We start from the raw sequence: 142,729 nt of genomic DNA on the forward strand, positions 1-142,729 counted from the left end.
GTGGACATTGCAGCATGGTAAAGCTTCGATTGATTGGCCTTTACTTCACAAAGGGAACATAAGTAAACGCATTCTGTACTCTGTAGTTTTACAGTTGCCTTAATTTTTTTTTTCAATAAACAAACCTTTTTCCTTTGAGAAAATGAGCTTTCTCAAAGAAAAAAATGTATGTGTGTGTGTGAGCATGTTCACAGGATTTTAAAGAATTAATCCCACAGCATGTTATGGATTTTCACACCAGCTTATTATTGCATTGAAATAGGTTTCTGGACAATGATTCATTTTGCTTTCAGAACAGAAAAACAAAAAACAAAACAATGGATTCTCTTCTTACAATCAGTGGTATCCTGTTTAAAAATCAGGCCTCAGACCTGATTTGATTGACTGTTTCATTTGTCTTTGAGCATATTTTTCCATACTATAATGTGAGAAAGGTCTATAATGTCCCATAGTCACCTAAATGTTGAAAATGGCGACGATATGAAGTACACTTAAAATAAGTCATTTTCTCTAGACCACTATTACAATCCCTTAAACAGCAAATATGTTGCTTCGGACAGGTTGTAAAACACACAAAGAGCTATGAACCACTGAAATGCTAGTGTTAGTAGAAAACAAGAATTTATTTTACTATTTATGCTAACCATTTACAGAATAAGCAAGGACAAGAGAGACAAAAAAAGGAACTTAAATAGAAACTTTAAGCTTCAGAGTCTCCAAGGCCAAGACAACAAAGCACCATTTCCATTGCTATGGATTACAAGATACAATGTCTGAGCTCTAAGTTTAACTGCAAGATTAGAGGAGAAAAAGGGCCTTTTCAGTTCTCTTGCCTTTTCAGAAGCACACATTTATTCACACAAAAAACACACAAGTGTACAATAGCTAGAGATAATATTTCTGCAGAGCAAAGCCTCGCGAAAAGCAGCACACCATCTTGATTCTTTATTCTTTGTGCAGTTTTCTGACAAGTTGCAACAAATCTCAGAAGTGAAAGTAAGGCAGACATGAAACATAAAGGAGATAGATTTATCTCAATAAGAGCGTTCCTACAGGTACTGTAACATACACTTTTTTGAAATAATATAGGGAAGAAATAAAATATAGCACTGCAATTGGCAACCCCCCCCCCCCCCCCCCCCTTAAACAACAAATATCATATATGGTAACATGTTTCAAATTATTCCTTATTGTTCTTTCTTTAAAATGTAAATGTTATAAGTTAATTAAGCATCCATAGTAAGTCATTTGTTAGATTCATGAAAATAATATTATTCAACCTTGTGATGCAACATCTGGCAAAGAAATAAAAGAAAAATAAGATGAATTGAATGTAAATGAGCCAAAATGAAAGCTGCACACCTCTCTTGATGGCCCACCAACCCAGTCAGGAAATGTGCTGCTGAGAGGATGTTATATACTCACTGCTCTCCTTCGACACTACTTTTCTAAGATTGGTTTTGAAATGTCAAAACCAATCTTTCTGTGAAGAAAGAAGCTGATTGTGAATAGTGAGAAATATAGGGCATTATTAAATAGACTAGTTCAACAGCAAGGCTCGAAGTAGAGTGGAGAACTGAGTAGCAAGTGCACCAGCTTATGAAGTGATCAAGCTGCAAAGGTCAAAACAGACTGGAACATTCTGGTTTGAGGTTTTCTTTTGACTCAGCATGCAGCTGACCAAAGGGCAAAACGTGTGGTTAGACTGTACCTTTATACAACATAAAGCACCTGAGAGGTATATAACCACATCTCCTCTGGTTTGACTGTAGGCGTCATCCTGTGCTGAATCTCACATGTTCCTGCCTCATCTCTTGTTTGGTGCCTGCTTCTAACCTGCTGGCTGTTCAATAATGGTGAGAAAAAATGTAAGATTTCTGAATAATAAAATCAGTTCAAAATTTATGAAACAATGAAACCTGTTGATCAAAAACAGTGACTGTTTGATAAAACAGTGTGAATAATTGCTCATGCTTTGATTCTCTTTCGTTCTCTCTTTTTGTCTCTCACTACATATATTGCTATTTTTTCTTCATTGGTTTCATAGTGAATCTAAACTACTTTCCTATTTGTAGAGCCATTCACTGTCCTCTAATCAATCACTGAGACAATTATTTAGGTTAAGATGATATGGTAGGCCAGGGATGCCCAAAGTGGGTCCTTGAGGGCCGACATCCTGCATGTTTTAGTTCTCTCCCTGGTGGTAGTAACAACCTTTTCAGCATGTCAATGTTCTTCTTAGGCCTCTAACGAGCCATCATCGGATCGAGGTGCGTTAAACCAGGGAGAGAACTAAAACATGCAGGATGCCGGCCCTCGAGGACCCACTTTGGAGACCCCTGTGATAGGCGGATACATCTTGCAGCTTTGTTTCGCTTCATATGTGGTGAATTTTATAATCAGGTCTGTTCTGAGTAAACAGCTTCAGAGGTTGGTCAAAAGGCGGGAAACGGCCTATTGCATCTCTTGACAGTCAGTGAAGCTGCTTTACTGCTCATGTTTCTGTGGTTTTTGGTTTCATAGAGCGGTACGTTCGTTACAAGACAAAATATATATATATATATCAGTACATTTACCATTTAAAAGTGTAAGATGCATATTTATAACATCAGAGGTTTGTTTTGTGGGTTGTTTTAACCTTGCTTCTGCTTGATGTTGCATCATAAAATATATCATGCTGGGCTAAAAAGAGCACACAGTGTAATCAAACTAATAAAAATAAGATAGTAAGAAGAACACTACCAGGTAAGGATTATACACAGAGATTGTCAAAGGGGCAAATTAAAAGTTCACAAAGATTTATTTTTAAGTCAAATAGAAAGTGAGAAAAACAAAAAATATAAACCACAGGACAGCAGTTTTGCAATAAGCAAATCCTGTCTGACAGATAAAGAATGACAGAAACCTCAACTGGCAACAACTTTTTTCAGCTGCAGTCACTCAGGGTCAGCACTCAGTTATAAACAACTTATCCTGAACTGCAAACAGGATTCCAGTATCAATACTCAGTTTATGCATAATAAGCATCGTAAATGCCATGTATTTAACCCTCCTGTTATGTTGCGGGTCAAATTGACCCATTTTAAAGTTTTTAAAAAAATACTTGGAAGTATTTTTTTTAGCATAAAACTTTTTCTATTTGTCTTAATAGGTGAACTCTACATATAAATTGAAAATGTATTAATTTTACACATTTGTGACCCTCCTCCCCCCTCCGCATCTACTTTTTCCATAGATACTGTTCGGGTCAATTTGACCCAGCAATCAAGTTGAGGGTTAAAAAAGATTTTAAAAAATGTCCAATTCTATATGTTTCCTTGCAGCTATGAATCATATTTCACCACACACACACACGCGGACACACACAAGCCCACTTTCTCACTATTCTCTTTACTTCACTAGAAAACTGCGAGAAAGCAGGTGTTCATACAACGTTTGATGGGAACATTTTCTCTTCCCGTGGACAAACTCCACCCACACTGAGTGGACACTCAGCAGAAGTTTTTTTTTTCAGTTTTTTCAGTTTTTTGTACACCTGTGTTGTTCTGTACAATCAGAAAATCTCATGTTTAGGCCAATAATAATTTTCACACATGCACCTCAGTCTTTGAGCATTCAGAGATTAACATTGAATTTAAATTGGAGCCAGCAGTGAGTGCAGTCTTATCTTCTTTTTCTGTCTGTGTTTAATATTTACATGATAAATCTGTTGGTCAGACTTGTCCAATTAACACAAAACACAAAAAGCTGATACATTTAATGAAAATGATGGAAAAACATTTGACTGGCTGCATATAGCTTTCAAACTAAAATTGCAATTTGACAAAATCCTTTATTCCATAACAGCAGCATAGATCTTTTTCTTCTCCATGTTTGCCTTCTTTTTATTGTCATTCATTACTGTGAAGATGACGGCAGAGTAAATATTTGCCTGCCAGTTTTTGCATAGCGCTTGTTTTGCTTGCTGGGCTGCTGACACTGAAGTTAGAAAAAAAGAAAGAAAGAAAATTATGGAAATTACATAGAACATATCAATTAGATTTTTTAGTATAAAAAATGAATGACTTAGGTTACCATTGTTATTGCTTTCCTTTATGGCATAAACAAGGACAGCTAAAACAATTAGGCTGATGGCCAAGCCAAATCCAAAGACAACGTTGATCAACGATGAACAAGTGGTGATTTCTGTAACGACAACTACAAGAAGAAACTTGGATATGAGTCCAAGATTATTTTTATATATACAAATATTAAAGAATAGCATTGACTGGCATTAATAGTAAATTGGAAATAGTTTGTTTGATAAGTGATATTTCGTTTAGTTAAGGACTTTATGAGGAAAAATAAACAATACTGTACAAATAGCTACTCTTAAAAAGCAAGTTTAGTGTGGTATATTTAACAAGCTTGTGGTCCTTAGATCTTAAAATAGTGTCAATAAAACCTCATATGTAAAGATTGACATTAGGTGTTACGCAGTCATTTTTATATCTCTTACAAAATGCTGAGTGAGGAAATCAGAAAATTAAACCATTTATTACCTTGTACAACCGGCTAGCGTAAATAGTTTAGCATACCGCAAGACATTCAGTTATTGTCGACTGAAAATAACATTTAGATTTTACCTTATCCTATTTCTGGATTTTGGATAAAGTATTACATGCATTCATGCATTCATTCATTACGTTGCATCTATTTTACTTTAAAGGCATCTGGCTAGCAATTGCCATGCAGCCACATATCTAATAAAAGTACTCTGCTGTATATATGCTATGTCACCATAGTTGAAGCAAATTCTCTGATAAAGAGAAAATCTAAGACTTTTACCTTCATAATGCCTCTTATCTTCATTTCCAAATAATATCTGTCCACATGCAGCCACAGCACAGTGATAGGTCCCGGCGTCAGAGGTCTCAGAGAAGTTGTAAAAACATTTCTGTGTGGCGGGAGCTTCGGGATTGCTTTCACACTCTTCTCCACTGTTTTCTTGTACATAAAGTAAACTGGGATGAGAATGATCGGATCCAGCTTTGAACCAGTACACCCTGTTATCTGCTGGACATGATTTCCTCTGAGAGTCAGAGAGAACTGAACACTGCAGAGTTTCACCAGTTTCTGGATAAACTAGGCTAGATGGAGGCATCTGAATGATAACAGTGATATCTGATTCTAGTCCTGGAAAACAAAACAAAAACATATTTCAGTCTCACAATCAAAAGAAAATTACTCATAATGTTATGTAGGTAATTTATTAATAATATTACCTTCAACTTTTAGAAAGTTACCATTAATAAATATGAAATCAAGTTGTCTGATTTTAATACAGTAGTAAAGTCCATTGTCATTTCTCTTAGCTTTATTAACATATAGGAGAAATTTTCCCTGTTCTTGTTTCGTCTGAATGTGAGAAATCTTGGAAACATCGTCGTCCATGAAGTTAAATGTTGCTCCAAGAAATTCTGGCCAATTTCCAGAAACAAGTCGGATCCAATACAAAGTTTCTCTGTAGAGAGCAGAGGTCTGGTGTGGACAACTTAGGGTCACATTTTGTCCAACAGTTACCGTTTTTACTTCAAACTTAAATTCTTCAGTACAACCTGCAACACACAAAAAATATTCATCACACAATAGCTATTGACAGGAGAAGACAATACATCTTCACTGTGCTAAAGTTATGAATGCTGGCGTAATCTTTGTTTCACGAAAACATTTAGTGTAGATTTCATTCATACTCACAGCCAGCTCTGATCATAAGCAGAAAATATACGATCAAAGGCATTTTGTCACTACACCTCTTCAGACTGTGTTCAGTACAGGAGATCATAGGATGGGTCAAACTAATATAATTACGTTCAGGGGGAGGGAACTATTTAGTGTGATCTGATTGGCCATTGATGGTGTTTGTTACCTATATAAATCACCTGAATTTTCTAACCTATCCTCACAAAGCAAGCTTTATTATAAGTTTCTTCACATGATTACCTAAAATCAACTCTGTTTGACAACATAAAACCAAAGGTGAATCTCAGGAGATAAAACTCAATGAAACTCATTGCGCCTCTATGGTCTTAAAGTTTATTTTGCTATTTGATAGTTATTCTCCATCTCTTCAGAAATACCTGACCTGTTTTGATGTTACTACTTCCGTCTGACCATAACAATCTATTAACAAACTATTAATATAGTATTAATATAGTAACTACATTGCTGAACCACCTGAACATAATCATAACAATCAACAGGAACAGGATTATGAACAAATGAACAAAATGCTTTTCCAGAGCCAAATCCAATTACCTCAGAACTGTAGCCTCTTGACCAAAACAAAAAATGTTTTATATAAAATGATCACTTTCAGTAAGTAAAATTGGGACTAAACATGTAAGCATTTTCCTCTGTAAATATATTTCTAATATGTCTAATGGCATGGAATTGACAGCAGAGGTCAGTAATAACTACATCAACCAGAAAGAAATCAAAGCAATTTAATCCACAGATTAAATTATGTGCCATAAAGTGGAACGGAAATTAAATCAGTGGAGAAAAGGATGTGCAAATATGCATAAGTGCAAAAACCAAAAGGAATAAATTGTAGATATTAACTGATTGTTTATAAAAAGGTTTCTCTCCATAAAAGCATTGCACACTGTGGTATGACTGGGAAAGCGGAGACTTTCATAAAAATAGTCTTACTGTTGAAAACATACAGCTATATTTCTGAATCAAACATTCCAGTCAAAAGTAAATCACAAGCGTTCTCAAAAAGGTAACTGGCACTTGTATAACTTTCAGAAAGACAAGGATATTGCAGGAATAGTTTTCCCTACCAACACAAGGAATACATTTTCATGTACATTTCATGTTATTAGATAAAATTTAATGTGTAGTACTTTTATTTAGGCCACTGGGAATATCCTGAATAGTTAGTTTCCCTCTTTCAATAGTATAGTTAACTATTTTTAGACGTAAAAAGACATAAAAATGCTTGGAATTAACTGTAAAATATAAATAAATTGCTGGACAAATAGAGTCTTAGTCCTGGATGAAACCAAACGTTTGCATCTTGAGTCACTTTATCCGTGTAACCAATGGATGGTGAAAGCATTTGAGTACTCAGATATATAAAGATGTGTTTTATATCTAATAAATATAAAATGTGATGGAAACAAAATATTAAATTCAGTTTAAAACGGATTTACAGTAAACACAAAAGAACATCCTTGCTTGTAATGTTCTGCAATTTGAGGGGATTTATGCTGTCCCTCTTTAAAATAAATATGTTTCTTATTATCTTAAAAAATGACCAATACACAACCCTACAGTGAGGTCTGGACCACTTAGTGACTTTAGAGTGTAAAGCATCAACACTTCATTAGAAACAATAGGGAAAAGATCATTTGATGCAATAACACACAAAGACATTTTCAAACTGAAAAGCTCCACCTTCTGAAGGAAGCTCCTCCTCACTGTGCAAGTGACGTCACTGGGTGGAGTATAGATGAAAGAGTTAAGGAAGTGTTTGTGGGCACACTTTCCATTCTCTGCACTTCAGAGCAGCTTGGTCAGTGAAGTGCATAAATATGTCCATGTTGAAAAGCAGATGACAGCGCTAAAGTCATAAAAGACTGGTATACAAAGTCAGAAAACAGACAATATTAAGAGGTTTGTTTATAAATCAGGATGACTATGGTGGCACTGAGCTATTGACATAATTAAAAAAAATATATATATTGTTGTCTCACTAAATTCAACCTAACTCCAGGTGTTCTGCATTAATATCATCATAGAAATTATCTTTGAAAAGTAAAACCTAAATAGTGTGAAGATCAATCCTTCTCAAGCAGCTGAAAAATGTAGTTGGCCAAACTCCAGACTAGATCAGTTTGATTTGTGGTTTAACTAATGGTCAACTTCAAAAGGCAACTCATGTTTAAAGTACAGGAAGTATCCAAAAAACAAGGAAGACGTTCAGATATTTCTTACTTCCATTATTTGAACAAAATGCCATGACATATTTGAGTGAGTAGTAAAATAAATATAAATATGTATTTAATGATTTTAATTATTATTATTATTTTGTGTTTTATTAGTTGTTTTACCTTAGTTTTGTGCACAGAACTACTTTCAGTCATCTAGTTTGACAGAAATCTTAAAATGCTGCATGAGAATTTGAGCAATGCTGTGGTTGTGGTTTGTTCATGCGAGGGTGTGAAAACAAAGGGGCTTTCCTTCCTGTCCAAGCTGCAGCTTCATTCTGAAGAAAAAAACACTTAAACCGTTTTTTAATTTGCATAAAAATATACCAGCAAAGTAACACAATAATATTGTTTATAACTAATATTACCCAAGAAACAAGCACAAATTCATTAATGCAAAATTAAGTTGGCTTGAATTTCTTTTCCCCTCAAGCGCTCTTTCTTTCACTGCTTGTTTGTGCAAAAAGGAGAATTGCTAGACTTATTCTATTTGTTGTACCTAGATTGCTTTTGTGAAAGTTATTTTTTTTAAAATTGAATGTTTTATAGCCTGTTATGCTTTTTGTAAGCCATTTCTTTATGTTCTGTAACAGGTATAAAAACAAAATTTCATAAAATTCAGTAAAAAATTGCTGTTTAATTAACATGTTTTAATTTTTACTTTAAAGTAATTAAAATGGGAAATATCAGTCTTACAATTAAATTAATGTGATTGCGCTTTTTCTCTGACTTTGTTTCCTGTTGAAGCAAAGTGTGTGATGCATCTGTTCACAGTAAACAAGTTTTGCGGTCGGTCGAAGGGGTCTGAACCTCTCACCACAACTCCACTCTGTCAGAATAGCTGTGGAAACCTGCTTTGTTTGTGACAGTAGGAAATATGTCAAAGGAAGATTATGAACTGGTAAAATCTCAAATATGTTACTTTGCAACATGGATAGATTTAAGAGAAAGTGATGATGTGAAGCATTATTTTAGAAATAATTTGTATTTATTGCATTCGAACTTTAATGGAAACAAACATGATTGTGTTGAGAGTATTTTTTGCAAACTCTCAAGGATCGCACTGGAAATAAGAGAAGTACTGCCTTTGCAGATTTATTTTATTTTGACAATGTGATCGGGTTGTGTAAAAAAGATTAAATAGTGTCATAAACAATTGAAACACATTTCAGTTTCTACTGTAAATGCTGAAGATGTTAAGGTATCACAATCAATGATAAATATTATTTCATCTCAACAAATATGCAATAAAGCTGCTAATCTTTTAACAATACAAGTAAAATATTTCAAGAAGGGTACCAACACTCCATTTCTCTTCAAATGTGAATAATTCTATCTAACAATAAGGCATTTTCACCTACATCTAACAAAAATAAAGTCAAAGTACAAAGTTGTGCACTTTGACTTTATGTTGCACACAAACAATAAAAATGAACTTAGTATAATGTATATTTAAAAGCTCCACCCCACATTGGCCCACCTACTTTTTCCTGTCCTTCCCTTTAGTAGGAGGGGCGAGAGGCGGAGCGGTAGGGAGGTGTTTGTGTTCACACCACTGATCTAAAAGTACCTCTGTCACTTTCAGAAATGCAGTCACGTGGAGGTGATGGAAAGTCTCATCTCAAAAGGTGATGCTAAAAGTTGCAACCAAAATCATATATGCCCAAGTGAAGATAATTTTATGTCACTCAGAACTTTAAGATCACTGGAATTCAGTCAGATCACAGAAAAAGTAATTGTATTTTTTGTTTGTTTTTGTCACGATCTGTTTTTCTGTGTATTTATTTCACGTTTTCTGTATCTTTGAGTCTCCGTGTTGTCCTTTGTCCCCTTGATTATTCCCAGGTGTTTCTCGTTCCCTGATTACCTCCTGTGTATTTAGTGTCACCTGTGTCTCTGTGTCTTTGTCGGGTCCTTGCCGTATGCACCAGTCTGTCTTGCTGTCCTTCAGTTACCTGTGCTACCAGTGCTGAGCTTTGTTTCCCGCTCTGCTGTGCTAACAGGGTTTTGGACTTTTTGGATATTCAGACATTTTCATCATTAAACTCAGTTTTTTCACTTCTACCTGGATCCTCAGCGTCTGCCTCTCCACCTCACACCGCACCTCATGACAATTTTTGTTTTATTTACCAAAGTTTACTATTACTATTACATGCATAAACTAAGAGGGAATCAGATTTGTAGAACTGCAATGTACTGTAAACGCAGCACAACATTGTTGTAGGACAGAGTAGCTCCACCCCTTGGTGAGGGAGGATCAAGACTTAACCCAAAAGGAGAGGAGGTCACTGTTCTGACTCAGACACTTTGAGACAAAGAGTCGTAAAACTATACATGTTGAGGGCTGACATTTAGGCTAGACAAAGAAAATGTGGTCTTAGTAGATATGATTTGGGTGCGAAATCAAGAAAAGAAAAGGAGCAGGAACAAGAGGGAGAAAGAGAGTAGAGATTGGCTGAAAGAGAACCAATGCATCAGCAGCATTGAATTAGATTGTTGTGGACTGAGACAATCTCCAACATGTGGCAGACTTCAAAAAGTAAAGCAGCCATATAATATAAGAATACCAACATTAATCAGCAAACCATTAAGTAAGCATGCAATAAAAAGGCAATTTACAATACTAGTCAAACACACCTAATTCAGCCCAGATATTCTCACTGTGAGTCAATCATTAGTCGGGTTAAAGCAATGTCCAAAAATCCAAAAATTGATGGAACAAGATAAAATCTTGTTCTCTTTCAGCATAGTATCCCAGCAGGGGGGTTCTGAGTAGAACATTTTGTACTTTAGATTGGAAACTTAACCCTGAGGAAAGCACCTTTCTTGTTGAGGAATGGAGAGATCGCTACAACAGGCCTCTAAGAAACGTCAAGAGACGTCCCATGTCTCCATGGGAATGCAGAAACGATGTGTTTGCAGACTGGTTCCTAGAAGTTCTTCAGTGAACAGTTTGTAGATTTTGAAATGCAAAAAAAATTTCAGCACTCTTATGTCTTAGTTGGAGGCTCACACCAAAGATAAGGCTTTGGGATTCAGGCCTTACTTTTGTAGTGGGGATCAATTCTCATCTGATCAGCTCCGAGTTTTATTGCAGGGAGGTTGCCAGAGATGTCTTCAGCACAAATAATGTGATATTCCAAGCAGTGGTATCTTTGATTGAGGTTGAAGGACTTCGCTATGACAGACATTTTGAAGCACTAAAAAACTGCACATCCTTTAAGAGTGTACTGAAAATATTCATTAGTTTGAGCCAAAGGGCCCAAAAGGGTACACCTTTAAAATAAATGCCAGGATTTTTTTTGTCCATTTCAGATTTTGTGCAACGACTAAGTAGCATATGAAATGACTGAGGCCAAAGCAACATCTATATCCCCAAGAGAAACATTTAGTCATCCAACTTGAACTGAGATGTCTACAATCATATCATCAGCCGCTTTCAAAGTTGCTCCCTTTTCAGTGTTTTCAAAGTTTTCAGGTTTAGCTTCAGCTTCTATAAATCATTTGCTTTTTTCACAAACAAACATTCACAGAATTTCACGAAGCAATCATTAGATTAGAAAACCTTTTAAAATGAAAAGGGTACCTGCATACCAAGTATGGTGGGCTGGCAATCTTCAACGTTTCAGCCAATCACTCTTGGGAAAATACTTCATTACCTTTCGAACTATAGTCTGCATTTGAGCAAGAAGACATTAGTTGTGTGAGGAAAGGCTGTAGCACAATGATTGTCAGGGTGGCTGCCTTGATTGTGTTTTTCAGTACGACTGGTAAGTTATTTATTTTTATTAAAGAAAATAATCATATTGAGTTACTGTTTACGTGGAAAACATTCTCGTGTTTTTGAAATAAACATGTACATGAATGTATTTTTACAGCTTTCTTTCCATCTACTATGGCTTCCCACCTGATCAGCTTAACTCTGGTTGACATCGGTGATAATATAACATTTGACTGCAATGTTTCTGAGAAGGAGCTTAAATATGTTAACTGGTATAAACAATCTCTTGGACACATAGTTGAAATAGTGGCTTCTGTGATCCTTGGTCAAACGACAATGACTGAAAAATTTAAAGGCTCTCACTTTGCAATAACACCAGAGGGGTCTCGTTATGATCTCACTATCTTCAATATCAGCAAAGAGGATGAAGCAACATATTTCTGTCACATTGGAACAACATATTCACAGAAGTTCATCAGTGGCACTTTCCTAGCTGTGAATGGTAAGATGCTGTTTTCTGCCTCTAAGATTCACTGACATGTAATGTCTTTTTCATTAAATGTGTTACCTGTGATATTTACCTTGCAGATGATAAACAGCAGAAATCTCTCTACTTGAAACAACATCCAAAGACAGAGTTGGTTCAGCAGGGAGAGACAGTAACTCTCCAGTGTTCACTTCTCTCCAAGAATAAAGAAAAGTCCCAGTGCCCAACTAAACCCAGTATGTACTGGTTCAGAACTGAATCAGAACGATTCCATCCAGGCATCATTTATACTCAGAGGAACATCAGCGACAAAGACTTGGACAGAAGCTGTTCTTACAGTTTATCTGTACGAGACTCATCTGATGCTGGAATTTACTACAGCGCTGTGGTAGCATGTGGATCAATCGTGATTGGTGAAGGAACCAAAGTGGAGATGAGTATGTGTTTATAATTTTTACTTTTCATAAATACATTACTTTGGTTTGTATTTTTTGGACCACTCAACAACTCGCTGGTAAGTTTCATGTCAATTGGAGAGCTCAATTCATGGGGAACGTTGTGTGGTCTTATAACTCAATGATGATTTAATTGTCATTATCATTTTGTTACTTGACTAAAACATATTACTAACTTATCATCTTTAGTGAATTTTGTTTTCTCTCAACAAAATAAAAATCACTACTACTGTTTGACATATCTGTATGATTTCTTTCGAAAATGTCCAGTGAAAATATGAAAATGATTGTATAATCTTGTTTGTCCAGTGTTGTTTTATATTAAGAAGTGAAACTTTAACAAATAAACTAAACAGTTTTGAAGATAAAAGTTATCTGTCATATAATATGCTTGTTTGTGAAATTTGCATCGCTAGCTCTGGACATAATCTTTTCAATTACCTCTTCCCTAACAACACATATTTTGATTGTGTCTAATGTTTCTATTTGTTCTTTGTTCCAATCTAGGAAAAGATTCAAATCCTCTTGTTGTTGGACTTGGAGTACTGTTGGCTTTTTGTGTTTCTGTGATTTTTCTATTAATTTTCAACAACAAAGACAAAAACATTTGTCAACACCTGAAAGGTAGGCTTGCAATTTTCGGGGATTGCAGTATATAGAATATAGATAACAGGAAATGCATAATGCTCTAAATGCATACAATTGAGAACCTGTTTGTTCAAGATACATAGGAATTAATAAGATTCTGTTTTCTTTAAAGGAGAACTTAGTGTCCTCTTGTATACTGGAAATGCCAATCTAAGTCACTCAAGTGAGATGGTAAATAAATGAGATATTACATAATGATGATCATTCTGTATTATATGGCTGTAAAATAACATTATATTCTTTCTCATAGATAAATGAAACCACAGAAGCAAAATACACAGTAAAGAGATGCAAATGAAATAAAATGAAGCTCCATCATTGTCTTTATGCCACTGTCACATCACATGATGGTGACCATCAGCTATCCACTCTACAAACAGAGTGGGGCCAGTAAACCACAATTTTAATTTGTGAAAAATAAATGTATTGCATTGGTGTCTGTTTCACCTTCCACTTACATTTTGTCTTAAAATCTCAAAATAGTTTGGAATTATTTCACACTTGTTTTGCACCACTGTTCACCGTGTTTGGTGAAAAATAATTGTATGATTTCGTCACAGTATCAATGCAAAGTCGACCTTGTAAATAAGTGTCAATGACAATGATAATGTCAATTATCTCATCAGGTTAAACAAATAAATGCTAATAAAATATTTCACACAAAGTGTAATACAGAGTGACAAAATGAGGTTTGGGATCCATTTCATCAACTTCTGCTCAGCTTGTTATCTTTACTTTAATATTTTCTAAATGTACTTTTTAATGTTTTTCGCAACAATGGTAGAGTGTTGGAGGAAGGGAGCAAGTTTTGCTTTCACAAGCGATCACTATGAATAGACAAAACTCTCAGATCCATTCAAAAACAATTGACGGTGTGCATGAAATGCTTTCGAAGGGACGGTGGGAACATTTGTAAGTTTGTACCTGGGTTTATTCCCAACAACAGGCAATATGCTTTTCTTGTGATGAAAGGTGGGATACTTTCTACATTGCTAAATCAGACTGATTGGTGTCGAAAATCAGTTTAATGTGTTTTTGTTTTTACCAACATGAGCAAATCCCCTCTGGATAGTTGAAAAGATGTTTATGGCCATATCATCCGCGTGGTTCACGTCAGGACAGCAGTGAGAGCATCACAAAGCTGCTTTTAACTGGAACTGTTGAAAAAAACTTGACTATTAATTTTCCAGTTATGAGAGAGCAGCTATTCATGCAAACACGAGAAAGGAAAATTTCATCATAACAGTAATAAAAAAAATAAGAAAAATACAGTAATGATTTTAAAAATTGACACAAAGGTCAAATCCAATTCAAATGGGAGATGTCAATTAACTTCAGATATCTGAGGGAAGGACTGTTTATGAGATTAGAAACATTTGCATTAGAGGGATTATTCAGGCATAAAGTATGATGTTTTTGAATTTGCAGTATAACTGAAGAGTGAGGATAAAAAAAGTACTGTGCAGAGCTACTGAACACAAAGTTCAACCTTCCAATAAACAAAATTATGCTTGACAAATTAGTAGAAATGATGCATGGAAACTTAAGCACGACAGGTTGTGGTTTGGTTAACACAAGTGTGAAAACACAGACGCTTTGTTTCCTACCCAGCCATTTAGCTTACTTTGAAGTGAGCCTTTACTTTTCTCTTTAAAATATGTACAATTATAAAAATGTTTTGACAAAAACGAGCAAAAAAACCATCAGCAAGAAAAAATGAATGTGATTTTAATGACATAATTTGAGCATAATTATTGATACATTTTGTTCTTTTCACACTTCCTGTCTGGTTGAGGCTTGCAGAACATCTATTCTGAGTCAACAGCCTCAGCAGTTGGTGAAAGGTAAAATAAAACAACCTGCAACTGTTTCTATTTGCTGCTGTCACTTTTGCATGTAGTTTTTCATAATGAAAGGCGAACGCTTGCATAAGGTTTTTCTTTTTTGCTTTTAACGAAGTTTAAAATAGTTAGACAAACTTCAAAGAAACTGATTGTGAGAAAAAAGGGAACATGGGTATCAAAGTGTCAGTAGGAATAAATAAGGACAATCACACATGGAGTATGATGTCACTTAAGATGCAACTCTGCGTTGGGATAAAAGGTGTAAAATGTACAGTGTACTCAGGGCCGTGCAGAGACCTTTGGAGGGAGAGGAGCTCAAAGTTAAAAAAGGACACATTGAACAAGATCTTAAAATAACGTACAACAACATAGCAACAATCCATATCAATCAAGAATTTAATTGGATCCTACTATATCATTGCCATCATGCGGGGACAATGCAAAGCAAATGTAGTCTGTATATTGTATATTTTCCCCAACAGGTATAAAGTTTCTGTTTTTGCTGCTGACAGTCCTGGAGAGCTGAATTGATCTGAGACTGTAGCTGTTAAACAGACCAGAGGAGGGAAGGTCTCTGGTTATGAAGTTATGAAATAAGCCAATTTGCTGCCATTTTACTAATTAAGCCCTAATAATATTGATTTAACCTCTAGAACAACTTGGCTAGAGACTTCTTTATAGATCAAAAAAGCTCAAAGGGGTTAACTCTATGTAATAGTTTGTTGTTAGCACCTCTGAGATCTAGAATTGTAAGACTGGACTATCAAGGCAAAGAAAACTCGGTAGCTGCTGGTAGGGGCCTCCAGACATCCAGGGGCCCCTAGAAATGGTTTAATTGTAACACAGATCATAGATCTAAACCTGCATTCATGTATAGAAAATGACAATGTTGTTAAATTTTATTTAATGCATTCAGCTGAGAAAACAAAAAATGTACATTTAGGATTTAATTAGGAAGTTTACTTTGTAAAAGTTTAAAGAATCATCTTGATAGTTTGATTGTTGTGTTACCATGGCTACAATATGGTGTAATCTTTGTGTTTGAGTTGGGTTTGTTAAGAAATACATCACAGCAAATAACCAATAATCAGTGATTGATTTGAAACTCAGCCAATAAATCTGGTCTCCCTCTCACAGACTTCACCTTATCTATATTTAAACACTGTTAGTGATGCTGAGGTTCTTAGTAGGACTGGTTAGGGGATGTAGAGGGGGAAGAGTCTAAGGCCCCATATTACCTTGGGCCGGCCCTGCATGAACAGCCTCTGGAATCTACCTTTAATCCCCCGGTGGCCCCTTTGTCAGTCCGCCGATGCTTTGGGGACATTTCGATTCATTTCATTGTGGCATGTTTGGCTTTTTGCTGCGGTTCTAATTATTGCTACAGTATTTTCTCTGATGTTTATTTCGTGAACCCTAAATGCTCTGGGCCGAATCTTGCTTTAACATTTGAGGTTCTGCAATAAGTTTTATTTACAGCCTCGAACCTCCAGCCCAGATCCCGTCAGCAGCTGCTTTAAACCGCCTGGTAGAAAAGTTAAGGAGCAGCAGAGCGAACAGTCAGCAGGTGGTACCGGGTGGTACCGGGTGGTACCGGGGCATTGAGCTACGTAGTGACTCGCGGTGACAGTTGCAGTCTTATATCAGGATGTCTGATATAAAGACAGACATTCTTTATATCTGTCGGTGGGACGGACTCAGGCTGTCTTTAGCGAACCGGGCATTTGGCAGCCTGATTAAGTTAAAGTCAGAAGTTTTTTCTGCAGCCGAAGCATTTCTGTGTTAAGGGGCGAGGCGGGGTTTTCCCGCTATTGCGAGGACAATTATGAAAATATAAATAGAAACAGTTTTTCTAACATCAATATCAAATCTACGTTTTTATTCACAAACCAGTAGCTATATGAAAAAATATCATATATGTATGATCGCTTTTTGACAGGTGAAGGATTTGACCATGGCTGGTTTCAGCAGACAAGTGACAAAAGCAGATGTTTTTAATATAGCAATAAAGGAAAAGGAAATGACGTTTTTCAGTCTTCATTAACAGCATCCACAACAAACAAGCTGTTATCAAAAGCAAAAAAAAACTCTACCATCTTTGCTCATGATGTTTCTCAAAATCTGCCACAAATTTAACAATTTGCAAGACATTACAATAATTATCACTTTTGATATCAGAAAACCAAATACACTACACAAAAAACTTATTTTGGCATTATTCTTATCATAAGTAAGAAGTTCAAATAAGCATACTCATTTAAATCCCTTGTTCACTGAAAAGGCCTCACTGGTTTAGCAAATGTGGGCTGTACAACTTCGAACATTTCAGCCAATCACTGTTGCCTGTTTTGGAAACACTTCTACACCATCTAAACCTTCCATTTGGTAAGAGGACACCGATATGTGAGAAGACGAAAAGCTGTACCACAATGTTCGCAAGACTGGCCGCAATGATTGTTCTCAGCATGGCAAGTAAGAATACTTCTTTTCTAGAAAGAATTGCATCTCCAGCAGTAGATGGTTGGAATATATCGGACTTGAATGTTTGAAACTATTTTTTACTAAAGCCTTAACTTATTTTCCACAGCTCTTATTCATACTGTTGAGACTTCCCACCTGATCAGCTTAACTCTGGTTGACATCGGTGATAATATAACATTCGACTGCAATGTTTCTGAGAAGGAGCTTAAATTTGTTAACTGGTATAAACAGGCTCTTGGACACATAGTTGAAATAGTGGCTTCTGTGATCCTTGGTCAAACGACAATAACTGAAAGATTTAAAGGCTCTCACTTTGCAATAACACCAGAAGGGACTCGTCATGATCTCACTATCTTCAATATCAGCAAAGAGGATGAAGCAACATATTTCTGTCACATTGGAACAACATATTCACAGAAGTTCATCAGTGGCACTTTCCTAGCTGTGAATGGTAAGATGCTGTTTTCTGCCTGTAAAATTCACTGACATGTAATGTATTTTTCATTAACTGTGTTACCTGTGATATTTACCTTGCAGATGATAAACAGCAGAAATCTCTCTACTTGAAACAACATCCAAAGACAGAGTTGGTTCAGCAGGGAGAGACAGTAACTCTCCAGTGTTCACTTCTCTCCAAGAATAAAGAAAAGTCCCAGTGCCCAACTAAACCCAGTATGTACTGGTTCAGAACTGAATCAGAACGATTCCATCCAGGCATCATTTATACTCAGACGAACATCAGCGACAAAGACTTGGACAGAAGCTGTTCTTACAGTTTATCTGTACGAGACTCATCTGATGCTGGAATTTACTACAGCGCTGTGGTAGCATGTGGATCAATCGTGATTGGTGAAGGATCCAAAGTGGAGATGAGTATGTGTTTTTTGTTTTCTGGCCACTTTAAACACATCAGATAAATATAAATATTTTATCAGAGCATTAGCACAGAAGTAATTTAATTTAATCAGTCCCTTCAATTTTGTTCATGTGCGTGGGAACTCTATAACCTATTTCTGGAAGTTATAGTTTATTGTGTTGGCTTAGTGTAGCCTTGTTGATAATGTCCAAATGCAAAAATTCACTACCAGTTAAAACATTTTTTTGATATGTGCCAAACCCTTTTTTTTCTAACATAGAGCAAGAAGTTGACAGACTTGTCATAATACTTGGAGGACTGCTGGCCTGCTGTGTTATTATTATAGTCCTCCTCATTTTCTACATTAAACTGAAGCGAAAGTGTGGACAATTCAAAGGTGAGTTTTACAAAATGCTAACCCCAAACTCATCTTTTTTGGCATGCATGTACCAGCAGAACAGGATGGATACATTCTAGTGTATTCCAGATTCTGACCCCGCTCTCTGAAAGTTGAAATTGAGACGATTTCAGGCAAATGTTGCTTTGCATCAGGCAACGCAACATTTTTTCAGTATTATTGTCCAATTTTAATGACCTTGTTTGAACTGTAGTTCTAGGCAAGGCAAGGCAAGGCAACTTTATTTATATAGCACCTTTCAGCCAAAGACAATTCAAAGTGCTTGTACAAAGAAGTTAAAAACAGCATACAACAGAATAAGTTTTCTGTTTCTCAGTTTCCTGGGTCTTGACAGAGAATACTTATGGCTGAAGCATCTGTGGGATATGTGCTGTGAGATTAAGGGTTTTGTTTTTTCAAATGTGTTATTTCACAAACATTTATTGCATTGCGTAGTTATCTTTTTTCAAACCATTTATTCTGACGTACTTTAGTTTCAAAAGAACTGAGACTTTGACATTCTCAAAGTCTCTAAAATCTCTCATCTTTGAACTTGTTAAAGTAGTCTTCTCCACAACTTGAAGCCTAAATCCATTGAAGCTCAGCCATGTGACTGGCTCAATTATTTTATGCATTAAGGTGCCTTGCAACTAAGTCCGGTAAAAGTATGTTTTACTTTTTGCTTGACATAAAATCCTAATAAAATACAATTACATTTGCAAAACATTGTGTCTCTCTTGTGTTTCATTTAGTTATCCAAAAGACAAGATAGAAGAAACATTATAATCTTTCACAACACCAAAAGCAAACAACAAGAAAGAGAGAAAATCTATGAAAACACTTATGTTTGTTCTTCAAAGGTCAAAATGGTGGTTCCAGTCTGGTAGAGGATGGCAAATCAAATGTTGTTCACACAAGAAACTTGGTAAATATATCTCTGACAAGTCTTTCACAACATGTTCTATGATAATGAAAATAGACTAAATTGTTCCTTCTTTTGCAGGATGATGAAGCAATAGAAGTGAACTATGCATCAGTGCAAACCCGGGTTAGAGGGTCTAATGAGAAGAAAACGCTTCCTGAAGAATGTGTTTACTCCTCTGTCAAATTAGATGGTCACCAAAATCACCTCTCCTCACTTTAGTCATTACATCACTCTTAATATTTCATGCTCTTCTTTTTGAGCATATTTCAATGACATAATTTGTAATGCAAAATCATGTTTTCTTTTCCTTTTTCTTGTTTGTTAATTTTGTAATATCAGTTTGTCGACACATGAAAAAAAACCAGCTGTTCTATATCCCATGGATCACACTAAGTCATTTATCTTTGCCTAAATCAACTAAATTGTGCAGAATTGTAAATTATGTTGACAAATATGTAATAGAATAAAGCTGAATAAATCATTGCAATAGTTTTGTGGTGTAAAAATTTATTTCAGACAGACTTCCTTCATGCAGATTGAATAAACTTACATCAGAAATTAAGTTTCGAGTTTTCTTCTAAATACTGATCCATACTGAGTGTTGTTCCCAAAGAGCACCACTGCTATGCCTAATGTTAGTAATCCTTCTACTACTACTGTTATGTACTATAGTGTCATCATCAGTGTTGTATAGTAACGAAGTAAAAACACTTCACTACTTTACTTAAGTATATTTTGGAGTACTTCATACTTTCCTCGAGTATGAACATTTTTGATGACTTTCACTTTTACTTCACTATATTTCCGAACTTAATTGTGTACTTTTACTCCGATACATTTTCAATGTGTGGTTTAGTTACTCGTTACAAAAAAGCGAGAGAGAGAAACGCAAGTGTTTTGACCCCACCTACTGATTAGCAAGTAGCAAGTAGGCTACGGAACAAAGTCGGTAGCCTACTTGCCTGGGCTTGTTCATCACCACCAATAGGATACACCTGTTTCGCTTCTCCCATTAAACACAAAGCAAGTCTCGCAATCAGCAGCAGCCACATGGAGGAGGAGACGGAGACCACAACGACTGCTGGTGGCTCCAGGGGAACCACCAGCTGGTGATGAGGGTCCATGGCCTTATTTAAACACAACATACTCTTTCGTGGGTGTTAAAGATTTGTCGTACCGCATGAAGTTTATGTTATTCCTGCCCGAAGATGTGGAAATTCTATCTTACAAAAACTCCCCCGATTATAAAATATGTCATTCAAACTGCATTTTTCTTGTTTTACTTTTTACTTATACTTTTCATTACATTACATCCATTTTTACAGCAATTTCCCTACTTAAGTACAAGACGTTTCAGATACTTTAAGACTTTAACTCAAGTAACATTTCAGTCAGTGACTTGGACTTTTACCAAAGTCATATTTTGGAGAGGTACCTATACTTTTACTTGACTCTGAGATTTCAGTACTTTAAACAACACTGGTCATCATAGTGCAGGAATATTGATTGTGATGAAAGAAAAAAAATGAATTGAGGCCAAACATTGGGTGCCGTATTCATAAAATATTCACAAATTATTCAAACAAATCATTTGAAGATTTCCAAGTTATGTTTTAGTTACAAAACAAATTGCAAATGTCAAACAATAATAAATACCAGAAGTCTGACACATAAAACCTCCTTTATGCTTTCTTAACATGAGCAGCCAGGCCGGTGAGACTGTTTGCCCAGAGAAGCAAATGTTCTTGGACCTCCTCTGATAGTTAGCATCTGTTTTATTTCTCATGTACCTATTTTACTTGTCAGAATTAGTCTAGGTGCTGCCTTACCTGAAAAAGGGAAACAAAATTGAATAGAACACTGCAACACCAAATTTATGAACTGACCCCTATCCATCCATCCATCCATCCATGCATCCATTCATCCATGCATCCATTTTCTGTACACCCTTGTCCCTAGTGGGGTCGAGAGGGGTGCTGGTGCCTATCTCCAGCGAATTATTCGGGCAAGAGGCGGGGTACACCCTGGACAGGTTGCCAGTCTGTCCAGCTGACCTCTACCATGAATTTATAAACTGTTTAACCTGTGTTACGTTCAGAGATAGAAACAAGTTTCAGGCCATCAGTACAACAAGGAACAGGTTGGGGGAGGTAGTTTCTAAATTGAAATGCAACATGGACCTTTATTACCAGCATGAAAAATGACGCGACCAGGGGAGAAGTTTATCTTTCATCAGGACAAGGACCCGAATGACAATGGGAGAGTTTGGATTAAAACTTGTCTATACTAGTGTTAGAATGGCACAGGCCTAAAGCAACACAGCATTTTTGGCAAGACTTGAAAACGATTGTTTTTTGTTTAAGTTACAGTTCATTGTGACTGAGCCTACACTACAGAACGGGAAAAATGTAAAGCTGGTAGAGACATGGCCTAAACTCTGGTGCAGCACAGGATAGTTGTTTTAAGAACCATTGCATCATTTTTATTTTGACATCACAATTATGCATTACATTCTGCTTGTTTGCCACAAAAGAATACTAAAGGTTAAAGAGGTATGGATATATTTATCTTTCTTATTTTCTCTAAATTTTTTGGCCATAGAGATACACAAAAAGCAAATGCTATATATTCATATAAAGATATGCTTTTACTCTATTTACACTGACCAAAAATAAGTACATTATTTTAACTGATAACAATGGAAAAAGGACCAAGCTGTATTATTAAATTTTATTACAGTGAAAAAAAATAAATAATATTTCAATCAATCAATCAATCAATCAAATTTTATTTGTATAGCACATTTCAGCAGCAGGGCATTTCAAAGTGCTTTACATCACATCAAACACAGAAACACAATGCAACATAGAATCAACAATCAAAACACGACATTAAGTCAAGTTCCATCAATAAATTTGTAATTGATTAAGTTTCAAATACAATTCCAAACAGGTGGGTTTTTAATCGAGTTTCCATCCATAAAAGGTTTATCTGTTAAACTCCTGCTGTGTTATATGAAACAAAATACCTATTGCTATTTTTATTCCCACTCACGCTCACAATCACACAGTTTAAAACAATGTAAACAGCATTTTAATGGGCTTCTGGCACAAAGCTCCGTACACCTCTTTCACGGAATTGCGAGCAGAGACTGCGCCGTCCCTCACTGATTTTTGTGCAATTCTATGGTACCTGTTAGTGTCTAGAATTTACAGGGTTTGTGTATTTATACATTTTATGAAAAGTGGGTTGTTATAGTGATATATTTTTTAATTTTTGCTGTGAGTTATAATTCTGCTGCATAACTTACAGCAGAATTTCTCACACTTACAACTTTTACTCTCTTGAAAACATTCCATACATACACAATTCATCATACAGTGTATTACGTTGCATTACTAAAGAAACAAAAAAGTACAGAAAAACATGAAGCTGCACTATTGTTTTAAACATATTTTGGGCAGATGAACATCAGTCACTTTAACTTTTAACACAACCCAAAAATGATACACAGCTTTTAAATGAAATACAATAAAATTGAATACACATGAAAAGTTATTTAACCTGGTGAAAGTATTTATTAAACTAATATACTTAGCTAATATACTTAGCTTAATAAATACTGTTAAACGCAAGAGACTGCAAAGTTTTTTTGGCATGCCAAGCAAAAAAAAACCATTAAAAAATAGTCTAAAAGGATCCTTGAATCAAATGCTTTATGATTTTATTCTTCATCAAAGATCCTGACATCATTGTAGATGGTACCTTCTTTTCTTCTTGCCTTAACTCTGCCCACTCGATCATCGTTTCTCTGGGTAAAAACTGGTGTCGAATAAACTAGAGATTCTTCATTTCTCTGGGGAAATAAAATGAATGGGCAGATCTTAATGTTCAGATATTTGTAGATATAAGATGCACATTATTTAGCTGATATATTTTTAACAACATAAAATTTCTCACTTGCTGATTTTGCAATTGCCCACAAACTACTACAGCATTTTTGCCTGGAAACTCAGTACCTGTTAATTATAACAGTTTAAATAGAGTTTAATTTTATGTTCAAAAGAATCCACTTTTAAAGAAAAATAATCTAGTTACTACTCTTACCTTTGGAAAAGTGCCAACATTTTTTCCTAATCAAATAGACAAGTAGAGCCGTAGCAATCAGCATCAAAACCAAGATTCCACATAGCAGAAGAACGAGAGTGTTGTTCCTCTGTGAATTATTTATGCTGACATCTGAAACATAAAAAAATATATAAGTCATCATAGAAGAATCAAAATATGACATAATATCATGACTGTAATGCAGGAACATGTTGGAATTACCTTTAAACTCCAGTTTTGTGCCATTTCCAAAAACTACCATCCCACATGCAGCCAGAGCACAGTAATAGGTTCCAGTGTCAGAGGAGCTGATGTTGTCTTTCACAAAGTTAAAGACACAACGCTGTCCAGACTGAGACTCAGGATTTTCTTCACATTTACCATCACCCTCATTTTGAGCGTAAATTAAACTGGGATGTGATTGTGGTGAAGAGACTTGGAACCAGAACGCCTTGCGTTCCTCTGGACATGTTTTCTTTTCTAAGTGAGAGAGAACTGAACAATGCAGACTCACAGAATCCCCTTCATGAACTGCATCAGATAAAGACTCTTGAGTGACTGCAGTAATGTCAGGTTCTGATTCTGGAGAAGAAAAGAGATAAATTAAAATATTTATAGAAATGACATACATAAAATGTAATTAATAAAAAAATGACTAATATAAACATTGGACAGATCTAGAAATATTTCCAATAAAAATATTGAATTAATGTTTTTTTTTTCCTGATATGTTAACCAGTTGATATTGATAAAACACTCTTGTATTTAAAGCTTTTGTAATTTAGTTAAAAAGTTTCACAAAACCCTTTACCTTTTATTCTGAGAAATGTTCCATTTAAGAAAGTAAGGTTGTATTGCTGTGTCTTTAAACAAAAATAAAATGCTGTGTCACTTAGCCTTGTTTTTGCTAAATGTAGAACAAAACTCCCAGGTTCTTGTTTTGTTGAAATGCGAGAATATGAGTCTGAATCAGGGTGATTAAAAGTAAATGTTGAACCTAAAATATCAGGCATTTTTCCAGGGATGACTCTTATCCAAAAGAGGGATCCAACACCCCAAGATGAATGTCGTTTGCAAGAGAAAGTCACATTTTCTCCAACAGCAACAGTTGTTATCACAAAGTTCTCAGCATCTGCACATTAAGAAAACATATTTACACAAAATGGTAATTAATAACCCTAATGCGTTATTATACATCTTTTACTAAATAAAGAAAATACTACATTTTCTGAACTGTCTCATACTTACATTCAACTTGGAGCATCAGGAGGATGAAAAAGACAGCGTACATATTGAGGGCGTTTATCAACTCAATGCTACAGTTAATTTTGTTTACTATATAGGACAAATTCTTAATTTGGTAATATAAAATGGGAGGGAACAATTTCTTAGACATCTGATTGGCCTATTCAAATGTTGTGTAGCTACCCCAGTGGAAAGAGAGTAACCAAAACTTTCCAGCTTAAACATGAGACAACACCATCAGAGAGCTTTGTCATCTTTTGTTAGTGAGTTTTGGTACCTGGGTAAAGTTAAAAGAAGGGGTTTGAAGCCTACAGAAGCAATAATTATGACTTTACACATAAAAATGTAATAATGAGATTAAATTAAGAATCCAAAAATCAAAACAAAGAACTCAAATCAAAAATAGAATAATACTGGACATGGCGTCAGAATTGCCAAAAAACCATCAGCAGGTTTATTAAATATCTAAAAACCTGATGCTGTTTTAATAAGTTCAAAGTACTTCATGGAGAAATAAATGTTTTACTAGAAAATAAAATGTATTTTGTGTTGTGTTCTTATGAGTCTAGTGGCTTCTGAAAACCCCAGACTTTTTGGTTTTGTAAAGGTGATATTGCTTTTACGAATTTTACGGCACAAGGTTTGATATAATAAGCACACCTTTAAAACAGCACTGCTGAAATCCGAATTAAATTAACAAACCAAAAGCCTGTCTTCTTAAAATCACTATGTAAAATTTTACAAAGCTTTTCACATTATCTAAATATCGAACAAACCTGAGTGCGTGTGCACATGTTTGCACATGTGTCTAATTATCCGATTGGATGGAAGAAAAATCCAAAATCAGTGCTAGTCATAGTCTATGCCGCTGCACTAATTTAGTTTGCCAACATTAAAATTATCATCAGTGCATTAAATTACTATACATGTCCTCATCTGTAGAGTAGAACAAAAAAATTGTTAAAGTGCCAAGGAGTAGTCTTAAAGAATTTCTTTCATGAGTGGAACCTTATTTAGTACTTACTAATATTGAAGCACTACTTAGTGCTTAGATTAATAAACAGAGTTTAAATATATATTTACTGTATGCATGTAGGCTGTACAGCGGCGCCCCATCCCCACTAGGGACAAGAAAATGGATGGATGGATGGATGGATGCGTGTATGTAAAGACATAATTAAAATTAGCCTTGGGCTTATTTCAAATGCAGTGGACTAGAAGATGGAAAAGAAGAGAAAGGAAAAGAGGTGGGTCCAAAGTAAAAGGGAGAGAGGGAGATGAGAATAGAGGAGAGGAAAGAGGACAGAGAAGATACAAGAAAACACACTGGATGTCATCTGTGGAGAGGACAAAAAATATGAGAACCAAGAAACTACAAGGACAAATAGCATATCCATATCTAACATTAATACTGAAAAGCACAAGATGTGACCACAGCACAGACAGTGTATCTAAGAATACTTGAATAAAACACTGAGTGAAGGCGTGTGCATATGTGAGTTTCGAGATCCAGTTTTTATATATGAATATTCAGTAGCAAGTGTGAAGACCCGCAGACCTAACCACTGGAACCTGAGGCAGACATAGAGAAAATCCGATACTCAGACATCCAGAGGCCCCTAAGAGCCACGGGATGACCACCACAGGAACAACCATATCCCTGTTCCAGAGGAGAGCAGAGGAGAGGCCTGGTGGAACAACCCATCATCCGCAGTGTAGAAAACTGGAGATTTTGATGAAACAAAGATAAACAGAGGGTGAAATCACTGCCCAGCGATGTGACAAAAAGTAGAACTGATCAAACATACTGTCTAAACTATCCTGTTATTAATTTTTATAATGACCTTATTGCTTAAATTACTAAACAAGGGCGTGCCGTGGTGGCGTAGGGGTTAGCGCGACCCGTATTTGGAGGCCTTCAGTCCTCGACGCGGCCGTCGCGGGTTCGACTCCCGGACCCGACAACATTTGCCACATGTCTTCCCCCCTCTCCTTCCCTGTTTCCTGTCAGCCCACTGTCATATAAGGGACACTAGAGCCCACAAAAGACTCCCTGGAGGGGTAAAATAAATTACTAAACAATGGAAGGGTCCTACAATTAAGGCAACATTTTCCAACATATTTACATCACTTAAGGGCTTAACACACCTCAGTATCTCTTTAAACAAGCTACATATTCAGCCTGATTCACGCGTCAAGAAAAAACTGGGAATTCTTTTGACCTGATCTTTCCTCCTGACAACCTTTAGGACACTTTAATTTTATGATGACTCCAAAGATAATCTTCATTAGTATAGCTCCAACTTTAAGTCAGGGATATCCAACATGTTGGATTGTCTTGTCCAAATATGATATTGCATGTTTCCCCCGATGACAAATGATCATCCAGCCTGTTGAATGTGATTTGAAGCCAATCAGAAAGTGAAGTGATGGAAACAGAACAGAATCCAAAACACAGAAGACAAAAGAAGCCCACAACAACTCACCTCCATATCATACTGTCGCTTTTATGTCCTGGTTTGTTTTGAGTTGTTTTTGAGATTTGATTATTCTGTGTTCTTTAGTCTAGTTCTTCGATTAGATCAGTCTTGTTTGTGCTTTACTTTAGCTCAGTACGTCTCAGTTTTTCCAGTTATGTGTATTTCTTGATTCTAGTTATTCCTTGTTACTCTAGTTTAATTATGTTTCTTTGGTCATAATTCTATTCTTTAGTGTTAGATTCATTTCCTAGTCTCTTGTGTACTCTCCCTCACCTTTTGTGGCATTTTTCTATCTTTCCCCTCACACCTGAAACCCGTTCCAGGTTTCAGTCCAGGTCTTTTGTTTCAGGATTCATCCTCACAGTATTTAAACCCCTCTCTTCCTCACATTTCTTGCTGGTTCCTCCTGTTAAACCATTATTTTCTGTGATTTCCCTGTTTTCTCTGCTGGTTTGTTTGGTTCCTGGTTTATGTGTTGTTGTTTTTTTTGTTCTTCTTTGGTTCCCTGTATTTTTGTAAGTTTTTTCCTTTTTCTTTTTTCATAAAATCTACAACTTCAACACAACATCTCAGCCATGTGCATTTGGGTCGTCATCACCGACACTCACCATGACAACAGCAAAGCCTTTTCATTCTTATTGCTTTCTACTGCACAAACTATCACCACATCTTCTTCCTTGTCAGCCATGTTTATTTACTCTGAATTCACATTTGATCTCAAGGGGTTTTGAGATTTCTTTTTTTGGCACTGACACCTGCTTGTGTGTGGTGTGTTGTATTTTTGCTCTTCGTCTGCACACCCCACACTGTAGGAATATTATATCTTTCATTTTTAATTGTCGTGTGTGGAGTCACTCAAGTTGTGAAAAAAACCCGACAATTTTAAAATCTTGCTGGTGAACCAGGCATTAGTCAACTCAGACAGGAAAATGTGGGCTGTAAGCAGATGTATACAGAAACCTCTAGCAGACTCTTGTGGACTTTACAGATAGAGAAAATTACATCAGACAGGTTTCTCAATGGGCCAGACAGCAAGGCAGGTCAGGCGGCGTGAATCACTCATTACTGTTTAAGAAGTGCCAGATTCTGACCATGGTAAGAAATTATCTTAAAAAATTTGAGAAGTACCTCAACAGGCTGTGACCTAAATTTTGTCATGAAGAAATAAATATTTGTTTTGTTTTTTCAGACAATTCTTGAGAACTGACCTCTGAGTCATGAAAAACTTCAAGATGAGTGAAGTAAGTTGAGAAAAGCAGGGAAGAAGCCACCAGGATGTCAGATTGCCCAACGAGTGCCAGAGCTCTCTTACCCTAGATGTGAACTAATAAAAAATATGTTTATGGCGTGCCGTGGTGGTGTAGCGCGACCCATATTTGGAGGCCTTGGGTCCTGGACGCGGCCATCGTGGGTTCGACTCCAGGACCCGACGACATTTGCCGCATGTCTTCCCCCCTCTCCTTCCCCATTTCCTGTCAGCCTACTGTCATATAAGGGACACAAGAGCCCACAAAAAAGACCCCCTGGAGGGGTAAAAAAAAAGAAAAATATGTTTCTGCGTATCTGGCAGAACATTAACAACAGTTGGGTGTGTGTAAATCAACACACTGAGTACGATGAAAACATTGAACAACAACCTTTTGATGAGAACTGACTGAAATTTCATGGAACGTATGGATGAAGAGAAGACTTATTTTCTGTTTTCTGAGTATTTGGCAATCTGGAAGGTAATTATTCAAGAAAAAAAATAGATATGAGTCATGTGCTGTGCTAACTGCTAACAGTGAGTCATCCTTATACAATCCACCAGTGGTTTTGCTTTTTATAGTGGGCTCACTCACTGTTACGCCCAATAACCCTGCCATAAATAAAATGTCTGTTAACTTCATAAAGTTTTTTTTTGCAATAAGCCCTGCACGCTTTTTGCAAATAATGCTCAGTTCAACAGCAAAATGCACATTTGGAATCACAGTGGTGCAAATTAAATGTTAGTCTCTGCATCTTTCTGTATTATGGAGCATTGTGTCACAATGCAGACACTGTTAATAACAAGGATTTTAAAATACTACAAACCACAGGAAGACAAAAAGAATCACCCTCATTTTTTGACTTAAACGTTAGTAGCCAGCACCCTAGAGTTAGTTTATCTGGTTAACCAATAGGAGTTTGTGGCCTAGTAGTCAGAGAGACCTAATTTAGGAAGAAAAGATTTTGAACCACAATTAGTGAAGTGGTTAGCCCACTAAACACCTCAAGAAACAGCTCATGATAACCTATTGGGACTGTTTGAAGTAGAACACTTCAAACAGTCCCAAAAAGGCAGCACAAAAATAAGTCAAGATGCAAAAAAAAGTTAGACCATCTCCCCTTCTGTTTTCTAGTTCACAGACATACTGACACACTTAAACTCCTATTGGTTAATTTTGGACTTCATACTTTTTTCTTCCAAATATTGAGCATGTTCTCTGAAAAATATCACATGTAGGCTAATGCATTTTTTTGTTGTTGATTTTATGAACTAAAGAGTGTTTTAGGTTATGGTTCTCATGGTGAAACACCTTCATGTGAGGTTTACTGTAATAAACTGTATATTATTTACACCAGACATTAGTGTTAAAACATTTAAGTAGTCAAAAGATCTGTCCACATTATAAGAACAAAGTAGTTTTCTGGAGTTATTTCTCCTATCTGCATTACCAGCAACCATTTGAGTTTCATTATCTGTCAAAATCTTTGCTGATGAGATTAATAACTGAAAACTTGGAGTGAAATGTATGGCACGTCATCACTGAGTTCACACATCCTCCCACTCTAAGCAAGACTGTCAATATGAAACTCTGAATGGCCGGTATAAGCTGTCTCTGATCTGTAAAACAGCCATTGTACCACCTGTCATCAACTTCACCACTGTTTTAGTATAAAAATTCTCAAAACAAGATGGAATTATATAGTGTCACATAATATACACCTTTTGAAAAAGAATTTATTATTTATTAAACTGTTTGAGTCAAACTTAAAAGAAATTGAAGGTTTTTATGCCTCCCCCACTTCTTGTCACCTTGCACATCCTGTTGAAGCTGCGAGGCACGTCTGATCTGAGTAAACAACCTTTGTGGTCGGTCAAAGGCCTGAGAAGTGCCTCACCACAGTCTGTTTGTCACGGGAGATGCAGCATGTGGCTTTGTCCTGCAGAATGCAACTACAAAGGCCTGCCATCATACAGAGGTTGATCTGTTTTAAGAATTAAACATCAGACCCAAGTTTAAAAGTACACAATGTTCTTGATACAATGTTTAACTTTTAAAAAGGAAGCTACAAATGAGGTTCTTTCTGATTTTCAAACCAATAAGCAGGAAGTTATTATGCAGAAGAATAGATGGCAGTAAAGTTTATTTTTTTTCTTTTTTACTTTGAGTCTGTTTTCTTTTTTCTTCAATAAAATGAATCCTTACAAATCCTTGCAAGGAAGAATCATCATATTTTAATAGATTGGATTTTCAAGATTTCCAACAGGCTGAATTTTAAACAGCATTTCTATAAGTTTTCTTCTTCATCTTTATCACAATAGTTTGCTTATGTATTCACTACCAAATGTGGAGAATTCAAAGCAGGTTGGAGGCGGGATCAGGGCATTGATTCAGAGACGAAAAGGTAAAATGTTGTGGGTCCCATAGAGTCATCCCTGCCTTGGGTGTCCTGCTACCCTCCAGTTCTATAATCTCTTTCTGGGTGTTTGCAGGAGCTCTTAACAGCAAAAGAGGAGGATGAAATTGTTTTTGTGCTTTGAATATAGAAAAGTGCCCTGCAAGCTTATTGCAAAGAATGCTCAGTTCAACAGCAAAATGCACATTTGGAATCACAGTGGCGCAGACTTGGTTTGTTAGTCCGTAGCAACATGAAACGTTTCCTTGCTGCTTCACTCAAGCAACTTGAGTGTGCCTGTCTTAAATTGGAAGTAGCTGTTTCAGTGCATAATAAGATACTGTATGTTGCAAGATTACAAGTCAAACTTGTAAAAATGTATGGCATCTTGTGGGCCATTAATAATATATATGCGACATTGTCTCACAGGCTTGATACATGGACCTTGTACTTGACATATCTGTCTTTAGTGAGCCCAGAATTAAACAAAACCCTCAAAATAAAACAAAATATATATGTTAATCTGAGAGGTACAAATAGACCATATATTGGTGCAATATATCTTGATTTTGAGATTTCATGTGAGATCCCTATGCATTACAGTGATCCAGCCATCCATCCATCCATTTTCTTACACACTTATCCTGCAAGGGTTGCTGGTGTTTATCTCCAGTGGTCAACAGGCCAGAGGCAGAGTACAACCTGAACAGGTCGTCAGTACATCGCAGGGCCATTATAGTGATTTTGTATCAAAATAAAAATAAAGTAAATCAGAATTTCTTGTTTGTAGTCACTAGGTAAGAGTTCTTCCTCTTAGACTTGCTTCCTGATCTGAATAAGATCTGGCTGAATAATATTATGCAGATTTTGATATTTTGATTTGTAGTCAGTGGATGTTTCTTGGCAAGATATATCTAGAAGAATATGGCTGAGTGAATCTCAAAGAGACTCATATGATCCATCAACATTACTGCAGATACATTATTACATGGATACATTCTTCTTCAGCTTTGACAAACACCTGCCTCTACAATATTTGAGTTCAGTAAAAAATGCAATGTGTACCCCATGCCTGCAAGAGGTAATAACTCTGACATTACTAACAGTGACAGAAAGAAAAGACTGCTCTGCTCTACATCCTCTACTCTCTCAGACATGACAGTGGCAGCATCATGACCTTTTGCTTAGCAGGGGCTGTGTGGTACATACAGTGAAATCCTGGAGCTGCTAAAAGCAGCAAAAAGACTTGAGAACTAGGATGGAAGTTCACCTTCCATTGATAAAGTTACAGCTAAAAGTACAGTAAAGGATTTAGATTAACATAGGTTCATGTGTTAAAATAGATGTGCTAAAATCAACCAATAGACGTACATATTCAAAAAGACTTAAAGCCATAAGTGGGTCTAAAGAGTATCAACTCAGGGAGACTTAGTAAAAACAAACACTACTATCAATTCTGTTTTGTAAAATATTTTGAAATTTTTATCATTTTTGCTGTACAATAAGACTCTTATTGACAATTCATCACATAAATCTAAACGAATACATTGAGGTTTGTGGCTGTAATCTAGAAGAAACTGTGAAACGGTTCATGGTGTTTGAATAGTTTTGCAAGGAACAGTAGGCGGAATTTCATCTACCTGTCAACCAATCACCTTGACTTCTACTTTGCACAGCCTGATCATCTTAGAGCAAAAGTTCCATTGGGTAGAAAGACTTCAGTGGTGTAAACAAGACTTCTCCTCAAGATGCAAGAACTGGTTGCTTTGATTCTTCTCAGTACTGTTTGTAAGTTTTCTTTATTTCTATTGGATCAATCACTTGCTGAAAATATACAAATTTGGTTACTGTTCTTTGTTTTGTGATCATATTTACTCTCTTTATCAGGTATTATAGAAACTACAGAAGTTCCTCATTTGATCTCCACAACTGAGAGTAAACCTGGTGATAATGTTACTTTTTCCTGTAAATCGCCTACGGATCACAGATTCAGTCAGTGGTATAAACAGTCTCCTGGAAAGATGCTCCAAACAATTGCTACAGGAGTTTATAAAGCAATTACAAAAACGGAGACATTCAATAATACTCGTTTCCAATTTCATAGAGAAAACAATGAGATGTTTCTTACCATACATTCAGTTAAAAAAGAAGATGAAGCTGTATACTTCTGCCAGAGTGGAACTGAATTTTTACTAACTGTTCATAATGGATTCCTCTTGGATGTAAAGGGTAATGTAAAAGCTGTTATTTTCTCTGAAAACAATAACCCATCTTTGAATTTTCAAGTTCAGTACGTCTGTGCTTTAGTTTAACTTTTACATTTTTTATTCATCTTGCACAGACTGTAATCAACAGATATCTGTCTATGTGGAACAAACTCCAGAGGCTGCAGCGGTCCAGCCAGGAGACACCACGACTCTCCAGTGTTCCCTTTTTTCAACGAACAGTGAAACAAGACCTCAGTGTCCAGAAGAAAACTTTGTTCACTGGTTTAAATCTGGATCTGGAAGCTCTTATCCAAATATCATTTACACTGCAAGAAATAGCACAGACGATGCAGCGAAGAGAAGCTGTGTCTACCGCCTCTCAAAAACATTAGAGAACTCCGCTGATTTTGGAACTTACTACTGTGCTGTGGCCATTTGTGGAGAAATACTGCTAGGTGATGGAAGTAAACTGGAAACCAGTATGTATTTGCATTCTGTCCTCAATTTGTTTATACATTCTCGTCTTGAATATTATTGCTTTGCGAATTAAACATTCACCTTCTATTACCACACAATACTGTCAATATAACCTGAAAAATTAAAGCCATCTTGCTAATTTTTACATAATTAATATTTGTTCATTTTTTCTCTAAGATGCCAAGCATGTCTAAGCATTATTTTTCTTTAAGAACAGAACAAGACTCAAGTGTTCTTGTACTTGGGGGACTGTTGGGGTGCTGTGTGGTTGTGATTATCAGCCTTATCTTCTACATAATTGGAAGGAGAGTTTCCGACAGTTCTAAAGGTGAGCATTTTATCTTTTTATATCAACATTGCTAAGTGAAAATTGGTAGTTATCTTTGCGTTCATTACATGCTATTTCAAATAGCATCCAATCTAAGCAGGTGTTTTTACATAAATACTTACTTTGAGTTTTTAAAGCTACATTGTTTGGTAAACTGTTATTAACAACAAATTGAATTCATTTTTCAGATTATCAGGGGAAATCTGTATTCAACTGAGCCTTTAAAAATAGACTTCTGTAAAGACGAAAATACCGTTTGGGAAAAGTTTTGTATTTGAATCCTAGAGTTTTCCAATGTCTACACAGATGTACTCAGCATATCACTATGTTTTTACGTCTTTTTCTCATGCTTTTTAAAGAAAACTAATGCATTCATTTTTTTCCTTTTATCAACAGCAATAGGAGGATCACATCATGCTGAACTTGAAACTTCAACTATTTATCAAACAAGGAACTTGGTAAACTTACATTTATTATTTACAGTAGAGTTAATCTAGATCTTTAGGTTGTGCTCAAAATGAGCAAATTTCCCTTCAGTCTACCTGACATAAAACATGTTTGTCTACAAAGGTTTTATGTAGTTTTTTTCTAAAATGAAAGGCTCAATTGTCAAATTAAAGTAGAAAATGCCAATGGTGGTCAGTTCATTTTTAACATAATTTCGACTATATCACATAATTTCATATTTTTGTTTCGTAAAAATTGTGTGTTTACATTAGATATAAAACATTATCATAATCAAGCCAGTAAAGCCATTACATAATTTTAGCAGTTTAAGTGTATTTTAGCAATCTAATGTAAAACTTTATTTCAATTTTATTGATATTACAAAATGAGACTGTGAAACCTTCCAACATGTTTTTTTTTTTAAAGTTGACTCAGCTGATCTTATTGCTGTATAACTTTTGTCACTAATAAACAATATATTATATATTTACAGGACAAAGAAGAGAATTTGACCTATGCAGAGGCACTGAATTTCTCTGCAACAAATGTGAGAAACTGCAAGAAAGTGAACACAGAATGTATGTATTCTTCTGTTAGAGCAAAGTCACAAAAACAGCAGCAGCTCTGATGAGAGCCGCAGTATTTGCATCAGTCCCCCAAAAGCAGATTAAAAGATTAGTCAAGCGCCAAAGATTTTTGGCGCAATCTTTAAAATTTTTAAGGATGTTTGTTTATTTCTTTGTGCAAGATATTTCATGCCTGCTCATGTCAACTTGCCAGTTTTTGAATATGTTCATTCTTATATTTAAGACCTTCAGCTCACTGAAAACACAATTGTTTGATATTAACGGGTTATTTTAGTTATCACTTGGTGTTAATAAAATACAACGTCTTTGAAAGATGAAAAGAAAGCAGTTTGTCAGGGAAACTTGTGATCTTTTAAAAATAATAAATATTTAGAAAGTTCTGATTCAACAATTACAAAACAATAAATTACCTGCAAATATGTTTTTGTGATGTAAAACTGAATAAATACTTGAATGAGAAAGTTTGGTGTTTGTTTTCCAATCAATATAAACTCTGTAAAGTGTTTATTTTTAGGGCTGATTTAAAGAGAGGACATGTCAGTACTTTGTATTTCTATTCTAACTTTAACACTTTTGATTAAAAATGAGGGTAAAAGAGACTGCAGCAAAAATGAACATGATGGACTTTATCTTCTCTCACTGATTGTTTAAAACCCACCACAATCTCTTATATTACAACATAAGTAGTAAGTAAAGAACAAATGACAATTTCATAATGAAATGCTCGAGAAATGTTTATGAATTCACTGTTTCAAACTACGCATGTTTAATTCCTCTGTGCTTTAGTGTGAAGCCCATATTAAATGTGACTCTGAAAATATCCATCTTAATTGTTGCTAGTTTCTTAAAATATCAAGTTTCTAAATCAAATTTCAAATTTATTTGTTCTTATCTTCCAAATGTCAGACAATCTGGCAATAACTTCACTAGATTAATATTAGAGGTTTTTCTACAAATAAATCTCAGCTCTGGATTTGTTAAACAAATATGCAGTTAAATGTAAAGAAGATGATCTCCACTCACTGGTCATGTGTTTGTTAGAAAATTTCTTAATAAAGATGTTATTTGTTTCTGAGTATTAAAATGTCTTAGAATGTTTCTTGTGTTTTGTTCTAGTTTCTTTGACATAGCGTATTAAAATATTTTAATATTAAAGTATCCTGTACATGTATTTTCTTTACCTTGTGTGACTTTCTGAGTTTGTAATATTTCTTTTGGGCACAAGTATTTGGAAAACAGTCTGAGTGTGTCACTCAATCAGCATAATTTTAGGATTAACAACAAGTTGTTCAGTGAGGACACAGAAGGAATGTGACTGATGATGCAAATTGTCTTATTTCTCATAAGGTCGTGCCAGAAAAAATCTCCAAAGAGACTTGACATTGTTGCGATCATCATCAGATATTCCAAAGCACTTGGTTCCACAGGAGAAATACCGTCATGAGTGTCCAGACAGAGTAATTCTTTCTGAACTCATTGACATTTCTAGAAAAGCCAATATCATCACAATCACTGAAATAATAATAATGTATTATTTCAGCATCTTGGTGACTTCTGTCATGGTGGCTTGAACGGTGACCTTATGCCCCTGCTCTTGCTTTTCAAAATAAAAACTCATATTACCTAACCTCTCCTTTTCTCAGGTGACCAATGTCTGGTATTAATTGCTTCTCACAAAAGCATTACTTAAGCTGACTTCCGGCTTGCAGAGAATACTACAATATATAGCATGAAACTTTCAAGACTGTGTGGCTGCGGTCTGCATATAATGTCTGGTCACAGTGTGCAGGGCAGAGAGAAGATCCAAGTCAGGCCACTTAACCCATAAGATACGAATAAAATCAAAACCTAGTACTCATTATTCATTGGAAATCAGATAATGGTTTGTTATCCAATTTCTTATTTTGGTTTAATAAACAAAATGTGTTTTTGTGTTTCTTTTTGCTTCAAATGTAAAAACAAAATGTTCTTCTGAAGTTGGAGGAGCTTAATTTTTTTCAGATCTCTCTCTTGTCGTACTGTTATGATATGGTGACAGTTTCAACAAATACGTAAATAATTTTTTTTAAAATGTTACATAGATTTGACATAATTTCCATGGTAAATGGACACAGGGCAACAACAATAGCTTTAGCACTACAAAACCTCTTCTGTTAAAATTGCACATTTCATCAACAAGGAAGTTCAAAGTGCTTCACATCATAAACCCGCACATGCATGCACACCCCTGCATGCACCTACACACAGAAATATAAAGTTGTAGCGAACACGGTTAATAATTATCAAGTCCCATCATTACACACAATTTGTCAAGTGTCATTCTTTGATGCAGAAATTAAATACTAGGTTACCTGTGCAGTCAAAACCAAAAGAAAAAAAAGACTACAGGTGCAGTGTCTGCATTTTGTCTCTCAGTGCTTGTTTTGGTTTCAAAACTAGAACATCTTGCCTGCACCATTCTGGAAGGAGGACAACTGTCCTACTGATATATGCCCCATTGCCAATCACAATGCGCTGTGGACTGGTTGCTTTGTTTCTTCTAAGTGCAGTGTGTAAGTCCAGTTACTTGTTCATATTTTTTTGTATTAATGCTTTGTAAAAATATTTGTGTGAAGCAAAAATGTTTTTTTTTCTAAGCAAGAAAGTTTGAACATTATTTAATTTGATTTTTCTCTGAGGACCTCTGGTTTTAGTTCATGTGTAACTTCTCTGTTTCTGTCTTTCTCCTTTTGCAGTGATTCCAACTCTCGAGGTTTCTCTGTATGTTCCTCTAATTGAAGCTGCACTCGGTGAAAATGCGACTCTGTCGTGTAATGTCACTGGGTTTGACAGCGGACTGTTTTACTGGTATAAGATGAATTGTGAATATATGATCCAAACAGTTGCTCAAGGGTATTTCAAAAAAGTAAACCTTGAAGGACAATTTAAAAAATTAAGATTTGAGATCCAAACAGTGGGCAATGTGTATTCACTCATCATAAAAAACATCCAAAAGGAAGATGAAGGTACCTACTTATGTCAGGCAGGAGAAGCCTACAGGATGGCATTCATTAATGGCACAAAGCTGGCAGTGAAACAGTATGATGTGCTAACTTCTCAAGAGACTCTGTTTGGCAACAGAACCACAGCTGAAACAAGTATGTATAACATTAGCATAATGTTAGTAGTTCTATGAAAATGGTGTTTTAAATGAAAAATAAAATGAATCATTACAAAACTGTAATTATTAAACATCTTAAAACTTTAAAAACGTTATGTGGACATACAAATTGACAGATTTGTTCAATCTTTTAAAAATGTACCTCAAATGTCAAAATTACTTAAATTGTAATTTATGTTAATATAAGTAGAACTTATGTCAGTGATAATACAATTTGAAATGAGGTGTTACATAAAGAAAAAGGTTGTTAATTGACCTAACATTTTGTGTTTCCAGGAAAAACCTGGGATCCAGCTGTCATCGGACTGTGTGCGGTGTGTGTTTTATGTGTAATTGTAATCGCTATCCTTGTATTTTTGAGAGACTGAATTTAATTTGACTGGAAATATAGTGATGCTAATTTTTTTGTATTTTTGTTTTTGTATGTACAGTGTTGTATTTAAGGGAGAATACCTATAAACTAGTTGATGGTTTTTGCATTTAGGTGGTTTTGTTGTATATGTTGTAGAATGTAACTAAAAAATATTTGACAGAAAATACTTCGGATTCCTGGAACTTTTCAAATATTCAGCTTTTATCTACATGTTCTGGAAAAAATGTCATTTTTTAATAAACTGTGGAAAATGCTCATTGATATCACAGCAATCAAACCTTCTATTATTATTATTGAGTGGCTTTTTCTGCTAGTATTTTGACAATTCATGTTTAGTGACGAGTACCAAGCTTTAAAGGACGAATGCCCCAGAATCATGAGTGTGGGTACCTTGCTGCTGTTGGAAATGTTTGACCTGACAAAAATCCAAAAAGGGCTGAAAATGTTTTAATAAATACTATGAAAATTAAGTGTGTTGGATTTTTTTCATCCATATACTGTAAGCCTTTTCATTCCTTTGTTTCATCTGCTTATTGACTTGTAACTACCTTCACTATAATACTTTACTAAATACTATACTAAATTAGATTTAGATAAACCTCATTATCTAAATCAAATTTATATTTGTAATTCCAGGTGGCACACATTCATTCGTGCACACATACAAATATCCCAAAGATTAAAGGTCATGCAAATCATGAGTTTTTATTCTGATAATGAAACCTCTCTACTTTGATGTCGTATGCAACAATTATCCTCTAGTAAATCAAAGCTGCCTTCACACATGTAGGCTAATTTTTTTTTAAATTTTCAGACCTAATGATAAAAGAATCCCTCCGCCACTTTAAAAAGAATCCAGTTGGGACCGAAAGGTCCTACGTAAAAATTTCTTAATATATCTCTGTGTCTGTATCAACTGCTGCTTTAGAATGTCTAAAACAAGCAGTTTAGGAAGAAAGAAAAACAACATGCAACAGCTTGTGCCACGTCTGCATTTCCGCAAGTCATGTAAGAAAACTAGAACATCTTTTATATCTTGATTTTGATCAGAAGGTTGCTGTTCAAATAAATGGTGCTCCATTTTCTATCAAAATGCTAAGAGGACAGGCCGTCTACATTCTTCTGCTCATGATTTGTAAGTTCAATTGTTTTTCTTTCCCATTTTGTTCGTACCGTGTGTAGGCACATTTAAGTGCAGAAGTAATCAGTACATGGGATTAAATGTAATAACATTTACAGTTTCATCCCTCTATTTCGGTTTCATTGTCCGATCTGCTTTGTAATAATTATAATTTGTTTCTCTCTTGCTTCTTTAGTTGTGTTTCAAACCATCAGGGTTTCTCATCAGATCACTCAAATAGGAGCTTCGCTTGGTGACACTGTGACTTTGACATGCAACGTTACTGGCCATAAAAATGTGTCTATTTACTGGTACAAGGTGAATTATGGAGATATAATTCAGACAGTTGCAAGTATAGGGCTTCACAGAGTAACACTGGAAGCAAAGTTTTACAGCCCAAGATACAGTATTATAAAAGCAGGACATGTGTATTGTCTCACTATACGAAATGTCCGCAAAGAGGATGAAGCTACATATATGTGTCAGGCTATTGCAGCAAACAAAGCGGCGTTCATAAATGGCACACATTTGGCTGTGAATGGTAAGAAATATTCATTTTGTTCTGAAAACTGTATTTGGGTGAAAAAATGTATAAACTGTGTTTATTATTTGCTCTTGAATCACTCAGGTCACAAAAACAAAAAGTCTGTCTACGTGAAACAAATTTCAGAAACAATATCAGTCCCGGTTGGCACAGAAATAACTTTGGAGTGTTCACTTACGTTACTAGAGAAAAATAAAACAAGAGATCGACGTGCACCTGAGCACAGTGTGTTCTGGTATAAAGCTGGTTCACAAGCCGATCCAGGAGTGATGTATGCTGAGAGGGACATCTGTGACACAGAAGCAGGAAGGAGCTGCAGCTACAGATTGTCCAAAACTATACAGAACCCCTTGGATACTGGGATTTACCACTGTGCTGTTGTGACATGTGGAGAGATCCTGTTTGGAGAAGGAACGAAAGTGGAATTAGGTAGGTAGTGAAATTTGTAAACTTAAGTAACAGGGATCAGTTAAAATGAAGAAAATACTTCTACAACTCAATTGTCAACTAAACACACTTGAAAAAAGCTTCCTAGCTAATTATACATATTTATGTATTATTTATACCTATTTTTTCTCTTGTCAGAAAATAAATGGGATGCTCTTGTCATTGGACTTGCTCTGTTGTTGGGTCTCTGTGTGATCGTCATCGCTTGCCTAATTTTCTCAAGAAACTGAACGTAAGGCAATTACTACTTGCAATTTAAGTAACGTGCAGTTTTTTTCTGCTTTTATTTGTTTAATTCAATTATAAATTAAAAAAAAAACAAAGCAGTTGTTCAAACAAAAAGAGTCCAAAAGATTGGTTGTTTTAAATCTTTAGCATTTTTTTAGTGCAAATTATTTCTCTTTTTACTCATTTTGACATTTTTAATCAACTTAGAATGTCTTGCTCCAGACAGTTATCTAGCTAAATGTGAAATAACAGCAAATATAAATTTGTCACTTTCTCTCCACATATATTTCTGTTTCTACTTTAAATGTCAGTAAGTTTGACCCATGGAAACACACGACACATTTTAAAGCAATTTACTTCCAAAGTAGATAACTAAAACTGCTTTCAAAAAGATACGCATTTGCTTCCACTTTTACAACTTAATGCAATACATATGAACTATAAACAATATGCAGGAAAAAGATACATGCTGTGCTATAAATCTTTGCTTTTCTAATTATTTTCTTTGTCTTATTTTCAATTTTAGTAGAAACACCAAGTGAGATTGTGATATGAAACAAATCTTTCCTCAAAACATTTCCAAAGACGAAGATCATGACGAAAGCTTCAGAAGCACAGGATGGACAAAAACACTGATGTTTCCACTTCATCAGTAGGGAAGGTTGTTTACCTGGAGTTGCTCTAGTTAGTGGAGACACAGCCCTAGACTTTTATTAGCAATATGAGGCTGCAGTTCAAGACAATGAACAAGTGAAAAACAGAATACAAAGTTTAACAGCAACCGGTATTTTGCTTGCACTTAGAAGAGAGAAATCTGAAAGCCTGTTTTTTTTTTCCTAAATTGATCTGTTTGTTTTAAACATATTGAACTGAAGAAGAGATATGTGAAACCCGCTATTTTCAAAGATTGTTTACTTATATGTTTAGTTTCCACACAACTAAGAGATTTTTCTGTCAGTTTTTTTTTTTTAATGTTTTTGAAAAGTTTGCTTTGTATTAATGCATTTACTTTGATTAAGCAACACAGATGCACTGTTCCAGATAAAGTGATTTTTAATGTATATTTTTTCTTTAATTTTGTATGGTGGATTTGGAATAGTTTTTGTGTCCTTCATGTAGTTTTAGTTAACATAGCAATCTTTGAAATGCTTAAAAACTGATTGTGCTTTACACTTATTATAGTAATGGTCAATTTAATTGTTACAAATATTTGTTATAAATAAATGGTGACATGTTTTATGCATCATAGGAAGGCTCCTTTTAACATTTACATATGTTCAGTCATTAAGAAATGATAGCTTGTTTCAAGTAACAATCCCTTTTGGCATTTATAAATGGTTATTATTCATAAATAAATTGTTTATGCTTGTTTATGATACAATAAGCCTCCTTCTTGGCATTATAAACCTGTATTAGCCATTGGGAAATTAAAGCATGTTTTAAACTTGACAACAAGTCAAAATAAACAGTGCAATGTTTTTCACTTTAAAATAAGGCTCCTTTTGATAGTTGTAGATACTTCTAATGCTGTGTTAGAGTACAATATTATATGCTAAAGAATTAGATTTAGAAAGCAACTTAGTTTGAAATGTTTAATATAACAACTATAGATGAAATACATAAGTGAACAGATTTGGCTCACTTTTTGGTAAGAAACCAGGCAGTTTTTTTTTCTCACCCTTAATGAATAACCTGTTATTAATGATTAATAAAGTTTTATAGAAGAATGAATAAAATGTCTATACTATTTATTAGCCATGTACAACGGAGCCTTGTTGTAAGCTGGTACCAGTTTGGTGGTCAGATGAAGCACATTGACACCATGGTCATTACATTATATTTTAATACTTTCGACATTGGGCAGGTGCCAAGTCCTCCTGGAAAATGAAGTCAGGATCTCCATAATTGTTTGCATAGGGAGGAAAAAATTCCCCTGTTTTAGAAACCTTAATAAATCTACCAGGCTCTGAGATGCTCAGGGTTTTGGGTTTTGTCTGAGGTGCTCAGGTGAGTTTCAGTGAACCTGAAGTCCTGGGAATTCAAGCTATACATTTTCCTCTTGTTTCAGACCTCAATTTAAATTTTATATAAAACTTAAACCCTTACCTTGTCCGCTTTCAGTGTTCATTCTGAACAAAAACATGAATATAATTTGTGGAAAAGGTCACAAAATACCTCCTATTTTCTAGAAAATAAATTCTGCTCAAAGGTGGATTGATACAAATCTGATTCTTTCAGTTGTGTTCATGGCTGAAACATTAATACATTAACAATCATAATGTGAATATTCCTTTTTTTTAATCAATATCAAATTCTCCAAATAATACAAGGTATCACAACAATAATAATTTAGTTTTATTGGACAGAAGTCAACTTTGTTTTGAGAATTTGTCACAAATAAACTAAACCTGCACATAAAGTGTAGTGTAGTGGCTGGTAATATTTTTAACATCCCATTAAATTGTCGTTATTATTGTTGTATATTTCAAAAGGGATAATGTGTATCACATAATATGCCACCGTTAGCCAAGAAGTCTGGTTTTCATTAGCAGTCCCTCCAAAAATTGATATTTAAATAAAGAGCATTATAACACTCAGCGTTAAGGCATGTTTGAACAACCCATGCAGGATGTAACAACATGTAAACATTGTATTGGAGGGAGTGCACTCTCCACTTTTCAGCCAGTCAGAACGGTTTTCACTTTATAGACTTTGAAGATATTGTGAGTAAACCTTCTTTGGGTAGCAAGGTGTCAGTTCTCCAAAATGCCTTTTGTCACTAAGATTAGAAAACTGACTGCTTTGATTCTTCTGACTGCAGCAAGTAAGTATACAGCCTTAAAAAAAGAGTTTAAAAATTAAAGAGTTTCTCTGTACAGTACAGCATCTCATTGCAGTTAATGCGTGGCTGATATTTAACATTTATCTTCTTTTTTTCCAGCCCTTAGTCAAACTGATGAAATTCCTCATCAGATCTCTTTGAAACTGGTTGACGTTGGCGGGACTGTTTCTCTGCATTGTCCAGTTACAAAGACGGAGCGCAAATTCTTCTTCTGGTACAGGCAGCCTCTTGGACATATGCTCCAGACAGTTTCCACAGGAAGCTTGACTGAACAAAAACTGAGTGAACAATTTAACAACAGTCGCTTTAATTTAAAAGCAGGGGATTCTCAATACTCTCTTACTATCAAGAATGTCAGAAAAGAGGATGAAGCAACATATTTCTGTCAAAGTGGGACTGCTTATTTTCAGAGTTTTGCTGCAGGGATGTACTTGGCTGTAAACGGTGAGCTCTGTTGTTATTCAAAGAGATCAAAGAGGCCAGACAAGATTTTCATAATATAGTCTTTATTAACAATCTATTTATTTTTACTGCATCCTAGATCATGACAGTCGAACACTGACTCATGTCAGACAAACTCCAGAGACAACATCAGTCCAGGACGGGGACACAGTTAATCTCCATTGTTCTCTTCTCTCCAAGACGTCTGTAAACTCTGGTCAATGTCCAGCTAAAAACAATGTGTTCTGGTTCAGAGTCGGATTCGGAGCCTCTCATTCAAGCTTTATTTATACTAACAAAAACAGCTGTGATGCTCAGCAAAGGAGCTGTGACTACCGACTGTCAAAAACTATACAGAACTCCTCAGATGCTGGAATGTATTACTGTGCTGTGGTCACATGTGGGAAGATCCTGTTTGGAGAAGGAACTAAAGTAGAAACAAGTATGTATTACAAATTCTATGTATTTTGAAGCACTAACTGAATTTTTTACAGTTTTGCTCTGTTCAACGCTTCTGGTCAAACTGAAAACTGCCCCAGCTTTCCATGAGCTAACAAATCTAATCCTGAAATTGGTATATCTTTTTCTTTTGAAATTTTGAATTTTTTTAATCAAAATTTTAAATTCTGGGAACTGCCTGACACATGTGTGTCATGTCATTACTAAACGATCAGCTCTTGATTAGTACAGTTTTCTTTCTACGTGCTTATGAATCGCAATTTTACTTATATATTGCACTTGGGGAGGGAGAAATAGAATTACAAAGAAACTGTGTTAGATTATTTTAGTAATTAACATAACTTTCATCAATACAATTTTGGCGTAAGTACAAAGCCCCTTCAAAACTCTGCCAGGATAGGTATGTAAAAAAAGCATGGATGGAATAAATGGGTGGATAGATGAATTATTTATTTATTTATTTTTCTCTCCGTTGTAAGGTAAACCTGTGGAACCTGTTCTCATTGTCCTGAGTGTGCTGTTATGCCTTTGTGTGACTGTGATCGCAATTCTTTTATTCTCCAGAGATTAAAGGTAAGACTATTATTTTGTTTATAAACTGTTACAGTTTATTACAAAACCTTTCATTTATGCTTGTAGAATATCACAAAACATGTGTTATAGTCTATATTTGACTATTGGTCAATTTTTTTTTTCAAATTATAAAACTGAATGTTCATCAACATAGAATATTTCTACTTTCACATCTTGCAACTTATTTTACTAAATAAAACATCTTATAGTAACACAAGCATGTTCAAGTGTCTATGCATTTCCTTACACAAAACTTGCAATTCTTATTTTCTGTATTTTGACATTGAAAAGCAACATTAGGCCTATGAAATATGCTCTCGTTTATTGGGTATATATTCGGTGTCCAGTTCTGATGTTTCTTTGAGCAATTGTTTTAAGGACGCAAATATGATTTTTCTGAGAGTGTGACTGAGTTTCTTTCTACAAGTTTCTTTTAGGAAGAAGAAAGAAAAGAAACATCGTCTATCAACAACTACTGACTGAAATAATGGGGAAGAAAATATCAGTTATTGTGCATGTATGAAATACCTAAAATATTTTCATTGTAAGATTTGTTTGTGTTCAATGCTAATGTTGCTTTGTAAAAACGACAATAAGCTGTCTGCTTAAATGTTGCAAGATATTTCTATTTGGCTTTGTGCCTTAGTGAACATGTATAGTACTAAATTAGACAGGCAGAATTTCCACTTTCTTATTTCTCTTTATGTCTGTAATCTTATTCAATAAAGTATAATTTTGTGTAAAATTCTAAGTTTTATTTATTTTTGTTTTAAAAATCTGAACAATCCCATCTTTTGCAGGCCAATGTGGTTGAAAAGAAGTACGTAAAGCCTGTTGAATATTTAATAAAATTTAAACATGCTGTTTATATAGTGTAGTTAAACATTTGGTGAATTTTATTTTATGTTTCAATGATGGAATAATATTTTTTTTAGCCATTAAGGCAGTGCATAAACAGAGACTAGTTAAAATGAGTACAAATTACATTTCTAGTAGTAGCATTTCCAGCTTGTCACTTTCTTAATTCACAGCATGAACGATGGTTCAGACCTGATAAGTAGTACATATAATTAAGCAACAAAACTATAAAGTATGGAATGTCTGTCATGTAAATCAGGTTCTGTTTCCCAATTGACATGGAACTGAGAAATATCTCTGCAACCAGTTCAGGCCAAATATTTGTGGTTGATGGCACATGGTCAAACAAATCAGAAGAACTGGTTCTCTACTTTTTCTTTCCTGTCACAGTTCTCTGCCCTGTTCACGATTTTGATTGGAAACATGACAGTCAACTGGAGAATTCATCTGCAGACAGCAGTGAGGAGGAAAGTGCAAAGCAAACCATGAATAAGACTGACTTCCTTAAAGGAAGCAGCATGTTTCATAAAAGTAAGAATGCCTGCTCTTGTAACAGAACAAATACATACAATCAGGCAAGTAAAAGTCTTCTGAGAAAATGCAGAGTGCAAAAAGATTTAGCACACTAAATATTCATATTTGCCAAGTTTAGCTAAAATGTGAGGCTACATATGATATTAAATTAAGAACTGTTTTTCAGCCATGACACAAGCGGCAGCTCTCTGAAAACAGTCAAACCTCCCAACACTACTAGTAACCCAATAAAAGTAAAAAAAAATTACAAAATGAACTACCATATTTTCCGGAGTATAGAGCACATCTCATTATAAGTCGCACCCACAAAGTTTAAAAAAAAAAAAAAATGGAAAAGAACATACAAAAGCTGCCCCGGGTTAAATGCTGCTGGTATCTCATCCGCTCTCGGTTTTCCACAAGAACACAGCCTTAATAAATCTGCTATTAAGGACGCAGCCCTGCGTCTCCAACGCCGAACCATGGATTCATTCACGTCGAGTTTAAGTCCAGCGGCTATTGATCTACACTGCCAGATCAATAGCCTTCAACTTAAAAGCAGCATCATATGCACTTCTCCGTGTTGTTTCCATGATGAGGGGTAATGAGTTTGAAAACTTTTCTCCATCGTGCCTGCTGCTAGCTAGCATGTGCTTGTTCTAAATGAAAATCATTTGGAACAGAAATTATTTTCCTGATTTACAATTTTGACTTCCAAAGATTCACTTCCTGCTAAAGAGCCCCCTTGCCTTTGAAGAAAAATCTGCACTGGGCTACAAGCTGCATGGTTCAAAGCGTGGGAAAAAAGTAGCGGCTTATGGTCAGAAAAATACAGTAGTTTTAGTAATATTGCCACACATATGAAGTATTTGTATTGCTTATGTTGCCCGCTACAAGCATCATGTGTGTATTAAGCACAACTAAGTGCCATGTTGTAGTACACCACTGGGGCAAACATCTTGTTCTCTCTCTCTCTCTCTCTCTCTCTCTCTCTCTCTCTCTCTCTCTCTCTCTCTCTCTCTCTCTATATATATATATATATATATATATATATATATATATATATATATATATATATATATATATATGTGGACTGTGGTGAAGCAGTGGCACAGAAATGTTAACAGCAGACTATTGTGGGAGATGATGTGGTACCCAATGTTCTGAAGTTGTAGGATCAAATAAATGCTAAAAAAAGCTCCCCTTTAGGTATCTCACATGTGATATTGTGCCTTGAGTTGTGTTCTGGTTTATCTAATATAATCTGAACCAGTTTTAACACAGCACAGACCAATACAATCATCTCCTCTCATATTTGCCAACATGTTGTAATCAATTACTGCACATTCAAGCAGCATTTGCGAATCTTTAACCTCCAAGCTAATTAGAGGAGCTAATTCTCATCCTGGTTTGTTGGCAGGGTTAATCATCTTGTTAATCACCTCTTTTCATTTAGAGAGGATGTTTTGTTTTTTTTGTGAAATGGCCACAAGTTTTGTTGATGTGACCACCCATGAACAATTTCCAGATTCTATGAAGCCAACTACTTTAATGATAAGATAAGATAAGATTTATTTGTCATTGTCATCAACAGATTACAATGAGATTGAGATTTGCTCTACTCGAGTTAAGATGCAGGTTATGTGTATATACATAATATACAAAGATAAAGAAATAAATAGTACAAAATGAGAAATAAATAGACATCAGAAGATGGTTGCAGCACCTGGAGGTGTCGCAACAGAATTTAAATTTTTAACAAAGTGTTGTCAAGAGCAGAAGTTCTTATGCCTTTGAGTCTTTGAGTTTAGTGCCATGATTGCCATCGGGTAAAAACTGTTTTTTAGGCGATTTGTCCTGGTTTTTATTGCTCTGTATCTCTTGCCTGATGGCAGCAGCTGGAAGAGACCATGGCCAGGGTGTGAAGAGTCATTTAAAATGTCCAAAACTTTCTTGTGGAGCCTGGAAGTGTAAATCTGTTCCATAGTGGGGAGGGGGCAGCCTATGGTTCTCTCTGCTGCCCTAACAACCCTCTGGAGCGCCTTCTTGTCCGCAGATGTGCTACTGCTGTACCAGACACACAGACTGTACGTGAGCACACTCTCTATGGAGCAGTGATAGAAGGCCTGCAGCAGGTCTGAGGGGAGACGGTTCTTCTTGAGTATTCTCAGAAAGTATAGTCTCTGCTGTGCCTTCTTCAACAGCTCCTTGGTGTTGGTGCTCCAGATTAGCTTGTCCTCCAACTCCATGCCCAGAAACCTGAACACTGGGACCCTCTCCACACAGGTCCCACTGATGGTGAGAGGCTGGATGTCCGTTTTGTTCTTCCTGAAGTCGATCACCAGCTCCTTTGTTTTGGAGGTGTTGAGGAGCAGGTTATTGACTTTGCACCACTCTGACAGCCGCTTCACCTCATCCCTGTACTCCAGCTCCCCCTTCCCGCCTGAGATGAGACCAACAACAGTCGTGTCATCTGCAAACTTTATGATCTTGTTGCTGAGGTGTTTGGAGACACAGTCATGAGTGTAGAGGGTGTAGAGAAGTGGGCTGAGCACGCAACCCTGTGGCGATCCGGTGTTCAGGCTCAGAGCAGTGGAGGTGTGGGGGCCCAGTCTGACCCTCTGGGAGCGACCTGTTAGGAAGTCCAGGATCCAGCTGCAGGTGGCTGATGGGAGCCCAAGGTTTGCTAGCTTGGACACCAGACGTTGGGGAAGTATAGTATTAAATGCTGAGCTGAAGTCCACGAAGAGCATTCTGACGTAGCTCCCCTGCTTCTCTAAGTGGGTCAGGGCAGCATGAAGTGCTGTGGATAAAGCGTCCTCTGTGGACCTCTTTGCTTTGTAGGCAAATTGGAGAGGGTCCAGCTCAGCAGGCAGGCCAGCGAGGATGTGACTCCGCACCAGTCTCTCGAAGCACTTCATGATGATCGGTGTGAGTGCCACTGGACGGTAGTCGTTCAGGGTGTTGATGTTGGTTCTTTTTGGCAGGGGGACAATGATAGAGGACTTTAGGCAGGGAGGGACAGTGGCTTGAGACAGGGACTGGTTAAAAATCTTTGTGAAGATTCCAGCCAGTTGGTCTGCACAGTCTTTAAGCACCCGTCCCGACACCCCGTCAGGTCCCGCAGCCTTCCTTGGGTTCACCTTCCTCATCACCTGCCTCACCTCACACTCCTCTACTGTGAGAGCAGAGCTGCTGTGGACAGGCAGCTGTGATGGAGCTGTGGAAGGTGTCGCCTCAAAGTGGGCAAAGAAGACATTCATCTTCTCTGCCAGGGACGTGGTTCCCTCCGTGCATGGCTGGTTGCTGGATCTGTAGTTTGTAATGTGCTGAACACCCTGCCACACCTGCCTGGTGTTGTTGCTCCTGAGCTGCTTCTCTATTTTCCCTCTGTATGATGCCTTAGCTTGGCAGATGCCTCTTCTCAGGTTGGCTCTGGCAGAACTGTAGAGTGCTTTGTCCCCAGACCTGAAAGCAGTGTTCCTGGCTTTCAAGAGGCCATGGACCTCCTTAGTCATCCAGGGTTTCCTATTCGGATAGATCCTCATGAGTCTTTTCCTGGTGACATTGTCCGTGCAGAACCTGATGTAGTCCAAGACTACTGAGGTGTAGTTCTCCAGGTCCTGATGTGCAAAAACCTCCCAGTCAGTTCTCTGGAAGCAGTCCTGTAGTTGGTGAGAGGCATCCTCAGGCCAGATGGTGACAGTCCAGGTTGTACTTGGGACACCTTTCCGCAGGGGGGTGTAAGCAGGGATCAGTAGCAGGGACACGTGATCAGACTGGCCAAGGTGTGCTAAGGGTTTAGCCCTGTATGCTTGTCTGATGTTTGTGTACAGCTTGTCCAGAGTTTTATCACCCCTGGTTGTGCACTTTACGTGTTGATGGAATTTGGGGAGGACTGATTTCAGATCAGCATGATTAAAGTCCCCAGAGACGATGTGAACAGCCTCGGGGTACTTGTTCTGGTTGTTGCTGATAGTATCATGCAGGAGTCCCACGGCCGAGCTAGCGTTAGCATCCGGTGCTATGTAAACCGCAGTGAGTAGAATGGCCTGAAACTCACGTGGGAGGTATCGGGGTCTGCATTTAATTGTGATGAACTCCACGCCTGGAGAACAGTGGCTAACAACTACTGTGGAGTTCGTACACCAGCTGTTATTTACATAAATGCATAGTCCACCTCCTCTTTTCTTACCTGAGCTCACTGATCGGTCCTGTCGGTGTGCTGTGTAGCCTGCTAGCTCGATCTCCGGGTCCGGTATGGTTGGATTTAACCACGTCTCCGTGATCAACAGAATGCAGCATTCCCGGATGAGGTTGTCAGTTGCAATCCACAGCTTCCATTCGTCCAGTTTGTTAGCGAGAGACCTCACGTTGGAGAGAAAAATGCTTGGTAGCGGTGGTTTGTGTGGCTGTTTCCTGAGCCTCGCTAACATGCCGCTGCGACAACCCCTCTTTTGTTTACGATCTCTGCGCTGTCGCCCTGTCGTAGATACTGGGATTGTAATCCAGGGAGAGCCCGGTGTCCGTGCAATATCGACCGGAATGTTGTTGTGGACACGGAAAAGCTCCCGTGACAGACTTCCCCCGATTGCTTGACCAATGGCCAGTAAATTTTGTCGGTTGTAGGTGTTTTTAACCGAGCAAAGTGGAAAAGACAAACTTCGGGTCGGTGAGCACAGAGCCGCTGCGTCTACGCACGCCGCCATCTTTGGAAACAAAGTACATCTAATCTGTCTGGTACGACAGATTAGATGTACTGAGAGTGAACTGCCTTAAAAAATCAGGGGCTGGTTGTAAAAATTTATTTTTTGACCATTTCATTTTCTTTTTAAGCTCAGCTTTTCAAATCAACGAGCCATTGCCATATGAACATGAAGTTTAATTAGAGGTCCAGAAGTTATGTTCATATAGAAAAAGAAATATTGTTAAGTTGTGCTTTGTTATGAAAATATCTGAGGTACATTATGGCAAAAATAATTAAGAACATATTTGTATTGGGTTAATTTTCAGTGTAAATATCAGACTTCTTGGAAATCTAATTTAAAAAAATTATTTAAAATGATTTATCAGAGATTTTTTTGCAGTGCCTTACATTTATTTGTCTTTTTGTTTTGTTATCAAAATTAACAAAATTGTTTAGGACGTTTATGTTTTCTAAAACTTGATTCACTTGTTTTACTAAATTCAGTCACAGATTGGCCTATTTTCCGAGGGTGTGCACTTCCAACCTTTCAGCCAATCAGAACAATTTGCCTTTTGAACACATTGAAGACCTGAGACTACAACTTCACTTAGAGAGGAAGTAATCATCAGTGTTAGACTAGTGTTTTTTGTTTATTTTTTGATGCGACAATGACCAAAAGACTGTCTGCTCTGGTTGTTCTCACTATAGCTTGTAAGTATCACATTTATGCAGCATGTTTCTACTTGATAGACAACATATAGAGGAATGTACTTATTCAGTTGAGCTAAGTATTGTAAAGTTCTGTGTTTGGTTTCTTTTAAAAATTTTAATTATTTTTTTCTCCCTTTGTAGCTCTGACTCAAACTAATGAGGTTCCTCATCAGATCCCTTTGAAAGTGGTTGAAGTTGGCGGGAATGTTACTCTGCGTTGTCCAGGTTCTAACAAGGATGGCAACTTCTTCTACTGGTACAAGCAGCCGCTTGGACATATGCTCCAGACAGTTGCTACATCAGTTTTAGGAGAACAGAAACTGAGTGAACAATTTCCCGACAATCGCTTTAAATTTGCGGCAGGAGATTCTCAATACTCTCTTATTATCAAGGATATCATTAAAGAGGATGAAGCAACATATTTCTGTCAAAGTGGGACTGCTTATTTTCAGAGATTTTCTACAGGGATATACTTGGCCGTAAACGGTAAGCTCTGTTATGTTATAACAAACATCTAATTTTAGGTCAGACAAGATTTCCATGTAATAGTCTAACAGTTTTTTAATTTTTCGTTTTTTTTATGACATTTTAGATTGTAAAAGTCAAACACTGACTCATGTCAGACAAACTCCAGAAACGACATCAGTCCAGGAGGGGGACACAGTTAATCTCCACTGTTCTCTTCTCTCCAGCAGTAAAGACACCAGTCATAATCTATCTGATTACAATGTGTACTGGTTCAGAGCTGGATTTGGAGAATCACATCTGAATTTTATTTACACCCAGAAGAACAGGAGTAGTAATAGAAGCTGTGTCTCCCAGCTGTCCAGAACTATACAGAACTCCTCAGATACTGGGATGTATTACTGTGCTGTGGTCACATGTGGAAAGATCTTGTTTGGAGAAGGAACTAAAGTAAAGATGAGTACGTATAATCAATCATATGCACTTTGAGGTAATGTCCAAAGAAGTATCTTAACTGCTAAATGCTGAAATTGTTAATGGTTTCAATTAATAAATAGTACAAATTTGAGTATGATTTAGAAATACCTAATTTCTTTGAAAGATTATGCAGTAGGTATCAGGTTTCCTACCTGATTTTCAGATATTTCATCTGAAAAGGAAAAGTTGATTATTTAGATTATCTGATGAAGACAACTGACAACGTCTGACAAAATTTGTTTCCTGGAGCATGCTTTTTCTTGCATCCCTGAATATTGTAATATTAGAATTTCTTTTCTTGGTTGAAAGTAAAAGCAAAATGCTCAGGACAAACAATTCCCCTTTTTTACTCTTATGTACTAAATACTTCATACCTCTCTGATATGATATATTTATGTCCAACTTAATTTGCTCGACTTAGTTAACGGAACATTTATTATGAACCATTTGATCTCTGAGTGCTTGAAAAAACTCAGTGTAATTATTACTAATACATACAGTATTAAAAGTCTCTTCTTTGTCTTTTTTGCTCCTTCAGGTTCACAATTCAATCCAGCTGTTCTTGTACTTAGTGTGCTGTTGGCGTGCTGTGTGACGCTAATTATTTCTCTTATTGTCTACATAAAACAAAAAGTTTTTGGACATTTGGAAGGTAGGTTTGTCATATACAGAACTCTTCCAATAACAAAGGTACATGAGATTTTGAGTTATTTCTATCAGGGTATTAAGGTTCGTTTAAATTTAAGCATATTCAAATGTATACTATTAGAACTATTTCAAGTGCCTAGTCAGTATAATATATGTATTAATTTATTCTCTCCTATTTTATTAACTTGTGCAATCATTTTGATACAATATAAATTTTCTATTTGATAGTTAAAGCTGAAAGTTTTATTTCCTAGCTGTAGTGGATGTGATTTAGCCTGACCTGATTCTCTCTTTGATAAAACCTTGATCGTGAAATCAACAGCTGCAATAGTGTTAGTTAATTTCAGAATACTCCGAAGGTTTAGAGAAGGGAAATATTTATATTTAGAAATCTGATAGTCTTTGCAAATAAATTTGCAATCTATTTTCTTTGTGGTAGAAAAGTTTAGTACTTTAGTCTACTGTTGAGGGCAGCAATGTTTGACAGCATGTGCGCATATATTGCGTTTTGCTAGATAGATCTGGGTTTTAATTATGAACCTTCCTGTTTCATATTTATGCATGTGTGTGTGAGTGTGTGCCTGTATATGTTATATATCTCTTATATATCTTTTTTTAAATAAACATAATATAATATAAATTGGAAAACTGAAAAAGTGATTTGCTACAGATAAAATTGTACAAATCCAAAAAGAAAATTGAAAACATTCACTTGTACATTCACAGAACACGATGCGATAAATTCTAGTGAATCTTAGTTTTAATCTTGGCTCATTCTGACAGATTTATTTCTGTTGACAGGGGCAAATACAGGTCCGTCTGGACGACAGAAGACATTGGGAAACCAACCAAGTGACACAGTAAGTCTGATTGCCACAATGCGTCAAATTTAAAGACGAATACAGTTATTGTAAATTTTCAAGACAATTCAGGCTTTCTACCTAATGGTATTAGGTTATAATACCATTAGGAAGAATGGTATTACTACAGTGAAGGTATTGCTGATTAATTTTAATTATAAACTTCATCATGAGCAAGTGTGACGGTATTATAAAACAAAATGTTAGGTTACTGGAACTACAGGATATTGGTTATTGTACACCTTTGCCATTTTGTACCTTTATTGTTTTGTCTGTTTCTTACCTGATGTTTTTAGGTATAAAACATTGTTCTCTATCATGTGATTTGTATTGATCAAGAATCAGTTATTTATATAATATACCCATGGTCTGCCAATACAAAATTTGCATTATTAGTTCAATAAGTAACATCTAGGTCATTCACTGTTGCTTTAATGTGATAGAGACATTACAGACTTTTTCTCATAAAATCGGATGATGGTATTTCAAGTCATCTGGCCCAAACATGGATCAGAACCAAAATAAATCAGAATGAGTTGCATATTTCAGTTATGGTAAAATTATATTAAAGTATATGTCTGATACACTATCACCACAATTCAACAACATACCTAACCACACCAAAGATGCGTCACTCCATGGTGTGACGATACATTTTGAAATGCTTTATGTGAAGTAACAAAGTGGAAGCAGGATGGGACAAAATGGCAATACTCAAAATGGGGATATCAATTGGCGAAGCTCGAACATGACATTAATAATGTGCTTTATTACAGTAAGTAATGCAAAATAATTATTTGCAGGGCGCTCGTGGAGATGAAGTCAATTATGTAGCTCTTAATTTCTCTACAAGGAAGACAAAAGGTGTAAAGAAGAGAACAGAATCACCACCAGAGTGTGTGTACTCAGCTGTGAGAGGAGGTCATCCCACACTGCATGAAATGTCTTAGAGCAGGACTTGTGTGTGTAGAGTTTGGACACAACATGCTTGCATGACTGACAACAAATTAACATTGTGCATTTGTTGGTTTTGCATCTCTGCAAATTTTACTAAAATTTACTAAAATGTTTTAAACCATGTTTTTTTTCAAACTTCTTCTCATAGAATTGGATGATGGTATAAAAAGTAACTCTGTATAAAAATTGTTCACAATAAAGATTTCACATTGTTCAATAATTCACTGTGAGAACATTGCATGTTTCTATCCATCCATCCATCCATCCAACCAACCATCCATCCATCCATCCATCCATCCAGCCAACCAACCAACCCCATGTGAAATTAGATTTCTTTATGATATTTGAGAATGACCTCAGAATTATTCTCTAATTGTACTACATGATATTACCCAGTGACTGACCCTCAGGATTTCTTCATATTCACTGATATGTTTTCAGATAAACCCAATGGTCCATTTCCTTTGCTCTTCTTGCCCAACTCTGTCGCCAAGCGCTTCATTGAGCTGTGTATCTGGAAGAACCCTCCAAACACAAAACAAAAATACAAACTTAGAAGCTCCTAGCCTAGCAAACCTTTTCCCTTTTCACTTTCTGCTCAACCCAATTCCTCTGCCAACATTTCAAATCGAATAGAAGTTTTCAAGTTCTCTCAAGTCAGAACCCAACAATCCCATGATGGATCTTTTCCTGAACCTCTTTAATCTTTGGTTAAACTTTATATTTAACTTAAAAAATTACCAGGTTCCCTTTCAGTGTTCAATGTAGGGATAAATCAATCTTCTTTTCAGTATTAAATTATCTAAATACTACATGCTATCACTTTACAATTGAATCAATTCATCTTTCAGTTTTTTTTAGACAGAAAACCACATCGTTTTGAGAAATTCTCACAATTAAAAACTAAACATTCACATAAAAACATTATCAGTCACTATATTCAATTGATATTTGAATAAAGAGGATTATAACGCTGATCATTAAGGGATGTTTGAGCAGCCCATATAGGCTGTAACATTAGAGGGAGTGCACTCTCCACTTTTCAGCCAATCACAACAGTGTTCACTATACAGACTTTGAAGATATTTTGAGTAAACCTTCATTTGAGTAGCAAGTTGTCAGTTCTGCAAAATGCATTTTGTCACAATGATTAGAAAACTCACTGCTTTGATTCTTCTGACGGCAGCATGTAAGTATACAGCTTTACATAAAATATTTTAATAAATTAAAGAGCTTCTCTGTACAGTATAGTGTCTCATGTATGGCTAATATTTAACATTTACCTCACTTTTTAGCTCTGACTCAAACTAATGAGGTTCCTCATCAGATCCCTTTGAAAGTGGTTGAAGTTGGCGGGAATGTTACTCTGCGTTGTCCAGGTTCTAACAAGGATGGCAACTTCTTCTACTGGTACAAGCAGCCGCTTGGACATATGCTCCAGACAGTTGCTACATCAGTTTTAGGAGAACAGAAACTGAGTGAACAATTTCCCGACAACCGCTTTAAATTTGCGGCAGGAGATTCTCAATACTCTCTTATTATCAAGGATATCATTAAAGAGGATGAAGCAACATATTTCTGTCAAAGTGGGACTGCTTATTTTCAGAGATTTTCTACAGGGATATACTTGGCCGTAAACGGTAAGCTCTGTTATGTTATAACAAACATCTAATTTTAGGTCAGACAAGATTTCCATGTAATAGTCTAACAGTTTGTTTTTTTTATTTTTATTACATTTTAGAATGTAAGAGTCAAACACTGACTCATGTCAGACAAACTCCAGAAACGACATCAGTCCAGGAGGGGGACACAGTTAATCTCCACTGTTCTCTTCTATACAGCAGTAGAGACACCAGTCATAATCTATCTGATTACAATGTGTACTGGTTCAGAGCTGGATTTGGAGAATCACATCTGAATTTTATTTACACCCAGAAGAACAGGAGTAGTAATAGAAGCTGTGTCTCCCAGCTGTCCAGAACTATACAGAACTCCTCAGATACTGGGACATATTACTGTGCTGTGGTCACATGTGGAAAGATCTTGCTTGGAGAAGGAACCAAAGTAGAGACAAGTATGTATAAAAAATTAGATGCACTTTGAAACACTAACTTTGTTTTTTTCTTACAGTTTCATTCTGTTCTAGATATCAGGTCTGGCTGAAGACTGAGAGCTGTCAGTGTGCGAACCAAGATAAACTATTAAAAAAGTTTTTGTTTTTTTTTGCTTTTGAAAAAATATGGTTTTTTATACAACATTTCATCATCAGTTTAAATCCTGTGATGTGAAGTACCAACATCTGTGTGACATCATAACTTCAAGGTCGTTCTGTACATTTCCCTACTCAGAGCTGATAAATTTACACTTTTACTTATGTTCTTTCTTGGGGACAAAAGTAGAATCACACACCATTTTATTTTTAGATTTTTATAGATTAATAGTTAGCGTAATCTTAGTATTAAAATCTGTTTATTTGACCAAATATGCATTTATTAACAATTTCTTATTCAAGTAAATTTGCTTGTCAGAAACACATTTAATAATTGAATTAAAGCTTAACAAATAACATCTGATATGTACTTATTTATTTAATAATGTATTTATCTGTTTTGCAAGGTAAACCTTTGGCACCTGTTCTAATTGTCTTGGCTGTGCTGTTGGGTCTTTGTGTGATTGTGATTTCAATTCTTATATTCTCCAGAGATTAAAGGTAAGATTATACTTTTGTTTCTAAACTGTTAAAGTTTATTACAAAACCTTTTGCTGGTAGAATATCACAAAACACCTGCTCAATTCTTTGAGAATTAGCAAAAAATAAAGAAACAGTTGAGTTTACATCAATTTAGAATATTTTTACTTTTCTGTCTTTTACTAATTTGATCAACTAACACGGCATGTAGTAACAAGCATGTTCACCTTTGTGAACATGCTTGTTACTACACTTGAGCAAATTAATACTCAAGTGTATTAATTTTCTTACACAAAACTTGCAGTTCTTTTTTGCTATATTTTGAAAACTCAGCCATATGAAATACATCCCAGTTCTGATATTTCTTGAAACAATTTTTTTTAAGGATCCAAATAGGAATCTGCTGACTAAGTTTTTCTGCACTGCAAGAAGGAAGAAATGGGGCATTATCGTCTATCAACTGACTTTAATTTTTGAGAAGAGAATATCTGTTCTTCTAAATGTATAAAATACTCAAAACATTTCTTGTAAGCTTTCTTTGTGTTCAGGTTTGTAAAGCAGACAACAGAAACTTTCTGCTCTAAATGTTGCAAGATGTTATTTTTAGACATGAGTGACTCTTCACTGTATAATTTTTCTTTCTATAATCTTACCTAATAATGTACAATTTTTTTTCATAGAATTATCTGTGTTTATTTTTTTCCAGAATTATTACATCATTTTTAACAAGCAAAAAGGGGTGAAAAGGCATTTATGTGAAGTTTTTTTTAAATATTTATATAATATTATGCATGCTGTTTATACACTGTGATTAAATATTTGTTAATACTACTTTTATGTTGCAGTGGTGGAATACATGTAATACTTATTAAAATGGGGTACATATTAGGTACGTTTCTAGTAGCACCAGTTCCAGCTCATCAGTTTCTTAATTCACAATACGAACAGTGGTTCAAACATGGTATACACATAATCAAGCATTTTTAAACTACAAAATATGTAAAGCCTTTCACACCAAAACAGGTTGTGATTCCTAATTGACATGAAATTGACAAATATCTCTGCAACCAGTTCAACGTAAATATATGTTACTCCATAAAAGCAAGGAAAATGTCACATTAGCTAGTTTTACAAATTCCCTCACATATTATTAGGACCTTGTTATATACATTGTGTACATTAGAAGTAAGGTAATAGACTTTAGTTCTGTGGTGTGTAAGTGAAAATGTACCCTGGAACAACCATCTTGTTTTCCTTCTGCTGTACTTTCTGCCTACTGGATCATCTTGTGCTTTAAACCCAATGTCTTAAACATAGACTGAGTGCCCCCTGTTGGTCAAACAATTTATAAACTGTCTGTTTTTCCTTTTCTGGTGAAGCGTCTTTGAGTGTTGTAAAATGGCTATATAAGTTGGATGTATTATTATTGTTATTATTGGCCTTTGACATCAAACATTAAAGAAGAGAGTCTGTGACGTTTTTATTTTCCTTTTGTGACATTCAGGTTAACATTTGTTTCTCCTGAACAATTTCTAGCACCATGAAACACCTTGAAAATTACACACACAAAAAACACATAAAAAAATTAAATCACAATGTTCAATGAACACTTCTACCTATTATGACACCATACAGCTGTTCCACTGTATTGTGGATCAGTTTGGTTTATCTGGATATTAAATTATGTTACCCTGTTTTTTCTCAAAGCTACACCATCACTCCTCAATACTGTGGAAGTAAAACTGACTGAATTACCATCTTCATTTATTTACATTTGACCAACATCTGCTCCTCTCCAGAGGGTGAAACTTATAAAGGATGCAGATGTTTGTTTTAAAGCTCTCGCTTCTGTGAATATGGTAAGTTTATTTTAATAGAAAACAGTATCTTTCATATGATTAAAATTAAACTAAATCCGATGTAATAACATAACCCCGGCCCTGACTTTCACCAAAGTGAATAGACACTTTGGGACAAGTGTGTGGATGAGCAGTGAAGGTGTGGTCAAGATGGGGGAAAACAATGTTGCCAGCTAATCTATTTTGTTGCTATAGTTAGCAACGTTTCAGTCCCCATTAACAACTTCTTTCTTTTTTTTCACTATTTTATTTTCAGAAAAAGAAATTAGTGACTTTGCTCTGTTAATTAAGACTTGTGAAAGCACCAATTGCTCTGTACCAACTGTCTTGAGTGAGCAGAAAGTGCTGGTTTGAGCCCCTGCACTAAGCACTGTAGTCAGTCTCACAGTTGTTCTGCAGTATACTTCCTACGGTCAGAGAACTATTCCACTCTGTATCCACATTGCAAATGAATCATGCATGTGCTATGATCGAAAATCACTACTGATCATCAATATACGTGTTGTGTTCGATGATGTGATACTCAATGTTCTAAAGTAGTGGGATCACAAAAATACTGAATAAGAGTAGCCCAAAATGGAGCCTTGAGGAATCTCATGTGTCATATTTGCCTTGATTTGTGTTCTGGTTTATCTAATATGATCTGAACTAGTTTTAACACAGTACCAACCAATATCAGAATGTTATGATCAAACACTGTATATACTGTAAATGCAGGAGTTGGAAAACCATATGCTGACTCTCATCACGGTCCAATCGCAGAGTTAATCATCTTACAGGTGTGAAGTTTATTTTTCACAAAATGGCCACCAGTTTTGTTCATTTGACCAACTGTGAGCAACATCTCTCCAGATGATGCTGTGAAGGCAACAACTGGAACAAAAAAATAGCTGTAATGGACGTTAACTACTTTAGAAAAGAATCAACTTTTTTGCCCCGTTTTACATGCGAGTCACATTCTCCTTTCAAGCTTTTAAAATCAATACCAAAACAACCTCCACTATTACTAATATATATATATATATATATATATATATATATAAAGAGACAGAGAAAGAGGTGTATTTTCAGTGTAAACCTCTATATCTATTTAAAATAATTACCTATGAAAATTCGGGCAGTGCCTTTATTTGTCTTTTTGTTTTATATCAAAATTAAGACATTCATAATTTCTGAAAATTTATTCACCTTTGTTTGTTTATTTCAATCATAGACTGGCTTGTTTTTGAAGGGAGTGCACTTCTACCATTTTAGCCAATCAGAACTATTTGTTCTTTGACACCTTGAAGATCATAAGGCTAAACCTTCATTTACTGAGGAAGGAATGAGTAGTGTTAGACTGGTGTTTTTTTGTACGTTTGTTGTTTTTCTTTTCATTCAACACAATGGCCAAAAAACTATCTGCTCTGTTTTTTCTCTCTATGGCTTGTAAGTACCACCTTTATTCAGTATGTTCACATTTATTAGATCACAAATTAAGAGAAGTTTTGTTTCAGTACAGCTTTGTAAAGTTATGCAATGGGCTTTTTAATTTTTAATTTTTAATCATCTCCATTTTTTTTCCAGCCCTGAGTCAAACTGATGAAATTCCTCATCAGATCTCTTTGAAACTGGTTGAAGTTGGCGGGAATGTTACTCTGCATTGTCCAGTTACAAAGACCGAGCGCAAATTCTTCTACTGGTACAAGCAGCCGCTTGGACATATGCTCCAGACAGTTGCCACAGGAAGCTTGACAGAAAAAAAACTGAGTGAACAATTTAACAACAGTCGCTTTAATTTAACAGCGGGGGATTCTCAGTGCTCTCTTACTATCAAGAATATCAGTAAAGAGGATGAAGCAGCATATTTCTGTCAAAGTGGGAGTGCTTATTTTCAGAGTTTTGCTGCAGGGATATACTTGGCCGTAAACGGTGAGCTCTGTTGTTATTCAAAGAGATCAAAGAGGCCAGACAAGATTTTCATAATATAGTCTTTATTAACAATCTATTTATTTTTACTGCATCCTAGATCATGACAGTCGAACACTGACTCATGTCAGACAAACTCCAGAGACGACATCAGTCCAGGACGGGGACACAGTTAATCTCCATTGTTCTCTTCTCTCCAAGACGTCTGTAAACTCCAGTCAATGTCCAGCTGAAAACAATGTGTTCTGGTTCAGAGTCGGATTCGGAGCCTCTCATTCAAGCTTTATTTATACTAACAAAAACAGCTGTGATGCTCAGCAAAGGAGCTGTGACTACCGACTGTCAAAAACTATACAGAACTCCTCAGATGCTGGAATGTATTACTGTGCTGTGGTCACATGTGGGAAGATCCTGTTTGGAGAAGGAACTAAAGTAGAAACAAGTAAGTCAAATAAATTCTATTTATTTTTAAAAAGTACTGTTTTTATAGTGAGACTACATAACACGTATGTTATGTACAAATTATTGATAGTCAATAAACAGCTAAAAGTTGTGTTATGAAAATGATCAATTTTTTTGAAATAAATACAGAGTATATAACATTTTGGTGTTTACAATTAATATAGTTCATCTGAATTAAAAAACACAATTTGATTATTTAGATTATCGGGAGCTGAAACTTTTTTTTAAATTAAATTGTTTTCTTCTCAGTCATGTTTCTGCTCGGTCAAATTAAAATAGCTTTGTCTGGTTTCAATCAAAACCCAAATACCTGGGATGAATACACAATTTTATTTTTTTACTCAATTCATAATTTCACACTTAACCGATATGGTGTACTCAGTAATTATTACTAATACATACACAACTAATGGTCTCTTCTTTAACTTTTTGTTCTTTCAGGTTTATGTCTCAGTCCATCTGTTCTTGTACTTAGTGTGTTGTTGGCGTGCTGCGTGACTCTAATTGTTGCTCTTATTGTCTACATAAAACTAAGAGTTGTTGGACATTGTGAAGGTAGGTTTGACATAAACTGTACAACTGTTCCAAAGTTAATGGTACATGAGATCATGAACTATTTTTTGTTTAAATTCAAACATAAAAAAACGTATGCTATTACATCTATTTCAAGTTTTTTACTCAGCACTCTATGATAAATTATGCATGAATTTCTTCTCTCCTATTTTAATAGGTTCTGTAATATTTTTGAAATGATGCAAAGACTCTCAGTTATAGCTGAACAATTTATTTTTCCTATAAGAAACGCAACTGTAGTGGATCAGGTTTAGCATGAGTTTCTAATTTGCTCTATGAAAAAAGAATAGGAAATCAGAGGGTACTTAGTGTGAAGTGTGCAGAATATTTGTAAAGTTTTAGAGAAGGGAAATATTTGAATTTACAAATATGATAGACTTAGTAACTGAATTTGCAACTGAAAATGAACTACTATTTATTTGATGGAATAACACAGATTGGCTTTTAGTACTGCAATCTATTAAAAGCAACAATGTTTGACAGCACATGTACATCCATTGAATTTGGCTAAATTTACCTGTTAAAATAAATTCTCCTGGGTTTTATAAATTATGATCCTTCCTGTTTCCTGGCAAAAGATGGATTTTAGACCATATCTGTTGCATCTAAAAAACAGTTGTACATTTTAATTTAGAAAATTCATTCTTCCTTTGTTGCACATTTATATATTGCTTATATGCCAAGGTTTCATGTATATGTCATGTACCTACTTGTAAATATAGATCTAGCAACCCTTTCACAATGTGGATTTCATGATTCATTCTGTCAGGATCTGTGTTTTTCTGTGTATTTATTTAGAGTTTCCTGTGTCCCTGAGTCTTCGTGTTGTCCCTTGATTCCCCTTGATTGTTTCCCAGGTGTGTCTCGTTTCTGTGATTACCCTCCTGTGTATTTAATGTCACCTGTGTCTCAGCGTCTCTGTCGGGTCCTTGTCAATGCGTCTTGTCCATGCGTGTAGCCTGTTGCTACCAGTGCTGAGCCTTAGCCTTCCGCTCGACTATGCTGCCAGGTTTTTTGGACTTTTGGAATTGTTTAAGCCTATTTTCATCATTAAACTTGCATCATTCATCTCATCTGGGTCTACTGCGATTCCCTCACCGCTTTCACCACAACAGTTCATGACACATTCATAGCACATGTTAAGATCTAGTTTTGTCATTCAACAATCTAAGCCAGCGACTACTATAGCAGTCCAAAATAGCTTTGGCTGAATCTTGTACTTACATACACATATATAAGAAAGCACAATAATAGTTTTCTCTATATCTATGTATCTATCTCTCTGTTTGTCCAGACAGACAAGGATCGATGGTAAAAGAAGAATGGTAACTACATGTAGATTTCAGCATGTATTCCTCTGTTTTGCTTGTTACGGTGTGGTTCTAATATATTTTTAAATAAATAAATATGGAAAAAACTATTGTTGCAGCTAAAATCATGCAAATATACATGTAATATACATATATAAAAACCACCATTCATTCAGTTTATTACAAAAGTAAAATATATATATTTTTTGTATTAAAACCAGTACTCTTATTATAAAAACAGAATTCTGCTTTTGCAATAAATACTAAAATAGCAGTTTAGTAATAAAAGGTTGATTTTGCACGTTTAAGTTTTAATTTCAGCTCTTTCTGACAGCTTTACTTTTTGTTGACAGGGGCAGATACAGACCCATCTGGACGATGCAAGTCATCGAGGGACCAGGCAACAGACACAGTAAGTCTCTTGTGGCCACATTGCACCAAATTTAAAAAAGAATACACTTATTGTAATTTTTCCCGATTCAGCAGAATTCTGACATCCCTGTCTGGTAGAGCTGGCTTGTCAAATTTACAGCTGTATTAAAATATTTAACATTTTCTGCATAATTGTTGGGTAATTTTCAAATTACCCAACAATGAAGTTATATATTACTGATGAATTATAATTGTCAACTTTATAGTGAGCTAGTGGGATGGTATAAAAAACAATGAATTATTGAAAGTACAAAAAATTGGTTTGCACGCGTTTGTCATTTTGTACCTTCATAGTTCTGGTTGTTTGTTATTTAAAGGTTTTGGGTATGAAACAGTGCTGTCCACAATGGGTTGATTTGCATCAACCTTTGTTCCTGTTAAAGATCAGTAATTTCTAGAATTTACCCATGGTGTGCTACTACAAAATATGAATTTATTAGTTCAATAAATAACATTCAAGTCATTTACTTTTGCATTAATGTGGTCTAGATTTTATGATAGATCCAGATGATATTTCAAGTCATCAAGCCCAAACAGGGATTACAACCAAAAAATGTAAAATGAATTTAATTATATGTTAGATTGGTTGAAAAGCAGTTGTAGCAAAACTAACGCAAAAGACGTAGGAATAGACAAAATGGCAATACCCAAATTAAGGGTATGAACTTGTTTATAGCCTTAACAAAGTTCGAAAACGTACCTGTAGCCAAATGTGCATATTGATAATAAATAATATTAAATTATTGTTTGCAGGGCGCTCGTGGAGATGAAGCCAATTATGTAGCTCTTAATTTCTCCACAAGGAAGACAAAAGGCGTGAAGAGGAGGATAGAATCACCACCAGAGTGTGTGTACTCAGCTGTGAGAGGAGGTCATCCCACACTGCATGAAATGTCTTAGAGCAGCACTTGTGTGTGTAGAGTTTGGATACAACATGCATTGACTGACAACAAATTAACATTGTGCATTTGCTGGTTTTAAAGTTTTGTAGATTTGACCATGTAAGTTTTTAACCAGGCTTTTTGCAAACATTTCTTATATGATTAAATATAAAATGTCTTCGTACAGAAATTGTTCACAATAAAGGCTTCACAATAAAATGGAGCCATTTGTGCTTTTTACTGTAAAATATAAAATATGTAAACTTACTTTGGCATACATTTGAAAAAGATCCTTTGTTTTGCACTATGAAGTGACAGCTGATGTGTTTGTGTGAACAACTGTATTTTACCCATTTCCCGTATTATAGTAATTACGTTGCCAATCCCCAAAATGGGTAATACTGTGCATGAAAACTTGCACTGGTAACTGTTTTATGTTTTTAAAATCCTTTGGGTATTATTGGAATATTTGAAAATAGATCAGTTGCATCTTAGATGTGTTTAAAAGAAATTAATTTGTTATTAAAGCTCCTCATACCAATAACACACTAAATTAAAAAAATCATTTATGCATTTACATCTTTATATTATTGTTTTATATTGTCAGATGAAAATAAAAACAAATATATTCTATTTCTCCATAGATAAGTTGGGGAAAGAACCTGAGATATCATGCTGGCCTTCGCAAATCCTATGACTTCATGCACTGAACTTATTGATAAAACCGACATTTTATATACATTGGATAAAATGTCTGAAAAAGCTGGACATAAATTACAAATATCTTTTGAAGTAACAGACTTTTGTTTATTAAAAATTAATTGCAAATACAATCAGTCAGTGTAAATAATAACCCTAGTGTATATGGTTCATTCATTGTACAAAAAAAGGAACATGCAAACTTTGATCAAATTTTATTTAATACTTTGATAACAAACAGAGAGCAGAAGATTTCTTCTTTATGGTTTCACTTTTCTAAAACAGGGAAAAAAAAACAGGAAGACAAAACAGGAAACAGGGTTATCAGTATTTGATCCATTTTCTTGCTTTCACAATTGGCACATTCTCCTCCATCAGTTTTATGAGAATGGGTCTTTTAAAATATTCAGTTTGACTTCAAAAGCTATCTCCGCTCGCCTGGACAGATCAGTATTTCAAAAGCTAACTCCGTGCTATGGTTTTAGAGCGCCATAGATTTTCTCCCTCTTTACTGCTTTTTCATCTTTTCCTTCTTGACTTGTATTTTTTATTATACCAAAGACAACAGTAGAGTAAATACGTGTGTCCTCTTCTTTCTGTAAAAAAAAAAATAATAATAATAATAATAATTTCAGTGACAGATTTAAATAACGACATTTATTCAACTTTATAGAATTCACACCAATAACCTATACATCATATCGGTTACTGAACACTTTTTATACAGCCAGTAGCGAAAGTGCTTGAAACAGACGGACAGACATAAAACCAATGAAACTACTAAAGAAACACACATTAGTAGTGATCGTATTAATAATGTGACTGTGAATAATAAAAATGTATTTAAATTTCACTCTTTTTTTTCTCCGAAGAGTTTTTGCGGCACTAGTGGCTCGTATTTTTTGTGACGGTAGGCAGACAGGAAAGAGGGCAAAGATAGGGGGGAAGACATGCGGCAAAGGTCATCGGGACCAGGGGTCCGCGTCGAGGACTAAGGCCTCCAAACGTGGGGCGTGCTAACCCCCTGCGCCACCACAGTAAATGTCACTCTTTTAAAAAAAGGTCGAACCAAGGACTGGGTTTGCATATTAGCCTGTGGCTAGAAAACCGATGTACAAAATGATGGTTACTCTGTTTTTAGTTTGCAACATTGTTTAATGTGCTGTTCTTGATTAAATAAATTTGAACTGAACTGAAAAGAGACAAATCAGGGAATTATTGGAAATCAGCGGAAACCCAAATCTTATCGTTTAGCATGGAAATGATGGACATATGTATGTCAGTAAATAATATGTGTTTTTTGAAAATATTACCTTTAGTTTCTGCTTTTCAACTTTTTCTTGTAGACAATTATCAACTGTAAAATACAAGAGGAAAATTCACAGATAAAATAAAAAAAAAATAAACAAATACCAAAGCTTGATTACAATGCTTCCAAAATTAGTTGTGAAAATGTATGCTGTCTTACCTTTCCAGAAATCCCCTTTTGTCCTGATAATGGTAATAACAACGGCAAACCCACTTACAGCCACAAGAGTACACATCAGAAGCACGCCATAATTTGGCCACCTGTAGCCGTCTTACACATAAAGATATAACCCATAAAAACTACTTTTATTTAACAGAAATTGAAAACAATTATGCAATACATACATAAATATATATAATCCACAGAAATTAATTTTAGTTTATTAACTGTTAGAGACTTTTTGGTAAATACCTATCATTAACTATTGTACTCTTACCTTTGACTTCAATTTCAAGTTTGGTTCCATTTCCAAATATAATCTCCCCACACATGGCCAGTGCACAGTAGTAAGTCCCACTATCATCAGAGTTGACATTCTTTGAGAAGTGATAAACACATCTTTTAGAATCTGATGATGTGTCAGGTTTCTTGTCACAATTGTAAGATGCATTTTGATCTGTGTAGATGATGCTTCCACGGAAAGTGTCTTTTCTGACTCCAAACCAGGACACCCTGCGTTCATTTGGACAGGATCCAGTCTGGGAATGAGGTAGGACTGAACACTGGAGGGTAACAGAGTCCCCAGGCTGAAGTGGGGCTGATACTGTTGGCCACTGAACAACACTGTAGTTTAATGGTCTTGTATTTATGTCTAAATGTGAGAGAAAAAATAAGTTCAGAAATTGTTTGAGTAATTGCCTCTTTTAGGCATGAAATGAGTCTTATAAAATGCATTACCTTTCAAAGACAAATAAGTCCCAGACCACTCATCTGTATTCCAGGTAGATACTGCACAGTGATACAGGGCTTCATCTTCTTTAAAGGTTTTGAGGATAGTCAACGTGCTCTTGAATGTGGTATAGTTTGCAGAAAACCGTGAGGGAGAAAACCCTTTCTCAAATAATGACTGGGTATTTCCCTTCATCAGGATTGTTATCAATCTTAGAGTATCTCCATTAGTCTGTTTATACCACTTTACTCGAGTGTTACTGTAGTCCGAATCAGAAAGCGAACAAGTAAAGGTTACTGGTTCACCTAGTTGGCCTGTGGTCACTGAAATCAGTGAATCTGCATAATCCAAAAATAATTACCATTAATAACAGCTAAAAACATCAGTTCCAATTTCAATGTAAATTTATCCCCGTACATGTGACAATATTTCAGCAGAAATGTTGTCTATAAACGAGATAAACGAGACTTAAATGGGACAACAAAATATTCTAGAGAAAAAATAAACTTAAAATGCTGTTTTTGTATTAAAACAAAGATAAGATTTTATTCGAATAATGTGAATAGTACTTACCTCCTTGATCCAGAAAAATCAAAACAATCCACATGTGCATCATCCTGATGGAGTGAGACTTGTTTGTGGTTCGTGGTGGACATGACATGTCCAACTGCCTGATGAACCCACACGAAAGCCGATTTTATAGCTTCATTTCCTGTCATGCTGGTGTCTTCTGCATGTCAGCTTTTTGAGGTTTTGTAGTCTGTTTTAAAAAGGGGCAAAACAACCGTTTCTATTTTTTGTAAGATCCTTTAGCAAAAGGGTGATGCACTAGTTTAAAATAATTTCAGGAAAACTGAAAAAACTGCCCCTTTTAAGTTGGACATAAAGTATTCACTTTTTATTAAAAAAAAGAAAGAAAAGAAAATAGCATTTGCTTTTGCTATTGAAAACATTGCAATTGCATTGAAATATTTTTTTTTTCTTAATGTAAAGCAAACTTGTCTATTAGAATTCAGATTTTTTTATTTCATCTTCTGATGAAAGTTAGAATTAGTTTTTTTTTGTTTGTTTTTTTAGTGGCCCTAGTTCTCTTTTGTAGACTATGAAGTATTATGATGCAGATTAAAATTTTATTAGCATTTTTGATTAATTGGTGTGTTATCAATCAATCAATCAATCAATCAAATTTTACTTGTATAGCACATTTCAGCAGCAAGGCATTTCAAAGTGCTTTACATCATTACAAACCCAGAATCACAATGCAATATAGAATTGATTACATTTCAAATACAATTCTAAACAGGTGGGTTTTCAGTTGAGATTTAAAAGAAGTCAGTGTTTCAGCTGTTTTACAGTTTTCTGGAAGTTTGTTCCAAATTTGTGGTGCATAGATGCTGAAAGCTGCTTCTCCTTGTTTGGTTCTGGTTCTGGGGATGCAGAGCAGACCAGAACCGGAGGACCTGAGAGGTCTGGAAGGTTGATACAACAACAGCAGATCTTTAATGTATTGTGGTGCTAAGCCGTTCAGTGATTTATAAACTAACAACAGTATTTTAAAGTCTATTCTTTGAGCTACAGGGAGCTCGAAGAATAGACTTTGATGCCATGATGCCATTGACAAATAACTCTTCTATAAAAGTTCCATAGATTTGTGTGCAATTTTTCTTCATATGCATTTGTAGCTTATAAAATGTAAATACCAGATAAGCCTACATGTCAATGCATCTTGACTTGAAAAGAAATAACAGTGCGTTAGCATCACCGGAATTTAAAACCCACAGTGGTTACAGAATCAGTGAAATTATGCTTTGTAGGTGCTTTTCTCACCTCAGGATGGTATAATTAGGTGTGCTAATAATTTCCCAACCCCTAGGGGCAGTGCTAGAACGTAATTCCCCAATCAGTCAGTTCCTCTTGTAATTTATAAAACAAAATACATTGAAATGGTGGATTCATGGCAAGTAACATACTCAGTTCTGACACAGTTAAACACAAACAACATAATACACACACATGCTCTGCATATGTACAAATCAATACAGGAGTACATGAAAGTAGCATTGGAGGAATCGAAGCTCCCCACTTAAGTTCCCCCCTTATAAAGCCATGTAACGTTTCTTCATGGGGATACATGACAAGATAGCACCCCATGTGATAGCAACTTAAGAGTGAAACTATTTAATCTCTGAAACTACTCAACCACCGCCCTCCCCCTCCAAAGAAAAAAACAGGTGCAAAAGTTACAAAACGCTTTGTGTTGTCTCTTTCCAAGAAATGCTTTTGAACCGTTATTTCCTGACATCAAAAGGAAATGGCCACTCGCATACTCAAACCACAACTATTTTAAAATTTTGTCTTATTTCAGACTTTTTTTGCAAGTTTAACTCATAATTGAAAGGGTTCTTATGGATGCATGAAGACATTTTGCATAAGACTTTTACGCTGCCACCTAAAGTTGATTCATATAGTTTTTCTGACCTGCAAACCCGCATGTATTTTACACAACTTACACAATATACTTCAAAGTGTATTGAAACTATATCTCTCTGTAAACCACAGAAGCACCGCTAATGGTGATGGCCTTTCAGTAATTTACAATTGCAATTTATTATCTTCTCTTCCAGTTGCTTCCTCAGGTTAGCTTGTTGAACGTATTTGCCAACACAAACTGATATTGAGAATGAGATATAACACTTCTTACACTCACCAGCCAATTCACTAAGTACACCTGTTTAATTGTTTTTTAAACAGCAATTAAATGAATCAGTCAATAACAAGGCAGTAATCAACCAATCCCTTTATTGGAGCAAAAATATGTTGTTGCTCAATTAATATGCACTTACTTTAGCATAATGTTTGGGTACTCTCTGCAGGTATCCTCATCCCACATGTCCAGATGAGTATTCCTGCATGCTACGCAGCCAACATAATGACGTTCAACTGTTAAACCGTAGTGCTGTTCTGAGTATTGCAGGAACTGTTGATCTACTGTGGTTTTCACACATAACTCATCTATTGAGTTTGCTAAGAATGGACAAAAAAAGAAACAAGGTATGTAGAATACCTCTTCTTGACACACAACAGGCCAAACACTGAACCAGATGAGTGACAGCAGTAGAGGACAACAAAGAGTGCTATTCCTGTCAGCTTAAAACAGAAACCTGAGGCTTTGGTTGACCCAGGCTCAACCAAATTGAACCACAGCAGTTTAAAAAAAAGGTTCTCTGATCGAATGAGCAGTGGTATTTGATAGGAGTTTCAGATTCCAGCATAAATTATACAAAGGTATAGATCCATTCTGATTTGTATCAACAGTACAGGCTGCTTCTGGTGTTGAAATGGTTTGGGAAATAGACTTTTGTTGAACTTTGTTTGTGAAAACTTGAACCTGTTGCATTATACTAAATGCCATAAATGTAAACAATGGAGCCTATCTGAATATTGATGCTGACTATCTCCTATTTCCTATGACCACAGTGTGCACTTCTTCTGATGGCTGCTATCAGCAGTATGATGGCCCACGAGACAAGGTTCAAAGCCTCTCAAACTCGTTTACTGAACTTGCTGGGCAGTCATCAGTTAAAATTAAAATGAAAATGTGGAAAGGGAGATTTGCATCATATATTTACAGCTAAAAAAATCTGCAGCAACTGCATGATGCTGTTATCCAAATAAGTAGGAAAAATCAATGATTATAAGTGTTTGATAAGAAATTAAATTTTTAAAACACATTTCTCATGTTCAGATGAACCAGTCATTATGAGAGCATCATGTTGATGACTTCTATGGGAAAGCCCATTAATAAAGCTTAAAATTGTGCTTGAACACTAGATTGACATGAAATAGCTTGCAGTCTTTTAATAAACACTGTTTCATCTACCTCTTCTCAACCAGGTTGTTTACATGTGTGTTCTAACTTCTTAACAGTTTTACTGACCTTCTGTGGTTGTCTTCATATTTATTCATCTCCAAATCCAGAATGAACTTATTTTTTTGTTGCCATTCACTGTCAGTTTGTTTCTTCTCACCAGTTGTAACATGAACAAATTGTTTATTATTAAAGGTAATAATGCACCTCACAGTTTCAAGGGAATTTAAATTTAATATTGATTAGATGTTCTTAATTTAACTGAAACGTTAAAAAGGCAGACATTAAAATTTGCTCTATAAAACAGACAAATATACTACGTATTATCAGAGCCAATGCAACATGCAATTTTTATGCTTTTTACATGTCAATTTTTCTAGGTTGAAGAATAAACTTATTTGTACTGTAAAGTAAGGCAAAAAGTAGCAGTCACATCAAAAACACTTGCAAACAAAAAAATACATTCTCAGACATCTATATTAAAATATTAGGTAAACAGAATTAAATAATCATTTAAAAAGTCAACAACAGTTTCAGAAATAAAAATATTTTAAAATTAAACTTATTTTCAGTAGTAAATGCTAAATGGTTTTCACACCATAAAAAACTACTTTTTTAAATTTCTCTTTGCCGTAGTCTAAACTTATAACACTTAGGAATCTTTCATTATTTATTTCTTTGTTTTGTTCTTATTGTTGCCAGTGTGAGTTGTTCTTAATTAAGCAACTTGTCAATTTGCTACACCTCTTATTTTCTTATTATGAGAGCCAGTTTCAGCTAATTAAAATCCAGATAGTCACCACACAGACACAGCAGTAACAGTACAAAGCAGTAAATTGTCAGACTTAACATATAACAAAGGGACAAACAGAGTAAAAAAGTGTCAAACTATCCAATTAAATGTATGATAAAATGATTCTCACATATACTCATGTCAATAAAAAAAGAAATCAGAATTGTTTTGAATGATATATCATCAAGTTACTCTTCAGGTTGTAAACCAGATAACGCTGCTATTCATACCCCGAAGTCCGGACACCAGCATAGATGCATTGTCCGCCCGCTGTCTTTGTGTCTCTCTTTCCTTTTTGCTCAGCCTTTTTCTTTGCAAAATTTGGTACAGAATAAATCAAACCATCTTCATTTGTCTGCAGGAAAAAAAAAAAACATTATGATGGAGAAAACTCACAAGATGTGCTTTCCAACTCAGAATATTCCCAACTTACTGCCGAACTTTGTTGAGCTGCAGCTATTTCAGAATCTGCAGCAGCTTCTGTGTTATATGTAGAGAAAACATAAATAACAGAAAGGAATCTATCTATCTATCTATCTATCTATCTATCTATCTATCTATCTATCTATCTATCTATCTATCTATCTATCTATCTATCTATCTATCTATCTATCTATCTATCTATCTATCTATCTATCTATCTATCTATCTATCTATGTATATATATATATATATATATATATATACATATATATAATGACAAGATAGTGATTGCAGTAGAATAAGATTTTACCAGTGGCGCCTCTCCTTAGTTTCTTGTTGGTGTGATTTAGTCGGACAATAACTGTCACAGTGATAGCCAAAGCAGCACACAACAGGACAATGAACATAATGGTCCCAACAGAATGAGAGACAAATAAAGATCCTGAAAATTAAAGAAGAAAATAGTAAGGTGTACTGAACAAAAGCAAGAAGAGTGACTTAACTTTAAGGCTCAGTCATAATTGTGGCACACATTTCACTTTGATTAGTAAACAATTACTGAACAAGAAAAAGTTTAAATGACACATTGGTTAAAATACCTTCAATTTCCAGTTTTGTTCCTTTTCCAAACAGTAGGTGCCCACATGTGACCACGGCACAGTAATACGTTCCCGCATCAGAGGAGCCGACATTGTTCAATGAAAAGTTGTGGACACATTTCCTCACAGACGGGGTCTCAGGAATCCTCTCACATTTACTTGCAGATTTTCCATGAACATAAAGTTTACTGGGATGAGATTCATCAAACTTGGCTTTGAACCAATGAACACTGTGATGATCTGAACTTGCATGGTCATCAGATTCAGACTGGACCAAACACTGAAGAGTCACGGAGTCTCTTAGATGAACTGGAAGCGATGGGAGTTCTTGAACAACAGTGGTAATTTCAGCTTCTGGTCCTGAGAGGTACAACGGAACAATACATCATTTTCAAGTCTGCAGAGAATGCGCTGGGATAAATTGAATTAATTTATGCAACCTACATTTTTTCCTACAGAGAAACTTCTAAAAACTGAAAGTTGAGCATCAGTTAGATAATAATTGTTCCAATTACCTTTAACTTTCAAAAAAGTCACATTCTGAAGGGATTTCTGTAGCTCCAATATTTCCTCACAGTAGTAAAAAGCAGTGTCTTTCAGCTCTGTTTGCTTTATATGGAGAAGAAAAGTTCCTTGTTCTTTTTCTGTTTCGAATCGAGGTGTAGAGTTAACAATGATGCCACCAAAAGTATAAGTTGCTCCTAAGACTTCAGGCAAATTTCCAGCAACAACTTTCATCCAGTAGAGGTAACCTGATGAATTACGTCTCCAGCTGCATGTCAGAGTGACATCTTCTCCAACAGAAACAGTTTTTGTTGTATATTCTTGTGTACATCCTGAAGGACAAATTGAATGTACATAAACGTCAATGTAAAATGGCAAGATAATTTAATGTTTACAGCAATACTCACGTCCAATTGGAAAGAGAAGAACTGTATAAAGTATGATCATCATTGTTCGGGTATTTCAGGGGAGGTATCTGATTATTTAGATCTCGTAAACATATTATGAAGCTGTATGTGGCTATATGGGAGGGGACCCAGATATGGGAGGAGGCTGTTTTTTTAATAATTGATCTCTTCTTTGTTTTTACATTTATCAACATAGTGAAAATGATCACACTACAACCTTTCCTTTCCATTACCTCTACTTGTGAAGCAGTATAAGTAGTTTTCCATGTAAACATGAGTCACACCTATGATCAACAAAGTAGTGACTCATGGTGCTCATTGGTCAATTTTATTTAAGTTTTATTTAAAATAATTCTGTATTTGATCTGTGGAGATTTATCTCTTGCTGAAAGGGAAAAGAAAGGGGAATATAAAAATATTAAATGTTATGCACTCACCAAGCCTTGTTTGACAAACTATTAACGTTTCAATTAAATGAATTGCATTGTTGAGGCATGTCATCTGATATTACAACAGGTTCCTGCATTAGCGATATTTAATTCTCATATTTTTTCAAAACAAAAAACAGCAAGAAATTGGGACTTCTTTTAGTAACGTCAATTCATTAATGAAGGTGTTGCATCAAGCATGTTAAAATATTGTGGCCAACAATCTTGGGCCCAATTGTTTTTGTGGAAGATGAAGATGTTGGAGCACCTCAGTTTTTTCCTAATATCTTCCTGCTACAATGTTTTAGTATGTACAGCTGCTGTACTTCAAAAAAGTGAATTGCTTCCTGAGAAAAGCTGAGTTTTAGCAATGGAACAAGTGCTCCAATTTTAATTCTCAAAAGAACTGGAGTATTTTTTTTTTCAGCAACAAATTTCATCCAGAAGAAGAAACTTGACAAATTAGTTTGTAAATTGCATGTTAGAGTGACATCTTCTCCAAAGGAAAATGTTTATGTTGTATATTCTTGTGTGAATCCTGAAGTAAAAAAAAAATATTTTTTTTTCTCAAAGCCTATTGTAGAATTTCAAAACAGTAAGATGAAGATGACATGAGCAACAACTCACCTTCAATATGAAAAAAAATCACAAACGTAAAAAGTTTAAAGCCTTTAGAAAAGAGCTTATCCAGTAAGCAATATAATTTTTAAGTAAAATTTATTATCTTAAAATAATTTTTATTGTACATTTTCAGAGGATTTGATTAAACATTATTTCACTCTGTTAAGTGTTACACTGTTTCTCTGAAAGCTTAGAGACTTTTAGGCCTTTCAAATTTCATCTGTGAGCTTCTGTTAACAAGACATGACCTGAAAAAGGTCATATCTCCCTTGATGTGCTGCCATCTGGTGGTAGACAGTTGAATTAATTGTTACCATTCAGTAATTATACTGAAAACATGAAGTCCATATGTAATACAGATTTTGCACACTGTATTTCAAGTGTTTTTTTATTTCATTGCTTACAGCAAATGAAATCCTGAAAGCTTCTTAGAAAATTTTAATGTTACAGAAAAAATGAAAAGGATTTCAAAGAATAGAAGTGCTGTTTAATGTTTAATGAGGTATCAAACAAAGTGCAGCCCAAAAGACTCCTTATGATGAAAATTAGCTTTGAAAATGGTGTTCCCTCAGCTGGAAATGGGAGCCAGAAGGTGGTGCAAGGGGTCAGGTGGGATGGGAAATGCCAGAAGTCTATATGGTGTTTTGACTGTTATGGCACCAACATGTGGAGGGCATAAGATGTTAATAATAATATGTCTGATTGGGTAGAATATATATGTGCAAATATGAAGCTTTTTGAAAATAAGATGTAATTATTCTGCTTTCTCCTTGTAACTGCGGACATACTATTTAACCCATTAACTGGTAAACCTCTAAAAGACTGAATTTCAGAAAAAATATATGACAACAAAGTCTTTGAACTGATAATAAATCAGTCATTAACCCTGCCACTGGATCACAAACCACTGACTAGCTTCAAATTAAGTCACCTGGTAATGTTATTGAGCAAAAAGTAACCAAAGCAAAATGTTCTGTAATCGGGAATTCAGGTATGATATTTTGTATTAAAATATTCTGACAAGAAAATCTAAAGATTAAATAATTTAAACATTTAATACTGTACTTACTTGGGATCCGCAAATTATTGAATATTTTAAAAGAGAACTTCATCTTTGGCTTATCTGATTGAAGACACTACTGTAAAGGTATAACATTTCCCCCAGGATTTCCAGATACTTAATAAATCCATTATGCCCTCAACTTGCTGCAGAACGAATCACTCTTTACAGCTTTCTTCTGGCTGTACCATGGCAGAGAATGACTTTTACATATCCTATAATAACCCAGTATGTTCTCAGGAAAACTCATAACTTCTTTTATTTTCTGATACAGTCCTGATGGAAATATTAGTTTTCTTTCCTAAAAATGTTGTATTTTCTGAATACCTTTATTTTAATCTTACACTGTAAATCATGTTAGTATTGTTTTATTAACAAATAGACACAGAGAAATGCAAATTAATAACTTTTTTTATTTAACAAGCCACAAAAGCCCACTGGATGCATCATCATAAGTAATCAGTGTTTACTTATGATGTAAGTAAACACTTACATCATAATGTTATTAATAACATTGTTGTTATTAATACCCTTCATTAATAACAACAATGTCGCTGTCAAAATGTACAGGAAAGCCTTGCTCACATCTGATTGCAATTCTTGTGGTACGACTAGACCCATTGTACTGGCAACGTGGATGTCGAGCACCTTGGTTTTTCAGAGTACAGACAACAACGTGAAAAGGTTGAAGGCTTTTCCTCATTTGACCATATGGCTCACCTGCCCTTCCACAAACCGGTTTAACTTGTTTAGGTCTAGCTAGGATGAAAGTGTTGGTTTCCTTACATTCATTGCTGTCAGGTTTTGAGATGCCTCTCATGCTAATTACTGCATCACATTGCTTAATGCTCATTTTTCCATTGATATGCTGGTTTATAAATTTTTTGTAACGGGCTCTAACAATTGGATCTTGGCAGATTGCAGAGCTAAAAAGCAACAGCAAACAGGCAAGTGGGATCTTCATTGTCCACTATGGAAACAAATATAGAAAAAGAGAATTCAGTAATGTGAAATAATATGAAACTTAACCATACGATTTGGACAAACACTTAATCAGAAAACTAGAAAAAATAAAATCACAAACCGAAAGACGAAGACGAAAGATGAAGCTGGTGTTCCTTTTCCTTCTGTCAAGACTTGCTCTTGAAGCTAAAATAAAATATTAACAGTTGAAACATATATTGTTTAAAATATTTCAACAAGTATCTTCATGCAGTTGTTACCTCAATTGCTGAAAAACTGATATCGGCCAGTGAAAAGTAAACTAGGATCTTTTCAAAGGATTTGTTTTGGACTTTGACTTATTGATCAATAACCAAAATGGAAGGACAAACTAAGATGGAACAACGGTGAAATAGGTTAAAAGCTTTCTCAGATTACTTGTGTTATTGTGCAATAGCCAGCCCCTCCCTAAAACTTACAACTCCCAAGGACCAACTACTGACCAGCTCTCCGTCTAACGGGTTCAGAAAATCTCTAACCCACAGAGTAATGAGGCAGGTCTAGGAGAGATAATCTGTCTAAGGTAGCATCAAGGGAAATTCATCTAGCTTTAACTAACTACAATCCAAGAGCTATGACCCTTTTCAGTTAAGAAGCAATCAGCTGAGAAGCCCTCACAACTGCATAACTTCAATAACCGCTCCGGTTAATGGTAGCCCTCTCTCTTTCAACAATGTGCACTTGTTACAGGCTAGATAGTTTTTAGTGGCTCAACATAACCCCCAGGGTCATTATTTTACCAACACTAAAGGAATTTCTGAAGCCACCACATTTCTAGAATCATGTTCATAGGTTTTACATTAATTAGGATAACCATAAAATAATAAATGACTCAATTAATTTCACTGTCCACAAATCTTATTAAAATTTTAATGTATCTTTATTAAGCAAGCTTTTAGCAAGGATAAGTGACAGACAGATTAATTATCAATGATTATGAATTAAGAATAAAAATTAAAATCATTATAAACCACCTTTAATCTATTCTGACTTCTTTCCCTAAACTGTGTCGCTAATTTACTGAGCGAGGCTTTGGGGAGCAGGTCAACTCATACCCAGATGATGGATGATCTCTGCAACAGAAAACTTCAAATGTCCTTGGTCTGAGTCTTTGTCTTTGTACGGCAAAATCTTGTGCCTTCTGGCTGCGTGGCTGCGGTCCTCTGCTAATCTTCTGTCTGCGTCCTCTTGTTGGCTTGACTTCAGCACCGCGGACTAAGAGCACTTTATTCCTCTTTTCATGGGTTTTTATGCTCTCTCAGACCATAGTTGTGTATGGGGTGATGGCCTACGTTACTTCTTGAACGTTCGATGGTTCTTTGGAAAGCACCAACCCTTCTTACAACAGTTGATGCCTCACTTACTTCCTCTTTTGCCGTTTATCTACTGACCATCTGCCTTTACTTCCCCAATTTAGTTTTGAAGAAAACATGCTACTTCCTCTTTCCCTGCTCAGCTCTGGCCCTAACTTTTGCTCTAATTACAACACAGCCTGGGAACAGCACTTCACTTCACTTCACACAATGTATCATTACTTCAGTTACATTTCTGTAAATCATCATAAATTATTAAACATAATCAACTTTGTATTAATTCAAACATAACTTCTTATAGTACAGTGAACCCTCGCTTTAACGCTGTTCACCTTTCACGGCCTCGCTGCTTCGCGGATTTTTTTGTGCAGTATTTTTTCACCCTGCATTGTATTCTGCGTCCTGATTGACTAAACACTCTCCGGGCTTCTTCTCTACCTGTGTGCCAATAACGTTACTGTATTTAAATATACGTGATACAGCTAGGCAAATTTTGGTAAATGTTTTTTGCCCAGAACAAAAAAAGAGCAACTACTGATAACTATGTTCTTCTTTTGAAAAAACACACCTGCACCACAGGCTTCAGAAGAAAAAGATACTATAGAGCTGAGTCAGGCCGCAGCGTCACAGTCAGAGACGCAGTGAAATATGAGAGTCACAATTTGTCCTATTGATGATTAAAATGATTATTTTTTACTGTAGTTATTTGTAAGAAAGCTTTATATTTGTTTAAAAAAATGCTTGGGCCTGAAAACAGTTTTTGTTCTTTGGTTTCAATGTAGAGTATTTAATTATGCTGTATAATAATTGTAAAAAAATAAAGGTAACTACTTCACGGATTTTGCCTATCATGGGTTCTTTTCGGAACGCAACCCCCGCGAAAAACGAGGCTTCACTGTAATCATCTAAGTTTGATTCTCTTTACCATTTATTCATAATGCCATTCATTTCTTATTCTGCTTTTCATTACATCAACTCTTTGTAGTATCAAAGTGCAAAAAATCCTCATTTTTATAATCATCAATAAATCAAAATACAGAAATACATTTCTTATAATCAATCAGTAAATCAAAGTACAAGAATATATATTTTTTAATCATCATTAAATCAAAATGGAAGATCACTTATGTTTCTCTTATCGTGGACTTCAGGAGGAACGCTGACCTACATCACCCATCCACATTAAGGGGACAGTGGTGGAGCGTGTGGACACCTTTAAGTTCCTGGGAGTCCACATCTACGAGGACCTGACTTGGACGACCAGCTGCTCCAAACTCATTAAGAAGGCGCATCAGCGCCTCTTCTTCATGAGGACCCTGAAGAAGAACCACCTGTCCTCAGAGATCCTCACGAACTTCTACCGCTGCACCATTGAGAGCATCCTCACCAACTGTATTACAGCTTGGTACGGGAACTGCTCTGTCTCCGACCGGCAGGCGCTGCAGAGGGTGGTGAAAACTGCCCAGTATATCGCCGGGGCACCGCTCCCTGCCATCAAGGACATCTACAGGAAGCGGTGTTTGAAAAGGGCCGGGAAAATCACAAAGGACTCCACTCACCCAGCACACACACACTCTTTTCCCTCCTGCCCTCTGGGAGGCGTTACAGAAGCCTACGGACCAGAACCACCAGGCACCGGAACAGCTTCTTTCCCACAGCTGTCACGCTTTTGAACGCCTCCTGACATAAAACATAAACTATAAGGACTGTACTCCCCTATCCTCTCATACAACAATAACACATGGACTATCCTCACACATACACACATCACGGACTGTTTTCTTCACAAACACATACAACCTGTAAATTGTATCTGCCATTATTTATCTTGTATTATATTATATACATATATAATCCATTCCCTAACATTCTAGTATATTCTGTATATTCTGTATAATCTGTATAATCTGTGCATATAGCTCCCATATTTATATTTATATTTATACACAATATCTATATCTCTTTGCTATAACCCCTTATAGTCCATACATACATAGTCTTGTACATCTGTAAATAAAGATTTATATCTCGTAGAGCACTTCTGGATAGATGCAAACTACATCTCGTTGCTTGTACTTGTGACAGTGCAATGACAATAAAGTTGAATTCTATTCTATTCTATTCTATTCTATTCCTTAATGCTCTGTTTTCCACGTGAACCTGGAAAGATTTCACCACTCTGTACCAGTTTTTCACAACACTGGAAAAAGGCGTTAACAGTGTTGTATCCCAAGACGCATAATTTCATTTTTAAAGTCACACAAAAAATATTGAACTGACATTTACAATGTTTAAAGTTCAAGGAATCTCACAAAATATACCTGTAAAATATGTAAAGTCTTCACTATGGTCTGATGAGTCCAAGTAAGAGAATAACTGTAGTCGTGAAATTTGGAAATAGATCTCACTCTTCATGTGTTGCCTTGAAACAATGTTTAGAAGATCAAGTCTAAAAGTTTTAGGAGATGGTGAACATTATTTTTACTATCACAGCATGAGTGTTGTGAGGTCTGCTTGTGACATCTATTCTGCAGTTACCTAGACTGTTTGTCAACATTTGAACAACCTAAAGCCCAGGCACCCGATTCTAGTCCTACTGTGTTTCTCATGAATAAGTTAGATGAGATTTTTTTGCTTGGCTGACTGGCTTCATTTTATATCTGCTCTTAACCCTTTGATGCAAAACATGGGTCAAAGTGACCCGGCTGAGTTTTTATCTTCTATATCTTTGCAATAAATTAATTTCATCATTCAGTATTCTAGGTATTCCTCAATTAACTTGTTTTTGATCATCATACATCCTTAATTAATTTTTTCCTTTCTTACTTTTTGAACAAAAACCCTTTTTGTATCACTACCCTTCTAATGCACAAAACGGGTCAAAAAAGACCCGCATTCATTTTCCAGGTTACTTCATGTACGGTTGAGTGTTTCTTTGACATACTTTGAAATAAATTAATTTTATCATTTACTTTTCCAGATATGCAGTACATATCTTGTTTTTGCTTACCACAAATCATCATTTTTATTTTTTCTTTCTTAAGTTATGAACAAGCACAGCTTTTGTAATTCTACATGGACAATGGACAACTTTTTCACCAGTTTTCACCAGTCTCACCAAGCTCTTCAAGAACAATCTGACCATCGTTGGGACTCTTCACCAGATCAAGCCTGACATACCATCTATCATGAAGCCATCCAAATCATGGGAGCTTCATAGCTCAGAATTTGGATTCTATGGCAACATGACCATGGTGAGCTATGTGCAGAAGAAAGGAAAGGCTGTTGTCCTACTGAGCACCATGCATGATGACAAAGCAGTGGATAACAGCAGTCAGAAGAAGAAACCAGAAGTGATCCAGTACTACAATAAAACAAAAGGAGAAGTGGACACAATGGATCAAATGGTTAGCAACTACACATGTCTGCGGAGAACAAGGAGGTGGCCCATGGTTCTCTGGTACAATATGCTGGATGTTGCCACACTCAATGCCTACACCAACTTCAGTGCACAACACCCTGATTATATGGGTGGTGCGAGTAATGCACGACGACTATTTATCAAGGAGCTGGGCAAAGAGCTCGTCATGCCACATATGAAGAGGCGCATGGAGGGCACACCCAAACTCCAGAAGCATATTATTGAGGCAATGGGAAGGTGTGGGTTAAAAAAAGACACAGCCACCACTCAGCTACAAGAGGACATCAGACAGGAGGGCCAAAGGAAGAGGAAGAGGTGCGCGATCTGCCCAGTTTCGAAAGACAGAAAAGCCAGCAGCTGGTGTTCCCAGTGTACGGAGCCCTCTAGGGGACATGGGGAATTTTTTTTCTTTTGCGTTACCTCGCAAAACTTTTGCGTTACCTCGCAATACTTTTGCGTTACCTCGCAAAACTTTTGCGTTACCTCGCAATACTTTTGCGTTCCCTCGCAATACTTTTGCGTTCCCTCGCAAAACTTTTGCGTTCCCTCGCAAAACCTTTTGCGTTACCTCGCAATACTTTTGCGTTCCCTCGCAAAACTTTTGCGTTCCCTCGCAAAACTTTTGCGTTACCTCGCAATACTGTACTGGTCAGTTATGCAGCATAATTGAATACTGCAAGCTTTTCCTACGGTGGGCGCCGTACTTTCTGCTTTAATATAAGGTTATGTGAGGTATTTCCATGAATTTTAGTATCTTTTTGTGAAATATCTGAAGTTTTATATCTTTCTTTAGGATAGAAAGGCACCACAAACCTACGATATAAACAGAAACCTTCCGTAAGTAGGAAAGAAATAAAAATACATCCTAATTTGGACTATTTCTGAGTTATTATCGCGGGTAATAAATCATCTGACAGTTTTGATTGTGTCTCTGTTGTGTTCTAGTCTGAATGGTTTAAAGAGATGCTTTCAGTGCCGCTCCATCTTAACCTTAACAGACATAAACATGCAGTAAAAAATAAATCGATTTTCAATCAGTGTTTTGCACCAAACAGTTTTTACTGTTAACAAGTTTTTATTATTAAACACACGACAAACTAATGATGGTAAAGGGCCGCACTGGGTTATCTCGGGGAATCTCATCTGTCCGTGTATCAATCAGCTCCAAACCATTTCTTTGTTCTGTCACAATTATCGATTTATTCCATTTTGATGATCAGGTTCCAAACTTTGCAAGGACTGACCGCCCCGCTCACTGCTTCCTAAAACACACAAAGCCAGTATCCTTCCCATTCATACCTGGTGACGTCACTCCCACGTCGACACACCTAAGTGTCAAAGCCTCCTGCTCCTGTCATATCAATAATTACTTATTTCATTCATATGGCTCTTACAGAGCCTCAGTGAAAACGTGTTTATTATTATTAACTGTTTGGTGCAAAACACTGATTGAAAATCGATTTATTTTTTACTGCATGTTTATGTCTGTTAAGGTTAAGATGGAGCGGCACTGAAAGCAGCTCTTTAAACCATTCAGGTTACGAACACAACAGAGACACAATCAAAACTGTCAGATGATTTATTAACCGCGATAATAACTCAGAAATAGTCCAAATTAGGATGTATTTTTATTTCTTTCCTACTTACGGAAGGTTTCTGTTTATATCGTAGGTTTGTGGTGCCTTTCTATCCTAAAGAAAGATATAAAACTTCAGATATTTCACAAAAAGATACTAACATTCATGGAAATACCTCACATAACCTTATATTAAAGCATAAAGTACGGCGCCCACCGTAGGAAAGGCTTGCAGTATTCAATTATGCTGCATAACTGACCAGTACAGTATTGCGAGGTAATGCAAAAGTTTTGCGAGGGAACGCAAAAGTTTTGCGAGGTAACGCAAAAGGTTTTGCGAGGGAACGCAAACGTTTTGCGAGGGAACGCAAAAGTATTGCGAGGTAACGCAAAAGGTTTTGCGAGGGAACGCAAACGTTTTGCGAGGGAACGCAAACGTTTTGCGAGGGAACGCAAAAGTATTGCGAGGTAACGCAAAAGTATTGCGAGGTAACGCAAAAGTTTTGCGAGATAACGCAAAAGAAAAAAAATTCCCCATGTCCCCTAGAGGGCTCCGTACCAGTGCACTAGGCCGGTGTGCAAGGAGCACAAAAAATTAGTGATCATTTGTGAGGCATGCAGAAATTGAGATGGCAGTGTGTGTTCTACTAATGTGTTCAGTTGTGTTTTATTTTGTTTGGTCACATTTCACCAGTTTACAGTTGTTCAACCACAGATAAAGTTCAGTTCAATAGCTGTTATCTGTTATCAGGATTTATGTGTATGTGTGATAAAATGACAAACGTGTTGCAAGTATTAAATAAATAACTGTTTGGCCCCATTCACTGCTAAAGTAATTACTTGAAACTTTTTTTTTTTATAGTATTAAGACATTTAATTTTAAATCACACTTGGATCACCCATGTATAGTAATATAAAAATTATTTTTGTTCAGAAAGTAGGAAATAAAAAAATAAATTAATGATCTGTGGTAATTAAAAACAAGATATTTAATGAATACTTGGAATATTCAATCATAAAATGAATTGATTTTGAAAAACAGAGCAAAGAAAAACTCAGTCAGCATGAAATAACATGGAAAATGAATGCGGCTCATTTTTGACCCATGTTGATCATTAGAAGGGGTGTACATATGTTGTACATCAAAGGGTTAAACTCACCTCGTTTGAATTTCAAGCCTATTTTCAATTTAATTTTTATTTTATTGTTCTTGTGAAAACAAATTAATGTTTAAGTTTAAGATATTTTAATTATTTAAAGAATTAATAGCTATTTGGAGTGAAAAGAAAATGTTTCCATGATCTATGGTTGGTTTACCTTTGGCTGAAATAACTGGCATCAAGTGTCGGTGAAAACTGGCCTGGCAAAGGGGCCTTTTACATTGTTTTGATGGATTTCTCGATTACCATTTTCTGCAGACTAGGATCTTGCTCTTGCTCTTCCAGTTACAGATTCCTGGACCTTTTCATTCTTTTTTTTCTTTTTTTGTTGTTATTTCATTATTTTGTTGTAGTTATTTTGTTGCAGTTGTAGTAAGTTCACACCACCCCTGTTTGCCTGGGTTAGTTTTACAGCAGCTTTAAAGTAGTATAATCCTAAAGTTCCTCCTTCGTTTGATTTGAAAGTCTGAAGTCCTGTATTTGACCAGCCGGTGGCGCTAAATATCAACTTTTGAGAAGATCTACCAGGTTTAGAAAGGCAGTCGTTTTGGTATTTTATAAAAATCTGGCCCAACTCTAATCCAATTGCATGTCTTCTAATACTCTTTCATATTCTTACAAATGAATTCATGACAATCCAGTTAAATTGTGTTGCTGGTAGGCAATAAAAAGTGTCTTTTCAAGGAAATCGTTAGATTGCATCAGATTTTCACTTTCACATCATCATTCAAAATTAGTATGGGTTGACAGTGAGAAGAAATTATTCCAAATTAACAGGCAGAAATCTCCAGAATAACCAGAAGCAGGGTCATGCAGTCAGTCTCATCTAACAGAAGAAGGTAATACATGAAAAGACTTTTGTTATTGGATTTTCATATTTACATTAGCTGAGTTTTTAACATTCTGAGTTGCAGATGAACACATGTCAGTCTTTCCACAGCGTGATTCCATTTCTTTGGAGATTTCTCAGTAGTTCTAAGGTAGGGAAATGTGAAGATTAACAGTGAAACAGAAGAAAACAATTTAAGCTTACTTTTCTTAACAAGAAAAAAATGTTTCATGGTCTCTTTCAAAACAAACATGACCCATAAAATTAAAAAAATAAATAAAATGAAAACTTGTGATCTTTCTGTTATATCTGGGGTTGTTTTTCTCTTAAAGAAATATGTGTCGCTTAGCAATAGGGAGCCGAAACAAACAAGAAGTCTGATCCACAGCGAAAACAAGACATCTGTTGCCTGCAACCCAAGTGTGGATTTAATTACACTTTTATAATATTTTTCCCAGAAATTCTCCAAGCTCAATTTCCTCTGAAGTCTAAAAATGAAAACAGTCTTTAATACATCAGAACACTGTCACATGTAACCCCAGAAACACTTCTAAAGTGTCTATTGACATCGATATGATGATGTCTATTGACATGGTAGCCCCTAGGGGCTAGTAGCCGCTAGTGTCCCTAAAACTAGGGACACTAGGGGCCACTATGGACACTAGCTTTATTCCCCTAAAGCTAGTGGCTGGCTTCCCTGCCTTTAGGGAAAGCCAGCCATGTTTACACCCTTAATTCTAATTAAATGAATCAGTTTTCTTCTCTAATTTAAACATCTGCTTGTGGGGGTAAAATGTCAAAAGCCAAAATCAAGGAATCCCTCTCCACTGCAATACACAGTGATCCTACCAAGATGTTCCCAGGCCAAACAGAATGGATTTTTGGAAAGTTCCGGGTCTTTCCTGTGATCTCCCCAAAGCAGAACATGAAAGGTGGGTGTCCAGAAGAAATTCTGACTCCTTTCAATGTGGAGGCAACAAAAGTTAACTCTGAGCTGCACAACTCATTTCCCTCTCTATCATAAAAGACTGGGCCAACTCCCTGCGGGCGAAGCATCAGTCTGTCTATCCATCTCATCAATCTGTCTATCCATCTTCAGGTGGATAAAGATGAATGGAATCATGGAGGAATTGAGTCAATCTCCACCATTGAGTGGGACTGAGGTGGAACACATCCTGCAAGATCTCCAGTCACACAGTAGGCAACACAAAGGCTAGAATCTTCAGAACAGGACCTTTTTTGTTGTGCATAGAAGTACTGATAACTAAACCACCATAGAACCCTGTACTGATTTGTAGCTTAGGTGTGAAAAAAATGAATTGTTTGAGATTTTAGATTATGTAATTCAAAAAGGCTGAAAACTATAAGGGTTTAGATGGGAAAAAAAGAAAACAGATCTGTTTTCTGAATTAACAAATTAGGGATGAATTCATATCAGGAAAAAATATTTAATAAAAATCTTTTATTGGTTTATTTTTTAATTTTTTCATGACTATCTTTTGAAACCTAGACTATTTTTCACATATTTTTCCATGTGAGTTTTCTGAAAACATAGTTATTTGCTTTTGAACTATTGTATTGAGATCCATGGTTTGAATTTGAGGTCAGTAACCAGGATTTATTACACAGAAATGTGATCGTGACAGACTCATTGTTTTCTGTGTCTGCAGAACCTAAAGTCTCCAGACTGTCACAGTGGTTTAGACTGAGGTGGCCACTCAGGTTGAACTGTTTGGATTTTCTCACGCTGATCTGTAATCTGCTCCACAATGACCTGCAAACTATTTATAGAGCTGTCAGAGCCTGAGTTTATATTGGGATCTGCAGCCAGTCTGTACAGTACTGCACCCTGACAAAGTTTGAACATTATCACCCCCCAAACTCCACCCCTCCCATACGCATTTGGACGGCATCAAGGCTGGAATGTGAATTTGTGTGTATTTTTAGCATGTTGTCGTCGTCGTGGCAGAATCAGGAGTAGCAGTTGTTGTTTTCAGCGTCACATGAAGTTTCCATCCAACAGCAGCTGCTTCATTTTCTGATGGTTGCCGTAAAGCTCCATCCACACTGACCTCATCATCCGGTGTCTAACTGCTGTCTGCTTTGCATTAGAAACATCAACAGAAACATCAAGCACAACTACATTCAACTGCTTTCAAATCTAATAAAATTTTAATTAAATTGGTCTTTCAGTCTGACAAGAGCACTTTGGTAAGAAACTAGCAGATAAATATGAGATTATACACAGATTTGATTTTCATGTTCATGAGTGAAGATTACATAAGTATTCATGTGATAGTACCCACAATATCCCTGCTCTGTTGTCTATTTTAACACAACAAAATTTTTTGTGCTCAGAAAACTCTCCTGAAAATATTCAGTGCTCCTACTAGTGCCCAGTGTGGGATTGGGATTATATTGAAATAATATCATCCCAGGATAAAGACAGCTGGTTTTGACAGAGTTCATTGAGGGATTTTGCAATAAATAAGTTCCAATGCTAAACCAGGGCTGTCAGTTCATGGTTTTTTTGTCTGTGTTTCTAATTTGTTCCATATAAATATATCAAAATACTAAATTAGTGGGCGTGCTGTGGTGGCGTAGCGCGACCCACGTTTGGAGGCCTTCAGTCCTCGCCGGTTCGATTCCCGGAACCGGCGACATTTGTCGCACGTCTTCCCCCTTTCCTATCAGCCTACTTTCATATAAGGGACACTCTAGCCCACAAAAAGATCCCCTGGAGGGGAGAAAAAAAATACCAAATTAGTTCCCCAAATGGAGAAAACCAGCTCATCTGCACGCCAATTCATATATTAAGAGAATCACAGTTAGAGATCACTGGATTTTTCTTGTTCTCCCTCAAAATAGGTTTCTAGAGTTTAGTTTTAAATGGAAAGTTTTGTTTGTAAATGTTATTCACTTCAGTATTTAAGCAGGAGTTCCCCATAGTGTTTTGGTCAGGATTTGTAAACACAAACTGGTGATACTATAACTACAAATTCATTGATACAGCTTAAAACAATAAATGGGACGACAGCTAATCTGACTTGTTCATCACTCTAAACAGTTTTTACTCTGAGCCTAAAAAATTAAACCCAAATATTCTTTTGTGTGGAATGACATCATCTTCTTCTACCTCTTCTACAGATCGTTGATTGAGAGACAAAATACTGTAACCAACACGAGACCTCCCTGATCATATGAAGAATTTACTGGGATTGATTTGGAAATCTTGGTTGCTACTAAATGTTGATACTGGTGTGTATGGGTGCGTGAAACGGGTGCATGTGTTTGCAAATGTAATGGAAGGTCTAGTGTAAAGCGCCTTGACTGGAAAAGCACCAGATAAGTCCTAACTATGGTAAGTGTTCCTAATTCAACAATGAGAAAGAACCAAAACAAAGAATGGCCATAATGATAGAGCTCCAAGGCAAAACTATTGCTATCTAAAATGGCACAAAAGCCATTCACCCCCCCACACCACAAAGATTTGGTGGCCACACCCTGTTATTATCAAGAAAGCATCTTGATAATCACTAAGAGTTTTTGCCCTAAGGACGAGAAAAAAGAGGAAGACTTTGACTTGTGGAATAGCAAGTGTGGCAAACAACAACTTTGTCATGTAGAGGCAAGTTGATTTGCATAGATTTTTTCCAACTTAATTAATAAAATGAAAGATTATCTAGACAATGGTCTGACATTAAAATTTGACACTGTGAAACATTTATATGTGATAAAAAAAGCAAATAAAAGAAAAGACCTGGAATAAATCCACAAGTTTGAGAGTTTTTTTCAAGGCACTGTACTTGTTTGCACTTGGAGTGGATGTGTTTAATCTGTTAGGCAGGTGTGTCATTCCAAGTGCTTTGATAAGCAAGAAGTAGCATATTTCTCTCTGTCTTATGTTGAGAGGGAGGCAAAGTATCCTGCAGTAACTGGGGTCAGCTGAGGAGCAGAACAACTGAGGGGAGCTGAAGACACTTTCAGTCCAGTTCTGTTAAACAAAACCTTTGTCTCATCTGTCATATCTTTATAGAAATAGGAAAAATCTGCAACAGATGTATGCCTCATTTAAAGTTTATAAATAAACATTATTTGCTTCAAAATAATTTTCTTTCTACAAGGCATCAAGACCTGAGGCTGAAATAATATCACAAGGGAACTTTTAAGGTTCTGCTTCCTCCTCTGTCTCCTCTGATAAAACTGAATCCAAGATCAAGTGCCAAGAACTGTGAAGGTTATCTAGACAAATATTTTCACCAAAACATGAGAGGAATTTTACTGAGCATTTGCTGAAGCAGTCAGACTTTAATCTGTTCTGATTGTGTCCCTTTAATGTTGTGATGTAATGATTGTATCTCATGAAACCGTGCAAAGGTTTGAGTTGGCAGAACAGCTGAAGATAAGAAAGTCAGAGAACATGAGAAGGACAACAGAGGGGAAACTGGTGGGCACTGTTTAAATGTTCAGTCCCCTTTTCATTGGTATTGGTTAACTGAATTTATATTCCATCCATCTAACATACCGAGATATAGATCAACTCATTTGGCAGAAATTTATCACAAACATGTAGTGAGCATTTCACACTTTTCCCGAATAGAACCATAAGAGAGGAACTCATGTAGACTCTTTGATTAACAACTTTAAAGATTTTGGTATCAAAGCATTAGCTTAAAAGGATCACTTTTAAACTAATACCTTTGCTATTTTCAGTGTGCATTGACTTTTGATTTTAGCTATGTATATTTTTTTATGTCTTACCAATAAATCTGAACACATCTATTAAAATTACATTCATCACGTAATGTCTACTGAATTGCACTAAGGAAAATTGTTTTGAAATGTCTGTGACATCAGCTGGTAGCCATGTGGTGAAGTCATTGTTTTCATGAAGCCAAGCAGAAAGATGTCTAACTTGACTGTGCAGCTGAAGTTGGACTTGCAGACATCATTACTCAGGGCTGTGTGCTTGATTCACTCAGATATGCAGTATTTTTACAGCAATATTATTGCAGTAAAGCCTCACAGGTGACTCATGAAGACAACTGCAGCTCAGGTGAAACTAAATGACAACCTACTTTGATCTTTTTCCCAGAATCTTTGCAGAGCAGAATAGGTCTTTGAGAACTGTTCCACTAGGAGAGACAGGGATTTTCTGGGTGATTTTTTATGGGAATGATGATGTTAATTATTTTAGTAGGCAATAAAGTAATAAATCCTGTTAAAGGCCACTAGAAAATTGATCTAAACTTTTAAAGGGACCGTGAAGAGACATTTTAATCATAATAATCAACTTGATTATTGTTTAACTTTGTTGTTATGGCCACTGTTAGAAAAAGCCCCCTAATTTCACAGAGTCCTATTGAAAATCACATGAGGCAGCTCAGATGCTTTTGATATCAGGGTAAATCAGGAAAGTCTGCTGGATAAATAAGCTTTTTATTGTCTTGAACGTCACACCATCCCCCCTGGTTTTTATGATTAGTTTAAGGTTTGTAGGGAAAAACCGAACAACCTTCAGATGGGAGATTTGAGGAGCGTTTTTAACCTCTAAGGACCCTGAAATGTCGCTACTTTATCATAACGGCTTTCAGACAAAAGAGGCGCGTCTGCGCATGCTTAATTTCAACATGCCACTTTAGGTGCTGTGAGAAATTACGCAACTTTCAAAGCTTTACTTCCCACAGTACATTAGGACATTCGTACTGTGGGAAGAACTATTAACCTTTTATATCTGAATGGCGTATTTGTCAAGGTTAAAGGGGTTTAAAAAAAAAATCCAAACAAAATGCATTCTTCTAAAACTGGTCAAATACAAGAACTTAGGCTGAGTGAAAAGGTAACAAAACTCTAAAACACTTTCTATCAAGGCTGGGGAGATAATAACCAAAATGGCCTCAAAAACAGTTTGGAAGTAAAACAAACAAACATCAAATTAATTAGTCGTAAATATAAAAATAAATAAATAATATGCAAAGAAAACAATCTAATACCTATATACTTATTATTATATAATAAGGTGAAAAAATAAAATTATTTCATACCATAAATTAAACGATTTAAAAAAAATAAAAGAAACACCATGAAAGACATTAAAATAAAGAAAAAAACTAGTAATAAAATATTAAAGATCTGTAATTAGTCTCGAAACAACAACAACACAGCAAAGAAATTGTTATACTAAATAGGATTAATAAAATATGCTTAAAAATAACAGATATAAAATACAAATCAGACAAATTATAAATAATAATAAATATCAAAAGGGTGGTATTATGTAAAATCGACTTTTACGAGCTTTATATCATGTTATAAAATTATTCAATCATCAAAAACCTTGCCTTGATATTTTTTTTCATGCATGTTTAAGAAATCCTTTAATCTAATCTTTAAGTGATGTGATGGCTTCCTGAAGGCAGAATTTCACAAAGAGCAGGAGTTTTTAGATAGACAGAAGTCCAATTTTAATTTGTTAAAGTATGAAGACAAATTAATTTTAAATTATATTTTAGCAGTTTTATAACAACTGAAGGTAACATAGTTACTTGATTGTGCTATGAAATGACACTATGTGCCTGGAAAATACGTAATACTTTCCCTTTAAATGAAGTAACATAATTCATTAAAAACATAAATGAAAGAATCAGACTGAATGAAAAGCAGACAAAGTAAAGAAAGAAGAAAAGAGCACTTGATAAAAAGCCCACTAAATAATTATGTAAATAAATGTGTAATGCTTAGATTTACTGAGTGTCTTTTAATGCACCACGATAAGCCCCACCCCTTGATCAGCGTCTACCGCGCTGCGTTCAAGTTTTTTTTTTCTTCAATTTGAAAGTTTGTCATCAGCAGATCCGGATCACCGGGACGGAGCACCGGAGAGAAGCCAACAGCAGAGCTCCGAGGTGGTGGAGGAATGGGCTGCAGCCACAGCAAGGTGAGAAACTCCGCTGAAAAGGTTTAAAGCACCGCGGAGAATTACAGGGGGAAGTTCGGGTTGTTTGTCAGAAGGATGCTTCTTAGCGGGCGGCCAGCGGCTGCTGCAGCTCCCGGTAAGCGGCGTCCAGAGCTCGGTTTGAGCCCACATATGCCAACCTTCCTTTGGACCAGAACCAGGCGGACAGGCCGGAGGCTTTGGTCGGTTTCTGCCCAGCAGATACAATGTGGCATAAGCTCTGTGAACATCTGTTTTCAATCAGCTTCGTGTTTGAATCTCAGGGTTTTCCCACGCCTTCCTCCCCTCAACCCCCTCTCTATATCAGTACTCCAGACACAACAAGTACGCTTAAAATCTGTAAAGGCAGCATTTTTTGAGATAAGGTATTTTAAAAAAGAGAGAAATAAAGATATAAAATACATTGCATCAACCCGGGCTTTTTCCTGCCTTGCTTTTGGTCTATAAATCATAAAATAAACCAAAACTCAAGCTATTTTGTCTCACTTTGGACTACATGTGGCCAGAACCTGAATGATACTTAACTTGAACCTGGGCCTATAGAGGAGTTTAATGACAAAGTCTAAAGCTAGATAGTTTCAGTTTTTAAAGACCTCTGAAGGTGATCATGTGCTCTCCAATCTCCTACCCTCATGTCAGACTCTTTCAGGAAGTTGTCATGGTTTGCAGACCCTGTCCTGCAGAGCTCCTGGCAGTAATTCCTCCTCTCAGAGGGAAAACATGAAGTTTGACAGCTGCTGTCCTCCTCTGGTTATTGATAGAAAGTGACTCCATGTGGTGTCCAAAACTAGGCCCGTAGACCTGTTGCAGCAGAGTCTGACTTTGATTTAGATTTATTTGAGTCTTTTCTGATACTTTGTTGAACTGCTTCCATCAATCTGTGCATTGTTCCTTTAAACACCTTCTTATCAGTTTCATTTTATTCAAAAATATTTTTAGATCATGTTTACTTCCTTCTGGAGCAAAATGGCCCAACTATATTTGAGACCTGAGAAATCAGGTTTGAAAGAGAAATTATAATTTTTTTCCTGCAAAACAACCAGACATGAAAATAAAGAAACTGTCAAACATGCCTCACTTTACTATAAACAAAAAAAGGGTATTTAGGCTATTTTTGATACTGACCAAAGTAATTATAGATATGTAATTGATATGTGTCAGTCTCTAAGCCAGATAACAAAATCACTTTTCCCGTGATCAGAAAGTCAAGCTTATAAAATCAGACCTTTGTTTTAGGACATGTTTAAGGTCTGATACATTGATGCAAAACTGAGGACAGAGTTGCAATTTACTGTTGTATTCAAAACTATAACTTCTATCAAAATACCTGCGCTGGTCTTTTATTTAGTGGATAACAGTCCATAGAAAAAAAAAACTTTGAATAGGTCAAAACTGGAATCAGGATGTCAGACTTCAAGGAAAACTAGATTTTGTTATTAGCTAGTAAGACCATGATTGCTACATCTCCAATACCTTCTTGTATGTCTTTCCAGATAGGCCTTTCTCTCCAGCGTTTTACATAATAATGTCACAATTTAGTCCACAGTCATTAATGCAAATTCACTAATTCTATTTTTCTGTGGATTAAAGCGTATTGTTTTTTTAATGTCAATATTTTTTTAGCACAGTTGAGCAGATCCTGCTGGCTTCCCAGTACAGAGCTCCAGCATGTACCAGAGATTTTTGCAGCAGAGTGTGAGGCAGCTGCAATGAAGATTAGCACCTTGGCAGTCTGAGCTCATGGTGTTCAGGTGGAAAGAAAATGTGTTGATTCCCCTCTTTGGATTGTAATGAGTTACGGCTCCAAGTGGAGGAGTTTAAGTACCTCCACTTGTTTATGAGTGGAGGCAGAATGGAGCTGGAGATTGTTGTATTGAGGTTGTAGTGCTTGTCTATTGTGGTGAAGAGATAGCTGAGCAAAAATGTGAAGCTTTAATTTACTAGTAAATCAGTATTTCAACTCTCTTCTGTGGTTAGGAGCTGTGGGTTATATCTTGAGTACGAACAGCTAAAATGATCTTCCTCTGCTGGGTGGATCGAGTCAACCCTTCAGGTTTATTGCTGACGAATTCAGGGTGAAATCACTGAAATATCAACAGGAGGCAGTAAGACGGTCTCGTTCCTCGTGAATGACACCTTCTAGCATTTAGATCAAAAGGTCAGACATGGATGGAGAAATATTCTCTTCTGTTGGATGAAAATAATTGATTTTCTGTGGAAATGTAATAAACAGCATTTTTTAAAAAGTTTTAAGAATCTTTAAATGTTGCTCTGTATACAAGAGTAGTTGGAACACATACACCTGAACTCTTGTGTATTTCTCAACCAAATCTGGAAACACTAAACTAACTGATTGTTTTACAGTTTTTCCTAAAGGAGGAACAGACTTTGTTTGGATACCATATGGAAGCTTCTGTAGTCTGGATGAGAAATGACCAAACTTGTCAGATCAAGAATGTTTCCATGCAAACTAAACTGATAAGAGAGAGCAGAGGTAAGATTGGGAACAGCTGCTTGATTTGGAATGATGCATCAGAAATCTCAGGAGATCTATTGAGGAAAGGCATTTTTCTGGAACAGAATTCTTTTTGTCAAGGATTTATGGGTCAGTGAATTGTGAGGACCTGTCTTTTTGAACTGTCTTAGAGTTCAAAAAGTTTTGTTTTAGTTTTTGTCCCTTTAAGGCTGCTCTGATTGATAATAGATGCTCTTTCTCCTCTTTTGTTTTGTTGACATACTGATTTGGCCACTTGGAGGGTTTTGTGGACATCTGCTTCATGATGATAAGATTGAGAGCTTCTGTGCCGAGTTTCCAGAATGTTATTCTGGAGCACTTTGATTAAAGGCTGGAATAAGCAGAGAAAATTTTCAGAAACCATCACAACACTCTTTAAACTGGGTAGTCTTGTTTGAATTTGATTGATCAAAACAGCCAAAGTTTTTAAAATTCCATAACCCAGTAATCTAACGTCCGGAGTGATTGAGCATGAATGTTGACCTGCTCTAAAAATTCCCCAATAAATCAAAATCCATTAATTATCTGTCAGTCATCACTGGCCGATGATCAATTTAGGTCAAACACTGAAAGGAAAAAAAAAAAGTTTCCTGATTTATTTAATGCATCAAAATTAAGAACATTCGGAGATGGTTGCTTTGTTGCATAACTGGAAATAATCTTGTTTCCTTATCGATTCAACCTGTTGCAAATTAAGGAAAAGCGGAGATCAACATCTTCCAGGGAAAGCCTCATCTTTTCAACACTTTAAGAGCCGACAATTAGCGGGAAGATTTCAGTTGAAGAAAACAAAAAGGGATAATTTAGCCCTTAGACTTCCTCCAGACTTATTTCTTCATCAGAGAAGCCGTCTCCTGAAGCTGTTGTGTAACAGGAAAGCCTGGTAAATCCTTGATAAGCTGAGAACAGAAGCAGGTCGGTCCAACAGGCTGATCGTCCCACCCTGGTGGATTTAACGGGATTATTCTTTGAAACAGACCAAATTAGTTCTGACATATTGGATGTAAACACAGAGTGCACATTACTCTGGCTTTAAAAAGGTCAGGCCCCTATTACCCTAAAGGTTTTGGTCCATTCAAGCCCAGTCAGGTCAGGGAGCCTTGGCTTAGCAACCTGGACCACATTGGAAAACCGTGTATTGATCAGGTTTACCTTTACCTTTAGGTAACAGTTCCAACCTGGAAGTTTAATCCCACTTGGATTGCATTTATGTACAGTCTGTCTGGTTTCTAAACAGAAATGGAATGCAGAAATCTTACAGGAATCTTGGTCGACTGTGGATTGATTCAGACCTGTCCAGTTTTTGTTCTTTGAATGAGACTCTGTTGTCACTGTTCCCACCCTGAAAGCTATCTCTCGTCTCTGTTTGGGCCACTGCTCACCTAATTGTTTAAAGAGAAACAAGACAAGAAGCCTGAAAGCTTCAAAGTTAAACAGGATGAAGAGGTTTGGAGCATTGGGCTGAATTTGAGGACCTTGAAACTCTTAAGTACAGGAAACAAACAAAACAGGAAGTTTGACATTTCTTAGAAAGAATACAGCCTTTATGATCTTTCATGGATGAACTAAAAATATGTGGGTGTTTTACTCAAAGTTTATGTCTTGCAGCCATGTCTAATTTTGACAGTACTGACCCATCTTCTTGTAACATTGTCCTTTGAGAAAAGGATATTTTGATAATGGAACCTCTTCACTTGTCCTCATTAAAAGGATATGTGTCCAAAGGAAAGAGTCATTTCTTTCTGATTATCATCAGAGAAGTCTCTTTTACTTTATAAAGCCCTTCATTTCTAAAGATGAACAAAAGCCTTTTATTTCCCAACCTGTGAGTAAACCAAATTAAAAATAAAAAGTGCTTAGTTGTGATAAGTTATGCTTTTACCACAGTTTACTTTGTTTTTTTTATTATTTGTTTAAACATTTTAAAGTGTATATATCCAAATATTTATCCATCTGTTGTTTCCTACTTGGATGAGGCCAGGTAACTGTGGCAGTAGGTTCCAGAGATCCCTTTCCATAATTCCTCCTGGTAAATCTGAAGGCGTTCCCTGACCATGAGGAATATATACAGTAGAAACCAAATGTTTACACAGGCAGTATAAGAGGCATGTGTTGTTTTTTTTTCTCACTGTCTGATATTAAACGAGACTAAACTTTTCCCGTGCTTGGTCAGTTTAGGCTAATATGCATGTCTGGTTTGAACTTTAGTCAGTTCCGCCAGAAAGACATGAATCTTTTCTGCTGTCCTGTCTTTTTGGGTTCTGCTTGGGAAGAACCTCAGTCCAGAAGTAAGGACTGAGGTTACATCCTGGTTAGATTAGCCACTTTAGCTAACTCCTCTTCATTTGGAGAAGCAGTAGCTAGGCAAGATCAATCTTCATCCATGAATATACTCCACTATTATGCTTTGCCTTTCAGATAACAAACAGAACTACCAGTAAGTTTGGGGATATGAGTGGTTAAAGCAATAATCATGTAAATGTAGAATTTAAAGCAGCTGTCCTCTCAGAATAAAACAGAAACCAGAGTAGATGCACTGCTGCTCCCTGATGTTCTGATGTCTTCTACATGTCGAAACATGTTGCTCCCCCTTTTCGTTCCTCCTCAATGAGAGACGACAACTCTTTCTGTCCTCTGCACTCACCGAGGGCTCAGACATTTGGGAACGTTATGTTAAAAGCAAAGATTTGACCCCCCCCCCAAAAACTGCAAAAATTTGTTTCTGAAAACAGCCCCAATTTTAGTTATAGTGTTGCACATAACTGCTAAAACAGCGTCTAAATCCTACATAATATATTTGGAAAAAAGGGAACAAAACTTCTTTCATCTTTCAAAGTCACCTACTTCAAAATATGTTCTTACAGTGGATTTAATTGTGAGCCCTCTGACACCCGAACTGCTGATTGTGTACAGACAGCCAGCAGGGGGTTGTTAGTTAGTTTGTGATGATGCTGCCTCAGAAGCTCAAGATGTGAACCAGAACATCTGTTGTTTTAGCAGATGTTTAATAATCATGCAGTAGATAGCTGCTAGTAAACTCTGAAAATAATCACATACAGATATTTTCCTCTAAGTTCTGAGCTTCTGTTAAGTCATAATAGGGGAACTTGTAGTTCTTCAAAGGAGCTGTGAAAGAACCCAAGCTGCTGCTTGATCTGCTCTGATTTTAACTCACCCTTTGATATATTTGACTCATCTTACAATAAGCTCTTAATGACCCAACAGTAAGACCTCTCACAGTCAGCTGAGCCAGAGTTTTTATTTCTTTGTGATTAGTTTCCTCTGAGTCACTGGTGGTGAGTTATTGCATCAGATTTCAACAGGACGTGGCTCAGACCTTAATTTATTTTGGAAGTTCTGTTTGTTGTTTTCATCTGACTAAACCTGTCCTATTAACCAATTAATCAGATGATAAAATAAAATGAGCTCAATAATTTCTATTCTGATTATATTTTTGAGGGGCAATTCTGTTTGGTGACATGATCCTTTTTATTTATGGTTTTGTAGGGCTCGACAATAAATCAGTAATATATATTGCGATTGATACCTGATCAATATCAATGGATAATATGAATTCTGTACCAGAACTGCACATCATTCTGGGGAATATAGGCAAGGCCTTAGCTGCTCTGCCTCTTAAGGCCAGCTAAGCAAGGTGGGTGGCGTCGACTAACTCGCTCTCTTTTTGGTTACCTAGCAACAATCTCTTGAGTCACTTCCGCAACAGCAGTTTACTGTTTTGCCCTCGTGCCTCATAACTGCTTTAAAGATACACAAGCTGGAGTGAAAAGTGGATAAAACAGGAAAGGTCATCATTAGTTTGGCAGTATATTTAAAGCAAAAAAAACATATCAATAATTATTGATATTGACTGATATGCTTATGATGCGTTTATTAGCCATGTTGTCCAGTCCTGTGGTTTTTCTTATGTTTTTCATTTCTGTTTTGTTTATTGTTTTTATCAATTGTGTTTTATTTTGGAGCTTTAAAATATCTTGCAGTTTAGGTGTTAAGCTTTCTTTACAAAATTAAAATGTATTGTTCTTCGACTACATCATTGCTTATTGCAATAATTACTGGGACGATACATTGTCCATTTGTAACATGCCTACATCTGATACATTTGGTGCTCTTGGGATATTTAGCAACCTTGTTGCGCTTTTTTTCTGGCCAAGAATAACTTGAAACAGTCTTTTTTCAGAGTCCAGATGAAGTTATTTATGGGTTTTTCTTTGTTTCCTGGCAGTTGTTGCTGAAATTTTTAGTTTGTCTACCTGACTATGGTTAGGCTTCAACATAATCTCTCATTTTTACACTCCTGTTTAGCATTCTTAGTTGCTTGGGTATCTTTTTAGATTCCTTTGTTTTACAGTTCGATTATGTTTTTCTGCAAATAATTTGACATATTTTTTTGCTTTCCCCATGACTTAGAAACCAGAAACATCAGTGCACCACAGGATAAAAGGAGCTTTTGATCATTTGGGTAGTTTCTCTTGTCATCATGACTTAAAGAGTAAACACGGTCAATCATATTCTAAAATTTTTCTTAAGATTTAGTCAAAGGTGGATGAATCGTACGAGTCTTCAGTGCTTCTTACTAAAAACTTTGTGAATGTAATTTTTATCTTCTAGTCCATATGTATAATTCTGAACATGTGGATTTGAGAATATCCTAACTAAATGTAAACTCCTGCAGCTAGGTCTTGTTTTTAAAGATCACTACAGTTATATAATAGACCATGCTAGGTGAATGGAAATGTTTCTCTGGTAGATTTATTAATTTTTAATTATTTTTTTATGTTGAATTTATTTGGATCTTTGTCATTTGTAACTTTTTCTAAAAGTATTATGGTTTTAATTTAGCCCCACCCTTGACTTTTAAACAAGCCAATCAGCTGACTGCCTGGATGCTCTCCTGAGCCTGGTAACTGCTCTTAGCTGTACATTTCTGTGTGGTGAGTTTTGTTCTTGAAGGCAAAGCTTTGCTGAAACAGAAGAGCCTCTGCTGAGATTTACGGCCTTTATGAAGGCCAGGGCCCCTGCAAGAACACATGCTTCTCCTCAGCACCACCTTCTCCCTCCGCCTCCTTCTCTTTCTTGCCTTCTTTCTCCATGTCGATGTGTTTGAGCCACAGATATTTATTGTTCCAGCTCAGTTTGAATAAAGTGTTTATGTAGTGTGTGAAGGGAGCAGCAGGTTTAAGGTGTGATCGTTTGACCTCTCTGTGTTTGACTGGAGAAATGATTTCTGCGAGTGTTTGGATCCACGCCTCACCGTGTTTGTGTTACAAAGTGCAGAGCCTGATGGATTTTAGGCACGTTTATCTTTTTATTTTTTGAAGTAATCCAGATCAACAATGTCTTCATTGGAGTGTGGACTGGGAGACAGAGGAACTTGGGTAGATTAGCAAAGTTGTGTAAATTAGAAATGGGTTAAAAATAGGAAATCAAACATGGTATCTAGATAACAGTGCTATCTCTATGTACAGTTTTTTTTCTTTTTATCTACTGGTCCACTGACCATTAGCTACTGAAAATATCTGGTAATGATCAGGAGCTTTAGCCATTGATGTAATCACATGTTCAGCTGATGTCTTGCAAAACATAAACTGGGCTATATAATAAAGATCCCAGGTCATTTTTGTAATACAGTAATTATTTTTCTTTAATATTGTATTGTGATTTCTGTTGTGTTTGTTAGAAATAATCATTGAAAGCCAGCAGCTAGAACACAAACACTGGTCTCTTGTCATGCAGCCACTGAGGTTACATAATGCTTCAGTAAAAGAGAGAAAGTTACAGCTTCATTCACGTGGAGCACAATTAGAAACCTCCTACTCTTGTTCTGAGGTTCGGGGCTTATTCTGCTCATCCAGCTGAACATTAGTCTTTAGTTTGTTGGGGTTAAATGATTGAGAGCAGTTCTCTTTGAGTGGATCATCTTGGATGCAATGTGATCAAATTACATTTCCATCCTGAAATACCTTTTTATGCTTAAATTAACTAAAAACACATCTATGGGTGACTCTCTAACACTCATTGTCAGTTCCTAAAATGTGTTTTGAACTCTTAGAATGTCAGTGATGGTAGTTCAGTTCAATGTCCAATCATAACTGCCTCACTGTATCATAGTAGATACAATGCCAGGTTGCTTTTACAGACCACTATACAGTATCTTCATAACTAAAGAACTGTGTCTGCGTTGTCCCCAAAATGAGGGAAGCTCAGTCATCTTGCAGGTTTCCTCTAGGGCTGCTCCTGGTCTCAATTCTGTTTGTATTTATGTGCAGGATTATATTACGTGTTTTGTAGATGATGCAGTTCCGTTGATGTCTTCAAGCTATAACCTTTATTATGTGCTGAGACCTTCCAAGTTGAAAGTTTAGTCTGCATCGAGAGTTAAAGAATCTTGGTGGATGATGCTTGGATTGATCACGACTTCATCTGCAGTAATGAGCTCTTTGCTCTTCTCTATTTCTAGTTTTGAATCACCTCAGAGCACAAAGAAGATGATAGCTTGAATCAGTTTAACATTATCACCTGCAAAGTTAAGACCTCAAGTGTCCAAACCGGATGCCTTCTTTTCCACAACACCATATACAGAATCAGTGAGATTGATTGACAGATCAGAGCTTACTCTGCTCCTGAGGGGGTTGTTCTGATCTGTTGCCATGAAGAAGAACGTACCCTGAAAGGTGAAGCTCTCAATTTATTGGTCAATCTATGTTTCAACTCTTCATAGTGGTCAAGCGATATGAATCATGGATCATGACTGAAACAAGTAGAAGTTACTAAAAGGAGCTCCATCATCCAGGTGGAGTTATGAATAAAGTTCCTTTACATTACATAAAATGGACTGAAGTGGGTTATCTCTTCAGGAAGGTTTTAATATGCCTCCTTTTGAAAGTTTTCTAGGACTTTCCGTAAGCGGGAGACCAAAGGGAACACACAAAACCTTTTAGAAAGACTACATGGCATTTCTTCCATGGGAATTCCTTGGGATCTGTGTTACTTTTATATACCCACTAGCTCTGCAATCCAATGTCATATAAGCTATTCTATAGTAATTTATGGATGGATGATTGCATTTCATCTTATATAACAGTATTTTTTGCAAAACATTTTCCCCATTTTGGATCTGGGAATCCAGCATTTCTTAGAGCACAGTGGAAACATTTAGTCGTACTTAAAATGTGCCGGCTTCAATTGTGAAACACCAGCAGATTTGCATCTCGCTGACAGCACACTGTTGATGGTTATCTGATTTATGATCACTTTCTGTCAAAACTGGTCCATCTTACAGCTGTGAGCAGAAGACTTGTGGAAAGTAAAGAGTCTCAAAAGGGAAAAATAAATTGAACTCAGACATCTTCCATTTTTTTTCTCTGCAGAAAAAGAGCAAAGGCAAGAAAGGAGAGAAGAAACAGAAGGACAGCAGCCGTCAAGATGAAGGAGGTGAGTTTCCATCTGGTAGGGAGGTGTTGTATCCAAACACATGAGGTGTGAAATAAAGTATGCTCTTTAACTTCTATTGGTCTCATGTTTCAAGACGAAACAAAAATCATCTGCTCTTCAGTAGGTGTTAAATTAAGCTTAGAGGAACATTACACTGTTTCATTATTTACAGATAAAAATTCTCAACAAAAACAGAAAATTAGTGTGAGAAAAAATTAAGTTCATCCCATTATCCAGCAGCTTGTTGATTCTCACCTAGCAGCAATAATTTCCTGGATGGCATTTCCAGCCTCCCACATTCTTTCATGTTGTGAAAGAATTTTGGCCCACTTATCTTCCCAACATTTCTTCAGTTCTTTGAGGTTTGCAGGAATTTGTTTATTCACAGCTCTTTTAAGGCTGAACATTGCATTTCAGACAGGTCGATGTTTGGAGTTTGACTAGGCCATTGCAACACATTGATTCTTGTGTTTTAGCCATTCTGTTGATTGCACTTTATGCAGGACACTTAGCTTTTGTTGTTGGACAGATGGCCTCATATTTTACAGTAGAATACTCTGGTATATGGAGAGTCCATGTTTGACTTTATGACACAAGGTATCCAAGTGCTGTGGCTCTAAGATAAACTTAAGTACACTCAGCATCCCTCAACCACCACTGTCCATGACAGCAGGGTTCAGATTCAAAAATGTTTTTTGAGCATTTTGGCTAAAAATGACAATAACCTCCTTATCCTTTCCAGATAAATGAGAAGCAATTTTCACTTCTCAGGGTGTTTTCATGCCTGATAGACTGGGTAGACTTGGTTTGATTGGGAACCAAAACTGCAACATTTCTTACATTTTCAGCTGGTGGGATTTGCTTTGACACTGCACTGTCAAATAATCCAAACCCTTTGAAAAACCTGTGTACCTCCCCTTGCCTGTGGTGGCGCTGCACCAAGAACCACTGAGAGAAATTACAAAAAAACCTCTTAAGAAGACATGAGTGCAACTTCCTTCTTCACAAAATGTAAACAAAAAATGGCATAGCATCAACTTTTAATAGTTGTAGGATTTTTCTTTTGTTGTTTGTAAAAGACAATAAGCCATCTCTTCCTCTAGCATTAGACTTGTGCATTTGTTTTGGTTGTATTTACCCAAAATGCCCTGCCCTATAGTCTGCATTCTGATTTCGGAGCCGTCTTTGGTCCGCTTGACATTCACATATCTGAACCATGTTGGATTTCACTTCAACGGTACAGAGACCTAGGTTTTTAAGCAGATCAGAGTTGGATTTCTTGATCCACATCAGAGTTTAATTGAGCATTCACACCTCCCCAAATGACCCAGACCTTATAGGCAAACAAACTATTGATTAATTGCTAATGCTCTCTCCTTCCTGGCATTGTGTAAGTACACTGCCAAAATGTTTCTAGAGGTGAATACTGTGACTATTTTACTAGCGCCTGGGTTTTGTACTCACTTTGTCTGCATTCCGGTTTAGTTTTTCAGTAAATAAAAATGACACTGTATTATAGCCTAGAACTGACAGAGCATGAATCTTCCTTCCACCAAGACTTCAATGTTATTGTTTCAGAATGTGGTTTCCTTTTGACTGTTTCACTTCGCTTACCTTCTTCACTTCCTGTTTCTTTGAGAACTCCCACGTTACATGTTTGTGTTTTAGTTTGACACACTTTTATACCAAGTGTCTCAAACTTGGTACCAAGTCTATCAGATTTGACACACTTGGATCTTTACATAGTTCATTTTAGTTAGTTATTTGAGTTGTAATCATCACAGGTATTGATATTTTGGAATTTATGTTTCAGGGATTTTATTCTGGGAAATAGATTTTTTTAAAGAGTTAATGTACCTGTAAGATCAAGGCTAAGAGATGAACTGATATTTAAAAACATAAATGCAAAAGTTGAAAGTTGGAAGCCTTTTCTTTAGACTACATTTGTAAAAAATAAAAATAAAATAAAAGACCACAGCCTTTCTGGTCCACAGAGGACACTTGGTGAGAAACCCCTCTTATCAGTGAACAGTGAAAATGATTACCAAACAACCTGTGAGTGTTTTTTTTTTTACTGGGCTGTGGGAGCCTGAACCATCTGTAGTGAAATGTGACTCACAGTCAGTTAAACTTCTCTCATTTCCTAACTTCCTGCTGTTTATGAGCAGTTAGACGACAGCGCAGAAACCACTAATTTCAGACGGGACACTCTGTCGTCATGCCATGAATCAGCTGCTGCATGTTCACAGAAAGAAACAGCTTGTATGTCTGTTTTTACAGTAAACCGTATTCCAGTTTAAACACAGATTCATTAAGAAGTGTTTTCGCTCCTATGTTCATATTAAAAGGAGCAACTCTTGGTCTGCATATCTTTCAGAATAAAGTCTAGTGAAGCCGTTAGCTCACTTGCAGACAGGCTCTGACCTGTTTCTACATCGCTTTTGTTCTGGGATTATCAGAAAAATACTATTATTTAATTTAAATAGCAATGGGAGTTTCCTCTGTTTAAACACCATCTGAGATTCATGTTTTAGATTGAAGTCTTTTAAGTTTGCACATATTTTAAATGAACTCTGCCAGATCATGTTCAGCACTGTACCGTCATAATAACAGCTCTAGTTGAGTTTGTGACAGTTTTTGTTGGGCTTACTGGGTTCATCAAAACAGACGACGTCATTGGAAATGAATGATCTGTGTGTGTTTATGTGTCTAAAGTCATGTCCCTTCATGTTCATAATGTAATCAATTACAGTCAGGATCCCTTCCTGAGTGTTGTAGGGCTGAGCTGTTGGAAATTTTGATGACTGATTTGTAGGATGATAACTGGGCAAATGTTAAAACTTGATTTAGATTTTTTTATTTTTTTGTATAGTTTTCTGCAAATGATAAGTAGCTTCTACTAAAGCTTATATTTCTGCTTCAAGAAAGCTGATTACAGCTGAAATGACATGCATGTCTCAAAATCCTACCTTGTCCTTCCTCTTTTATCCTGTAAATGGCGCATTTATGACAAGTATTTCTATTGTCATAATTGACAAAATTACCTGGCTAAGGTAATGTGTCACCTTAGCCAGGTGACACATTACAGATTTTCAGTGGGTGGACGTGTGTGTGAATGTGTGAATGACTGTGTTGTGAAGCACTTTGGGGTCCTCTGGAGTTGATAACTTGCTATACAAGTACAAAGCTGCTTACCGTTTACAATTTCACAGTCATCACAGATTTTGAAAAGACCAGGTGTTCACTCTAACAGACTGGTTTTAATTTCATGACTGAAAGACTGAGAATCACACACTTAACCAGGCCTGCTGATTTATCAGCAACTTAAGCCAACGGAACGCAGTAAACATTCAGGAAACCTTCAGGAAACAAACATAATGTCAACATTATGTGGTGTGCCATTATTATTATTATTAATTAGTATTATTTCTATCTTAACAGATAATTTCATTGAACTCTATTGTACCAAAAACATGAATAATGTTTGATAAACTGGTTTAGTATGTGGAAGATATTTCATTCAAAAATTTCAAACTGAAGCTTCACTGCTTTCATATGTTTGTGTTCATAATGTCTTAATTTTACAAACTTTTTTTTTTCTTCTTTTTTAAAGAACTCCTTTAAGGACCATGTATAAACTGTGCATGGGAACAAGGTAGTAGATTTGCTTAGTTTTTTTTTTTCTTGCTGGTTTGTTTCCTCGCAGATAAATGTTCGTCTACTGACCTGGATGTTTGTCTTGAGAAGCAGCTGGAGCGTTTCGAGTGGCAGCAGCTGCAGCGTTTCGAGTGGCAGCTGAAGATTTTAAAGGAAGTCCTCTCAGCCAATGGGAGTTCAGAGAGGGCGGACCTACTGAAACATCACACTGACGAAGAAGTGTGCGCACTTGTTCTGAGCATCCTCGATAAGGTGAGAAAATACTGATTGATACTGAAAATACTGGCTAATTGTTAGACCTTTTGAATCAAGAATATCTTAAACAGGACCTGTCTGACAACATGCTTAAATAAATGTAGGAATATATCATGCCTCAATGAAAAGAAATGAAGAACAGCTGACAAACAACATTATGTGGTGTGACATTTTCAGTCTGAAAAAGGAAAGTCATTTCTAAGGCTTCTGGGCCTCCCAAAAACCACATCAAGAGTCATTGTCTACAATTGGATAACCCGTTAGTAGCTAGCTAGTTCATTAGCTAGCTAGCGAGTGGCGACTTATACATATAGGTGGTCTCAAAACAACCATGACATCTAAAGCACTGTAAGCCTCAGTCACAGTGGGGGATTTAACAAGAAACAAACTGGATAAAAAAGGCTCCTGTGGGAAAGTTCCAAGGCCAAAACCATGATTGAGCCTCTCCACACACCCCTCCCCCCAAAGCACAAGACCCTGTCTCGGGCTTCTAAAAAATAAACATCTTTATGAACCCCCACCCCCAAAATTCAGAAAATTATTCTGTGGACTGATCAGAGAAAATCTAAACTTTTTGAAAGTTTTGGTCTCTCAAAAGAGCCTCTAAATGGCTCCAAAAAAATAAAAATGAGGGATCTATTTAAAGTTTGGATGAGAATCTAATTAATGCCCCAAAACTTTGCATAGAAGGTGGTGTGACTTTCTTCCACAATGATTTTAAAAACTTAGCGACAGTTATCACAAATGTTTAATGGATGTTGTTGGAGCCAAGTATTGCACAACCAGCTACCAGGTACTGGAGGCAATTACTTTCTGCACTGGGCCACGTTGGTTAGATCTTTATATGGAACAACCATTTGTTAACTGCGCTTTGTATTTATTCAGTTTATGTTTGTCTAATATAAAATTGTTTGTATTGAAATGAAACATGTAAGTGTTGAGAAAAAAAATGTAAAAGCACAAGTCTTTTTGGAGGTAACTATTTTTTCTCACCGCTATATTTTTCATGGCCACGTAAAGGTAATCCTGCATTACAAAGCTTTTTTTTTTTTTTTTTTTTTTTTTTTTTAGATTTTTTATCATTTATAGGCAGAACTAATGCATCTTTGTTCCTTCTTTCATCATGTTGGCTTTTTCCTGAATTTAAAAGATCCTTATCATTTCGACTATTGTAGCGACTTCTGCTTCTCTAAACCTGTCATGACTGTCACGGTTTTCAGTTTTGCCTTTCATGGGATTGTTTGTATGCAAGAAAATAAGCTGGGAGCTCTTGACTCTGCTCCGTAATCAGAAGCTGCTGTAATCCTGCAGCTTAAGTCATGTGGCCTTCTGAGTTAGCAGCCAGGAGTTTGTTTACTCTGCATGTGATTTATGTTGTCAGCCACGTTGTACTGTCTGCCTGCGTCCTCGCTCTGACCCGGACAAAAAAAAACCCTGATTCAGCAGTAATCACTGGATCCATTTTATATTTTGTCACTTAATTTGTCCCTTTTCTCAAATTTTTAAATAACCCTTCTAGCAAAAGGTTTAATGAAAAAGAACTATTAATCCACATTGTTTTAAAAGATGTTTAGACACCTTCTGCTGTGCAGTTTCATAGTACAACTCTCAATTTCCCCCTCTTTTTGCTCCCGTCTTTCATTCTGTGGTGGAACTGACTCATCACCGGTTCTGCAGGTGAGAACAGAGACGACAGCTGATCTGAACGTTCTGCATGAACGCAAAAGTAAATCAGCCGTAGAAGAACATGAGAGGCATGTTGAAGGTAAACATTCACTGTGTCATGGTTTTTGTTTCATTCATTTGTCCTGCTTTCCGTTTGCATTCCTCTCGGGGTGGATTTTTCACGTCTGGGCTGTCGGTTCACATTTTTTGGGAATACTTTGTGAAGCTCTTCTGTGGGTGGATGTTAACACCCCTTTGTGTTTATTTGAATTGTCTTGTGTAGGAATGCATGAGAATTCCTCCAAAGTTCCTGTTTGCCATTCTTCCATCTCTGTCACTACTTCTGGTTCACTACTTATCACGCAGCAGTAAAAAAAAAAAAAAAAAAGATAAATAAGCCAAAACATGCATCAGCATTTTCTTTGTGGACTGCAATTGAACTTTAGTCAAACCACTGAAAAAAGTGCAGCCTCCTCCTCCACTTCACAGGAGAAACGGCAATAAACCTTTAAACAGGTCAGAGGAAGTCGGGCTTTTTTTGCATAAATATAAATTCTTTACAGTTATACACAATCACAGTTGATTTTTTTTTCTTTTTCATTTGACCATGAAATGTTCATCCATGTCACAAATAGTTTTTTGGCATTTGAAATATTCAGACACTACTTTCATAGCCACTGTTTAATCGTTAAATGGCCTCAAAGGTGTTTTGTCTGTTGTTACCTCAGCGCCTCTCACGCTTTGGTTGTTTTTCTGTCTCACAATACAGAGTACTTAATCCCAAACTCTAGTTCTCCTCAAGTATATTTCAACTCTGAGTTTCTTTCCAAACTGAGATTGAACTGTTTTTTTAAGACACTTCAGGTCTCAGCTGCTCCCACCTGGAGCAACTTTTGAGATAAATCTGTACGCGTGTCGCTGCCAGAAGGTTTTTCCATCCTTGGTTAAGAAATATGTTTCTTATAATTTGTAGTTTTCAGGCAGGGAGAGTCTGAGGCGTAACTTTTTTTTTCTCTCTTCTTGTCTGATAAAGTGATGATACATGCTCCCCCGCTTCCTAAAAAGAGAGCATCACCATAGAAACCAGGCCCCCTAACATTACTCAGCAGCATATTCATTCTTACATAAATTCATCACCACATAAGTTTCATTTTTTCGTGGAACAAACAAAAAGCAGTTGATTTTGGATTCTCAGAGAGTTGCTGCATTGGCACCCTTCAAATTTCTATCTGAAATGTTTTTTCCACACCACTTCATGTCAGTGAAAATAGTATGGAAACCCATTTTACAGTACACTGTTTGCATGGTGTATTTTATCATGTGATGTTGCTGAAAATAAACATCTTGTTGTTTCTTGCAGAGCTGCAGTCCAAACATGAACAGGAGAAAACTGAACTGACAAAAAGGTTTCAGGCGGCTGAAGAGATCCTCAAGGTAACTGTGTTAATACAAAAGGCAATAAAGCCTCTCTGATATTGAGGTCTTAGTAAAGCTAAATGTCAGAATATGAGAAAAAATGAATATCGCAGTGTTTATAACGCAGTATCAGTAGTTTTCAAAGATTAAATAAAATCTTGAGGTTTTTAAATTTCAATTAATCTATCTTAAGTATGAATTCTTACTTTCCAGAGTTTCATTCATTTACAAAACAGATCAGATTGACATGGAACATTGTATTTTTTTTCTCAGTAATAAAAATGAGAAATTATTAGAGGAATAAAATAAAAAAGGGAAGGCCAAGATTTTGAATCAACCAGGAATACGGTTGGTATTCTATATAAGATCACCACTAAGAATAGCACAACAGTATAAACCTTGATTCAGGTATGAATATGAACTAATTCATCATCATTTTTAGGGAGATTTGTTGTGACTGAATCATAACACCCACCAGGCCAGTTAAGGTGGCAGGACAGCAAAATGTCTCTGGAGATGACTGTGTATTATTACATGAAATCATGTCTGTTTTTACTAACTTTCTCTACTTGTGTTCATAATTTTGCTCTACCTGAAGGCCAAAGTGGAGCAGTTAACAGCTGAGCTGCAAGTCTATAACGAGTTGAAGAAACGAGTTGAAGATTCAACTTTTAAAAAGAATTTGCAAAGAAATATTCAGGTAGTTTTGAACACAGCTTAAGAAAATAAAGTACAGAATTTTGAAGTTTTTACATAAAAATTCTTCAATATTGTTCAGGAACATGGCAGCCCAGGTGCATTCTGGGAATCTGAGCAGGAGTCTTTGCTGTTTGTGATTGAGATGAAGGCTGAGCGTGTGCAGGAGCAAAGCAGGAAGCTGCAGCAGATGGATGAACTGGTAGGTTTAAAGAGTTTTAAGACTGTAACTCCTTGAGCTCTTAAAGGTCTCACTGAAGACGTTTGGTTTTCTTCTGTTCAGGTGGAGAAGAATCTGTCTCTGGACGACCAGATCGTCCACGTCCTGCAGCAGAACGAGGATCTGAAGGTCCGGATAGACAACTGCCAGACCCTCATTCAGTAAGTGCACATATGAGGCCACCTGCTGGCCAGGCCAACTTCCAACTAAACTAACAATAACATTTGTATTGAAGAGGATTCAACAGTTAATAATCACTGTTTCATACTGGTAACCTTAATTTATTTATTTAGAACACAAAGGCTCTTATTGTGCAGGTTTGACATTTGTTCCACTTTGCACTCAAGGTAGACATTTAAATATAAATATGTAAGTACATTAGGAAATAAAAAGAAATTCTTCTGCAGTTTTGTCTACCACAATTTTTCCTTCCTTTTAATTTTCCATTAAAATACTTTCATACAGCTCTGTGACCGGCCAGATTCTTCAGCAATTATCTTTTGTGCTTTCCCCTCTTTGTGTTTGCTGTCAATAACTTTCTGCTGGCCAGATGTCAAGTGTTCCCCATTGTTGTTTCAGTCTTAACATAACATTTATGTATTATACATCATTTTCTGATTAGTTTTGTGTAACATTTTGAGGACACAAAATTTTGGGTTTTCTTTAGCAGTACTTGGCACCGAATGTAAAGAATCTATAGCAGATGAGTTTCAATTTTTCTAATAAAAATTTGTGAAGTTAATAAACTTATCAAGGAGAAGTTTATTATCAAAATAGGCTTTGTGCAAAAATGATCAGAAAACAACCAAAAAAATGTTAAAACACTTGTTAATTTTCCTCTTTCTGTTTTCTAGGCAGTTTTCAAAGGAACAGCAGGACCTGAAGGTGGCGCTAGAGAGACAGATGGCAGTAAACCAGAATCTTTCTCAGGAAAAAGAGCAGCTGATGTTCAAACTGAGACACAGAGATTCATGTCCAGGGATCCACCTGCCCCCCATGATGCAGGAGATCGCCCCCAGATGACCCTGATTACACACAATTCTCAAAGCGTGACTCTGAATTCTCTGACCTAGTTTACTGCTCGGGGTGTGAGACTCAGACTGAACTGACAACCATCTGGGATCCGGTTTAAAGTGTCTGGTGTATGTTAAAAATGGGACACAATTTGTCCTTCTGGCTGAATCTCTATGCAGTGTGCTGTCACACAGGCTGGTAGATTTGAGACTGTGGGCACATTCTGCTTAGAGCTGTACAGGTGTGTTTTTTTTTGTATTTCATTGCATTGTAGTGGTTTCTTTAACTGAAAAAGGAGAAAGCCAATCAGTCTCTGATACAATGAGCTAGCAGGAAAAGGGGATTCAATGCCTTAAAATATCAGGTCACCCCGGATTAAACTTGGTTTTCTAATGTCTCCATCTCAGAACTCACAACCAGCACAAAGCTAAAACTCAGCTTTATTTCTTATTTTTTGCAAAACATTGTTTCATACTTCAAATATTTCATAAACACTGGTAAAACTCAACAAAAATTATACAATATGAGAAGCTAAAACCAGTTTCTCAAATCAAATTTTGATGTCCGTTAGCTTTAAGCTTTGGAAATCCCGTATTATATATTTTCACTTTATTTTTGTTTTTTTTGCCTAAAAGTAACCTGGTCAGCCACTGACTTTAATTGATGATGTGAGTAAGACCTTCCTCATCGAAATGTCTGACATACTGATCGTAATATGTTTTTTTTTTTTTCTGATAGAATAAGTGCTGTTGTTTACAGATTTATTTCACAGTAATGACTTGGAGACTGAAGCATCTATTGACTCTTTGTCTAAATGTATTGGTCCATCTTCTGGGCTTGGAAATAAAGTGCCTTGTTTGTTGACGTACAGACTTTCTGCTTTAGTTTCTCACCGATGGACGTGCCTCTTCTCTGCAGAGCTCAGTGATGGTTTTGAAGGAATCTGTTGCTGCATAAATTTGTTGGATAGCATTTTTTGTTCATGTTAGAAAGTAGTTCAGGATTTTGGTTGTAAAAGAGTAACAGATTTCTTTCACTTGAACATGGCAGATTGTTGATTGTCATAAAATATAAGCAATCAGCCTTTGACCCACTGCAGATCTGCCATGTTGGATTCAGTTTTTGAACTCTAGTCTGTGCCTACATGCCATGCTGAAAGGTTTGATACCGTGAATTGAATAACTATACTTTTTCAGCTTTTTTTTTTATTTTTTTTTCCGCCTACAACGCTATCCTTACTCCCTACCACCACATGAAACCAATTTCACAAATCCCTTTTGTGCCTATGGAATATATTCTTATTTTTTGTTATTTTACTGGATGTTTAAATTTGTTGCATTTCTATTAGAAGTATTTTACATGACTTTGGATAGCAAGTTGCAACATTTAGTGTTTCACGGTGAGCAATATTTTTCCTTACTTGCTTCATTGAACCATCTTCAGTTATGCTAATGTGCTAGCTGTACTACATATAGATGGTAATGTGGAGTTTTGAATGAAATACATGCTAACATTACACAGCAGCAGTTTTTCAGAGCTGGGGTCAGTAACGCTTCTTTTTGACTGTTTACCAGTTTATTCAATTAATAACGTTTAGTTAGATGGCACATCAGCTTAATGTTAGCTTGCTAGCTTTTTTTTTAATTTAATGTATATTATTAGTATGTTTACTATCCCAGTTTACGATCAGGACATACTTGTTAGCTATCATAAAACAGTCACTGTATTATGCTGCATTTGTATTTTTTAAAAACCATTTAGGTTTTTGTATTTGACATATTGGTGGCTTAAAAAAAGATAAAGTTGTCAGTGTTTTGTCAGCTCTGTCAATATGCACCAGCACTTTGACCAGCTTTTTTACAGGAATTTGTACTATAGACTTGTTTTTTGGTGTGTTGTACAGCCTTGAATAATATTTCTGCTTCTTACAAAAGTGCTTTTTATCTTTTCTCAGCAGATAGTGCAGCCGATTGTTTTCATGTAGATACTTGTACTTTTTTGGCTTTCAAAATAAAATAAAAATGAAACTAAGTTTGATTGTATCCATTGCTGTTGAGGTCCAGTCATCATGAACTATAAAGTCTTGACCTTTTATGTACATTTATCTGTTCTTGGAATTATTCTTAATCAGACTTTTGTATGTCCTGCATCCCTGAGTCTTCAAAATCCATCCTGAAGTTTTATTCTTAAAGAAGCTGCCTGAATATTTGTCAATGAATGTCAAAGTATCCCATATGGATGGCCTTATTTTGCTAATTTAGTAATTCAAGAGCAGCTTCTCAAGAGTCATTAATTGTAAAATCAATGTTCCAGAGCTGTTTGAAAATGTTTAACGCTACTTTTGTTTCTCTTCATTCAAGTTTGTTTTTTTTCTCCTAAAAAGTTAATGTTGGATAATAACACTCAAATTTAGGGAATGAATTCTTTCTTTCAAAATTCTGAAAAAAGGCCTAAAAGACTTTTATCAAAGTTAATCCTTTAATAAGTCTAGATATTTCTGGGAAGCTGTCCCTTCCCAGGAATACATCCCAATAAGTTAGAAAATACATTCTGATTATGCTTGTTTGTCAAATAAAAACATAAAGGAAGTTAGTGAGAGTATAAAGGACAGGATTACATAATTCGCTGTAGTGGCCCCTGTAGGGAAAAGTCAAGAGAAAAAGTTGATCTCTTATTTTGTGTTCGATTATACTTCTGTAAATCTTTATTTATAATGATTTACTGCAACAGAATCCTTGATCATATTTGATTGCCTTGATAGGTCAAAAATATAAATTTTCATCATGATTTATAATGTTCTAATAAATAATTGTAAAAGGGATCATTTACTGATTTTTCAGTGAGACTCACTTACTAGTGTATGCTGATATAAATTGACTATAAAAAAAGTGATTTCAACTTTGAATGCCTCTTAGATTTTCGTAGAGGAAAGGTAAGATTGTCAGCAGGGACTTACATTTATAGGGATTCACAGAGAACAAGGTCTATGAGGAAAAAAGGGTTGTAAGTTTAAATGACCAAAAAGTAACTAAAAATTGACCAAATAGGACAAGTTACTCGAGCTAAGGAAATTCTGATTAAGGTTTAGCTAAACTTAAAACAAACACGCATCTTAAATTCCAGACTTGAAAAATGTGTAATATACAGTCTTGACCGCTAGGTGGCGGCAGGGGGCAGTTAATTGTTGAGTGTTCAGTTCTATGCTGAGAATTTTACCTATTTAGATCAGCTGTTTCAATTCCCCAGCCGCTGTGTAGTAAAGAAACAAATCCCGCAGCCTTAAGGGAACAGTGCAGGTTTCTATTTTTTCTTAAACAGGAAAAGGATGAAGCCTGGCTTTTTATGTGGTGTCTGTCAGAGAAACAATGTTTGGTTTCTATTTTTGCAAAGTACAGAAAGTAGATGTGCTTTTATTCAGTTAATTTTATACCATGTTTACGGTTGAAAATGAATCCAAGTTTGAGATATTTTGACCTGTTTTTGGTCAGATTAGATTAATTTTGTCTCTAGGGGGCGCTGCACTGCACAAGCAGGTTGTTTTAACAGGCTGCTTTACATCAGACTAATAAAGATTTAGAAAACAGAAATGTTAGGATTCCTAAAAGTATGTTCAGGTACTGTACAGTATTTGGACTCAGTCCCCTGGGCATCTTTACTTTACCAGTGGAACATGGCCTGAAGGTAAAAAGCCAGTGGTTCTGCTGGGGAGTTAAGGGAACTCAGGTTGCTTTCATTGTGGCCTTGATCTCATCTACATTGTTGGTTCTGGTGTCCCTCCTCACCTTGACAATGGATCGGGTTGGTTTGGTATAGAATAGAATAGAATAGAATAGAAGTACTTTATTCATCCCAGCAGGGAAATTACTTCGCAGTTACAGCATAGAGACAAGACACAATAACAACTACCACTAAGTAGTAGTTGTAGATAAAATAAAATATAAAATGCTGTTAATATAAAAAGCAACTTAAGAGCAGTCCTTGCAAAGATTCAAAAAATGCAGATATGTATATGTAAATATATGTACAGCAAGTGTGCCACAGTGCAGTTGTGCAAAATTGGACTGATTAGCGCAAAACAATAATTTAGCTTTTATTGTACAGTGAGATGGCATGTGGCAGGAAGGATTTCCTGTATCTGTCCCTACGACAGCGGAGCTGGAGCAGTCTATGTGAGAAGGTGCTCCGCTGTCTGTCCACTATGTGGTGGAGAGGGTGCTGTTTATTGTCCATAATAGACAGAACCTTCTTCAGTGTCCTCCTCTCCACCACAGTTTCCAGGGACTCCAGCCTTAGTCCCAGTACAGAGCCAGCTTTCCTGATGATTTTGTCCAGTCTGTTAGAGTCGCTGGCTCTGATGCTGCTTCCCCAACACAGCAGCAAAGAAGTGGTCAGTTAAAAAAAAAGTGATACTGTCATCAGCATTGTATTGGCAATTTGATTATGTGTCAAGACCAATTGGATAAAGTCAGAATTGCTGTAAAGTTTGGGAAGCACAAAATGCTATTTCTGTTTTTACAGTTGCACTGAATTTAAATGGCTGACAAACAAAAACAGATGGTGTAATCTCCCGCCCTCCTCCCTCAGTCGTAACTGATTGTGGAAACTTCACAACTTATTCTGTAGCTCTCCACTGTTCCCCAAAGTCCCCAAATCGTATCTCCGTTGCTTGTGCACATTTCAATTACCTCACTTTTTTTCTTCCACCAAATTTTATTTATGCTTAGATATAGAGCCCCGTACAGTCCACTGCTTTTTGGAATGACCTGCTGTTGCTTACTCTCCTCATGGAAGGTGCAAATGACTAATGAACACAGCCTACATGACTGTGTAGGACGCAAACCAATATTTCTGTGATAATAAATAAGTAAATAAATAAATAAATAAATAAATAAATAACTTTTTCTTATTGAATATGAGAAGCTAACTTCTGAATTTTCAACAGCCAAATTTAAAAAAACATAATGAAACACTCAGAATATGCATATCTAGGTGTAATCCATATATATGATATGTCAATTCAATTCAGTTTCTAAAACAATGTAACTTTTTGGCAATATTCTGATTCACTGAGATGCACCTGCATAGAAAGGCAGCTTGAACTGAAAAACCCATTTAAAATAAGCTTAAGTCAGCAGGAAGTAGGTCTAATGTCCACCAAAGTGTTTGTGTTTTTGCAGCTATGGGTCAAAGCCTCTGCTGTCATGTCACAGCTTTCCCATGGCACCACACAGACACCTGGAAACACCTGAAGAGCAGACAAAGTGCTGCTCAGGTGAGAGAAAGCAGACATCCTCACAGTTCTCCTTTCAGTTCATCTCTGTTAATCTAATTACATTTTTAGTGTTAAGTTTTACTTCATTAATTTTGCTTTGTTTTAATCAGGATCAGAGCTACATTTTCTAGCATGTCGTGTGTTAGAACAGCAACAAGCAGATTTAGATTTAAGTCTTAAATGTTTTTCTGTCTGTGCTAAATGTCAAACTTAAATCCTCCCAAATGCAACAGTCATAAAGATTATCTTCTCGAACATCTATGAGATTTATGTATGAGCTCCTGACATAAAGAACCAGATTCATTGAGATGCTCATGGATAAAAATGCAGTAACTCTGGTTCTGTGCATCAGCAACATGAGCTGCCTTGTAAAACCTTCTTCAGTTTGGGTCCACATATTTCTGGTCAAGAGTGTCAATCCACTCATGATCTAAATTATTTGCATCTTAAGTGTACATTTAAAGGACATATTCTAACAGTCCTTTTTCCAGCATGGAATGACAAACAAGAATTGTGAATAACTTTTAATTTATTGCAGGGACAAATTTACACATACATACACAAATATCCACTTAACATTTCATAAAATGTCTCTCAGGAAGGTGCACCTCAATTACAGTCTTTTTGTAAACATTAACAAACTTATGTCATATTTCTGGATATTTGATTATTTTTAAAGCCATAAATGGAACGATGTATTTAATTTGATTAATTTCAGTGAAGGTAGACTTCTACGCATAGTATTTTAGGGGTTGAAGTTGGTGCTTTGAAAAAGCCGCCCTAGAAACCCAATGCTAGCGCTGCTGCATCCATCCCAAAGCCAGTTTGGATGAAAACTGTCCTGCTAGAGCATGCAGTCATGTCCACGTTTCAGGCATCTGGCTGTTAGTTTGTGATGAAGCTGGAGAATTATTTGGTAAATGCGACAAAAATTAATCCATTCACATTTTACAGGGGCCCCAGTCCCACTAGCAGCAAAATAGCCCCACATCATGATGCTCCCACCACTGCTGTAGTTGAGACATTCTTTTTTAGCACAATAGTTTTCTTGCTTGGTTATAAAACGGTTTGCAGAGGAGATTTAGCTTTGAAAATCAAAACTGCAATCTGTCAACCAGCAGCTGGACTACAGTATCATCACAGCAGCAGTTTGCCCTCAGCACTTGTGCTCCAGCTTGCGTCTTTACATTTTTAAGTGCCCTTTTCACAGGGAAGGATTAAAATGTGGAAGAAAGAAATTTGCAGCTATTTCCTGTTAATATCTTTCCGTTGTTGGGCACTAATGAGGAGGAGTCGCCCCTTCACTTTCAAGAGGGCTTAGCAGCAGTTAGCAACAGCTCCAGGCTGCAGGACAATAATCACACTTTAACTCAGCCTCACAATGACTCACACCGCTTAATTCTCCTTTTCAGAGCCGCCGGTGGAACGCCAGAGGCAAAATTAATAGATGCTAATGGCTGCCTTCCATCAAAGCAGAGCAGGATCCAAATATGCAAGTAAGGCCTATTAATTAACATGTGGAGCGGGCGAGGGAGATGGGGGGAATGGGATGGGGAGGCAAAAGGGGCACTGTGGTTCACATGGGCCTCTGCAGGGCAGCCCATTCAGACCGGAGGCAGGGGGCCTTTGAGGGGCTTGCCGGGCCACAATTAGCGGCTCCTGAATGGGCTGGCATTTGTCCTGCAGGTCCCAAAGCTGCAGAGGAAGAGACAGGTCCGGGCCAAGTCTAGGCCTGGTCTGGGCTGCACGGGTTGAAACCAACATCTGGGCCTGGACTGCACGGCAGAACCAGGCATCAGTAACGTTGAATCCAAACTGTATGTTTGAATCCAGGCAGAGTGCACCAATCAGGATTTCTCACTTAGGCTACTCAGGCAAAATAAGAGCTTCATGTTTGTTCTGACAAAAATTCAACATTTAAAATCTTACCTTTTTGTATCAACATTCAATAAAACTAAGCCATCAGAAACAACAGCCATTCAGTCATTACCAAAACTACAAGTTTAATCAGACATCAGTTTTTAAGTCAAGCTCTTTGACTCATCAGCAGTAATTCCTCTGGACTGCATTGTTCCCCTGCACCTCAGTAACAGGTGCAAAAACTGAATAACTTATATACAACATGCAGGCCTTATTCATACTCTGTTTCAGTAAAATAGGCTTTTCAGACATAAATTAGAGAATTTCATTTCAATCTACAGATTTCAGTGCTTAACATTTGACAGTCAAGGGACCTTTATTTGTTTATAGAAAAATCTGCTATAAAAGATCTTCCCTTTTGTCTAGTTTTTAGATAAAACTCCTTCTCAGGGAACTTTTCACAACTTCTGAGAAAAAAATCAAGTCTATTTTAGTGGAGTTGACTTGTTGCTCTGACAACTTGGGATCAACCTATAATGTGTGAAACATTTTCCTGCTGGAACAGAAAAATTATGTGGGATAATCTAAATCCATAAATCCATCCTGAAGACCCAAAATATGTTTTCATTATGGTTTTATAATAAAACAAGAATGTTTAGACCTCTTTCTTCTGCCATTTGATTTATTTTAATTTTACTTACTTTAGATTTATTTTTTCTTTTTCTTTGAATTAGCATTATTTTTATTTTATTTACATATGTATTTATTTATTACTTGTTACTGTTTATACAGCTGTATTGTAAGATGGGCTGGTTTTTGGTACTCAGTTGTTGTTACACACTACTTGAGGCACTTTAGGGAAGTTTCAACAACTTATGATGGTAAAATTAAATACATTTTAATAAGTAGTCCGACTGGTCCTCACTTCTGACAGGTTGTGGGCCGTTGAGAGAGAAAGGTTTGTCTTGGTGATGTCAATCTAAACCAGCTTAAAACTGCAAAAATGTTTTGTGGTTTCATGCTGGAACTGATTCTACACTCTTCTTCTGAGTTTTGTTTCATTTTAATTGTATTTATTTGTTTTCTGTTTTATAGTGTTACTTTTATCAATTAAAATTAACAACCCAAATTCAAAAATCAAAAGTTAGATTTTTTTAATTTTTTTATTTTTCAAATGCCTTTTTATTATTATTATTATTATTATTATTATTATTATTATTATTATTATTATTATTATTATTATTATTATTATTATTATTATTATTATTATTATTTAAATTGTTTACTTTTTTATTATTTTCATGATTGAGGCTTTGGATAACTTCCAGCTGAGTTGGTCAGAGTCAATTTTGACGGATGTGAAGTTAATTTGTCTACATTAGTCACAACACCAGGCTCTAACAAGACAACAAGAACTGGAAGAGGAAATGGATCTGACCTTTGACCTGCAGGGTCACTGAGGGATGCACAGGCATGTTCAGAGTTCTTCTGTTGTATCTGTACAACTTTGACACGGCATTACAGCAACTTCAAACTGATGTAAATGTAATGACTCGGATGGATCTCTGTGAGTTTGACAATTTAGTTAAAATGTATAAATAAACACAATAGAAATATGCTGAAGAAAACCATTAAAAACGTGAAACAGGAGTACAGAGGAGATGGAAACCAGAATTGGACAAAATTTTGAACAAAAGAATAATAAAATTAATGTCTTATTAGGAGAAAGTAAGATTATAATCCAGTAGTGGTCAAACAGCTGACAGTTGTTTTTTTAGAGGGCAAAGAGTCAAAGATCAAAAATAGGGAGATAAAAAACTGATAAACTACATAACATATGGAGACAAAGGCAGCAACTAAACATCACAACACTGATGCAAAATAATTTAAAAGTATAAAAGAAGAATGAGGAAGGTGTGACAGGAGGGCAGCAAAAAAGTAAAAAGTAAATAAAAATACACAAACAAATAACCATAAAAATCAGAGACTGAAATAAAACTCATTAAAGAGGCGCAGCAGATTAAACTCAAAGAAACACAGAATTAGAAAACAACGAAAAACTACATGGAAACGAAAAAATTATTTGAAAGAACAAAATGACTAATTTACGGTAAATAAAACTACTGGAAAGAAAACCAACGAAGCTGCAAAATGAACAACAATTATCCATCCATCCGTTTTCTTTATAATCTAGTCCCTAGTGGAGTCGGGAGGACTGCGGATGCTTATCTCCAGCTAACGTTCCCGGCGAGAGGCGGGTTCACCCTGGACAGGGTTATTAAAAATAATCATTAAAAATATAATATACAAACTAAAACCTTATTTGTAATAAATACGACTTTCAGTAACCACAAACATTTGAATGCTCTGTGTAATTAAGCAAAAACAAAACAATATTTAAAGAAGAAAGAAACGAATGTACATCAGTGATACGCGCTGTGGTGAATAATATATTCAGCGGTCAAAAACTACACAAACGGAGAGAATAAAACAAGGCACATCAGAGCAAACAAAAGCAGAACCGCACTTTTTTTGTTGTTGTTCTTTTTGAAAACCCGAATATTTTTCAGCTCTTTAATCGAACATGAGTCACTCATTGCTGATGAGTTTTAATTAGCGTGCCTATTAATAATATTTGTTGTGACCTCATATTAATCATCCTCATCATCACTGTCAGTCATTATCATCACCACCTTTGACATCCTCCTCCTCCTCATCCACCCCATCAACAAAATGGCTGTGGCAGTGGCTGCCTCTGCGCATGCTCACAGCACACCTCCGGCAGGTATGTGCGCTCGTGCAGGCTTTCCCGGTTCATCAGACTCCAGCATGAGGCGGCAGCAGGTTCGTGGAGACACCCACTGATCCGAGGCTAACACGCTCAAACTCGGCTGCAGCAGCTCGGAGACTCCGCGCGGTACCCCGATCCGGATCAAGTTTGTGATTTTTGTTGACGTTCTGCAGCGGAGAGAGGAAACTCCCGGGAGCTCAAATCTGGAATTTACGCACGGCTGGTGCGCACAGGCCGACAATCGGGAAGAGTTATGGAAGAATTGGGAATCTGAACCCCAAGAGTCCGAAGGACAGGACTAACTGGACGAGAATAATTGAAATTCTTCTTCATCCTCTCCGCTCAGGTGCTCACCATGTTCCAACACAGTAATAACAAGAAATGTTTCACCATAGAGTCTCTGGTGGGAAAGGATGCGAGCAGCCACAGCGGCGGCGGCGGCGGGGGCAGTTCCGGGGATGAACCCATCCGGCCCACTGCGCTCCGCTTCCCGGACTCTCTGCACCCGGCTTCAGCCACCGGGGTCTTCGGCTCCTGCTTCCAGGGGGGCAGCGGGAGGACTTTGTTCTCTGCCGGGCCGGACATGATGTTGCAGGAGACCGGGACACACACGCAGAGCCACGGCGGGCTCCCGCTGCACCCGCTACAGATCCCCCCTCAGAGCTTCTTCAGCCCGCAGCATCGGGACGCGCTCAGCTTCTACCCCTGGGTGCTGCGGAGCCGCTTCCTGGGACACCGCTTCCAAGGTGAGCCGAGGGCGCTCCGCCGCCGCTTCACTCAACTTTTCCTCCTTCGTATTCAGTTTGCCCATGCTTTGTCTCTGCTCTTCTAAGATTCTTCTCTTTTTGACACTGACTAAACACAACTTTGCTTCGTGTGTACACATTGAAGCTCAGGTTGTTGCATTCCAGAGACAATTTCTTATTATTTGGAAACTGCCCTCACTCTCACAGAATTAAACTATGCTACATATAAAGTGTATCTCTGGTCTTTCCCAAGCTTGAATCTTTTCTTGGCTTTATGATATAGAATGGAGCTGAATGGCGTTCATCATTAGCGCTGCATCACAGATCAATGACAACTATAAATAGATCATTTTGTTTTATTCATTAAAATAATTTTCTTGTTTGTGGTCGAAAAGCAGTGGAAGCTTTCAGCAAGCATTTTGTGGGCTTGTTTCTTTTATTTTCTTTGCTCTTCCCTTTTATTATTTTTTTTTGTTTTAATTGATAAGCTGAAGATACGTTCGGGGCACGTGCAGCTGATCATATCAGTGATCAGAAAGCGCAGCACCTGGAGGTTCGACCCAGATCAGAAGTTCAGAACGCAGAAATGATTTTCACTAAATGATGGTTATTGTATTTTATCATAAACGATTAATTCATTTTAGCTGTAAAATAATATAAGTGAGCAAATACAATAAAGCGGTTATTAACATGAGTAGGGAAAAAACAATGGTGGAGCGTAAATAAAGTTAAAACAAAGTAAAATGTAGTGATTTTTGGGATTATATTGAACTTAGAATAAAAAACTAAATCTTAAATTAACGCCTTAGAAAAAAAAGCATACTAAACCAACTAAAAAAAAACTAAAACTAAAACTAAAACAACGAACGGAATTAAAAGAAAAATGAAAGCAATAAATAAATAAATAAATACGTTTTAGTTTAAACTTGAAAACTTTTGCAAATTAATGTCTGCCAATAAAATGTTATAATTTTGTCAAACTATTTCAGATTATTATTTTTAATTTTTTCGTTTTAGACATAAAGATCAAAAGAAATATCTACACTTAAAAAGAAGTGTTTAGTAAAAAATAAAATAAAATTACGAAATGACGGGGTTCTCTTCTTTTGTCGCTTTTAAAACCCTACAAGTTTGAACAAAGTTTTCTGACTCCCCGTGAACTCATCTCACACCTGCGCCGTTTCATCACGGCTTGTTTTTCTCGGTTATTCACATTATTGCTTGTTTAAAAGGTCACAGTTTTTCCTATTTGTTTATGTTTAAACTCTTTACTGCAACTTCTATGATTTTTTAATTGTTGCTCTTTTCAAAACCTAATTGTTAATGTGTATAAAATTCTAAATCAGTCATGAAATAAAACCTTATTTGAAGTACTTTCTCATATCTTCGTATTTATTTAATTATACGTTTAGAAACTGTCAAAGTGTTAGAGCAAATAAGTCAAATTTAAACACAACTTGAAGCCAGAAGGATAAATCATATTAAACCAGTAAAATTCATCATCATTTTATTTTACCTTAATTGAGACATTATTCAAATTGATACTTGGTTAAAAATATAATTTTATTGAAGTAATTTATGATTGCACTATAAAAAGATTTCATAATAAACATTGTAATAAAAAAAATAAAAAATACCGTCATACATTTTTTGAACATTTATCTTTCAATAAAAATAGCAAAAAAAGTACATATTCATATATTTCAGAAAATAAGAATTCATACAAAAAACACATCAAATCTCAGATTAAAAAAAACAAACACATTATACAATTACTCATAAATTAGTTTTAAAATAATTTATGTTTTACAAAATCATTTCAGGCTGCCTAATGCCACAATTTTTAGCTGTTTAGATATGAATTCTGGTATTTCATGTGTAAATATACTCATAAATGTTATGAGAGAGGCAAGATTAGCATAATTATTATTTTTTTGTGGACATTGGGGTTTTTTTTAGAAAAATTTCTAAAATATCATTTGAACATTCTAAAGTTCAGACTTTTTTTTAGCGTCTTTTAGTTTGAATTAACAATTTTATTTTTTCAAATGGATTTTTAAAGATATTTTTATCTCAGCAGCTCCTTTGATGACTTATAATTAACGTTATTATTTTAAGGGTTTGATAAAAATCAGAAATGCAGATTTTAACATTTACAAAGGGAACATTTGTCGCTGTTTGATTTGACATTAATTCATTACATTTTATCTCAGGAGAACAATTCTGCTTCAGATAACTTCAGCCTTGCAACACATTTAATAAAGAACGGAACAGTACGACAGCCAAAAGAACTACTTTCAGAAGCGGATGAATCTGAGTCTCAGTGTGGGTTTGAGGTGTCTCTGATACCTGTCCCACACAGGTGGTCCCATTAACCCTTTCTTGTCCACCTCCTCTTCCTCTGTCTGCTGCACCTCCTCTCATACAGACGCATTTTTCTTCATTATGTGGAAGCAGCTGACAGCCTCACTTCTCTTGCAGCTCCTGCTTCTCCGGCTCCAGTTTACAACATGGAACAGTTTAACTGTCCTAGTCCTCGCTTCTGCGTGACATGAAACATTAGCACTCACTAAATATAAACGCACATCACATATTACACTGTAATGCTTTTATTTAACAAGAACTACATCAAATTAGAAAATCCATGTGGAAAAAGAGTCACCTCTCATGGTCTAACTGCTTGTAGAATCGACTTTACTGCAATAAATCCAGTCATTTTCTGATTATATGGAAGTCGGGGAATTGTGGCCCAGTCATCTTTCCAGCACTGCTTTAGTTTATTGAACTTTGTCTCTACAAAGCTACCTTAAGGTCCAACCACAGACTGAGGTAGGGATGTTGGTTCTTTTCTTTTTCAGTCATTCATGCATTTGCTGCTGTGTTTCTGATCATTGTCCTGTCGATGTTCCAGTTCCGCTGTCCGGCAGGTGACCTCACATTTGATTCAAGTTTGTGTGCTTGTAAAACAAGCCCAGATCATCAACTCTCCACCACTGTGCTTTACGGTTTTTACACTCAGTCTTTAGTAATGATCATATCCTGCACCGGGGTTGAACATTTAACACACTAACTTGCAGAGTCTGAGATGAAGCTCTTGCATATTTTATTATTAATTGATGGAGTTCAGATTATTCAGTTTGATGGACAGATTTGTTTCTCTAAGATTGCTGATGTTTTTAACCTTTGCATTGTGCTAACTCACTGGAGTGTTCCCCAGGGTCAGGAAGTGCCAAAGAGTCATCATTTAATAGATTAACAAGAGTGGACTTTTACTCACAGGTTTTTTTTGTTTGTTTTTTGTGTTTTTTTTTTTTTTTGTTCAGCTTTTGTCAAAAAAAAAAAATTATGTTGAAAGTATATGTGTAGCTTAGTCGGGATCATTCATACTTCCCCAGATTAAAAAAAATAAAATCTGTCAGGTTTTATTTACAATCTAGGAAACAGTTTTAAAAGGCTCACTTCATCTGTTTTGCATTTTGGTTTTAGAGAAGTGTCTCTTTTTGGATGCTACGGTGTGTTTTGAAAGTAACTGCAAGGAAGTAAAAGTTATAATTTGCTTGTCAATGACTCACTAGTAGCCGTAGTGGTGTTTTTAAAATTAATTAATTTATTTAGGAAATTTGTCACTGTTCTTTCTTTGATGCAAATAAAGCCATAATCAGAGAGTGGGTGTGACAAAGCTTGTTTTTATGTAGTTTGTTGTTAAATCATTGCTGGAGTTGCTTAGTTTTCTGCTCTGAGTTAAGCTTTATGTTTGCAGAGATTAGGCCTTTCTTTGATGATATCATATTTCTTTGAGGTTAGGCCTGCTAATACTGAGCTTCACCAGTTCCATGAAATAAACTGCATTTTTGATAGCTCTAGTAGATTTAAACCTAAATGAAAGAATTACAGAATTCTAATTTTCGTGTCAAAGCATATCTGTAAGCTTCTTCTGCTTAAATTTGGTTTGTGCATTTATTTTGTTTGTTGAAGCACTTTAGGATTTATATCTTGAAAGATGCTATGCAAATAAACTTCTACTTACTTTTATCTGATTCTCACTAAATCTAAAAAGGTAAATGGAACCATGTGCTGTTTGTTGATGCATTTAAAGACTGAAATTGGTGGGACTGTTTAGATTAATAAAATTGCCTTTTTTTTGTTTATATTTGACCAACTGATCAGCCGATCTCTGGATGACTCTTCTTTCATTCATCAAATTATACCGTTATTAAGAAAACAGAAAAAGCATAAGTTTCATTTTACACAAAAAATATCAACAAAAGAAGATTTCAGTATAATATTGTCAGTTGAACTGAATGCAGGTGTTCACAAGGCTAATCATCTGATGCAAACAGGTCTGGTTTAAGTTAGAAGGTTTTTCTTTCTCCCTGTCTGTGTTCTGTTTACTCCTAGTGTAAATTCTGCTCAGAAAGACAAATGCTTAAATGTCTAAGAACTGTAACTGAGAAACGTTTTTCTATATAGAGGTCACTGATGAGACATTAACCTGATGAAAACTGTGAGAATTTATTCTTGGAAAGGGCAGAAGCTCCAGCTTAGCTGCAGGCTGTGTTAAAGTGCAGCAGGGTTTAGTATCTAGCATAATCAACTGCCTCATCTGCTCAGCACAATGCATCAACCATTGGAGGAGTTGTGTGGTTACTACTGAAGGTTCCAAGTTAAACAGCAAGAGTGTTGAAAAACTTTAGCTGAGGAATAGAAATGACAGTAATCTCTAGTTAATGTGAAGCCTGATGTTTCTCCTGAAGTTTTATTTATCCTGATTCAGAGATGCATTTCTGTTTTCTTCTGAATTTCTGCTGTTGCTAATCTTGGTTCTGCATCTGTGATGAAGGTTCATTCAGAGTTTATCGAGGTCCATGTCCTCCCTACTTGAAAGACTTAATTTACAAAGGGATACTGCAGAAGCGTCTGTAGGAAACTAAATGCTAATTTCCAATAAACATGCTTCTTAAAATTTAAATAAATAAATAAACATGCATCTTATCAACATTAATAAAAACAAACTGTTCTCTGTTTGTGCTACACATCGGAGCGTATGATGCTCGCTCAGAGGGTAAAATCAAAAGATTTTTCTGTTCTTGTTCATATCAAAATCAAAGATGTCACTTTACTTCCCAGATAAGCTGTTAGCTAGTGATTAAACTTTTCAAATATCTCAATAACCATTTTAATCTCTTTAATTAGTTAAAACTGGAAAATGAGGAGAAAATTAGAGTAGATATTGAATTGTTCAATTTTGCGGATTAATTTTTTCGATTCGAGCAGTTGCTACATTACAGCATCAATTGACATTGAACAGAAACATTTGCAAACCATGACGGCCACCAGTCACGGCTCTGAATTTGCATGTGAATAAGACGGCTAACGCCAGATAAAAGGTGCCCGGTACGTGCCGGCTCTCCGCCCGCCATCATTGTCGTACAGCCCGCTCTTTTGCGTAGAGCGTGATGGCGGCCGCAACTCCTTTTCAGCGGGCTAAAAGGAACCCAAGCGTATATTTGTTTGTATGTAAAAATGTATTGATAGATTTACGTGCGATTTCAATAAACAGTCAGGAAAAATGAAAGCAGAAGCTGCGCGTCGGTTTGGGGCGAAGAAACAAAGAAACCGTTTCAGCGTCGCTGTCACACGGAGTTTTCAACCGCTTCGCCTCGTAAGCAAATGAGACTCGAGTTCGCCCCAAAAGTGAGAAGACTAGCTTTAGAACCTCAGTAAAATTAGACAAACCGAAATGGAAAAACGCAAAAAACGATCTGCATGGAAATAAAGTCGGTTAGCGCTATAAAGAGCAGGGTTTTAGATAGCTTGAGTTAGCAAAGCTGCATCTGGTTAAAACGTTTTTCATTTGTGGTTTGAACATCGACGTGTAAGCTCGCTTCTTGGCTCAATCTAATGACCAAACAGCAATAGTTTCTAAATTTTTCACACGCAAAAAAATCCTTTCTCACTGAGGTTCTGAAATATTATCAGAACCTTTTTTGTTCTGCTGCAGAGATGAAACCCAGCAGAGCAACAGGATCCACAACCAGAGCTCTGGGATCTGAGCAAACCCATTCACGTTTCTCCCAATCTTTTTTATGTTTGTTGATGAGCGTTTCAATTTCAGTTTACGGCTCAACTCTTGATTCAGATGCAAATGTCAAACAGACAAGGTGTTTGTTCAGATTAGGCAGAACAAATAGACACACAAAGGCATGTTGCAACAACTAGGAGCTCTGCATTTTTGCTCAGTTCAGAAATGAAACTGAGGAAGTGATCAGTGCATGTCTAGAAACAATGAACTAGGCTTTTAGGGACATTTTTGTGTGGAAATAATGTGGAAAAGGACTGCCCTCATGTTTATATCCTCACCATACAGGGCAAAGACAGAGACATCAGTCAGTCTGACTGTTCAGGTCTCAGAAGTTTTATACTTTCTTGCTTTCAGCTCCAGTTTTGTTTTGATGGAATAAAGTAACTGATTGCAACTGAAATGATTGAATCTTGAAAAACAGGTTAATCTGAATAAATCCTAATGTCAGTAAAATGTTTATTTATATCAGCACTTCAAATCAAAAAATGAAACTCTTACATAAACCCATTACACGCAGTGTTCATTCCTATTCATTTTGAAAACGATGGCTTAATGCTAACAAAAAACATAAATTCAGTTTTTCAGAAAATTAGACATGAGACCAATATAAGAAACGATTTTCAAAACTGACAGCCCACTTTCAGATATGAATTTAAAAACCATCCTGACCCCTGGGAATTGAAGTTCAAGGGCTCCTTTAAACACTCGGGAGCTCAGTATTAGCTCATGTGAAATGTTGCACTTAAACTATGCCAAACAGTTATCACCGTCATATTTATCAAACACTAGCCAGTTTCTCTAATGAAGTTAAATAAATTACTACAGAACCTATCCACTAAATGTGTAAATCTCTAAAGGTTTCCTAACATGTGACTCCTAACTATAGTGTTATTTATAGCCGTGGTAATATGAAAGTATTTTTAGAGTCTAGATTTTCACGTATTTTATAGGTATCTACATGCTTTGGCATGACCTTATTTTTTCTAATTTTTTTACATTTGCTGATCAGTTTGTGCCTCTGCTTCAACAGACCTGACTTAAATGACTGTAATGACTGTGTAGAACCTGATTCAGATTTATTGGACCAGAGGAAAATATCAAAGTTTGTGGAACAGTCGAACTCAAGGAAGAATCTGAAACCACACTTCTGCTCAGCTACGAAATATACTCATCATAGCCTTGTGCGGAAAACTATTTTTAAAATTATGTTACTGAAATAAATGGACCTTTCAATGACACTCTAATTTATCAACAATAAAATGTGGCAATTTTAGATAATTGGGCCTGACTTCAGCCTTTCAGGCTGCATGCAGGATGGTCTTTAGCCTCCAGATAAGATTCAGGACCAAATACGGCATTCCAACTTTTCTTCTCATCAAAAAATTACAAAGGAGGATGTCAAGCTACACTGCAGATGAGATAAACATCAGTAGGTGATATTGAACATGCATAAGCTCTTCATTTAGCGTAGCTTATCTGTTTTTTTGTTTCCAGTCTACTTTTTAAAATTTTTTCACAATTTTATTTTCATTAATGATTACCTTGTGGTCCACTGGATACATTATATTTTACTGCAGAATGGCAATAAAAGAAGTCAACCGAATGTTTGAATTTTGTTTGTTTTTCAGGAGAGGACAGCAGTCCAGAGAACCTGTTGCTTCACGGCCCATTCTCCAGAAAGCCCAAACGGATCCGAACGGCTTTCTCACCTTCCCAGCTGCTGCGCTTGGAGCGAGCTTTTGAAAAAAACCATTACGTAGTCGGAGCTGAGAGGAAGCAACTGGCGAGTGGGCTGTGCTTGACTGAGACACAGGTGAGGCATCTTGGAAACAGAGGCAGAGGTGCATGATGGGGCGGTTCAGACAAGATGTTTGTTATGGTAAATACTAAAGTTAGACAAAAAAAGCTGACAGTACTGAGTTAAAGTCCTGAAACAACAGATCTGCCTTAAAGCAGCTATATCTTTTTTATAATAGTCTTTTTATAATAATCTTGTATTGTCTTTTTTATAATAATCATGTTTTTTTGTTGCTTTTGATGTTTCTTTGTTACTGACAACCTATCCAAAAGAAACAACTGGATCCCATTTCTGGAGTTGAATATGTTAAGAAGTTTTTGACAGATGGAGAATAAGATTTTAGTTCAAACAGCTACTGACAACTCTGGGAATAATGAACCAGTGGGACACATAAATCATTGCAGATATGACTGATATTTTTCAGAACAGATAAAGAAATGAGGATTAGCAAATCAGTCCGGCTTACCAAGTCTTGCCTTAAGCTCCGCCTGAGTTTGTCTTCTACCTAAATAATTATTTTAAAAAGTAGAGTAAAGGGCGTGCCGTGGTGGTGTAGTGGTTAGCGCGACCCGTATTTGGAGGCCTTGAGTCCTCGACGCGGCCGTCGCGGGTTCGACTCCCGGACCCGACGACATTTGCTGCATGCCTTCCCCCCTCTCCTTCCCCGTTTTCTGTCAGCCTACTATCATATAAGGGACACTAGAGTCCACAAAAGACCCCCTGGAGGGGTAAAAAAAAAAAAAAAAGCAGAGTAAAGAAAACAGAATGACCAAAGTATACCAAAGAAGATTTTTTCTTCTTTTGTAATTCATCTGACATATTGGATACCAACCTCTGATTCAAATGCAGACTGACGGGGATCTAGTCTTACCTTATAACTCTTTGGAGTTCATTTGCTGCCCTCAGTTTCTTCATGTTAGTTTTTGAGAACTGACCACTTTTTCTCAACAAGGATTAAGATCTGTGAAGTTTCCTAATCACATGTCTTATAAACCAAAGGTTCATAAATTTTCTAAAGTGATAAACTATATATATTTCTTTGCAGAAGCTTTTGGTAAAGCTACACTGCAGATGTTGCTTGGTCAAGATTGATCAATCTTGGTCAAGATTGACAGTTAAAAAAAAAAATCTATATTTTCTTTGGGACAAATCTGATTAATCAAAGACGCTAAAGTGATTTTAACGACTCAGACTGGACTCTTGTTGCAAATTTATGTCATTCCACTTGTACAGTATGCCTCTCTTGTCTGTTGATGCATTTTCAGGGCACACCACCAATCATACAGCCATAAATACTTGGCTGTCATCTAGTGGATAGAACTATGCCAGATCATGACTAAATTAATAATCTGCACACTAAATATACATGCACTCACACATATATATATATATATATATATATATATATATATGCTGCTCTGCTCAGTGGCATTATTAACTGTGATGTCAGTGTGTGTTTGCATTGTGAGGAATGCTGAGTAGGCAATTAGTCAGCGAACTCATCCTTTTCTCAGGATGGTGTTTGTCATCAAGTCGATGCGGTGGTTGGACTCCTGACGCCAGTGAAACGATGTGATTCATAAATTATGAGCTCATTTCACAACAGCAGACAGGAAGAGAAGGACGCAGCTCTGCCAGTCACTTGCCAGCGGCGGTTATTAATCACTCATAAGTCACAGCTTTGTGCAATCAGCGCGCCTTTACAGGCAGTAATGATCAAGTGATCAACGTTCCTGCGGGACATCTCAGGGCTGGCGTCCAAATAAGTGCCAATAAATTTTTCATTCTTACTGCTGGGGGCTACAAGGGGCCCTGCAGAGAAAAAGTGACGCAGGTCTTATAAAAATCTACTTAATTTATATTAGTTTTCATAAGAATCATCTAAACCACCATTGCGTTAAATAATTGAATCTTTACACTAAGAGTGAAAAATGTTGGTGCTGTGCATGTTTTGGATGTTTGTTTTTGAACTGCTCACCAGGAAAGTATGTCATTTTTGTATCTGATGATCCAAAAAGCCCCCTCTGAACTGTTGATAATACAGAAAATATTCATGCAAAATGTTGCAAAACAATTGCCATTCTGCCATCCTGCACAACTCTGCTCAATTTTCATCTGCTTTCAGTGCTCCATCTGACATTTCTCCCATAGATCTAGATTTTTCTGGTAGGATTTCTACGGGTCAATCAGTGAACAGAAGGAGAATTTGTGAATTGTGGTCCGCTTGTAGTTATACCAATTGGAGCACATGAAGTGAATATTGTTGCAAATATTGAGTTAACATTAACGACCATCTCATTCAGCTCAACACTTCTCTTTTCGCAGTGGCAGATTATTTTTTACCTTGCAGGCAATTCACGGTAAGCTTCATACCGTCATAGTCAAATATTATCAACTGCATAAAATTTAAAGCTTCAACAGGGCCCACGCCTCCAGCAAACAATTGTTGCTCAATAGCTGAGGGTCTGGACCTTCTTTGCAGAGCAACACAAAAAAACAAGAGAGTGTTTTTTTATCAGGCTAATATTCCCTGGTCATTTTTGCACCAGAGAGATGCTTTCTTTCATGCTAATAATTTCCTAGATGTTAGCAGCCTATTCACATTTCTATTCCTTGAGGTACACTGCATGGGACCACAACCCAGTCCAGAAACTGACACAGCTCTCTCAGATTGTATCATTGGTATCAACCTTTGGATCCTTTATCTGTGCCAGGATATTTTCAATGATCCTGTTTGATTTGTGAATTTTCCCTATATATGGGGCAGGTTAGGCTATATGGTGGACCAGTGGGAGTCCCCGGTTCTTTCTGGCTTCCTCCTACTAAACATGTACGTTAAGCTAATTGGCCAAATTGTCCTTTGTGCAAGTGTTAGTGTTCATGGTTGTATGTCTTGATATTGTCTTGTGATGGACTGACAGTCTATCTGGGTTTACCCTGCCTTACACCCATTGATCACTAGAAATAGAAACCATGTCTCAGGACCCTGAATGGATTAGGCAGGTACAGAAATATCTGGGTTTCTGGGTCTACACTATCAGTTTTGAAAAAGTGCCTTTTGTTTATCATCCAGTGGGGAAATAAAGATCAACTAAGCATGGGCCAGTATTTATGGTCATATGAGAAATGAATTGGTCATTACAGCTGGACAGAGTGTTGCAGTTTCTTACACAAAGTGCTGTCAGTGTAGCAAGGTTTTAGCCTTGGTATGAGGCTGGCATGGTCAGTCAAACTTGAAGTTTTCCATTACAAATCATGCCAGTGTGCGTGGGCTCTACATCGTGGAAGTGCTCCCTCTTGATGCTGAGCAGCAGAAGTTTGTCTGTTGGGTAATCCTTCTGAAAACAAACCCAGCCAGCTTCATTAAAGTACTTTTTTAAAAATTATGTTTCATATTTATCCAAATAGCCTGTGTTTTCAGCTATACAAAAATCAGATTACAGAAACATTAATCAAGGAATTTATTAACTTTCTTTAAAGGCTACTTTAAAATATGGCAATAAAATCAGTTGTTAATGATTGCTCTTGCATTTTCAGTCTGTACTAATATAACAAAAACCTGATTTAATAGATTAACTGAATATATCAGAAAAAATCTTTCACTTAATGTTATCTCTTCTTGTCTTTGTTTTTCTCTTCACTGTAAAGAAGAAGTGTTACTTTGAATCCTCAGTAGAATCTGTGGTAAACCTATCTGATGTTTGAAGGTAATTAGAGCATCTATCATGCTGATCTAGAGTTTACAGCCTCTGACAGGTTGCGCAACAAGATCTTGGAGCCAGCTCAGCGAGTTTGAACAGCTCTACATGTCATGGTCATGTTTTACCAGCGAAAAGGTCTTAAATCACCGAGTTGCTCTCACACAATCATTCCTATCAGTGACAGAATCACAGCTTGTTGTGGTTATGGCTGGTAGCTGTGCGAAGATTTCCAAATGGCTCGTCATTGTTCTCAGGCATGTTTGCAGTTGGAGGAAACAGCTTCTGTGTTTTAACTACCCAAAACAAAGTGGATTCTGTGGATTCCAGCTTATTTATTTGACAGATTCTAATCAGACGGAACTTAATTAGTTTAATATTGTTGGAATCGGGAAGAAATTAAAGCATGCTTCATGTCTGTAAATCCTTTGTGAAAAGATACATCTTTATATGTGAACACAAGCCACATTTACTTGACTGTATTGCTGAGAACATCATTAGATCGAAACTGATGGAACACCTCTGGAAAACATCAAAATCATAACACCTACAAGCAGTAGAAATCTTCACTGGTTAATGACTGTCACATCTTTGCACTTAATAATGTTCTTTTTCTAAAATCCTGCAGAGTTGAAACTTTTCAGAGTTTCGACTCTGGAACTATGAGAGTCACAAATGCTCAAACAAAAACTAGCATTTGGGAATTTGGAAAGGGTTCAAATAAATTGGTTAAAATCATGGTTAACCAAATTTATTTATCAAAATGTGAAAACAAACTTTTTTTAAATTTTGCTTTGTCATTAAATTAGGTAAATCCAATGTCAGATATAAAGTGCCTGCACCATTATTTGCTTTAAAAAGTGTTACATGAAAACAGTAGCTTATAGAATCACCTTTAGCAGCAGTAATGCTTACCCGTTCTTAGCATGTGAGAGATTGCCATTTCAAGAGTAATTTTGGATTATTCAGATCTTAAACCACAGAAAACCAGAAGCAGTAAGCGTAAGCAGACATTTTCAACATCCAAGCTTCATATGAACCTTGTATTCTGATGTGACGGCGTGTGTTTGTGTGTGCAGGTAAAAGTGTGGTTTCAGAACCGCAGGACGAAGCACAAGCGGCAGAAGTTGGAGGAAGAGTCTCCTGAAGCTCAGCAGAAGAGGAAGGGCAGCCAACACGTCAGCCGCTGGAGAGCAGCGACGCAGCAGCCTGGCAGCGAGGACGTGGATGTCATCAGCGACGATTAGACTACAGTTGTCTCTGCGCCATCTCATATATACACACACAAAAAATACATCGATTTGAATTTAAAAAAGCAAATAAATACATTAAAATTAAGGAATTGAGACCTGTGACTTTTAGTCAAAAATAAGGTTTAACCCTTTTCACTGCAAGATTACACACACACTGCAGAGTAAAACCGAACACACATATGAACACACACATACAGACACAGACAGCTTTTATTGCTATGGACTGACAGATGGACGATGAACCTTTCTGTTCTGGACAATGGAATAGGAAAAGAAGAACAGAGGGTTGTTTTCCTAAGAAAAAAGAAAACTTTCTGTCAGATTTGGACTGACGAGGTTTCAATGCTTCCAAGAGGCAAAAAAGGATGATAACCTGACTTTGGTTCTGGTGCCAAACAAAGACTGTGTCCTGAAAATTAAACAGAAAAAAAGACTTTCAAAGCTGCTGGGCTGCAGGTTTCTGAACCAGCTCACAGGCATTCTGGGAGAAACAATGTTCCTTCAACAGAGAGCAAGGAGGAACCTTCCGGGAATTTGTTCAAAAGCATTAGTCTGTGAGACTTTTGACAATCCTGACTGAAGGTGTTTGAGGCAAAGCTGCTTCCAAAACCCTCAAACTGAAAGATTTTGAGTCTATTGCTTCCCCCTCAATTTTCAATAAGGAATCCAGACGATTAGATGTGATGGATGATAGCTTTGCTGAAAACTTATTGCAAAAATAAATAAAATCAGCTACAATCTTTTGTAAGTTTGTATTTTCCTATCCTGTGTTCCCATATGCAGTTAAATTAAAGCTGATAGAAACAGGACTCCTTCACACTGGATGAAGACCCTGCAATTTTTTAAGAACCCTGCAAGAATTCAGATGAGTCTTGGGCATGTTTTTAGATGGTAATTAAGGATCAATGTGCTCCCTCATTACAGATAATAAATCATGAATGTTCTCTGAGGGTTTCAAAGATGCTCAAAACTTCCTTATCAAAGTGGTTTATCAGTAAAACAACATCATCAATAGTATTGGTGTTAGTCTGAGGTGGTAGGATCATTATAGGAGGGTCCTGAACTCACACCTTGAATGCCCGGTATGAGTTCAGCTGCTCAGTCAGTAGTAAGAGTGAACCATCGCCCCACACCGAACGAGGTTCTCCAAATTTGCTACAATCCAACCACATTCTTAGAAACCAAAAAAAACACAAATGGCTCTTCATTTCATGAGGAATGTAAACTAAAATGGATCTGCACAAACTTGTATGAAATACACTGAGCAACACTGACAGATGACTTTTTAATTACATTCACTCTAAACACTGAACTTGGAGAACATGGTGTTGACTCAGCTATTTATTTCTGAATGCAAAATCCGAGCTGAGCTCAAATTTTTAGGCTTGCTGTTGCATTCTGTCTCAAAATCCTGTGGTTTGTTCAGGTTCCTTTATGGAGAACTAATTCAGCAGCTTTTGTTTTCCTCACCAACAGAAAAAAATCTGGAATGCCAATCTTTGTTTGAGGTAATTATGTAAGCGAAATCTGACTTACGAAAATTACACACAAAAAAAGAAAAGAAATGCAGGAAAATGCAGCTTTTCATTTCAAAGCACAGCAACAGGTACAGAAACTAGTAGGATCCCAGATCAGCTGTTTTTCTGGGGTGGAGTATATAGGTATTTATGTAAAAACTGGATGAGAAAGTATTCTATGCATCTAATGTGTGTATATAACGATAATATTATTAATGACGATGATGTGTGTTTTTGTTTTTTCTCTGCATCAGTACATTAGTTTTTTCTTCCGTCTGGACAGATTTACCTCATCTTCTCCTCATGTAGCACTTCTACTTCTACTTAATCAGATCTATTTTTTCATTCTTTTAGGACCGAATGCACTAACTGTACAACCTCTGAGAAGATGAAAGGAGCTTTGTACCCCCTGTGCTCAGTTTGGAGAAAAAAAATAAATAAATAAAAGAAATACAATTAAAATGTTTTTTTGTTTGCTTAATTCGTTTTTTATAGTTGATTTTCTTTTCTCATTTTGATTTTTCTCTTTAGGTTAATTTCCTATTTATTGATAAATGGAGTGATTCACAATGTTCAAAATAAGAATAATTTAACATCATCATTTCCAATTAAGTAAATAAAAATATTTGTTCTCTTTAAAATGTTGCATTCATTATTTATGCATTTTTCTAAATTATGCTCATTTGAATCTGATTACATTTGAATTTATAACAATTCATATTTTAATTTATTAATAGTTTCGCGTTTTTAAAATTTGGCTGCCATGTCACAGTTTAGTACTTGTAGGCAAACTCTAAGTTTCTAGAACTGCAATTCAAAAATACAATAAAACTAATAAAAACTATTTCAATATTTAATACAATTATTCTTGGAATAAATAATTTTTAAAAAACGCGTATATTTATGCCACAAGACATTTACTTTTGTTCATTCCCAATAGTTCTGCATGACATATGACAAATGAAGATTTGGGTATATTTAAATAGCATGAAACATTTCTTACGACATGGGTTCAAATATGTGGACGTCAAACAGACCAAATATCCAACGGAGGACGCAGCGGCTGCGGCAGCTGTAGCGGTTCCCGGCCTGGTGTCCGGCTCCACCTACAGCCTGGGGCCTTTTTTCTGGCTTCAGTAAATCCCTCAACCCCGCCTGGCGGATCATGGAGGTGGCAAAGCATGCCATCTTTACGGTGATGTTTAGATCATGCTTGGTTCCTGTCCTGAAAAAAAGAAACAGAAACTGTGCGATTTGTTTACGGGTGATTTTCTGTCTTCTGACTAAAATAAATTATTGATAATAGTAATAATAAAAAAAATACACAAAACAAAAACGTTCGATCTACTAGTGTGCAAGTTCGTAACAGCGCAAAAAATATTCTCCATAATATTGTTGATGAGACAGAAACAACCGGCCTTTTTAGTCCAAGGTTTAGTGAAGGCATCATGAAAAAAAGTTAAAACAAACGAACAAAAAAAGATCGAGAGGCTAAATGAGCCTCAGGTCTGAACCGGCCGCAGAAGGTGGAATTGTGTGACTGTAGAGACTCTTTTGTTTGTTGCGTAAATGTTTGATTAGATGAGGGCGGGGGGGTAACTAATAATCGTAAAATCAGACGTTATGACAGAATCTCAGGATCTTTCATACTCAGGCAAAATACATAAACAAAGCGAAGCCATCTGCGTTAAGGGACAGAGCAAACTGACTTTCTGGAAGGAGGTTCTTCAGCGTTTGCAGCAAGATGATGTATATTCTCTGCAACATTTTGCACAAGAAGATGATGCATAGACTCTCCAGTGAGATTCTGAAGTCTAAAGCAAAGTAAAGATTGATTTTTTCCTTGGATGCAGCAGCATCAGAACCAGGGACTTAAAGTCCTGATAAAGAAGCCTGACTGTTCTGTGGACGATGCTGCGATGAAGGATTCTTCATAAAATCAAGAAAATTATGGACAATCTGAAAATTTAAACTAAATTTACTTGAAAGAGGGACAAAAAAGAAAGTATTTTAAAAACAAATACATAACAGATTAAATTACATTTTGTAAAGTATTAAAACTGAGTAGCACTGATGTTTGTTTTGTGTTGTATGTCGTTATTTTATTCAATATAGGTTCTGGCTTTAAATTGAAAGCGCCCTTGTTTAATTTATTTATTTATTCATTAGGTGGCTTCAGCAGATAATTGGCTGTTCTGGATTTTAGGGGCATCAGAGTAAAGGAGGAGGACTAAATGCACGCCAGACTTTCTATTTGTAAAAGGAAGTCCATGTATTATTTTCTTTCCAATTCAAAATGTCATGCAATTTTGCTCGGTCTATCACTTAAAATCCCATTAAAATACACTGAAGTCTGCAACTGAAATGTGAAAAAATGTAGAAAAGCTCAAAGTGTATATAGCTTTGCAAGGTGCTGCGAGGATCCAGCTAACACCTCTAAGCCTTCAGGTGAAATAAGTGAAGATTTAACACAGTTCCTCAGGGATTTATAATATAAATGCTTTAGAGAAAATATCACTAATTAAGAAAGAAACAGAAGAAATTGACACTCTATATTAATCATGAAAATGCTTTTGAAATCACAAAGTTTAAAAACAAGTTTCAGTCACTAAACTGCCCAAAATCTTTCACTTTTGTCCCATAAGTGTGTATTTATTTTGCTATTAAAAGTATAACTTTCCTAATTTTCTCCAAATCAGTAGTAAGGATCTCTTGAGTAATTTGAAAATGATCCGTAAGAAAAGCATTTTACAAGCGATTACGTCCTGGTGAGTGTTTTTTTTTTTTTTTTCACAGTTGAACATTTTGCTCTGTTGTTCACTGAAGTTTGCAACACACTTGTAGTGCTTGTCGACCTCCAATCAGCTGAGAGCCACAATTACCATCAATCGTCTCAGTGTGTGTTGGATCAGTGGGGCTCAGCAGCTCAGTCGTGTTAATCAAAGTATTTATCCAAACAAGACAAATTAACTTAACTGCTCGTTATCAAACCCCCGTTATCCACCAAATCAGCTTAATTACAACAAATTAAAGCGATTCACATCAGTGTGGGTCACTTTGCTGCTAAAAAGGCTCCAACTAGAAATCTGCTCCCTTTTAGAAACAGTTTAGACTCATGTAAGCACCTTGATATACTCACCTGAACACATACTGGGAACACAAATCAGGCTGCAGAAAGATGTGGAGAACAAGCAGTTTTCGATAACGTTAGTAGTTTCTTAAAACTAAATTCATTGCCAGGATAGAAAATGAATTAGTTGTAAAGCTTTCTAAACATTGCTTCTCTTGAAATTGTATAAAACATGAATCAGTCACACATTATTACTTCTCTTTGAAATAGACAACAATTTGGTTCACAGGCACAGGGATTGGTTTGATTTTTAACATTTGTGGTTTAGGATTTAATTTACATTTCTACAAAACATGGCTGAGAAGACAAAGGAGGAGGATTTTGAGAATATGTTTTCAGAAAGTCTTTTTTATTGCAGAACCCTTTCTCTCTATATATATATTTAAGTTACAACCTCATACACAAGTTAGGATTTTATCCATTTTATTCTCTCCCGTTGTCTTTTCTTACATGAACTGTGTTTTAGAATGACTGAATTTCCAAAACCGCTGCTCTCATTTATATATTTTAATAATTTCTTAGCAAAACTGAAACATTTGATGGGTTGGAGTCGGTGCTTTCTCTTAATATTCATACAATTAAGTTAAAAGCAAGTTATGGGCCTAAATTACCGGTATGGGTCCTCACAGGACTGAACTGAGTCTCTACTGCCTGCAGGCATGCAGACACTCAGCAGACACTGAGATTGTGCCTTGAGGAGAAATACTGTGACTCTTTCTCTGTGAAGTTTCCAAAGTTTGCTCCTAAAGCATACACTATAAATCTTTCATTCACCCAAACAGAGTGTTGGTTGATGCTCGACACTTAAAAAACTGCATTTCTCAAAGTTTTCAAAATATTTTGCATGTTAGCTTTGTAGAGAAATTATATACGGTATTTGATATTAAAATGTGTTTGATAAACTGGGGCATTTTACAGACAATCGGTAGTTAATACACTAAAGCTAAATTTAATTAAACAAGATTAAAAGCATAACCAAAACTCATTTGGCTGAAATTACTGGTAAAGATGTGTCATTGCTGTCATTTGGATCCATTTGTTTATATAACAGTTTTGATGACGTGATAAGGGATTAACTGACACAAGCACAAACAAGATCCACATTATGCTTGCGATAACCTCCAAATCTCCCTCAAGTCTGGAAATAAAAAGTATCTGCAAAGGGAAAAGATGAGAATGTAATTCTTCAAATTTGCGGTGCATCATCTAATGTCTCTTAAGTATCGTTCTAGGGGTGTGAACAGCTCCACAATGCAAGAGAAAGAGTAGCGTGCAGTTTAGTCTCCCTGAAAATGTCATAAAAAAAGAAACAGAACATCTATAAAAGTCAGTGATTCATCACTGTTGATTATCAACCTGTACTTATTGACTGCTGCACCTCACTAACTGCCGTTTATGAGCTCAGAGATGATGGATGGGTTAATGTTCCTCCCTCTTCAGCTGCACAGCGGAATAAATGTCAAATTAACACAAAATGCGATGGCTCGTCCTGAATGCTGTAAACCGAACCCCGTACAACTTTGTCTGAAAAAAAAAAAAAGTCCCTGCCAAGGAGCTGACAGTTAAAACATCCTGACAATTTGTTGCTGTGACAACAGAGCCAGTGGGTGTGGCTCATGTCACTTATGATGGGTTAATGATGGGTTTTCAAGCGCCGAGCTGCGTTTATAGACTGGAAGAGCTGGTCGGACTGCTCCCAGATCAGCTTCAGGCCTCGGCGGAGGAAGGACAGCAGTGGGAGGAAGAGTTGGTCCTGAATCAGAGCCCGCAGGCCACCTCACCTCTCAGGATCCACCACCTGGACCAGCTGCTGTGATTGGCTGAGAGGAACTCATGGGAGAGTGATTGGCTGCCTCCAGCAGTGCAGCTTGGCCTGTAAAATATGAATCACTAAAGAATCTCTAATTAAGAGTAATGACTCCTGAGTAACGAGAAGTGAGGGCTGGTGTGAGTGTGCAGAACAACGATTGTGATGATTACAGGTAATCACAAAGAAAATAAGGTTTTATTCTGAAGTTAAAGCTCCGCTGCAGACTGAGCACTCTG

General features: G+C 36.3%; 12 protein-coding genes across 15 annotated transcripts; 9 read left to right on the forward strand and 3 right to left on the reverse strand.

Moving 5' to 3' along the window:
* Positions 1-3,478: 3,478 nt before the first annotated feature.
* On the reverse strand, positions 3,479-5,761 carry LOC111607121. The gene is made up of 5 exons (XM_023329029.1): positions 5,737-5,761; positions 5,265-5,597; positions 4,828-5,175; positions 4,075-4,197; positions 3,479-3,978 (listed from the first exon to the last, which is right to left on the reverse strand). The coding sequence occupies exons 1-5, from the start codon at positions 5,750-5,752 to the stop codon at positions 3,833-3,835; spliced, it is 966 nt and encodes a 321-aa protein (XP_023184797.1). The 5' UTR covers positions 5,753-5,761; the 3' UTR covers positions 3,479-3,832.
* An 11,786-nt stretch (positions 5,762-17,547) lies between these two features.
* Positions 17,548-20,009, forward strand: LOC106699719. The gene is made up of 6 exons (XM_023329100.1): positions 17,548-17,603; positions 17,719-18,063; positions 18,150-18,485; positions 18,749-18,865; positions 19,726-19,790; positions 19,869-20,009. Exons 1-6 carry the CDS (start codon positions 17,561-17,563, stop codon positions 20,007-20,009), a joined length of 1,047 nt encoding a protein of 348 aa, XP_023184868.1. The 5' UTR covers positions 17,548-17,560.
* A 12,965-nt stretch (positions 20,010-32,974) lies between these two features.
* Positions 32,975-35,716, forward strand: LOC111607054. Of its 2 annotated transcripts, none has more exons than XR_002752293.1 (6): positions 32,975-33,052; positions 33,152-33,493; positions 33,606-33,950; positions 34,161-34,276; positions 34,673-34,734; positions 35,217-35,716. XR_002752293.1 is itself a non-coding variant. In XM_023328887.1 (6 exons), the coding sequence occupies exons 1-6, from the start codon at positions 33,013-33,015 to the stop codon at positions 35,349-35,351; spliced, it is 1,035 nt and encodes a 344-aa protein (XP_023184655.1). In that variant the 5' UTR covers positions 32,975-33,012; the 3' UTR covers positions 35,352-35,716. The 2 variants fall into 2 exon arrangements, 1 of the variants encoding a protein (XP_023184655.1); XM_023328887.1 differs by having other exon boundaries at positions 34,166-34,276.
* An 8,197-nt stretch (positions 35,717-43,913) lies between these two features.
* Positions 43,914-46,201, forward strand: LOC111607066. Of its 2 annotated transcripts, none has more exons than XM_023328909.1 (5): positions 43,914-44,006; positions 44,124-44,468; positions 44,566-44,907; positions 45,404-45,497; positions 45,925-46,201. In XM_023328909.1, exons 1-4 carry the CDS (start codon positions 43,949-43,951, stop codon positions 45,493-45,495), a joined length of 837 nt encoding a protein of 278 aa, XP_023184677.1. In that variant the 5' UTR covers positions 43,914-43,948; the 3' UTR covers positions 45,496-45,497; positions 45,925-46,201. The 2 variants fall into 2 exon arrangements, with proteins under 2 accessions (XP_023184677.1, XP_023184678.1); XM_023328910.1 differs by having other exon boundaries at positions 45,935-46,201.
* Positions 46,202-52,173: 5,972 nt separating this feature from the next.
* LOC102218277 lies at positions 52,174-55,877 on the forward strand. The gene is made up of 6 exons (XM_023328951.1): positions 52,174-52,266; positions 52,408-52,752; positions 52,859-53,191; positions 53,747-53,860; positions 54,658-54,716; positions 55,520-55,877. Exons 1-6 carry the CDS (start codon positions 52,224-52,226, stop codon positions 55,664-55,666), a joined length of 1,041 nt encoding a protein of 346 aa, XP_023184719.1. The 5' UTR covers positions 52,174-52,223; the 3' UTR covers positions 55,667-55,877.
* Positions 55,878-56,804: 927 nt separating this feature from the next.
* Positions 56,805-59,024, forward strand: LOC111607071. The gene is made up of 5 exons (XM_023328917.1): positions 56,805-56,862; positions 56,969-57,313; positions 57,415-57,747; positions 58,290-58,383; positions 58,748-59,024. The coding sequence occupies exons 1-4, from the start codon at positions 56,805-56,807 to the stop codon at positions 58,379-58,381; spliced, it is 828 nt and encodes a 275-aa protein (XP_023184685.1). The 3' UTR covers positions 58,382-58,383; positions 58,748-59,024.
* Positions 59,025-61,564: 2,540 nt separating this feature from the next.
* On the forward strand, positions 61,565-66,178 carry LOC111606932. 2 transcript variants are annotated; one of them, XM_023328393.1, is made up of 6 exons: positions 61,565-61,649; positions 61,788-62,132; positions 62,230-62,571; positions 63,033-63,146; positions 64,828-64,886; positions 65,660-66,178. In XM_023328393.1, exons 1-6 carry the CDS (start codon positions 61,607-61,609, stop codon positions 65,804-65,806), a joined length of 1,050 nt encoding a protein of 349 aa, XP_023184161.1. In that variant the 5' UTR covers positions 61,565-61,606; the 3' UTR covers positions 65,807-66,178. The 2 variants fall into 2 exon arrangements, with proteins under 2 accessions (XP_023184161.1, XP_023184162.1); XM_023328394.1 differs by lacking the exon at positions 63,033-63,146.
* Positions 66,179-66,686: 508 nt separating this feature from the next.
* LOC111606908 lies at positions 66,687-69,342 on the reverse strand. Its single transcript, XM_023328335.1, has 6 exons — positions 69,258-69,342; positions 68,693-69,022; positions 68,232-68,606; positions 67,955-68,065; positions 67,800-67,843; positions 66,687-67,082 (listed from the first exon to the last, which is right to left on the reverse strand). The coding sequence occupies exons 1-6, from the start codon at positions 69,298-69,300 to the stop codon at positions 66,960-66,962; spliced, it is 1,026 nt and encodes a 341-aa protein (XP_023184103.1). The 5' UTR covers positions 69,301-69,342; the 3' UTR covers positions 66,687-66,959.
* A 3,869-nt stretch (positions 69,343-73,211) lies between these two features.
* On the reverse strand, positions 73,212-75,321 carry LOC111607142. The gene is made up of 5 exons (XM_023329058.1): positions 75,279-75,321; positions 74,368-74,727; positions 74,079-74,210; positions 73,779-73,825; positions 73,212-73,700 (listed from the first exon to the last, which is right to left on the reverse strand). Exons 1-5 carry the CDS (start codon positions 75,319-75,321, stop codon positions 73,566-73,568), a joined length of 717 nt encoding a protein of 238 aa, XP_023184826.1. The 3' UTR covers positions 73,212-73,565.
* Positions 75,322-82,891: 7,570 nt separating this feature from the next.
* Positions 82,892-85,327, forward strand: LOC111607144 (piggyBac transposable element-derived protein 4-like). Its single transcript, XM_023329059.1, has 2 exons — positions 82,892-83,490; positions 85,259-85,327. The coding sequence occupies exons 1-2, from the start codon at positions 82,948-82,950 to the stop codon at positions 85,325-85,327; spliced, it is 612 nt and encodes a 203-aa protein (XP_023184827.1). The 5' UTR covers positions 82,892-82,947.
* Positions 85,328-93,513: 8,186 nt separating this feature from the next.
* Positions 93,514-114,567, forward strand: ccdc69 (coiled-coil domain containing 69). Its single transcript, XM_014469901.2, has 9 exons — positions 93,514-93,625; positions 103,550-103,613; positions 107,320-107,522; positions 109,203-109,290; positions 110,551-110,624; positions 111,205-111,306; positions 111,385-111,504; positions 111,586-111,683; positions 112,377-114,567. Exons 1-9 carry the CDS (start codon positions 93,605-93,607, stop codon positions 112,543-112,545), a joined length of 939 nt encoding a protein of 312 aa, XP_014325387.1. The 5' UTR covers positions 93,514-93,604; the 3' UTR covers positions 112,546-114,567.
* Positions 114,568-122,426: 7,859 nt separating this feature from the next.
* LOC111606873 (homeobox protein EMX1-like) lies at positions 122,427-137,972 on the forward strand. Its single transcript, XM_023328251.1, has 3 exons — positions 122,427-123,205; positions 130,916-131,100; positions 135,863-137,972. The coding sequence occupies exons 1-3, from the start codon at positions 122,815-122,817 to the stop codon at positions 136,028-136,030; spliced, it is 744 nt and encodes a 247-aa protein (XP_023184019.1). The 5' UTR covers positions 122,427-122,814; the 3' UTR covers positions 136,031-137,972.
* The last annotated feature ends 4,757 nt before the right edge of the window (positions 137,973-142,729 follow it).

Source organism: Xiphophorus maculatus, chromosome 23, assembly GCF_002775205.1.
Source record: "Xiphophorus maculatus strain JP 163 A chromosome 23, X_maculatus-5.0-male, whole genome shotgun sequence".
In the NCBI taxonomy this organism is placed as follows: Eukaryota; Metazoa; Chordata; class Actinopteri; order Cyprinodontiformes; family Poeciliidae; genus Xiphophorus; species Xiphophorus maculatus.

Coding starts and splice junctions, on each gene's coding strand:
- ccdc69 (XM_014469901.2), top strand. CDS start 93,605: ATGGGCTGCAGCCACAGCAAG. Junction 110,625..111,204: donor CGGCTGAAGAGATCCTCAAG/GTAACTGTGTTA, acceptor CTCTACCTGAAG/GCCAAAGTGGAGCAGTTAAC. Junction 111,307..111,384: donor ATTTGCAAAGAAATATTCAG/GTAGTTTTGAAC, acceptor AATATTGTTCAG/GAACATGGCAGCCCAGGTGC.
- LOC111607066 (XM_023328909.1), top strand. CDS start 43,949: ATGCCTTTTGTCACTAAGATTAGAAAACTGACTGCTTTGATTCTTCTG. Junction 44,469..44,565: donor GATGTACTTGGCTGTAAACG/GTGAGCTCTGTT, acceptor ACTGCATCCTAG/ATCATGACAGTCGAACACTG. Junction 44,908..45,403: donor AGGAACTAAAGTAGAAACAA/GTATGTATTACA, acceptor CTCCGTTGTAAG/GTAAACCTGTGGAACCTGTT.
- LOC111607054 (XM_023328887.1), top strand. CDS start 33,013: ATGCAAGAACTGGTTGCTTTGATTCTTCTCAGTACTGTTT. Junction 33,053..33,151: donor GATTCTTCTCAGTACTGTTT/GTAAGTTTTCTT, acceptor TCTCTTTATCAG/GTATTATAGAAACTACAGAA. Junction 34,277..34,672: donor AGTTTCCGACAGTTCTAAAG/GTGAGCATTTTA, acceptor TTTTATCAACAG/CAATAGGAGGATCACATCAT.
- LOC111607071 (XM_023328917.1), top strand. CDS start 56,805: ATGCATTTTGTCACAATGATTAGAAAACTCACTGCTTTGATTCTTCTG. Junction 57,314..57,414: donor GATATACTTGGCCGTAAACG/GTAAGCTCTGTT, acceptor ATTACATTTTAG/AATGTAAGAGTCAAACACTG. Junction 57,748..58,289: donor AGGAACCAAAGTAGAGACAA/GTATGTATAAAA, acceptor CTGTTTTGCAAG/GTAAACCTTTGGCACCTGTT.
- LOC111607121 (XM_023329029.1), bottom strand. Junction 5,176..5,264: donor TAACTTTCTAAAAGTTGAAG/GTAATATTATTA, acceptor TTTGTTTTCCAG/GACTAGAATCAGATATCACT. Junction 3,979..4,074: donor AAAGGAAAGCAATAACAATG/GTAACCTAAGTC, acceptor TTCTAACTTCAG/TGTCAGCAGCCCAGCAAGCA.
- LOC111606932 (XM_023328393.1), top strand. CDS start 61,607: ATGGCCAAAAAACTATCTGCTCTGTTTTTTCTCTCTATGGCTT. Junction 62,133..62,229: donor GATATACTTGGCCGTAAACG/GTGAGCTCTGTT, acceptor ACTGCATCCTAG/ATCATGACAGTCGAACACTG. Junction 62,572..63,032: donor AGGAACTAAAGTAGAAACAA/GTAAGTCAAATA, acceptor TTGTTCTTTCAG/GTTTATGTCTCAGTCCATCT.
- LOC102218277 (XM_023328951.1), top strand. CDS start 52,224: ATGACCAAAAGACTGTCTGCTCTGGTTGTTCTCACTATAGCTT. Junction 52,267..52,407: donor GGTTGTTCTCACTATAGCTT/GTAAGTATCACA, acceptor CTCCCTTTGTAG/CTCTGACTCAAACTAATGAG. Junction 53,861..54,657: donor AGTTTTTGGACATTTGGAAG/GTAGGTTTGTCA, acceptor TTCTGTTGACAG/GGGCAAATACAGGTCCGTCT.
- LOC106699719 (XM_023329100.1), top strand. CDS start 17,561: ATGTTCGCAAGACTGGCCGCAATGATTGTTCTCAGCATGGCAA. Junction 17,604..17,718: donor GATTGTTCTCAGCATGGCAA/GTAAGAATACTT, acceptor TATTTTCCACAG/CTCTTATTCATACTGTTGAG. Junction 18,486..18,748: donor AGGATCCAAAGTGGAGATGA/GTATGTGTTTTT, acceptor TTTCTAACATAG/AGCAAGAAGTTGACAGACTT.
- LOC111606873 (XM_023328251.1), top strand. CDS start 122,815: ATGTTCCAACACAGTAATAACAAGAAATGTTTCACCATAGAGTCTCTG. Junction 123,206..130,915: donor CCTGGGACACCGCTTCCAAG/GTGAGCCGAGGG, acceptor TTTGTTTTTCAG/GAGAGGACAGCAGTCCAGAG. Junction 131,101..135,862: donor TGTGCTTGACTGAGACACAG/GTGAGGCATCTT, acceptor TTGTGTGTGCAG/GTAAAAGTGTGGTTTCAGAA.
- LOC111607142 (XM_023329058.1), bottom strand. CDS start 75,321: ATGATGATCATACTTTATACAGTTCTTCTCTTTCCAATTGGAC. Junction 74,728..75,278: donor TCTTCTCTTTCCAATTGGAC/GTGAGTATTGCT, acceptor TGTACCTCTCAG/GACCAGAAGCTGAAATTACC. Junction 73,826..74,078: donor ACTAAGGAGAGGCGCCACTG/GTAAAATCTTAT, acceptor CATATAACACAG/AAGCTGCTGCAGATTCTGAA.
- LOC111607144 (XM_023329059.1), top strand. CDS start 82,948: ATGACCATGGTGAGCTATGTGCAGAAGAAAGGAAAGGCTGTTGTCCTA. Junction 83,491..85,258: donor AAGCCAGCAGCTGGTGTTCC/CAGTGTACGGAG, acceptor AGGGCTCCGTAC/CAGTGCACTAGGCCGGTGTG.
- LOC111606908 (XM_023328335.1), bottom strand. CDS start 69,300: ATGATGCACATGTGGATTGTTTTGATTTTTCTGGATCAAGGAG. Junction 68,066..68,231: donor ACTTGAAATTGAAGTCAAAG/GTAAGAGTACAA, acceptor TTTATGTGTAAG/ACGGCTACAGGTGGCCAAAT. Junction 67,083..67,799: donor TTGAAAAGCAGAAACTAAAG/GTAATATTTTCA, acceptor TTTTTTTTACAG/AAAGAAGAGGACACACGTAT.